A 113,710-nucleotide genomic window follows, 5' to 3' on the forward strand; every position below is an offset into this window, starting at 1 on the left:
GAGCAAAAGAGGACAAGCGAGTCTAAGATAGCTACTTCTGCTCCTTCAGTGTGGGTACCATAATTCCCAGGCCTATCTAATGATCTGAATACATTTCAGAGAAGGTAGTCTCCAGATATTTACTTGTTTCTGTCCTGGATTCCTTGGGAAAACATCAATACTGGTGTCTGCCGTAGTGTAATATTTGAGTTTTGAGAATACTGATTAATACCAGGATAGATACCAATATACTTACTGCAAGTGCCAAATCCTACAAGGTCAGTAACAAAGACTTTGATATGATAATTTTAGCTCATTGAAGATTCAAACTGCAATAAGAGGGCAGGGAAGACTACAGAAAAACCCCACAGCAAAAGTCAGCAGCTCAGAGTTGCCAAGTTTCATCCAACTGCAGACAAAAATCAGGCAGTCAAACAACACATCTTCAGCAGAGGCAGCACCATATGATCTCTGTAGCATCCCTCCATCTCATCTGTCTTCAAAGTGCATTCTCAGTGCAAAAAGTAGGATTGAATTTAGAGGGGCTCACTGTCCCCAGTGGATTTCATACTAAGACCAGAATTCTTGCTTGAGTTCATATGCTGCAGCTTTGTGTGTGTTAAGTTCACTTCTGCATAGCGGAATGGTGCTGTCCTGGCTCTGCCCCTCAGCATCTATGTCCAATAGTGTCCGCTCCTCTACAGGAAGACCCACCTGGAAAGGAAGCAGTGCAGGCAGTCCAGGTCTCTCTTCTACCGTGCTGCTGCTACTAGCAAAACAAGAGTCCAGATTGCTTGGAGTATCAGTACTTGAACTGTTGGCAGAAGATTCACCCTTGGCATTGCTGGGTGACACAAACCACCAGGGATCAAGTCGCTGCCGACTGGCTGCAGGACGTGGCCGGGGCAGGAACTCCAATGTCTTAGGTCTTTCCAGTGTGGGGTCCTGCTGTGCATTCCACCGTCTCGGGGTTGGAGGAAAAACAAGGTTGGGGTCTGGCAGGCGAGGGACCTCATTGGGATCTCTACTTGGACTAGGTGTTTTTAATACACCTATCCAAAACAGAGAACGTAAGAGAAGAGGGAAACATGTTAGATGTCACTGCTAAATGGTTCCAACAGATCTCAATTTACTGTATGTACACTGTGAAAACATTTTCAAAGCAGAAAGCCTCCATTCAGAATCTACAAACTCCGTATCCTCAAGATTACACCAATCTGAAGTGAGTAACAGGCTTCTTTATCCCTACACTGTTCTCAACACATTGCAACACCTGTTTCACTGACTTAGCACAAGTAGCAAGTTTTGTTCATTCGCTCATTTGCTTTCTTCAATTTTCAGACTGGAGAACATGGATTTGACCTCCTACCAGAGATGAGGACTCCCCAAATCCTTTGGAGGGCACATTACCCATTAACGGCTTGAATGGATCAGGGAGACACTTGCACAGCAGGATGTGTGACACCTGTTTGCAGCGAGCAGGACCAACTTCCTAGAAGTGCCATTTAACACTACCTACTGTGGACGCTTCCTGGTTTGTTTTCGTTTAGGGGTGGAGGATGGGGTTTGGGGTTTTTTTTGTTTTGTTTTGTTTTTTTTTTTTGTTGTTTTTTTTTTTTAATTTTACTTTATAAACACAACATAACTTTTCAATTTTCATGAATACCATTTTAATGAGTATTCTTAGCTGCATTAACCCACATTTTACTGCAGACTGCCATTCAACAGACAAGCTCACATTTTGTTTTACCATTGGGAAAAGTCTAATTAAATCAGATTGTAATTGTTTATTCTAGTCCTTTTTTTTCCTCTGAATTACTAGGGCAAGAAAACAGGGAAGCATTTTTAAGTTATCAAGTCACAGCCACTCCTAAAGACTGCAACCATGAGTACACTACCTACCCAGGAAGATCCCTCTTGCTTGCAAAGGAGTAAGAGCAACATTGGCACAGCCCCAAACTGCTTTAGAAATCCAGTTTTCACTGTCTTAAAGATCAGAATTTACTTCAAAATTGTAACAGCAACACAAATAAATGTATAAAGACAATGGAGATGGAATCCCAAGGAACTGCTAAAAATGCACAGTATTTGTACTTTGGTACCATCTTTGTCTAAGAAACAATACTATGCTCTGCCTCACAGCACAGAGAGCAGGGAGAGTTCCTTAGCGCAGAGATGCTGGAACAGAGACCATTACTGCATTATTCTGTGCATTATTTGTGTAAAGACAGCATCCATAAGCTCTTCTTTTGGGCTGGCCATCACAATGGATGCTGCATAAGCAACATGTTTACTTCCTAACAAGTAATTATACTGTTTGGGTCTTTATTCTGAAGAGGAAAAGGAAGATGGCTGAAAACCTACCTGCTCCCAGTGCTCCAGTTAAACAGCTACTGGAAGGGCATCCACTGGTTGGGCACCCATTGACAACTAGTCCACTCCCTTTGATGGCCCCATCAGAAGGTGTGCGCCTGTGCCCGCTTTGCTGGGTGTGGGAAGAGACCGTCACGTGTGTGGGAGTCAGGGACTGGTTGGGGTCTTGTTTGAACCTCTCGATCTGGACATTGACTAGTGGGTTGGTAATGGCTGGCAAGGGAGCCTTGACTGTCACTGGGCTGACAGGCATTTCATACACCACAATCTCATCGCTGTCTGAGCGCAGCAAAGACCGGGTGGAATTACATTCGGAAATGGAAGACAGGGAAAGAAGGGTGAGGGATGTGGATGGCTCGCCTAGCAACAACATGGGATCCTCTTTCTTGAAGATCTTTCGGGAAGGTGGACTAGTGCTCCTGCGTGGGCGTCCAGCTCGCTGGAAAATGCTGTCACGCTTCTTCTTCTCTTCCTTGGGTACCTCTGGCTCCTCCTCAATCAGCAGCTGACACTTCCCTGCTTCTAACAGATCAAAACCCAGGCCTGCAGCAGCCAGCACTGCTCCACAGCCAAGCAATGCAACCTCACATCGCTTGTGGTGGGAGCCACTACGTTTGAGGCTGTTGGTGGGTGTCAGCTGTGGGGTACTAGTAGCAGAGTTCACAGGGGTGGACTCTTCATTGGCATCACTAGAAGGGCCATCCCAGTCTTCATTCTTCTGAAATGGGATGCAGAGGTATGACTGATTGTGCCCAGGTGAAGGGTGCACTTTGCCCTCCCCATTAAGACATTCGCTGTCTTCATCATCTGGAAAGCAAATGAAAATAGACTTTGCATGGATGTAACATTTTCACTGGCAATTTTCACTATCTTACAAATATACATGAAAATAAGCTTCTTCTGAGAAGACGCAACTGTCCTCGTCGCAAGCATCATTCACCAACTGCCAAATACTCACAGGCTATTGTCTCCAAAGCAGACAGGCTGAGACAACTAACTGGAAACACTATCAAAGTGGAAGAAATTAGTGACACATTAATCTATTTGGGATCAATTGCAGAACAGCATTTCAGAAGCAATCTACACCTCAGTTACTTCTAGAGTAAATTTTTATGTTTGGGAGTGGGGAGCAAAAGGTAGGAAAATTATAAGGATCTCCTTGCAAGTGAAGGTGTAACCATGCTGCACATCTAAATATCATTCACAGGAAAGGAGCTGAGAAGTAGCATGGAGTTAGAAGGGAATTAAGGGAAGCTTGTTAGCTTGACAGATAAGAAGCACAAGCAGAGAGGTGAACAAAAAGAAAATCCAGAAGGAGAAAGTCATTACTTCACAAAGAATAAAAGAAAAACGGATACGACCAAAATGAAAACATTGCTGTAAGGTACCAGGTGAAGGTCAGGAAAGGAGAGGTTCCTTCAAACGTGAATGGAAGTGGGTATGAGAATATAAAGTCCAGGGAATTCCTTTACCCATCTCTGCTAAGCTGGTGAATCCTGGGAAAGCAGGCGCAGTTCTCTGGATCTTCCCAAGGTTCGGTGCACTGGATGACCACTGTTTGTATCCTTCTACCAGAGCTTTCAGACTGAAATAGTAGAAAGATGGGAGAAAATGTACCATGCTCACAACCAATTTTCATTCCCCCCTTTCTATATTCTCTATTGCTCTACTTAAGGTATACATGTATCCGTCTTAATTACATAGATTTGAAGTCCTCCCATAGCAAGACACTTCACAACGTCTTTACAGCACCTTCAAATGCAAAAAAAGTCAAAAAGTCCCTCCCTCATTTGTTACACCATGGCAGTCAAAAGACCTCTGCTGATAACCAACAGCTATGAATGCAGAATAATAGAAAGCACCACTACAAAAATCAGATGAAACATTTTCTTTTTAAACCAAGAACCAAGGCAAACCTATCATGGCAGGTAAAAAATAAAGTGCTCAGCAGGAGGACGAGAAAAATATCTCCAAAAACATTTCCGTGTGAAATACAAATGAACAATGAAAGTCAAAGATCACTCACTGGGACAATAATATGCTAAAGTCATTGTAACAACAAAGTCATGCCTCTATATTATAAACTCCAATATTTCTCCTCTAAAGAAAACACTGCATTGAAGTACAGAGAGTTAAAAGCATAAGTTCTAGATTATAGAAAAATAGGTAACTAAAATAATAAATCATGTCATTGTTTCTTTTACTTACAGACAAAAAAAACCCCCAAACCCACAAAAACAAACAAGTGAAAAACCCAAATCCCTACTTTGACATCACCTGTGTTTAAAGGTATGTCACCAGGCACCTGAGCTTATTTTAGTAGTCCCCATTCATAGGTATCCATTACCATCATCCTGTTTGTTCCCTGCAGTACTTTCATGACATCAGAAACAACTTGAGCAAGGAGCACAACTTTTTGACATACCAACACTCAGCAAAGTTTTATTGTTCAGTTATCAATGTAGTCTGAACTGGGAGATTTCTGGTGCCTTTCTCCAAACTCCAACATGAAATACATCGTAGTGTTGGTGAAAAGCTAACATACATTTAGGATAGGCAGAAATTGAATGAAAGGAGCAAAAAGATCTGTGGATAGTCTGAATGATCTCAACTGGACACACAAAAGCATCGACTTGTTATTGAAAGAACAGAAAACTTAAGAGATGAGACCTCTTCCAGCTCCATTACTAACTTCCATTGTTCTTTGATAAGACACATAATTCATTACAATCCTCTCCTTACAGAGAAAGAAGGATATGAGCATATAGAAGTTATCTCTCATGATTCTTATTTTCCACCAGAATCACTCTGCATTTCTAAGATGGCTTCCATTGCAGGATTTCAAAGTTTTACTATATCAGGTATTTTTGCCTTGGTATGTATTTTTCCTCTACTCTCTACCCAACTGGGATGCCCTACTTGACACCAAACTATATTGCTATAGCAAGGTCACAATGTCTAAACTTGATGCAGCCCATGTTCAGCTGGTTGATGACCGTGCTATAGACATTACACTAAAAGTATCCTGTGTAGTTCTCAACTGTCTTGGAAGTCCATCATTTTCCCCCTGTTAACCATTCTGGCACATGCAGTACCCTGCTATGAACTTCAATCCAGACAGCACAGTGCTGAATCCTACTTGTCAAGACAGACAACCACATGGTTTTAGAACAGAGATGCAATTCAGTGTGTGGGTCTGTTCTGATTTACTCCCTCCATACTATACTCAGGTATGTATCACAACCCACCAAATAATGTATGTTGTATCTAAATTATCCATGTGTACAACATGCATAGTTAGGAAAAATACTATAAACAGAGCAGCATATTAGGGGAAAACTAGTGAGTGAAAACGAACCACATTAGCAGTGTGGTCACCTCCAAAAGTAAATGTCAAAGTTCTTACAATATGGGTAGACAACTATTGAGGAAGGTGAGATTTCCATGGAGCTGGGAAAACACATACTCTGTTCTCTGTATGCAGAGATAGCAAAGTTGTAAGTGGTAGGCAGCAGTAATCTTCAGTTTAGCCTTCACTTTACAGTCATAGTTATCTAAAGGGTCTTGGGAATTGCCCTTTATTGTACAGCAGGACACATCAACTTAGTTTGCTTCCTTATGACTTCTCAGAGCAATCTTCTCTTGCAAAAAACAAACTTAAGATTTGCTGTTACTGACAAAGCGCAGCTCAGTCTGAACAGAAAGATAAATAGCTACCAGAATAATTTCAAGGCCTGCTAATGTTTGCCTCAAGGTTATAAAATCTTCATCCTTCCCTTTTATTTTTCGCTCCGTCTCTCTCTCCCCCAAATTACAAGCAGACCCCGAAGACCTGTGCAAAGGATAGCTGCACATCCTTTTAATTAGACAGTAGCGTGCATTTGAAAACAATTCAAAACATGCTGACTTAGAGTACATTCCTACTACAGCAGTATTATCTGTTACTAGTCCAAGGAAAGAGCAACTGGAATGATTTGAAAGCACAAGCAGCAAAACTATCTATTTCAGTCACCAACATGACAATTCAGGAGCCTAAAGACTTCTTACCTGTAATCTATTTAGATTAAATAACAGGAAAGTTATTACTCTGTTTATTGTATTATGGTTGAGTTACTTCTCTGTTGCCCTTTTTCTATCTGGCAGTCAAAAGCACCTCTCTTTAGGAGTGATAAGGTGACAAGGCTTATTTGCTCAGCAAATCGCAAAAAACTTCCCTACGACTGTAAGACAGCATCTCTGGTGTCTTAATACCATTCTGTAACACCATGTTGAGGCATTAATACAATCCTCTCATGAATAAAAAGTGTCTGTTTCCAGGCTCACCCCTATTTAGCTTGCAAGATTTTAAGAGATAACTGCTAAAAGACTATGACTAACCCACATCCAGTGTCACCTTCCATAAAATCAGTAACACCACCAGCGTGAAAACTTAAACAGGGTAAAGATCACCCATGCCACAGTAACGGTCTGAGACTAATCAATGCCAAGTTTAAAGACAATTAAGGCTTCACCATATATCCTTGAGAATATACTGTAAGATCACAAATGAACTGTCACAACACTAGTCCAACATAAAGCTTCATCCATTCTCTGCAATTCAGCACAGCAACCTTCTGCTACTGTGCATATTCCTTATGCTCAAAGATAAATGCAGAAGGGTAAATAATGACTGTATCATCTTTTCATGACTGCCTTTACTTGATGTTAATTATAGGTCAGTTTACTCATGCTAGAGAATTTCATTGCAATTCCCACAATGTAATTCTTGCATATATTTGGAATTATCTCCTGTGGACAGCACATGGAAGGTGATAAAAAAGATGAAGATTCAAGTTCCCTTGATCACAGAGTCATGTAAGCAGCTAGAATAGCAGCACTTCTGCTACCAAAACAGTGTCATGGAGAAGACGTGAACTGGACTTTTCTGTCCTAGGTTTAGCTCTTCACTTTACCCCAATTTTTATCCCCCTACCCTCTAAAATTAGAATTTAAAAATTCTAAAAATAGCAAGCACTCTACCTTTTGAGTCACCAACATTTACTGCAACTCTTCTCCCTTTAAATTAAAGTCTGCAGTCTGGCATGATCTCAGCAAGAAGCGGTAGTTCATTGTATGTTAACCATACTGCCCTCTCAGCAATACTATCATGTTTCAGATACTCTGCAAAATGCCATAGGTGTATTGAGTCTCCCCGGAAAAAGTGATGAATACTATAGAACATCTCAGTTGTAGAGAGAACAGGATAGTTTTAAGAGCAACCATGGTTAGCAAGCAACTCCTTTCCAGCTGTCTCTGCCCAAAAGCAATTCAGTGCTTCAGACTGTACAGTAATGAACAGAAAACTGAAGAGCTTTATTCCCAGAATTCTAAGAACATGATTTCAAGGTAGAAGTGTTTTTCTACCAGCTTCAGTGATCTCCTGCCCTTTTATATAATTAATGATTTTAAAGTGTGACATCTGTTTTAATTCTGTAGAATGCTATACTTTATCTATAGAATAGGTAAAGCATAGGCAGCAGTCAAAGCAGCTTCCTCCACATTGCCCTGTTAACATGTCAAGAGTACCTTTGAGGGAGAACATATTTTAATGTCATTAGAACACTTAGATCCAGGCCTCTTGCAGAGGACTACAATAGTGATGCATTATGTAAACATCTATTTTCCAGGAATTTCACACCTGAGCACATAATATTAAAGATAAATTATAACCAGTTCTTTTATTTTCCCTGCTAAAAAATATGGCAAGAGTCAAACTATCAGTTTAGCCAGGGAAAAAGCTTCAAACTCCAGTAAAAATCACAAGGCATTCAAACCTCTTAGAAGATCAAAATACTCCTATGTTTAAAGCAGCATTTCAGCAATGATCCATTGGAGTCCTGGTATAAATATTTCACACAAAATATTTCACACAAAAAAAAAGAAGCCACAGAACAAGAATATATAGAAACAGAGGTACAACCTTGTATCTCTGCAAAAATCACTTTCAGGATGTATTCACTCAAGGTACGTGTCCTTTTCAAAAGCCTGAAGAGAAGATATTTGTCTGGCTCTACCAGATACTTTTTAAATAATAGCATTTAAGACAAGAAAAAGCATAGCTGAGAATTGTAAGAGAGAAGTAGTTTCAGATATGATATGAAACTACAGAAAGTTGTGCCTGTAAATAAAGAAAAGCTACTAGAGAAACAGGTTTGCACAGCTAAGAAGTTCTACTGCTTAAAAATACACATAACAAGGTAATAGCAGACACTGAAAGCACCAGTCAGTGCTGGACCTCTAGGAAGGAATACAATGCAGTTCTGTAATCTGTTCTGAATCTCTCATGTCTCTGGTACAGCAAATAAGTTTGGAAGCAGAAAAGTGTTTGCAAGAGGATAGGCAAATCTCCTGTGAGCCAGCTCATAACCAGTTTTAGATCCTGGAAACCAGTCTGGTTCCAGGCCCTCTCTTACCCATCTTCTCCTGCACCTAGCTCCTTGTGACAAAGTGAGCTCGGTCCCCAAGTGCGTCCCTTTTTCTTCTGGCCTCTCTTCTCTTCTTCCTCTCCTTCTTCCTTTGGAAGGACTGAGCTTCGTCCCCACGTTTTACTGCTTTCAGCAGGAGTCACTTCACAAGTGGGAAGAACAGTAGAAAATGGGAAAGAAAAAGTGACACACAAATTAAAGAATTGGTTCCACAGCAACATAAAGAATAAAACATAGGCCAGAACAGGAATAGTAATGAAAACATCCATTCAGGCTTCTTTCCCATAATTCTGACCATTTATCAACACAGATCTAACAATCAGATCCCTTCAAAATTCGTATAGATAGGCTTTACAGCTTTATTCCATCACTTGTTTCCCTTTTAGAGCCATCAGTTTGATACCAGACACACAAGTGTCATGATATCCAATACAAACACTACACATTAATTAACATCCCTTTCATACTTCTAATACACGCTTGTCTGCCTAATTCTGTTTTATTATGGGAACACCATTTTCATGACAAGCGCCCTTGTTTTTCTTTCTATCCAACAGTAACTTAATCCACTTCAATAATGTTTCACAGATCTATTCTGCAAATCATTATTTTTAAAAATTAACCTGTACACCTAAGGAATGTATTTTCTATACAATCAAACAGCAATATTTCAGGAACTTGGGTAATTAAGGTTTGGACTCCAAAGAAGGTGATACTCCCCCCCCATCACCAACACACTCCATTTTTCTCTCTAAATGCATACATGCAGGGCACAAGGCAAACATTTTAGGAACATTTTTTTTTTTACAGTCCTGTCCTAGATATGGAATCTTGGCATCTTACCACGCTGACAGACTGCACATTTCCCAAATTCAATACTACATTGAGCTCCTTACACTGTATGGCCCTGAGTCTGGGAATAATGGTAGGACTTGCAGGAGGGCTGGAGCAGCTACTGATCAAGCTTTTCCTTTTATCCATCGTTGGAGAAGCCTGCACAGTGAATTTATGCTGGAAATCTGTTTACCAAAAGAAAAAAAAACAAAACAAAAGTAGAAAGTTAAAATTATTTTTTTACTGTAAGAAAAAAGAAATAATAATTTATGATAATTTTCAAAGAGCACAATTTACAGGATCTATGTAGAAATGAAGCTTTAGAGCTAATTGCTATCCCCCCGTCGTACATGCAGTTACTTCAGAATAAAAATGTGTGCTCACACACACGAAGATGTATCTTCGTGAATGTGTGAGATACATACACACATAAATCCCCATGTGTTGACATTTATGCCAAAGTATATCCCCATATAAATTCCTTTCACCTTATCTCTCAGTTTCTTAAGCTAAGCAAAACCATCAGCAATAGGTGCTTACAGACCTAAAGAAAGGCATAGTTATCATGCACATTTTATCATCATTGCTCTTCTGAACCAGCAATCTCTCTCAGAAAACAAAGAATATAGTGTAAGCCATCATCCTTGAGGTAATGATGAGCCTTTGGTGATTTACAAAACCCACACTTTTATTCTTTTACAAATTTGAATCTCCATAAGAATCCACAGCAGAAATGCTAAGGATTCAATATTTCTGCAAATCACCATCTTCAGAGTGACTTCCCTGACACCTCACCAATATTTAACATTTCTTCCAGAAGGGTGGTATTGGAGGTCACTTGTGTGTTAATAAGAGTTCACATATGAACTAGCAATGTAGGGCTGTAGTCTCACAACTATCAAGGTATTTTTGATAATTTTTAGATTCCTGCACCAAGAAATCCGGTAGATTATGGTTTCTGCTGCAGCATTATGTAAAATATTCCCAGAGCAAAAACCTCCACCATTTTTTATGTACATCCTTTATTAAACTGATCATTTTGAGTATTAACATGTTAAACTACAACACCAACATTTTTACCGTGAACCATATACAGCCATTGACTAACAAACATGTAACATCTCAAATTTACTTCTGGCCTTCATACCTGGAATTTTGGGGAATGCTAGCCACAAGAGCATCAAATTTCATTTCTTGATCCCAAAGAGGCATGTTTTTCCTAAAGTACATCCAATACTTTCTAACATGTAAGTATTAGTAGAAAGGAGCTACCAAAGCTACAGGTTCACCTGTTCCTCCCATTTCGCCTGACACAGCCTAACCATTTCACCAACCTGAAGGCAGGCTGATATGATTGCCATCTTTTAACTTGAGCCGGTTCCTCTTGAACTTCCCCATGCGTTTCTTCACCCGAGGCTTCTCCTGACACAGCTGGTGGATGATGATGTTGAGCTCCCTTTCCAGGATGTCAATCTCGCGTTCTGCCAGCTCCTGTTCCCGCCTTCGTAGCAACTCCTCGTGGTTCTTCTGTTCAACAGCAGCACGAGTCAGCTCTTCTTCCCATGTGCGCAGCTCCTGCAGGGAGATAAGAAAGGAGAAACGAAAAGCTACCTTGTGACCTGGGGGTTAAGACTAACATTACCTATTCTGAAGGTACAGCAGCAATGACTTGTACTCACAGCACTGCTAGCGCCACTGTTTAAAGGCTCAGCTGAAAGCCAAAAATCTAAAACAATCCTGAAGAACTTCTATGCTTGCTATTCAAGGCCCTTCGTATCAGTATTAAAATTTGTACATCAGCACTTGTGAGGCCACACCTGGAATCCTGTGTCCAGTTCTGGGCTCTCCAGTACAAGAAAGACATGGACATGCTGGAGAGAGTCCAACAAAGGGTCGTGAAGATGATCGAGACTGGAGCATCTGTCCTATGAGGAAGGGCTGAGAGAGATGGGACTGTTTATCCTAGCAAAGAGACTGCTTGGGTGAGGGGAAGAGGGGGTCTTATCTGTGTATATAAAAACCTGCAGGAAGGGTGCAAAGAAGATAGAGCCAGGCTCTTCTCAGCAGTGCCCAGTGACAGGACAAGAGGCAACGGCCACACACTGAAACATAGGAGACTCCCTCTGAACACTTTTTTACTGAGTGTCACTGAGCACTGGCACAGGTTGCCCAGAGAGGTTGTGGAATCTCCCTCCCTGGAGATATTCAAAAGCCATCTGGACGTGGTCCTGAGCAACTGGCTCTAGGTGGCCCTGCTTGAGTAGGGGAGTTGGACCACATGACCTCCAGAGGTCCCTCCAACTTCAACCATTCTGTGATTCTGTGAAAAGACACTGAATCCTAAGTTCAGTGTGATGAGAAAATATGCTGGATATCTGACATGAACATGTTTACAAGAGCCACTGGAGAGTACTATGCATATGGGAACTCATTTTGGAAGATCTATTCACAACATTGAAAATAATTAATCCTTGCTTTCCTGTTCAGTAAGTACCTATGTTAACTTCAGCATTGACTTTAACTGTTTAAAAATAACTTTGCCACCTCATGCATCATAAAATAGCAAACAGCACAGATCTAACATAAAAAAAGAATGAAGAAAACATCATCAGGAGGTCATTCCCATCATTTTCCACCAAGCATGGCTGCTCCTTAGCGATAAAGATGCATAAGGCAAACTTTTCAATCTTTCCCTTGTTGACAAAATGAATCAACTGAAATTGTCCTTGAGATCTCAAAATGTCTTCTCACTGCACTCCTCTCCTCTCACCACAAGGACAAAAGAATTCAGCACTCAGAATAATTATCTCCAGCTGGCTAATTCCACTGCAGAAAATAAGAACTGAAGAATTCAAGGTAAACTTCAGATAGATTATCAGATAGATTTTAGTTTAGATTTTTTTCTTTTTTTTTTGACAACAACATTGTTACCTGTCCCATCACCATGGAGGTTTGGTACAATTTACTCATGAGGTGAATAGGATACAAAATTCTCTTTCCCCATTGCTACAGAGGAATACAGTACTCAAAATCTGAGGGCAGTCTAGCTACTCCTGTTTGGTCTTTGTTTGTCTGTTGAAGTTTCTGGTTTTCAAAAACTGTTCCAACACAGTTATGCCACGGGACAACAGCAGCAGGGAAATGCCTATTAGCTATTTTATTTTTCCCAAAAGCTACTATAATATGTGAATAGGAATGTTTTAAGTATTGTTGTAGGACTTCTCTCCCCTGTCCCAAGGTCTCCTTTTCTTTCTCTCTGCTTCCTAAACCCAACTTCTGAGCCTAAATCAAGTTGGCTGCTTATTACAAATTTATTTTTAGGCAGGAGATGGTGAACTTAGAAAAATGTTATTACTTTAGTGATTCCACTGCAGTATTTCATACCAACAACTGTAAAGACAGTCTCTTTAAGGACCTTAACATAGATGCAGCAAGCTGTGCTTTCTGCAACTATGCTTGAAGAAAATTTCATCTTTTTCACTTCTACTCTTTGAGGCTGGTCACAATTCCTTTTATTCCTGCTAGCATTTTTGTTTCCTGCTATTTACCCAGATGGACCTCAATTATAACAGTTATTGGACCATTCCCCTGGTAGCACTCACGTTTATTATAGTCTACCCACTTTGGCTATGCTCAAAACCTGGAAAACACAAACCTGACAGAACCAAAGCTGCAATATTTGCTAGAGTATATATGCTGAAACTACCCCTCCTACGTTTACTGTTAACAGTTATCACTAGGCTTCTCAATTAAGATGCTAACAGTGAAATAGTTATCAGATGCATTAAACAATGAAGACAACTCATCATAGCAGTTTGCACAGGGTATAATATTAGAAAGAGTAGCAGCTCAGGATGCAGATATTTCTTTTACTCATGATTCTGCCCTTGTGTGTATTATAACCTGCCATTGATTCGGGGACTTATTACAAGCTCCAGTAAAGCACATACAAAATTAACTCTGGGATGCACTAAACGATGATCCCTGTTTGAATTATGAAATGGGAAAATTATAATCCAGAGAGCACAAGCTCTCACAATGGAGTGATTTTTCTCTACTTACTTTTTCTTTGGCTCTGAGCTGATCAAACATCTCTTGGATCTCTTGTTTCCAGTCTTCCTGCAGGGAGTGGAAGGAATCTTTGGGCATTTCAAAGAAACCAGACTCTTCTATGGCGGTGAGATGGTCTAGGATACTGGCAAAGGAAGGTCGCGAGTGTGGGTCAGGGTTCCAACAATCTAGAATAGGACAAAGATAAGCAACTCTAAAGCATCTCAGTATGGAGGTTTGAGAGGATGAGTAGTACTTTACTGATCCCCAGTGGTTAAGACTGGCATGCACACTATCTGTGTTACCCCATCTTTCCGCACTGACTATTGTCCGATCGTAAGTCAAGCATGGAATTCATGCTTTTGTGCTTATACAATATCCAACATCACTTAAGATCTTGAACTACCTGATCTCTAGGTTCTATTGCAATAATATGCCCAGTAAAATAGAGGTTTACTAATTTTACAGAAAGTTACATTTTCAAGCATATATTAAAAATCATAAACAATTTCCTTAAATATTCTCCTTTAAGTTGTATGTGCTCACAGAGCGGAGATACTATGCAAGACTCGTGCAAACAGTTCTTTTATCACACTTACACTGCAGTTAACAGCCATACTGCGGAAGGATATCTATCAGAGTTCTTTCTAATGCCAAACTCTAATACTACGCTGAGTCATTATGAATCTCTTCCACAGAACCGAAAATCTCTCCCGCAAAGCAGACTGGGCATAGCTCAAATGAAAACAGGAGATTCAAGTAAATAATGATATGAAATAGTTCGTTTGGAGTTTTCTTATTTTTAAGGGTTCTTTTTTATTATTTGAAAGAAAATTGTTTGATCAGGGTTTTTTCTTTTGCTTTTAAGAGAATCTACAGCTAAACAAGCTTTTTCATTTACAATCTAATGCAATGACTTACCCAATTACAGAGCTCTAACCCCACAGGATTTAAGGTACTCATCTTTCACATGAGGCAACTTAACTAGTAATAGTACAAAAAGGTACTCCTTTTACAGTGATGGAAATTGAACATTGAAAACAGAAAAAGAAATAGAAAATGGTATGAAGTAACACCTCAAGATACAAAATCATTAAGAACATGTTTTTTAAAAGCCATTAAATCAAAATGTTTGACTTAACAATACTTTTGAATAGGAAATTCTTACTCATTCTTACTTCAGCCTTATTTCTGCTCCTGCAGAAAACATCACTTTCTTGTACTATATTGTCCTGTACTGGCACTTACACAGGTTCTTGTTCCACAAGTATCCTTATTCTCTTTAATACTGCTAGACTCCTGCATACCAAAATTTGAGAAGAACCAAACAGCAAAACTTAGCATTTAAGTATATTTCTAAGGAATACAGCTTTTGTGCATGAATGGAAGAAACTAACACATGGGTCTCTCTCAATATGCTCATACTATCATTGCTCTAAATGGTCACCAGATTTAAAGACACACATTACTGCAGCACAAGGCAAGAGTTATAAAAATGTTCTAAAGTTTTCTAGACCTTACAGTTGGAAAAAAGGAAACATTCTTAAAAAGACTTTGGTGATGTCCTAAAAGACATTCATTCGTCAGTTTTGTGGATTGAAATATACCAAGGAGCAGCTGTAATTAAAAATAAATAACACTTCACAAAAATCTGTGCAACTGCTAAGGCTTGGTTTTGCAGGTCTTGTCTTTGATTTTAGCATTACTGAGATTTTGCATTTGGGAGTTTGGTTTCAAAACTGCTGGTATCAAGATGCTGGTGTTTAAGCATCTGATCAGGTTCCAGGAGGCATAAGCTGGAACACATTTGTGTTTACGGATTTCAAATTGCTTCTCTTATCAAAATAGAGAACCAAGGATGTTAAAGAGTGCTCTGAAAGTCCCCTGCTGCTGACCAATTAGTAGCAACGGGTGATACAGCTGGACTGTCAGTGCCATAATCCCTGCCTCTTTACCCCAGGTTTTAAGCGTGGCAAAGCAAACATGACCCAAAGTAAAACAAAATGCTGCAGCCAGCCAAATGCATGAATGAGTGAACAGGATAACTATGCAGGTGGCCTGTGGCTTTTATTTTCCCAGGCCTAGATCTGCCATTATTTGCACTAATGAGGACAGTTGTAACATACAAGTCTTTTCTGTGAAGAGGGAAAGTTCAGCTTTGTTGTCTCAGTGAAGACCACCAGGGCAGTAATTCAGAAGTAAAAGCAGCATTAGGGGAACAAGAGTTCACCCGAGACGGGAAACAGTCTGTTTGAAAAACAGTTTTGGTGAAGGGGCAGAAAGTAATTGTTTTCCTGTTCTCTTCTCCACCCTGCACATGGAGAAGCCAAGCGTTCCAAAGCCATGTGGGTGCTCAACCTTGTGCTGCTGGGTTCAAGCGCAGGCCATATGCCTCTACCTGACTTTCCCAATAGAGGGCATTATTTTAAATCCCAGCCGCGGATACCTCACATTTAAGAAACCAGGGTCCTTGTTTTAGGGACCCATGTCAAAATAAACTGCCCTGGCACAACACTGAGCTGGTAGTTCCATTAACTCTTTCAGATGCAGTTTCTTGTTTTACATTGCTTCCAAGCTACCATACCTGCAACTCTGCTGCTGTTTACTATCCAGTAGGATATTTCTTTTTTAGCACAACAGTACATGAAATTTTCTACTTTATCTTAACTGAAGCCTGTAACCTACAGAAAAGACCAGAGAAATGCAAAAGTATTCTAAAAGCAGAAAAATCCACCAGAAACATTGCCTTGCATGAATCAAATTCCTTTCTTGGGGCTAAAAAACACCACCAGAGGCCACAGAATATCAGTTCTATGTTCAGACTCATTTTTTGCTCACTAAGACTATAAAACATGTTTGATTTCTCTTTACCTCGGTTCTTCTGCCAGACAGGTATAAAAATGTTTATTACATATAAACACATGGAAATCCTTGGGAATAAGGGCACTGAAAAAAACACTAAAGGTGTTACTGTGAGAGAGGGAGGGAAGGAAGGAGGGAGGAACAACTGAAGCTCAGGAGATATACAAGTAGTTGCAATAGCCAGCAGAAGAGGTTACATAAGTACACCCCAAAAGCTACCTCATGGAATCTTTTTCAATAACTACAGCAGCTCTGATGACAAACTCCTATATTTCTTTCATACATGTGTAGCCCACCTTGGGCATGAACTATCTCTGCACACAAAGCAGAAAATCACATCATCCTGGCTGAAAATTTGGGTTGTTTTCAAATGTCAAAGCCACATTTAAACCCTCTCCCTGAAATGTCAGTAGGATAAAGTTTCATTCCAAATCAACCTGACACTGCCTAGCAAGATGTTCAAGCTATGAATTTCAAAACAAGTTGAAGACTTCAAACTAGATTAAAATATGTGAAGTTTTGGTGTTGGTGAGTCTTCACTACTAGAAAACAACAAACTAGATGATAGCTATAGCCCCCATTTTCCTATAAAGGCAGTTGATAACAAGAGGCAGGGAAATTTCTTTCACATACTACTCTTGTAATAGAATAACTGTCACAGCATATTAACAGCCAAACCTAGCTCCCATAATAATTTGCACCACTGAAAAAAGCCATTTGAGAAATCTGTGCTCGTAGGTATCAAAACCAACACAAGGAGGCAATGCTCAACAGCACTCTAGAAACAGCACAAACCATACTCACACCACAGCTAGCTTACCCTCCATGAGTTTGGCAAAAGGCTCTGGACACGTGGAAGGGATTGGAAGGGCAAGTTTATTCATGGCAACACCGTATGCTACTGCAAGACCATCAATTCCTCGGAATGGTACTTCTCCTGTTAGCAGTTCCCAAAGCAGCACGCCGTAACTACCAGGAAGAAAACAGAAAAGAGAACAGGTGTTTGACTTTAACACATTATTTGTTAAGCAACAAGAAAGCACCTGAACCTACAAGGCTAAGTCTGGTACACTGAAGAAATTGCAGTTTTCTCGACAAACTCATCATGGCTGCCAAGCTGGGTGAAGTGCCTTAATTTTACCTGCTTTTTTAAATAAGACTGAAATAAGACGCCATTTTCGCCTTTTAGGCAAAAACCATTTTCTCTCTGGAAACTGGGAACAGTCTGAAAAACATTAACATAAATCTTCTAACTAATTTAGCAAATTTCAAACCAGAATCCAGTGAAACTCTCAAAAATGTGAAGGAGGGTTGTTGGTGGGTTGTGATTTTTAAAAATAAGTGAAAAACACTTCTTCAGAATTAAGTTGTTCTTAAGGTGTTCTATGAAATATTAACTATGAAGTTATGGAGGTAGTTCCAGGACTGTTCTCCCCCCAGGTATATGACAAACAACATATCCTCAGAATATTCTCTCTGCTTCTAGGAAACCTAAGCCAGAGATGGCTTTTTCATACTTAGTAACCTGACAGTTTTTTCTTCCATTGATCTGTCTTATTCTCTTCTGAACTCATTTACCATCCACTATGTTCTGTGGTAGTGAGTTCCACAAATTTAATGATGCATTGCCAAAAAATACTTCCTTGTGTTTGTTTTGAGCTCGTCACTTGGTGATTTCATTTGCTTCCCTGTAGTTCTTTCAATACAAGGAAGAGTGAACATATGTTCCCTATTAGCTCCTTCCATGCCATCCATCATTTCACAGGCTCCTACCACATCCTGCCTAAATCATCTTCTTTCCAGCCCCCAAAATCCTAATCTAGCTAAATCCTAATCTAGTTACTCTCCTGAACAGAAGCCATTTTGTACCTTTCATTGACCTTGACATTTTCTGTACCATCTCATTCCATTTAAACCTTTTATTTGGAATGACTAAAATGACAAAGTTTTAAAGATATGGGGAGAAGCACAGTATTTCCCATTTTCTTCTTTATTTCTTTCCTATTAAATTTTAATTTGCCACTTGCCTTTCTGACTCCTTACAAAATGAGCTAGGTTACCCACAGTAACTCCAATATCTTTTTACTGAATCATAAGAGTAAAATTTAGAGCCCATCTTTGTACATGTGAAATTGTCCCATGGGTACTACTTTGTATTTATTACCATTTCATCTATTTTATCATTCAGTATAGTAAAACTTTTCCTCAGCTCTCTGCAGGAGACTAATTTTTCTTATCCTGAATAACTTGGTATCGTCAACAAATGTTACCTAACTATTTATTGCTTTTTCAAATCACTTATGATTATGTTGAACACAGAATTCCCCACCAAGAAAACTGATTTATTCCTTTAGTAAGAATTGACTAAGAGATGGGAAAGAGACTTGCGCTCTTTTCCCACATCAATTTACTTTCTTGAAAAGCTTTTGACGAAAGATATTGTTGAAAGTTTTTATAAATCCAAATACGGTATAAGCAATCTTACCACTTGTCCACATACTCAGTAACTCCTTCAAGAATTTTCATTTTTCACAAGATATTATTTTCTTCTACAAAAGCTGACTCTTCCCCAGATATGCTCATATGTCCACCAGCTCCCCACTCTTTAATGCTGTTTCTACCATTTAGTAGAACTGAAAATCAGACTTGCTGATCCTCAGGAAGCTCTTTTAAGACCTGTCATCATGTTTGCTGTCTTCCACTTCTGTGGTATTAAGGCAGCTTTAAGCAACAGATTACACAGCACAGCTAACTCAGTTGGCGCTCTCATGTTCCTGTAGAAATCTTGGGTGTTACTGTAAATCCCAGCAATTTGTTACTGTTCATTTTATCAGTCAGTTTTAACACATCTGTGGGCAGTACTTCAGTATGCGATGTCCTCCAGCTTGGCTCTCTTAAAGAGAAATTTTCAGCTTAAAAAGCCTCTCTTTGCTCCATTCTAGCAGACACAAGTCTCTAAGTTTTTTCTGCTGTAGCCTTATCTGCTTTGCACTCTTACATCTTGGTCACCTCTGGGCCATATGTTCTCCTGCAGGGTTCTCACCTGTGCTGCATTTGAAAGCAATTTACTTGTTTTTATGCTTTTTGCAGGACTCTCCTCAAAACCTTTTAATCTTCCTGAGTGTTTTACGTTCAACTTGCCAGCACTTAAGTCCATGCCTAATTTTCCTCATTTGGATACAGGTTCAACTTTTTGAAGGGTATCTTCCAGTAGTCTCTTCTACATTGTCTTCTTCATTCATTTAAAGTCTTTCCTATGCATTTGCTCTGAGCTTTAACATAGTGTCCTTAAAAGATATCCATGTTGTGCATCCCCCTTTTGTTGTTTTTACACAAAATTCCTCAATGTTGTCATTAATCTCCTTGAGATTAAACACTACTGTAATGGACTAATTTTTTTTAATTGCTCTTGCAGAGATATTGAAACTAAGTATACATATATTTTGACCATGGTCATATTGTACAATTTTGAAGGCCTCCTAAGCACACCTGAAGACCAAATGAAAAACTGCTTCTCCTCCTAAAAGCTCCTTGAATAGCTGCTCCATGAAAGAGTCATTTCTGAAGCTAAAAGATTAATCTCCTTGTTTCAAAGCAAGAATTGCCCTTTCCATTTGGGAGTAATGAGAATTTTCATTATCACAACCTGTACTCTTGCAATCTTCCCCCCACCCTGCCAGGTCTTTAACATTTATTGTAACTGCTGCCACCTTAGTTGGACAGTCTTAATACTACTTTTCCTATTTAGATGTGGAATTTCACCTTTGCTGCTAACACAGTTAGTTTACTTTATTAAGCAAAATATCATATTTTTTCACCTATACAATCTTTTGCATTTTTCCTATGTAATTCATACTCTTGATATTATAATGATAATTATAATTGATTATTGCTTTCCATCAAGGTTCTCAATTTCTTACTGTCTCAAGAGCCTCATTTAAAAAAAATAAACAGGATTTTAAAGATTTCCCATTTTCTTTTTGGCCTCCTAGGATTTATAAGAGACTCAAAGAAAATGAATACTGAACTGAAGATATATTTGGCCTGTCTAAATCTGATTGATCATTCCTATTACTCTTCAGTTTGGATGCGAGTGTTGATATCAAAAGGTAGGAAAAACTACCAAAGAGTTGTGTTATTACTTTACCACTAGTGCTGGATAAAGCATGTATTAGATATTTCTCTTAATGGAATGGTTAGGAAAGCACTATTGATGTGCTCAAAGCATTTCTTCTGCAAGGTAATTTTTAAAAGACAAAGGAATGGACAGATTGGTGTTTCTTCTAACATGGCACTAGAAGTACCAGGAAAGGTCACTTTGTTTCTGACAAAACTGAATGTCACCTCTTCCTCACATACTTACAGTTCATTGCTGAGAATACTGCTTCCACAGAACTAGGGAAACACTGCTTTGTGGCATTTGAAAAACAATCATCCCAAGTGATTAAATAGCAAGAGAGGTGCTGAACAGAGTGTTTTCCATTAACTCTCAAGCAGGGGATTGGGAATTACAAAGGAAAAGGCCAGAGACAGAAGAGATTTATACAAAAAAGGCATAGGAAGAAAGAATCAAGGGCCTCTCCTCATTCTCAACAGGGAGGAAGAAGAAAAACTGATCAAGCTCATTTATTTTTCCAGCACCCAGTAGTAATTTTTGGACTTTAATTACAAAATGAACCATGTGATACAGACCATGTGTCCAAGTCAACTGACACTTGTATGAATAATTAATCATCTCCCAGTGATCCAGTAATCCTTTAAGCCATTTAACATCAGGTTCAATCCTACACACTGGATTTTCAGGGAGAGGGAGGCTGGAGGTCTGCAGGATTTCACATGTGATTTTGCCACCTCCCTTGTAAGTCTGTGAACTTGGGAAAAAACAATAATTTCTTCTTACTGTTATTGTTCAGTGGCATTTGTACCATAGGTTCCACTTATCCATCTCCCTAGGTTCAGCACTTTCCATGAGAAAGGGAACTATCAGCCCAACAAGGAGATCCCAACAACAACAGAAACTAGAATATTACTTTTGTAAGAAAAAAACTTCATTACATTTTAATGGCTATTAACAGTTAGTATTTTGCATGTTATCGGACTGGCGGTTCCAGAGATGATGTTTCCTGCTTATTTCACAACCGTCAGTTGCGTACACTTCTCCCACGTGAGCTTCTACCAATATTGCTAGTCAACACTTATCTGCCAGGTACTGAAGTCTTGCCAGTGCTTCATTACACACAGAAGGCTACAGAAGCCTGCAAGCAATCAGTTGTGGATGTGCCAACACTTGACTCAAATGACATATTCTAATGACTGGAGTTCCTACACCCACCACTGAATGCCTGAAACATCCTGATCTGCTAATCAGATGGTTTTAGGTAGTTCTGGTATTCCATTCCTGAATGAAAATTAAATTCCTAATTATTTCACTGGTCTCAGAGTAGATACATCTTAAAAGCATCTAAATTGAGGAACACAGGGAACTCAGATGAAAGTTGTATGGTGGCTTTATATTCTGCATACCAATCATATTGACAACATGATTGTCTTTTAAGCAGCACAAGTCAAAAATGAAGTGTGCAGCAAACAAGAAATACATTTAAGCAGTTAAAATGACAGGGAAATTTGAATTATATGCCTACTAACATTAGCTTGCTGTACAGTACTGGATAAGCTGCAATATCTAAGCTTCAACTTCACCCCTGTAAATCCAAAGCAAATACATGGCTCTCCTCTCAAACACATAAATAGATTAACAGGAACTGACATATTTAAATAAAACCGTAGCTTCTTTGTCCTCTGTGCAGTATAAGCACAAGGCTTCTGCTGTATATCTAAAGCTTGCAGGTGTAGCACAGCAAAATTCATAGCAACAAATTTTTACAACAGCAAGATGTACTAAGTACTGTTGTTATCAACAAGCTTTACAGTGGCCCAGACCCTGGGTGATAGACACCAGTGTGTGGGAGCATTCCTCAGCCTTGTAAGTTCTTTGCCAACCTCCTTTAGAGCCGGACAAAAAAAAAGAGTGAGTTTTTTAAATGGAGCTTGATACATGTTTTGAAAGGAATTGCATGAAGCAGTTATTTATGATGAGATAAGACTGACTCAGGAAATTTCAGTCCTGGCAAGCATCTTCTTCAGCATCTTCTTCACCTGTTTGTGCAGCGAGAACACAAGCAGAACAAGATTCTCATTAAAAGGCTGGGCAACAATTCAGCCAGCAGTATTATTCTAATAAGCTTTAAAGAAAAGGTGTTGAAATAAAAGGGTTTGTGAATGTTAGAGACAGCCAATTTTGCTGATGCCGCACAGACTAACTGGAAGGTTGTCAGGCAAAAAACTCCCTTGACTCCAGTGATTACCCAAGGGGTTGAAGTGGACAAGAGGGGGGGCAAGTCTAATAGGATAAAAAAGTTCATCCTGTCAAGAATTTCAAGTTGCATCCTTGGGTGGGGACAGGATTTATTACACGTCCATGCTTTTGTAAAATCCAGTGTTTACAACCATTGACACACTTAGTAGTGACCGCACTGGGAAGTATTTGTCCTCTGCATACATGCCTCAAACACCATGTTCTTTTCAGCTTATTTAACTATGAGTCTAGGTTTTGGCCACCAGAGAGAGAAGGCTTATTCAGAGACACTGTTAACAGCTCTCTTAATGGTGATGACCCTCCGTTTAAGGAAGAGCACTGAGAGGAATTCAACCAGTTTTCAAGGGAAGACTGGTAACTATAAAAAGAGAAAGTGAGGAAGGAATCTTAAAAATAGAAATATAGTATTCTGAAAAACAAACAAATAATTTATTTACAATCCTTAAGTCCTGAAGTGATTCACAGTCCTTAAGTCAATGACCAAACTGATATTTTTGCACAGGTATAGAGGCACTTGGGCTACCCTCACGAAAATCACCAACTGACCTACTAAGTCTTACCGTTTTTTAAAATGAGATCATACTCAGAACACCTACTGATCTGTTCACAGTGTGCCTGGATTAGTAAAGTTACAATCACAGGGAAATTGTTTCCCCCTTCCCTTCTCCCTCTCCCCCAGGTTACCCTTAAAGGCCATTCCTGGCACTGTTTCAGAGAAGAGCAAATTGAGGTTTGCGCTTGACAAGCTGTGTACAGACCAGTACTGTCATCATGTGCACAGAAAAGGTGCACAGCTTTGAGGTTTTCATTTCTGCCAGACTTCACTCAGAATAAAAGCCTAGCTCTTGCTCAGTTGGTCTCAGATTAACTACAGAGGCAACCACATTTAATTACAGAGTCAGAATTTTATCCATACCATTAGTGTGCAGAAGACAAGTTCACAGACTTATCACAAGGCAATACATTATCTATTCAGCAAAACTGGATAAGGAAAATTAAAATACCCACACCAAATCTCTGCCATAACAGCCAGACAATTCTGCTAGCTGGGATATTTCTTTATCCTGACAGATTTCACAGCGTGCACACACTTGTGTAGGAGCATTACTGGACAGTGGCAGAATCTTACTGCTCTAAAGACAAAGTCACACTGACATTTCAATACCTCCCTCCCCACAGAAAAAACAAAATTCTGTCTACTTCATCGGTTTCAGATGTTCAGTACTAATTCTGTCACACAGCATCCAGAAAAGTCACTGTCCTAGAGCTATTTACTGAATTCCGGATTTACCAATTCACTTAATGGTCATATTCAAACTCAATTTCTGGAAGTTTATGGGCCGACCCTTACACTCCTCCCGGCCAAAGTAGCTCCTATTCTCAAAAATCCCAGTACATGAATGGAAAATACAATATATACATGCAAATTACTACTAATGGATTACATACTCAAGATGGACCTATAGAAGAGGTTTATTATTTTATGTGAAAGACTAGAAGGGTGGAAATAATTCATAAGATTATTATGAAAATGAAAAACATTGTATTCAGGCTGAAACTGCTTGGGGAATTCAATTAGGTACAGTGTGTTTGTGTACATATACATCAGTGACAGATTACTACCAAAACATAAAATGATCTTACTGTTGGTAAAACGGTAAAAAAACCCAGTAATTTTAAATACTTCACAGATTGTTTTATGGCCTTTGATTATGCCAGCCAATAGCCAAATAAGCACAAAAAGTTTGTTTTAGATAAAGCAGAGGGAATTGGGATTATGAATCCTAGGATACTCTGAATGCAAATTTATAGAACAACAAAAATTTAGAGGCATGCAGGAGCTGGTCCACCACTTTCTACAGTAAAAAAAAAGTTTAAAATTAACACAAAGTAGTCTGAGAGTCTGATAGATGGAAAGCTGGCAGATAAAGTTTTCTTAAGACCTGAATTTTAATTTTTGGTTCACCATTACTCATTCTTAAAGAGGTTTCCTGGCAGGTCTAGTTACTCTTTAGTATCCAATCATTTAATGCCAAATCAATACCTCCAAACATCGCTGCCTTTGGAGAACATGGAGGAGCGGATGACCTCAGGAGCCATCCAGGCATATGTCCCAGCTGCGCTCATTTTGGTAGTTTTATGCCATTCCCTGGCCAAGCCGAAATCCGTGATCTTCAGTATCTTGTTGCTCAGATCTCCATTTTCCACCTTTTCGAGTATCAGTACTGGAGAAAAGTGGGAGGGGAAATAAAAGGTTTGCAGAGTAAAGCTAGTATTGATGCAAAAAAGATCCTCCTGGACATCTCCCCAATTTCAAGATTCTCTCTGACGTTTAGTTATTCAAACATACCACACTCCGTTACAAGTTATTTCAAGCTGATCCCTTCATCTGACAAGTGAACAGCTGTCGAGCAAATAACTTCAAATTTAACCAAAATACCAAGCCCCAGAGAACAAATAGATAATATAATTATTTAATATAGTGCCTAGTGTCATTCTGTATAATAATTCCCTGCTAAGAGGAAGTGAACCACTGTAACTTCTAGAAATCCAGATAAGGAAAGACATTTCCTAATTAATCCTCTCTCAGCAAGCCACTAATAGCATCTTTTTCTTGAACTGCTTAGAGGACTTTTTTTTTTTAAATCCAGATACACACACAGGCTAGATATACTCTTCCTGTAAATGTGTTAGGAGTGGAAGCTCTATGTACACAGATTTTTTTTTTTTAAAGTCACAATTAAAAAAACAAGATTGATGATCCATAATAACATGCCTAATTCAAGACTTCATATGCACCACCATGTTATAGATTCCCTCCCCTATCATTATAAAACTATTTTTTTAGTTAAGCTGCCAAAGTTTCTACCATGTTTCAGTGGCAAAGGAGTCTATACCCAAGAACTTTAAAAAAAACCCTTGAGGCAGAACTCCAGAATGCTTTAGTATAAGGCACATATTCCTCTCTACCCAGAAAGCTGTACTGTCACACCACTGTGAAACGAGTGTAAACCAGAGGCCAGAAGTATCCACTCTGCTTTAGCAGCACCTCATTATCCTCTTTCTTTACCTTAATGCAAAGTGACCACACAAGTTGCACCAGCAATGTAACATCAAGCAACAGAATAGGCCACTAAACTTCCATAATTAACATAGCCATAAGCCTGTGAAATGATTTTCAGCCCTTCGTAAAGAGCCACAAAGAAAAAATATTTGTATTACCATTAGTCCAATGACTTCACAGCAAAAGGCATCAAGCCACTAACACGCCATCATTATGCAGCTACTCTGTTTTTAATGTCATTACAGACACAGGTTCTTAGAAAACAAGAGGGTTTTTTTCCCTTTCTATGTATGTATGTGTGAATTGCAAAAAAAAAACCAAAAAACAACAAAACACCACACAAACACCAAGCAAACAAAAAACCCAAACAACCAAACCAAACCACACAACCAAACAATCATGGATCATAACTAAACCCTATTAAAAAAAAACATTGCAAAAATTACAGTACATATAAAAATCATCTTCAGGACCATTTTTAGCAGTCCATGAAAAGACTCAATTATCAGTCTCAAGCTCACACAGCCTTTTTTTTTGGGGGGGGGGGGGAATCTTACATTCATTCTCATACTTCCCTCCAATAATCAAAATGGGACCTCCCATTAAATAAAAGCCAAAAGTGTTATTTGAACCCTTCTGCATAATAAGTAATACACATCTAAATGTTAAAATACTGCATTTGCTTTTATTAAAGTTAAACAAACTAACTGTTCTCTGAAAATTTAAAAAAAAAATCAGCTACCCTTTCTACAAGGCTTCAGAATTCACCAAATACTACTTCATTAAAGATTTTTGTGGGCCAACTCAAGTTGTGAATGAACTAGACTTATTGTTAAGCTCTTGCTTCTCGCTGCTTTTGCAAAATTCCTTTCTAACATTACTGAATGCTCCATTTTCCTAATTACAGAGGAAGGAGGAGTTTGAAACCTAGAGTTACTATTCTTTTCATTTGGGCAAAAGCGTACGTATTTTTAGAGCCACACTTCAGTGTAGAACAGAACCATCACAAGAAACAAAGGTACAGAAGAAGGCTTCCTTTGCGCCTCTTCTTCTAGTAAGCCTAACTTTCTTCCTTCTTTCTAGCAGAGTAAGAACTGCTAAGAGAAATTGCTAACAAGTCGCTCATTGATTGCAAGAGTGAAAAACTTCCTAGAACATACATACTAAGTTTCTTCTTCTATTATGTACTCACTCTGCCTAAAGAGCTGGTAGAACAGTAAAACCTAATTTTAAATTTAAATGCAGTAATATAGAGATATACAGTGAAGTTGTAAAGATACAGTAAAACTTTGAAACAAGGAAACATGGCTTTGGGGGTTTTTTGTTTCCCTCCATAAGCACAACAAGCAGCAAGTAAATTTGTTGTTCACAAGGTAGATGATAGTCCGTCTGAATGAGCTCAACAGCAGGACAGAGAGCCAGGTATCACAGTTCGGTTGTACATACCTTCCTAGCAAGAGGTTATTTAAATCTAATTACCTGGATTTGTATTAAGTTCTAACAAAATAATTAGTACTTACACAGATCTTTTGTATCCCTGAACTTGTTCTTTTGTCAGATGTAGGATAAGTAAGATAAATTACCATGACAAAAGACCAGAGAGAAGGACAATGAAAGAGCTGGATTTATTGCAATTCCTTGATTCCTTAGTTACCTCCTTGGCTCCCCTCCTATTTTCTTGTAATAACTGCTTGAGATAACAATCCTGCAACCCAAAATTGTAAAAATTAATTTTAAGAATCATATCTCTCTCCAGCACCTGTTTCAGTTCTCCTTATCTTAGTCATTAGCAGCAGGCTCACTTGTAACTGCTAGGAGCCTCCCTAGCCCATCTATCAGATTTTCAAACCAAAAACCTTGACTCTCCCTCTTGCGTTTGCTCAGATTTCAATGAAGAATCTTGTAAATAGGTGAAGTATGAATTCCTTTCAGTTTCCTTCTTAAAAATCTCTTTTATGAAGAACACAAGCCAGGTTGCTAGGACACTGCAAATGCATTTTACTCATGCTAATCAACATGGTCCCGTTGCTTGTGAGCTTTATCTACAACCAGTTATTGCCTCTTGTTTAATACTTTGTTTGCAAGTTCTCTTCTGCAAGTGCTATTTCTTCTGCACTCGTATTAGTCTACCACAATACGAAACACAAATAAGCAACATACGTTCTACACTTACAGAGTTAACATACCTCTCCATCTTTGATTAGATTTGATCACGAAGGACAGAGCTAACAGTGGCCAGATGATCAGCCCAACAAAAAATACTCAGACACAAATATAGAGCACCTACATCAAAACCGCAGCTAATCTACCAAGGCAATAAATCGTCTCATTCTGGTCTGTTGATTTAAAAGATCTGCATGAGATAAAGAGGTTTAAAAAAAGGTAGAAAATTGAATTGAAAATCTTTCACAATTCCAGCCTTAAAAAAAGAAATTGTTTGGCAGCAAAGATACTGGGCCTAGTTTTCAGGCACCTAGGAAAGAACGAGAGCCGAATCAGCAGGAACCTGCAGAATGTGTGTCAGCTTGGTAGTGGTGGATCACCGTTTCCCCATTCCAGCAGGGCCCAGGCAAGAAATCTCTTCCCGTGTGCATGCACAGAGCCAGCCAAGTTATAGATAAGTCCTAAGTTCTACTGCTCCTCCTAATAACTCAAACACATCTTTTTCCTCTGTAGCACAGGTTAAAATCTGATCTTGAGTAGCAGGGTAGGAGCTAACTGGCAGTGTGCAAAAGGGGCCAGTGAAGCAACCCGGGTATTACAAGCACATGCAGACAGCTTTGAGGATCCAACTGCTACAGCAAAACAACTTAGTATAGCAAATCACCAATACCATGTTCTTTGCATACTGCAAGTGCGAAGCAAAGCATGGCGGCTTAAACTAGCATTAAAAATTGTTAGCAACTTTAGGTGAAGGGTATCATGAATATGTGTGCTTACAGGAGTAATAACCTAGAAGTGCTCACATACATTTTCATATATTCCTGAAAGACTTGGAACTTGTCCTCTGGAAAATAAGCATTTGACAATGAGAAATTAATTACAGCTCAGATGAATTCTGTCCAGCAAGACAGCTCTTCCATATCTCAGGGTGTCCCAGCTGAGACAACAAGAAAAGAATATGATCCAAACAGGCCTTGGTATCTCCTAGCAAGACCTTCTCTGGATCAGGCAGTCATTCAGCTACAGGTACATATGATTTAAATGTGTAATTTCAACCACTAATAAATTTATTAAGAACTTTATTACCAGAAGGACTCTCAAGAATCATTACTGGTAATGATTCGACCCCACCATTTAACTTCTTGAGAGCCAGGCAGACTGCAAGTGAAGAAAGACAACAGTCAATCGAGACAAGTTAGGTCTGAGCTTAGAGAGATACAAAGGTAGAAATTAAACACTGGGCCTCCTCTTATCTAGGTTATGATGAAGACCAGTCTTTTTTCTTTGAAATGAAAATGTCTATTGAGGTTCCTCCATATTGTTTGAGAACATCTTTGGTGCCTTACAAGAAGTGCCAAGGATATTTTCATATCAGAGTCTTGTGAGAAAGCTTCCTGAAGTACAGAGAAAGAAGTAGGCACCATATAAACAAAGAGGAGGGTTAGGTAACCAAAAGCAATAAGCCAACACTTACTGGTTTGTTGATGAGACAGACTAACTAGCAAAATAGTGTAAGGCAGAATTCAAAGATCATGTGACAAGACTCAGACTGATGCAGTCCTTAGTCATACTGTCTGACATTACAGCAAGTAAACGAACAACTGTGTATTGCTAGGGATAAGAAAACTTGTCATCGTTATATTTTCAGTACTTTTTAACACAGGTTTCCATCTATGTGATGCTTTGGCTTCTGCTCAGGACAAAACAAGTTGCAGTAACAAAGAGGAAAGGCATCATTGTGTGGCTTGCTTTCATCACTAACTTTACAGCACTTTCAGTTGTCTCTGAGTAGTTCAGAATTATAGGTGGCAGTTGGTAGCCTGCTCTCTGAAGATTTAAGATACCCTATGCTTGGGACTTTGATATTTCATGGACAATTACCATCATGCTCACAGTACTAATTGCAGCACCCAGGCCTGTAAGACCATCCCAGCTACTAAACAGCCTTTCTTAATGTGTCCTTTAATTTGTCTTTGTTGCCATGAGTGAACTCAGCAATCAAGATCCATATTATCAGTGAATCATCCTTAGTCAACAAGTCGTGGCATTTACCCCTTCAGAATCATAGTAATGTGGAAGAGTATAATTTCCATAGGAACAAGTCCAGTTGCTTAAGATACTGTTTGATTTAGTTGTTTTGACTATTGAAGCAATAGTTAAGAGGCCAGAGCCAAAGCAGACTGATAAAGTTTACAAAGAGCATCTTCAGAACATTCTGCAGATCATTGAATGCTAGCCATTAACCAGACCTTTCACCAGGTCTAATACTCTTCAGTTAGTAGGCAACACCAGATGCTGAAACAGAACTGTCATTAGAGACTTTCCTGATACAACTGGAGTTTCTCCTTCCAGTCTCAACCCGCACAGAGAGTGATGGGGAGTTAACTCAGCCAATGCTGGTACCATTTAAAGATGGTTTCTTAGTAAGGGGGGGAAAAGAACTGATGATGTACCCAAGATCCTCTTATCCTTGTTTGTGATTTGAGTTAGCAGCTTTTTTTGCTGAGTTGGAAGTGATGGAAATTGACTTCTTGAGGTCAGGTGAAGCCAGTTTACCTTCTCCAGTTTAAGTACCATTCTGTATGTGTACGAAGAGCTAGCAGGCTTTTGACAGAATCCAGTGTCAGTCTTACTGAATGTAAACAAGTCTTTTGAAGTACACAGATCCCAGTGATAACATATCCCAAAGCGGATGATTCTCAGTTTCATGAGTCATAGTTGTTTATCAGTGACATCAAGAAGAATGAGGGTTTTTCCTAGAGCCAGGGTCAACTCAGGTGCTTTTATTGTTTAAACGAAGATTTGTACTGAAAATAGACCTCACAGAAACAGACCCACTGAAGTATGACTGACACAATCGTATCTGACACTGAGTCACTCCTCCTCCTACTCCACCCCATTCCACATTATTATGCTTTACTAGAAAGACAAAAACATCTGCCTTAGCATTCAAAGCAATACAAAAAGCAACTTGATTAAGATTTCTAAGATACCATTATATCCTTCAGCCTTCACATAGTTGCTACTACGGGATCTTCAGTTCTGTCTTGTCATTACAAGTCATTATGGAGATGCCTGCTGTGTGGGGCACCAGACAGTGCAGGATTACCTAACAGAAGGGCAGAGTTAAGGCTGCTATCGGTCTAATGAGACCTTTAGGGACAGTTCCAAAGGTAGAGCTTCATGTTAGAACATTGAACTTTCACTAGCAACTCATGAACTTGCACTAGTGTGCTTAGGATTGGGACTATGTGTATCTAGGACTATTCTGTGTCCTTTCAGGAGAAATCACTGCAGTGAAAACACTGAAACTTGCAGCTTTAAAATTTTGTTACTGCAGACATCCTGTACTAGTACCCAAAACCACTGGTTAGTTCTAAGTAGGCAAAAAAGAGGGTCAAATGAATTCTGAATGAATTCTGACTGGAGTTAAAAAAAATTTAACAGATTAAATGCTAGCCAAGTTTCAATTCTGCCACAAACTATAAGATAAAACCACAGAAGGGCTGCCCTGGAGGCAAGTGATAAACATTTCTATAGAGATGAAATTCTATCTTGCATGCATGAAATATAGATGCACACCACAGCCTCACATGTTCAAAAGGTGAATTTCTTCCCCTTTCCTCTCCTCCATCCTTATGGATCATTACAGTGAAAGCTGGCTTGGATGAAGCAAACTCACTGCATGTCAGAAGGCAGTCTTCCTAGGCTCCGTAGTCAGAAAAGACAAAGCCTCTCCAGAAGGGGATTCCAAGCATAAGTCTAATATACATGCTCTGAATTACTCTCTATACAGGAGCCTCTCTTGACTAGAGGCACATCTGTACTAAGTGCCCAAACTCAAACCACATGAATCTCTGTGGTCTGGTATAAGTAAGCAGTTTCAATTAGAGAAGTTCCCCAACACACCAGATGCTAAAGAGCCATCTGGTGAAAAGCAATTTACTCATAGTTGCAAGATTATTTCAGTGTTCTGAACTTTTTTAAAATTAATTTTTCGGTAATATATTGTTCTGTTAGTAGGACAGCTAACATAAGACAAACCGGTACTACTGTTAAATCAGTCTTAAATAAAACTGGCCCTTGGCCCACAAAGACAGCTGGAGGACCTTAATGATTACTGAATCAATTGAAAAGTCAATGCTGAACATCTTTGTCAAACACACAAAGCCTTACTGCAAGGAGTGCCTTGTTTCCAGATATTAAACAGCTGTACTTTCATTACTCATGCATCTACCAGAAAGACGTGAGATCAGATATACAAATACACCATGACCAGTTAAAGATAGGGGTATAAAGCTGTATATCCTTTGATTTACTCGTACCTACATTTTAGTAAACCCTGAGAGGGCTGAGTAAACCACATCTAATATACCAGTACCATTCCTGCTTCTTAGCCATTGCAGTAAGAAGTTTAAAACTGCTGAGTAAACTTTGTTTTGGGAATATTCTCAACTTTATTATAGTGTTCCAATGCAAATAATTGCATTGTTGATAGATTTTTCGTTCTGCTTAACCCAACTTATTTCTATTACAACATGTTTTTTCCTCTTTCCAATTATGCTAGAAGCACTAATTGGTCTGGATCTCTTTCCTTCTGCCAGAATATACATATTTCTATCCCTTTCCTTTAATCATCTTCTTCTCAAACCCATCTACTCTTCTTCCATACACACTCCTCTACTCTATATAAACAGATAAACCATCTGCACTGAATCTTTCAATCCGATCACTAAAACAAACATGATATAAAGCTTTACTTAGGTTCTAAGTTGGTCACCTCAGTAATACACCTCCTGGTTTTCATCCAGACTGCACTACCTCCAGTATGTAGAAAAAGATAGTTTAAAGAGAGAGATTACTTTTACAGAAGGAAAGTTTTCACAAGGGAAATTAAGAAATATTTTTTGGCAACAAAATTATCAGCTGCTGTTTTAATCCTCTGTTCTGCTCATATTATACCAGCAGAGCCAGAAAACATGTTATAACCTTCTCTCACAAACACAAACTTTCCCAGAAGGCAGTAACACTGTCAGATTTTTTTTGCTTGTTTCTTTTGGGAGGGTTATATTAGTTTTCAGTTAGACTTTTGGACAGTTAGGACAGAATTCTTAGTCTCCAGGGGACCAAAGTAGCGCGAAAGAGCAAGCAGGGAAAAATAAACACTTTAACCTATGCTGATCCAGTTGTTAGTATCATCAAAGAACTGGTAGGAAGTGGCTCCTCGTTTCATCTCACTGTCAAAATTAAGTGACAAGACAGCAAAATACGGTCATATAATTGCCTTTTTCTGGTTTCTCAGCCTAGAGAAAGGTTTAGGTTTATCTGCATAGTGTAGTGCCGAAGAGAATACTCCTTTGCTTTGCTTGTGCTAAAAGCTGACTCATCACTTCAGAAGCAGAACAACATTCAGGGAGGAACTACTACAGCGTGATCACTCACAGCAAAAATAGCCCATTTTTATATACGAAGGTAGAGGAAAGGGGCTGCTGTCTACTGCACGAAATAGTATGAACAGCCAGGCATATCAAAATTTTCTGGCTGTACTGGCTTCAGCTTCTTCAACTTCTCTGCTGTTGTATTCCCAATTTATTTAGCACACAGCACACCAAGAAAATAAAGAACTTCCTGACTTAAGAGGCAAAAATTGATAACGACAGAATACCAAGGAAAGCAAGATTACCTTGCAATACCACCACAATAGTTAACCACCAGACTGCCCATTGTCCCCATATTTCCTGACAAGAGCTGTATGAGCAACTTCATGCTCCTTTTCCCAGTTCAGAGTGTGTGTGTATTAAGAAACACAACAGAAATTGCAAAAAAAATCCAGGAAAAGTCTTTTTATGGTCCAGCTTACAGTTCACACCAAGTCACTTACCTGTGCATGATGCTACTCAGTAAGCCTGGTACACAAGAACAGAAATCTATTAGCTAATGAACATCAAGCCTGATGGAAATAGTTACAATCATTAAGTGAAGGGAGAAATAAAAAAGAAGTAAGAGAGGGACTGAGTGCAATGAGAACTGAAAGCATACAGGAAGAAATACGGAAGGGAGCAGGCTAGAAGACAAGGATCCCTACTGTAGGGGAAAAAAGCTGGATTTGTTGTCCATGGTACACCGGGATATATCTCTGACTTGACGGATGATTGCTGGCTTCACATTTAACTTCCATATAACTTTTCCCCAACTGAGACAATACAGTCAGTATTTTAGTGCCAGAATATCTGCCATTCTTTTATTTAAATACTGCAATTCTAGGCACATCATGAAACAACAGGGCTACTACTTAGTAATAAAGCAACATTAACTCGGGTGTTCTATTGTTATATTTTGAAGCTTTATCAATTCTTCATAGAGACACCTACCATTAACAGTGTTTCTAGGGTGCTAGGGTGGATAGTGGTGCTTTGAAATAAGTTGGGAGAACAATCTGAAGAAAGTATCAGAAGCTCATTTGCCAGAAACATAAGAAAATCTGATTATGAAGGTACTTCAAGTTAGCCCGAGCTTAAAGGGAGCTCCCGGACCTAGAAACAGAGGGGGTGGTGGAAATCCCAGGTGAGGTCCTGACTGCGAACTACCAAACAGACACAGCAACTTGATGACGTAGAGTTGAAAAGGCCTGAAAAACCCAAAGGTGGTGGAAATATCTGAATACTTGTAAACGTCAGTGCACTTCACTAGTTCTGTTTTAGTCTTCACCAAGGTCAGCACTGCTGGGTCAAATGCTTTGCCATCCAAGATTCCAGGAATGAGAAAAGCAGTCGTATCAAGACATGAGGAAAAACTCCAGCAAAAGGATGTAGCCTGCAAGCACATCCCACTCACACACATTCCCAAAAGCCCCTACTCATTATTTTGTGCTGTACTCTGTCTCCTCAGAGCCACATCAGCTGGTTACACAGTCCAAGAGCTAGATGGCAGCAACAGCGATGGGTACCATCATTAAGAGTAACAAGAGGAAGGCCTATAAATAGAATATGTCATCTTTGTTATTTTAATTGGTGTAGAAACATTTAATTCTAATATTTAAATCATTAAGTAGCCATCCAACTACCTCCACAGACTTAGTGAAGTTTCTTCCCCAGTCTCCCATATTCTTATCTGGACTCTCAACTAGATTTCTCCTTTAGTCCCAATGCTTCACCATATCTATTCTTATTTTGTTAGATTGAAGAGAAGTGAGAAGACCACTACTTAAGACCTCAAAGGCTGAAAAAATGGCAAAGGAACTCAAACTCACACAGAATGACACTACTCTACCTAACTTAGCTTTTCTTTCCCAGAATAATACCATGCATTTTTGCTGCAGTTAGGTGTTTTTGCAGATCACTCCAGAGAAACTCAACCACCTAGAGATACAACAGCCTAGTAACAGATTTGTTTCCCTATAGACCTTTGCTTATCTGTTACTGTACAATCACTGTTTTCAGCAGCAGTAAGGTCAACAGGCAGCTACAAAGAGGGGAACTAATGCTTACCCTGTCATAGCTGGAGTGTGAAAGACCATTGCTGCAGTTGAGTACTCATTGTGGGTGGGAATATTGGACACATTTTATTTCTTCCTCCATCCTGCAAACAGAACAGCTTACCGTGGCTTCACTCACCAAAATGCAAAATGGCAAAAGTTTTGTCAGATAGTGGATAAGCATCAGCCCATCCACTTCCTCCATTTAGATAATTAAAGTACTGTAAGGAGATGTATCAGATACAGAGTCCATCAAACCTCAGGTGCAAGAGCTTTACAGAAAGAAAAGAACAGAGTAAAACCTTTATGGAAACCAATGCTTTTTTACTCCGAGACCCTGAAATGCAAAACATGGGCAGGGTTCAGTTTTAAAAGCTGCAATTCTTTTCCATGGTAGGATTTAAGAGCAATCCAGACCTGTATGGTCTGGTCATTAAACTTCTCCCGGCCAGCAATACAGCAGAAGTCTTAAGTGCAAGAGTTGAAGGAAACAGAATATTTCCATTTCCAAACAATTCCAAATTTATCAAAAAAATTGCTTTACACAAGTTTTAGAAGTCAGCTAAAGGCTTACTGAAGCTGAAGATATGCCAGAGAGGAAAAAAGTCTGATTAATATCACAGGATCCAGACTCTCCCACCCACCCATGGCAGAACGTGTCCAAAGCCGAGACAATCTGTTACAGGAAACCTTGTCTTGAACAAAGAATCTCCTCACTCAACCCCGTATGTTTTCTAAGGGTTTGTTTTTCAGACCACAGAATAAAGTTATCCGAGCTAGGACAGCTCTGAAGGCACTTTCTGAGAACTTCTACTCCTAGCCAGAGTGAAAACTAAAGTAGTAATACCACACTTAAATTTGAATTTCTTCCCTGACACACACCCTCTGGAATTTCACAACTGGGACGGCCAATTTCAGTTTACAGTATTTTTTGTACTCATCTCCCCACAATCTAGGTATAATCTTCACTTTGTCCAAATCCCTTTGACTGCCTTCTAGATCTATTTCTAGTCCAAACACTTTCAACTACCGGGAGGCTGTGAAATTCATGCAAATGTGGATTTATTTTTTTAAATGGAGACTAATTCAGAAAAATGAGATAAGCATCTTTCGCCTCGTGCCAATTACTATTTTTTATACTTGCTTTTATCTGAAAAATGAATAAGAACTTCCACTGTACTCTGAAGAAATGCAATGCATTCTGAAATCTTCAGGGTTCTTATTTAGAAGGTACTACAGTAATAGCAAATATTAACCGTAGTCCTATAGTTTTTGAACAGTCCTTATTTGAAGGAGAAAAGTATCCTGTCGTGGTTTAACCCCAGCCAGCAAAAATAAACGCCACGCAGCCGCTCGATCACCCCCCCCCGGTGGGATGGGGGAGAGAATTGGGAGGGCACAAGTAGGAAAGCTCCCGGGTTGAGATAAAAACAGTTTAATAATTGAAATAAAACTAAGTAGAACAGTAATAATAAAAGTGAGAACAACAACAATAACAGAATACACAAAGCAGGCAATGCACAACACAACCGCTCACCGACCGCCGACCGCGTGTCACGAACGGGGGGCGAGCCCCCCCACACACCTGGTTTTTATACTGAGCATGATGTCACATGGTATAGAATACCCCATTGGCCAGCTGGGTCCACCACCCCGGCTGTGCTTCCCCCTCCCGGTGCAAGCATCACCCAGCAACAGCCAAAGCATCAATGGGCCATCAACGCTCCTTTCACACCGAACCCAAAACACAGCACACCCCCCAGGCTACTGGGAAGAAAGTTAACCCTGTCCCAGCTGGAACCAGGACAATATCCACCCCTTATTCTATACCATCTACATCATGCCCAGGTCTCACATTTTCCCATACATTCCAATTAGTCACCGCTCCTTTTCCCTGCCTTTTGATATATACGCACACAGAGATATCATTCCCTTAGTCCATGGGCCATCCCTCTAAAACGTCCGTTGAGTTCATGTAGTCCATGACTTCGGGTTCCACCTGTCGTAACAGTCTTGCAGGGCAGGAGAGATGGTGTGTGGTGTCGGGCTCTTGCATGCGGAAGCCAGTTCTGGGCACTCGTCCGGTTCTATCATTGTTGCACCTTGCTCAGTTTCATCGGCGTTCATCCTAAATTAATCTGGGTGATTCTTACTGTAATACTGTTAATATGGCATATGGTAACCATAAAAGTGATGACATACAGTACTATGTAATAACTAACATCGTACAATTCAGTTCATTGGCTATTTTCACCCAAAATTAAATCCCCCTGAGGTACACACCGGACTTCCCCATCCTTTCTCATCACCCACCAAGTGCACCCAGGTCCCTGAGCAAAAGCAATCCCACGGATGGGTTTTCCCTTGCCAGAGGCAGGAGCAACCCAGACTGTCTTCCCCAGCATATTTCTTATGTGCACGACAGGGACTTTATCCCCCTCTACAGCACGTAAGGGTTTGGATTGGGCAGGGCCAGCTCGAGTGACAGATCCCCTAGTGTTCACTAACCAGGTGGCCTTTGCTAAATGTGTGTCCCAATGCTTGAATGTCCCACCACCCATTGCCCTCAGTGTTGTCTTTAACAGCCCGTTGTATCGTTCAATTTTCCCGGAGGCTGGTGCATGGTAGGGGATGTGATAGACCCACTCAATGCCGTGCTCTTTGGCCCAGGTGTCTATGAGGGCGTTTCGGAAGTGAGTCCCGTTGTCTGACTCAATTCTTTCTGGGGTGCCATGTCGCCACAGGACTTGCTTTTCAAGGCCCAGGATGGTGTTCCGGGCGGTGGCATGGGGCACAGGATATGTTTCCAGCCATCCTGTGGTTACTTCCACCATGGTGAGCACATAGCGCTTGCCCTGTCGGGTTTGTGGGAGCGTGATATAATCAATCTGCCAGGCCTCCCCATATTTGTACTTCAACCATCGTCCTCCATACCAAAGAGGCTTTACTCGTTTGGCTTGCTTGATTGCAGCGCATGTTTCACATTCGTGGATAACCTGTGCAATAGTGTCCATGGTTAAGTCCACCCCTCGATCACGAGCCCATCTATATGTTGCATCTCTCCCTTGGTGGCCTGAAGTGTCATGGGCCCACCGAGCTATAAATAATTCACCTTTATGTTGCCAGTCCAGATCTACCTGAGCTACTTCGATCTTGGCAGCCTGATCCACCTGCTGGTTGTTTTGGTGCTCTTCACTGGCCCTACTCTTGGGTACGTGAGCATCTACGTGACGTACTTTTACAGTCAGGTTCTCTACCTGGGCAGCAATATCTTGCCACAATGCGGCAGCCCAGATGGGTTTACCTCTGCGCTGCCAGTTGTTCTGCTTCCACTGCTGCAACCACCCCCACAGGGCATTCGCCACCATCCATGAGTCAGTATAGAGATAAAGTACTGGCCATTTTTCTCGTTCGGCAATGCCCAAGGCCAGCTGGATGGCTTTCACCTCTGCAAACTGACTCGATTCACCTTCTCCTTCAGCAGTTTCTGCAACTTGGCGTATAGGACTCCATACAGCAGCCTTCCATCTCCGATGTTTTCCCACAAGGCGACAGGACCCATCCGTGAACAGGGCATATTGCTTCTCGTTTTCTGGTAGTTTGTTATATGGTGGGGCCTCTTCAGCACGCGTCACCTCCTCCTCTGGGGATATTCCAAAATCTTTGCCTTCTGGCCAGTTCGTGATCACCTCCAAGATTCCTGGGCGACTGGGGTTTCCTATTCGGGCCCGTTGTGTGATCAGCGCGACCCACTTACTCCACGTAGCATCGGTTGCATGATGTGTAGAGGGGACGCTCCCTTTGAACATCCAGCCCAGCACCGGCAGTCGGGGTGCCAGGAGGAGCTGTGCTTCAGTGCCAACCACTTCCGAAGCAGCTTGAACCCCTTCATATGCTGCCAATATCTCCTTCTCAGTTGGAGTGTAGCGGGCCTCGGATCCTCTGTATCCCCGACTCCAGAACCCTAAGGGTCGACCTCGAGTCTCCCCTGGTGCTTTCTGCCAGAGGCTCCAGGTAGGGCCATTCTCCCCGGCTGCGGTGTAGAGCACATTCTTCACATCTTGTCCTGCCCGGACTGGCCCAAGGGCTACTGCCTGAACTATCTCCTGTTTAATTTGCTCAAATGCTTGTCGTTGCTCAGGGCCCCATCTGAAGTCGTTCTTCTTCCTGGTCACGTGATAGAGAGGGCTTACGATCTGACTGTAATTTGGAATATGCATTCTCCAAAAGCCCACAACGCCTAAGAAAGCTTGCGTTTCCTTTTTGTTAGTTGGTGGAGACATGGCTGTTATTTTATTGATCACATCTGTTGGGATCTGACGACGTCCATCTTGCCATTTTATTCCTAAAAACTGGATCTCCTGTGCAGGTCCCTTGACCTTACTTCGTTTTATTGCAAAGCCGGCCTTCAGAAGGATTTGGACTATTCTCTCCCCTTTCTTGAAAACTTCCTCTGCTGTGTTGCCCCACACAATGATGTCGTCAATGTATTGCAGGTGTTCTGGAGCCTCACCCTGTTCCAGTGCGGTGTGGATCAGTCCATGGCAAATGGTAGGGCTGTGTTTCCACCCCTGGGGCAGTCGGTTCCAGGTGTACTGGACACCCCTCCAAGTGAAAGCAAACTGTGGCCTGCACTCTGCCGCCAAAGGGATGGAGAAGAACGCATTAGCGATATCAATGGTGGCGTACCACTTGGCTGCCTTTGACTCCAGTTCGTATTGAAGTTCCAGCATGTCCGGCACGGCAGCACTCAGTGGTGGCGTCACTTCGTTCAGGCCACGGTAGTCTACTGTTAGCCTCCACTCTCCATTGGACTTTCGCACTGGCCATATGGGACTGTTAAAGGGTGAGCGAGTCTTGCTGATCACTCCTTGGCTCTCCAGTCGACGAATCAGCACATGGATGGGGATCAAGGAGTCTCGGTTGGTGCGGTATTGCCGCCGGTGCACTGTTGTGGTAGCGATCGGCACCTGTTGTTCTTGGACCTTTAACAACCCCACAACAGAAGGATCCTCTGAAAGACCGGGCAAGGTGGACAACTGTTTAATTTCCTCCGTCTCCAGGGCAGCTATACCAAAAGCCCACCGGTACCCTTTTGGGTCCTTGAAATACCCTCTCCTGAGGTAGTCTATGCCAAGGATGCACGGAGCTTCTGGGCCAGTCACAATGGGGTGCTTCTGCCACTCCTTCCCGGTTAGGCTCACTTCCGCCTCCAACACAGTTAACTCTTGGGATCCCCCTGTCACTCCAGAAATACAAATGGGTTCTGCCCCTTTATAGCCTGATGGTATCAGGGTACACTGCGCACCGGTGTCTACGAGAGCCTTATATTCTTGTGGATCTGATGTGCCAGGCCATCGAATCCACACAGTCCAGTAAACCCGGTTGTCCCTTTCCTCCACCTGGCTGGAGGCAGGGCCCCTCTAGTCCTGGTCATCATATTCGCTATCTACTTCTTGTAAGTATGAGTCAGAAGTCCCTTTGTTAAGGTCGGAAGTGGAATCAGCCCTTCTACTCTGTCTGGGGAACTCACTGGAGATCGGAGCAGCGGTTTTCCTGGAAGAACCCCCTTTTGTGGTTGTTTTCCCTTGCAACTCATGTACCCGTGCCTGTAGGACTGAGGTAGGTTTTCCATCCCACTTCCTCATGTCCTCTCCGTGGTCACGCAGGTAAAACCACAGGGTGCCCCGGGGTGTGTACCCACGATGTCTCCTCTCTTGAGCAGAGGGACGTTTGCTCCTAATGGCTGAGACGCTGGCCCGTGCAGGGGGGAAGCAGGACATATCCTCTTTGATTTGCTGGACCTCCTGAGACAGTTTCTCCACAGCAGAGACACAGGCCCGTAGGGAGGAAGAGAGACTTTCTTCATATTGCCGGAGTTGGCCAGCCAGTTCATCCACTGTTTGTTCCTCTCCATCTCTCCAGGTCATTACTGCCAATGAGTTTGCATGTGACGCTGGTGCGCTCCGTACAAACTTCCGCCACATGGGTCGGGTGCATTTGACCTCATCTGGGTCTTTGGATAACTGCTCGTTGTTCAGGTCATCATAAATCACTTCCAGCACGGCTAATTCTCTCAGGTACTGGATACCTCTCTCCATGGTGGTCCACTTGCCTGGGTGGCATATAACATCTTCCTTGAAGGGATACCTTTCCTTCACACCTGACAGGAGTCGCCTCCAGAGGCTGAGGACTTGTGCCCCTTGTCCAATTGCTTTGTCAATGCCCCCTTCCCTAGAAAGGGATCCCAGCTGCTTGGCTTCCCTACCCTCTAATTCCAGGCTACTGGTCCCGTTATCCCAGCATCGGAGCAGCCAGGTGACAATGTGCTCCCCTGGACGACGGCTGAAGTCTTTTCGCATATCTCGCAGCTCACCCAGAGATAGGGATCGGGTGGTCACCATCTCATTTACGGGTTCTGCCTCCTCCTCCTCCTGTTCTCGTGATGGCCCTGGTTCATCTTCATCCCTTACTAGACGAGCTGATTTTCTTGTGCATTTTCTCTTTTGTATAGGGGCGACTGATACCGGCAGGGGTTGGTTCTCTGTCGCAGGGGGCGGAGTAGCTGCCGTGCCTGCCCTGGGGGGTGAGGGAGCCGCTGTGCTTGCCGTGGGGGGTGGGGTAGCCGCAGGGCCTGTTGCTTTGTCATCAGCTGCAGAGACGTTTCCTTCCCCTTGGGGGTTCTGAGTGGTGTTAAACAGGGCTCGGTAGGCGTGGGCCAGGCCCCAGCACATTGTAGTGATTTGCGTCTCCCTGGAATGGCCAGGGTGACAGCATACTTCTTCCAAATATTCTACTAATTTTTCAGGGTTCTTCACTTGTTCAGGGGTAAAGTTCCAGAACACTGGGGGTGCCCATCGCCCTAGGCATTTGCCCATGCTATCCCACTCGCCCTGCCACTCATAACTATCCAACCTTGGGGCAGATCTCTGGATGACATTCTTAAATTGCTTACTAACCTTGGAGAAAACCGCAACAATATTCCCAAGGAGTACCAAGAGATATATCTTAACTACCCAGGGATGTTCAAGGTACTGGCAAGTTATTTTAACAAAGGAGATGAAGGTAGTGAGGGTGCCATTCTCTATTTCCTCCATAAAAAATCTCTCGGAGGAAAAGGTATAATTGCTAATGGTCTCCATGAGGTGGTACCCGAAATGCAGAAACGGCTTCATTACGAATCCCAAATACCAAATAACCCCCAATGCCAGCGTTTTAGTAACAAATCTCCCAGGCAAAACATCATTAATCACGGCAGAGCACAACAGACTACAAAACCCAACTCCAATTTTTAACAGGTACAGTAAAAACAAGAGCATGGTGCAGAACAAACGAATATGTTACCAGATATAAATTCCTTAATATGTTCTAAATAATCTGTCGTTATCTCAACCCTTCGTGCCCCACGTTGGGCGCCAAAAAGGACTGTCGTGGTTTAACCCCAGCCAGCAAAAATAAACGCCACGCAGCCGCTCGATCACCCCCCCCCGGTGGGATGGGGGAGAGAATTGGGAGGGCACAAGTAGGAAAGCTCCCGGGTTGAGATAAAAACAGTTTAATAATTGAAATAAAACTAAGTAGAACAGTAATAATAAAAGTGAGAACAACAACAATAACAGAATACACAAAGCAGGCAATGCACAACACAACCGCTCACCGACCGCCGACCGCGTGTCACGAACGGGGGGCGAGCCCCCCCACACACCTGGTTTTTATACTGAGCATGATGTCACATGGTATAGAATACCCCATTGGCCAGCTGGGTCCACCACCCCGGCTGTGCTTCCCCCTCCCGGTGCAAGCATCACCCAGCAACAGCCAAAGCATCAATGGGCCATCAACGCTCCTTTCACACCGAACCCAAAACACAGCACACCCCCCAGGCTACTGGGAAGAAAGTTAACCCTGTCCCAGCTGGAACCAGGACATATCCATAGATCAAACAAAAAAGCTCTTGCATAGAAGATGGCTTCACTGAACTTACTATGATTGTTCCAATCTCATTTTCCCCTCCCATGAATAAGAAAAACTTCCCAAGATGCATTTCAGCTTAGATGGTGGTGGTGGGAAATACTGGATGTTAGATAAAAAGATAGCCTTAATATATGGCTTCATGCTGCTGCATTGTCTGAGAGTCATGGTCTCAGAGAGCCAGAAGCTAGCTAGTAAGTCTGCAGTTTGCCTAACAAGTCAAAAAAACAGCGTTACTGCAACGGGGACAACGGACTGAGCTTGCCAGGTGTTCTTTTTTCTAATTATTAATTCCTATTGGCAGTACACTGGCATACTGCCTTGAGGACAGAACTAAGCTTTTGGGAAAGAATTTCAAAAACTTGCTCCAAAATGAGACCTCATATTGTAGCAGTTTGCCAAAATCTAATTTACAATTTTAGCTCTACCTTCCATAGCCTGCCTGCACAGCTTTGCTTCACAAGTATGTAGATAATGAGCAATCTGCTCTTGATCCTGCATTCAAAGTACTTAAAGTGATTAACAGATCTGCACATGGACTGAGTCCGGGCTTTCCACATGCAGCCTTTACCTACCTTCTGTTGGGTACTCTGCCGTTCACTTCAGTAGGACTGCATCTGTATTCTAATATTTGTTTGTGGTGCAAAAGACTAAGTGTTGCACAAGATCCTGTAGAGCACACAATTTTTAAGACTCACTCAAAACTTCACATCTTAGAAAGAAAAACAAAGAACACAAATATTGTCTCCAGTAATAAGCAAATATTTTCTCTCTTTTATTACCAACCATCCAGCAACAACACATGTGAAAAAATATATACCTTGGAAGTAAAAGCTTTTTAATTACTGGGTACGCATGAGGGTTCAGCAAATCCATAAAGCTGGCCGACTGTCCTCTTCTATCAACCTAGAGGAGGTGATGGATGTGACAGCACAGCAGTTCTTGGATTTTAAGCTGTGCAGTACAGTAACTCTAAAGAGCTAATGCATAATGGGGGAGGGGATAGGAAAGGTCTCCAGAGCCACAATATATTTAGAATCGATCCTTTCACCTAGCCAAACTGAAAAAAGTCTTATCGCTTTAGTGATCTGGTAAAAAACACTTTGAATGCTCCTGGAGAACACTCAGGTGAGTTTCCTGGAAAAATGGAGCTGTTCAGCCCTGGTTTCAGACTAAATCCTACCATACTGCTTACATTGGAACAACCTTCTAGCTCAGCCATGGATTATTGTACTCTTCATAATCAGTTAAATGCTCCAAGGAAAAAAATATAATCACATCTGTATGCAACACAGTGCTTCGCCAAATCATACCAGTTTGAAAGCTTGCAACTGTATTAGGCAACAACAAAAAAAGGAAAGGAAAGAGTAGAATCACATGAATGACATTCATTGTCGCTCCAGAGACTGTCTAAAAAGAGATTTAATAATAATGTTGGTTCAGTGAGAGCCATTTCAGCCACATCAGAAGCTGTTTTTTTTGGTCGTTGGTTTGTGGGGCTTTTTTTTTTTTTAAATCAGATTTAATTAAAAAACCTTAAGAAAAGGAAGAGAGGTGTATTTCCATTCACTAGAACAAGTGTTAAAAGGTTTTGAGATGCACAAGCAATACCAAGCTACAGCTGACAACAGTGAAATTCAGACTTTCTTGAATACTGCAGAGTTTTACCTTAAGCTGAGCAGAACAAGTTGCCAGCTGCTGAGAAAGAGGGTAGTCCTGCACTGTTGCACGTGAAAGGCCATGCAAGATAACAGCTCATGCAGTAAAGCTATCAGAAAGCTGTTCACTTTTTGATGTGTTAGATTTCTGTTAGTTTTCTGACCCAGCTTACGCTGTGATCAAAGAGTGTAAGTGACTACACAGTACCCTGGTGAAGCATTAGGAATATCCCCCAGTTACCAAATGACCATAATCATAGAATCGTAGAATAGTTTGGGTTGGAAAGGACCTTTAAAGGTCATCTAGTCCAACCCCCCTGCAGCAAGCAGGGACATCTTCAATTAGATCAGGTTGCTCAGAGCCCCGTCCAACTTGACCTTGCATGTTCCCAGGGATGGGGCATCTACCACCTCTCTGGGCAACCTGTGCCAGTGTTTCACCACCCTCACTGTAAAAAATTTCTTCCTTATACCTAGTCTAAATCTACCCTCTTTTAGTTTAAAACCATTCCCCCTTGTCCTGTCGCAACAGGCCCTGCTAAAAAGTTTGTCCCCATCTTTCTTATAAGCCCCCTTTAAGTACTGAAAGGCTGCAAGAAGGTCTCCCCAAAGCCTTCTCTTCTCCAGGCTGAACAACCCCAACTCTCAGCCTTTCCTCACAGGAGAGGCATTCCAGCCCCCTGATCATTTTCGTGGCCTCCTCTGGACCCACTCCAACAGGTCCATGTCTTTCTTGTGCTGAGGGCTCCAGAGCTGGATGCAGTACTGCAGGTGGGGTCTCACTAGAGCAGAGTAGAGGGTCAGAATCACCTCCCTCGACCTGCTGGCCATGCTGCTTTTGATGCAGCCCAGGATGCAGTTGGCCTTCTGGGCTCCGAGCGCACATTGCCGGCTCATGTCCAGCTTTTCATCCACCAGTACCCCCAAGCCCTTCTCAGCAGGGCGGCTCTCAATTCCTTCATCCCCCAGCCTGTATTGATACTGGGGGTTGCCCCGACCCAGGTACAGGACCCTGCACTTGGCCTTGTTGAACCTCATGAGGTTCACATGGGCCCACTTCTCGAGCCTGTCCAGGACCCTCTGGATGGCAATCCCGCCCCTCAGGCGTGTCAACCGCACCACTCAGCTTGGTGTCATCTGCAAACTTGCTGAGGATGCATTCAGAATCCCACTATGTCATTGATGAAGATATTAAACAGTACCGGTCCCAGTATGGACCCTTGCAGGACACCACTCGTCACCAACCTCCATCTGGACATTGAGCCCTTGACCATACCCTCTGGATGCGTCCATCCAACCAATTCCTCATCCACCGGACAGCCCACCCATAATCATATCAAAGCCACACATTATGTGACTGATTTCATCAAACAAGAAAAAGCAAATCAATAAATCCAAGGGCAAGATTGACAACACTTCAACAAGCAGAATTAGGCATATCGAGTTCTATTAATCAAAGTTATGGGATTTTTCTTATTTTCAGGATCCTTGAACAATGCAAAGTCAAAAGCAACTAAAGACTATTCTCGTTAACATCTTTTCCTTGGCCCATACTCAAAGAGGAGACACAACAGGAAATCCTGTAATACTTTTGTGGCAGGTGGATCACATGGCCTGGTTCACATACATCCCACTGCCCTTATACATACCATCTTTACAGCAATTATCCATACGAGCACTTCTTCATAGTACCCCAAGAACCTCCCGGGAACCCCCAGTTTACGCACAGCAATTGTTGCGATAAGCAAAATCTTAGTGGCAGAAATATTTACCTGTTACTAGTAAATGGAGCTATTGGCACATTGACTATCATTTGCCACACATCTAAACAGTAAGTCTATAAATCAGCAAGGTTGAAGCCATGCTCACATTTAAAATGAAGGTTTCCAGTTGTAATACAAACAGCAAATCTTAACATTTTTCAACAGCCAAAGCAAATTCCAGAAGCCTGTTTGATGAAGCATCAGAGGAAGATGTTGTACAGCTAACTAGGAGCTTGGCTTGTAGCTCTAAAAATCATCCAGGACTTTAGTACAGCATTCAAAGCACATACAGGATTTCAGAGATAATTTGGAATCTATATGTGCATTAGATTTGGTGTTTTGGGAGGGTATTTTTGTTTTTAATAAAAAATGGTGTTATAAGAAATGCTTGAGTAATATAACAATGCTTTTAGAAAGCAGAGTGGAAGGGCTGTGTGTGGTAGTAACACAAACAGCTCATAGGAGGGCTGTCTATCCTCTGGCTACCTCCTTCTGAAGAGAACTCTAAACGATGTTGCACCATGCTGCCATTACCACCGTAACAACTCTTCTACAGGCTGGGACCCAAAGATTTACTATTATACGAGTGAGTCCTCTTCTCCCTGATCTTAAGAAACACTGATGAAACCAAACAGCGTAAGTATAAATCCTTATACATTGCAACAGTTTCTCTTCTTAGTGCGTGAGGTTCCATTACTATTTCTTTTTCATATGTGGAAAAAGTTCAGGTCTGAGGAAGGCTGAATCCACCTTTCCATTAGCAGTCAGGCAATTAAGAAGCAATTATCAGATAAGTCAGTCAACTTAGGCAACCTTTTGGTAATCAAAGTCACGCCAATCTAACTGAAACCATCTTACAATCAGAAAGTAAACATGCACCAAAAAGCAGCTTCTTAAAATCACGTGCTATGTCCTGTATTCTTTCCAACAGCTTAAGGCTTTCCTTGTCTTTTCATAAGGGAATATGCACCATCTTCAAAATGGGATGTTACTTAAAATTAAGGAATCATCTTGGGTGATGAATCATCACTTCAAAGAGCAACACTGTGCTTAACTTCTCATGCTTCAAGAGTGAGTTTGTTTGCTTTGGATATGTGGAAATTCTGAAAGGAATTGTTTGATGAGAAAACTAGAAGTGAGGCTGCTGACAGAAATCTCTCAAAATTCAAATTAAGTTTATTGATGCGGGAGCAACACCAAAAAAAAAAAGTGGAGCTGAAGAAGTTATTTTAGCTTCCCGGAAATGCCACAACAAGGCTGTTCTCACTCTTGACTTGCTACTTAGAAATTTCAGAAAAAACACAGATTTATGCCAGCTCTGTCACAGATGGTCACACAGTGAATTCATGGGAGCGGCACACAGATGCCTAGGTACACCTCCTGCACGATGGTGCTCAGGTCTGTTCGTATCTATGTTCTATGTTCCATATGCATAATTTGGAGAAAGTACTTAGTGTCATAACTCTTGGTTATTTTTTTCTTAGGAGCAGAAAGAACCCTGCAGAAAAATATATGCAGTGGCACAGTGGCACATCCTTTCCATGAAAAGGATACTACCTAGGTTTTTAAAAGTAATAGACACAATTTCACTTCTTAATAATGAGAGGAACTCTTTCCATTCTTGTCTACAATGATAAGGGATTCCATTTGTGAGATTGCCTTTTTGGTACTTGGTGTGGGCAGGAGAATACCAAAGTATTCTTGTGGACATCAAACTTATTCCATAAATCTTTCTATTTTTGACTTGCAATTAACAGTGAAGACATCAATTCATATTCAACTAAAACAAACAATTTACAGGAGATGTATTTTCATTTTGGAACTCTCAGAAATCTACTAAAACATACTGAAAATAAGACTGCAACATGAAAGCATCTGTCAAACCTCTGAGAGAGGAAAGTAGTTGCACTAACTTAGACAAGCTAAGGGTTAAAAAAAAAAACCACAAAACCCCAAAGTAAACTGTCACTCTACTTCTGCGAATTCCCAGTGCCTCAACAGCTTAAAAACTAGCATCACTTTCAGGTATAATTTACATCTTCCAAACTAATAACACATGAAATTAAAATTTTTTTTCATTCTGTTCAATAAAAAGTGGTAGTATTACTGGCATGAATTTCATCATCATATTACCACATGCAAAAAGTTATAGTTATTTGGAATTTTTTTTTAACGACAATACAAGCACAAAGGCTGATACTCTGGGGAGACAGATAAGCAGAGTAATCAGAACTAGGAGTTATGCACCATTAGCAATATCGTATAGCATGTCCATAGAATCAGATAATTGCTTAAGGGCAGAGCCTGAAAAGTCATCTTTAATCACCCTTCGGAGTATATTCAGGCTGTTTGAAAGGCTTGATATCTACCGTACACGCTTTTTAAATATTAAACAAAACAAAAAAAGGAGGTTTACTGATTTTTCCTCCCTGAACTGAACCTGAGAACATCTGCATAAAATTAATCTCCCAGCTGTTGTCGACCTCCCAAAAAAAAATCTCACATTTTTACCATTTTCCTCTTACAGGGCAAGGGACCACCTAAATAAGGCCAATCAACTATCCACCCAGTGTAAAGCATTCAGATGCCATTGAAATAGTTTCATTATACTTTATGTGAAGCATTACTCACACTTATTTAATTGCACTGACAAAGGAAATCATTCTGATAGAAGGTACAACATTGGAGAGTTAGTCAGCAAATTACACTGAAGTACCAGAAGCAGCAATAACAGTGCAGACTCCCAAACTGCTCTGCCAACATACTTTAAGCAGAAGAGCTCTCCTCTATGACACTGCCAGACAGAGGACGAGGTTTACATTACTTTTCCTTCTCTGAACAGACCAACAGAAGTGTGTCAATTATGAATGGATTGGGATGTGAATACTGCAACAAGGAATGAGACAACTAATCACACACTTATCAAGACTGATATGTAACATTCAAGTCCTGTTGTCCTTGGGTTGGATTTGAACTAGTCACAAGGAATCCCGTACTTTAAAAAAAAAAATAAAGAACAAGGAATGTTGTCTAAATCCTAGGAACAACTGTCCAGAGACCATGTGAAAGTCAGCTCTATTAGCATCTTTATGAACACAAAAAGGCTTAACAACTGCATAAAATAAGCAAAGCTATAACAGAGTTTGGAATTCTTTAGAAAGCTAGAGCTTTGAATCTCAGGATACCACAAGCTTACCTTGGTGGTCCAAAAAGTAGGAGAGGTGAACACCTTCAAAGAACTAGAAGGGAAGAACTACTGACTTGACTGAATCAGAACTGTTGGGGTTTATTTTGAGCTCGACACCTTATCTCTTTCTTTGACCTTGGCCATGTCACTTTGCTGCTAATCTTCTGTGCCATTTTGTGGAACACAAACATGGTGACTTTTATAAAGCACTTTGCTAACTGGCATGAACACCCTCAGCAAAATCTTTCAATGTAGTGCAAATAACAAACGTATTTTGCTGAGCCATTCAAAAAAAAGAGCAAATATGCTTTTGCTAGTTCTCTGCAGCATTAGTTAACTGGCATTATTCCTATAGCAATGCTGGCATATCTAACATTGACAGACAAATAGACGCAAATGGGACCAGCTTCATTATTTACAACACTTCACTAAAACCGACAGGACTACCCTTTTTGATCCTAAGCATTACATGCCAACCACCTTCCTCTGGCCAGAAATGAGACTCAAATCACAGATAAGAAAAAGGGAAACTCTACAAGCTGTGCTAAACACAGCAATGTTGACTTCAGTGGGCACTCCTAGTTACTTTTTTCCTATACCTCAGCATTTAGATTATTTAGGAGCCTTCACATTGGGAGAGGCCTACTACCAATTCTGTAATATATGCTCAGTGGAGCACCAACATGCAGCTGAAGAGGGAAAGGTTAGCAATATCACCAGACGAAGAGAAGAAAAAGAAGCCAGAGAGGATTCTGTCAGATTAATAAGATTAATTTTTACATGGAATAAATTAAATCTCTTGAATCAAATGCCAAAAAGGAAAGAAATACTTATCTCCTCACATGGCAGAACAAAATAACTTTCCTGGGTTATCTTCTTTCTCTTGTGTAGTTATACGACTGACATGCGAGTTGGTAATGCCACTGGAACACTCACCTACCAGACTCACTGCCAACTGAACTGACACTCAGCAAAAGAATTTCAGGGTCTCTAAAAATACATCACAGGTGTGCAATTTGTTCTGTAAAGATCTTTATGTACTCATTTCCTGATAGCACCCCCAAAGCAATGAAACAGGCAGCCCTCAGAACCTCCAAGATTTACAATAAAAATCTGCCTCAAATGAACACCGTACTTAAAACGTATACTTTAAATGTATTGGCATTAATGTAAAGTTATGATCATGAAAAGGAGAAAAAAATGAAGAAAAATGGTGGAAGAGAAAAAATGTCCACTTTTTTTGGTTAAAAGAAGGAAAACAGACAATTGGTTTGGAGAGTGATTTTTGACGAGGAGAGTCTCAAGAAACAGACACCTCCTGAAGTTCAGCCCCTATACAAGATGAAGTTACATTCCAAAGCAATCAAAACCTTATGTTCTTTACTATGCCATCAGAAATGTTGAGAACTATTCTGAGCATTGTTTTGCTACCTACTACTTGAGTCCACAAAGCTGCAATAGTTTAGATTAAAAAGAATTTTTTTCAAATCCTTATACATATATAATGGGGTAATTTCTCAGACTTTTAAGATGCCCACTTAACTTATTTTACTGTTCAAAATGTAACGTGACCTTCCAAAAAAGTTCATCATGCAGTACTGTCCTTATGCATTCTCTATCTGCCTAAACAAAGGCAGATGTCTGAAAGCAAGGCATTCTCTGATTTTCTTCTATTCCAGTAGAAAATTTGATTTTAAATAAGGCAACTCTGTTCTTTCCCACTCCCCCATCTTGTTCCCTAGCTCCCAAACTAACTCATCCGGCAGCTTCAGATGGATAGTGCAGGTCCCAGCTGGTGCTTGAAGGCAAGATGAGATATATGAGAATCACCATCTATTACTACACGTAGGCAGTACCAATCAGTAGATCAATACAGCTGATGCTCCCATGACAGCTCTACAGTACTTGTAGATGTTTAGTACATGAAAGAAATGTGTCTGCAAAAATCTTTTCCAAGTTTTTGCAAGCAGAAACTGTTCCTTTTCCAGAGACACATTACTGCCTATCAGTTGGTGGAAGGCAACTTGTGCAAAAATGCTACAAGCTTGTAGCAAAAGCTAACAACATAACCTGTTCTCGATTATCCACAGTAATTGAGAAAAATAAGTACATCAGAAAAACACAGAAAACGCAAACCATATATAAATCAGGACGCAATAACATACTTAATCCACTAGTCTTTACAAAACTTGTAAAAAGCTTTCCATAGAAAACAGAGCAGAGAAATTTCCAAGATGCTTATTACGTACAATGGAAAAGGGATTTCACCAGTGACAGAATATTCAGGAAAGACATGACTTGGGCAGTCCAAAGTTGTTTATCCTACAGATAACCATGAGTTAAGTCTACCTGCATGTATAGGTAATATACACTTCTGGGGAAAAAAACAAACAAACAAACAAAAAACAAACAGAAAAGACCAACAGTCCCTCCCCCCAAAAAAAACTCCACCGTTGTCATAATCTAATATTTATGACACTTGCTTTATAGATAGACCCAGAAAACAACATGTATTTTCAAATGTTTAAAATAATATACATTTTTAAAAATTTCCCTTCCACCACACAGCACAGAATGAATAACTCTATATTGCCAAACTAAAGTGAACAGCTGTTATAACATGTCAAGCCCATACCTGAGGTTACTAATTCATCTTATTTCAGAACAGAGTTACAAAACAATGAATTTTCCTTAAAATATCTGAAGTCCTTCCCTCCAGTACCAGCTCCTACATTTATTTAGTTTCCCAAATGTAATACTGCTTTCTGCAGACTTAGCTGGGCTAGAGTTTTCCTATACCCATCATTTCTGTACTAGATCTGATGGTATCTTTGGTCAAGACCACCATGTAAATTCTCTACCTCTCCCCTCCAAACACAGGAGGTCTTTGAATCCTTCGACAGGCATTGTCACTCATTCTTCCTCTTCCTTTACTATTGCTTCCTCCCAAATGAGGAAAATTCTAGTAACATACGTAGCAAAACCCTCAACTTCTCACTGACAATTTACAGTGCAGCACAATTACGTACTGCTGATTCACTGTGACAAGAAACATTTACTCTTGCTGCTGACAGTACAGATGTTTTCTGGCATCCACATCTGTGTTTGGTTGGTGACATTGTGCACTGGTGTCCCTCTAGTTGGGCTGGTTCTCTGGTTGATACGTTTCCCTTTTACAACTAGCAGTCTCTAGCCTGAATAAAACAGTGAAATACCAGGAGCTAACAGCTTTTTACCTTAGAAAAAACTTCCATTCTAAACCTCAAAAATGTTCAGATAACATTAAGCAATAAAGTCTTAATGGCCTGTTAGCAAAATAAGCAAGTAAATATTTTCTTAGGTAAGGAGAAAAGGCCCAACACTTAAAGGCAACTATTGCTTATTCACAGATGCAGCCAGTCATCCATTAACCAAGCCAATCAATCCTTCATTTTACAGCATTTATCAATATGCCCATATATACTGCCATCTGTAAGGGAAGGGTTTAGATATTAGGACATCTTTACAGACATTAAGATTGCTTTACTCTAGCAAAAAGGGAAACTTTAATAGTATAATATTATAGAAACTAATTTGAAAGCTCTCATAGTTCCTATTTTCAAATTCACTAACAAGAGTTAATAATACTTCTTTTTTTTTTTAACATATGAACTATGTAAATTCACTGCCACAAGATATGAGGCCAAAAAAAACACAGGAAGATTTTGCAAGGCTTGGAAATTTGCAGCATTGTAATGGTTAAATAGATTCACTAGAGCTAGCATTCAGATACTAAAATTCCCATCTGTCAGACCTCTTTTGCTAGATGTTACTGCCCTCAAAGCAAAAGAGAACATGTGCCTACACCCCAGCCACCCAGTTCATAGCGCTGCTTATTAACTCAACCCATAAATGAAAATGAGTTCATACCAACACACCTATCTAAACCACTGCAGCCAACTTGCATGTACGTGTTTGCTCTTGCCATCTAGACATAGACAAGCAGAGAGAGAGGCTAAACAGCTGCATGCAGGCATCAGGAAAGGAGACGATGATCTTTAAACCACTGCAGCAGTTTGCTCCCACACTCATAATATTCTATGCATGCGTTTGACTTCAAGGCAATTTTAAGTTTGGGAAAACAGACACGCTACAAAAACAATACCCAAGTGGCAGACAATAACGCTGTTAGTATTACAGAGTAGCTATTCACCATGATTTCCAGAATCGTAACTACCAAAGTTCAGTCCCCATGCTCTAATGGGTCAGCTGCATTCCATGTAAAGCACCACAAACATCAGCGGAAGTCGTGGATGTACAAGGGCACCCACTGGGACATTTCATTTACCTGAGTTAATGTTTCTGTCAACACCAGCTCTATGAGGGATAGAGAGAAGATCCAATTCAGCAGGGATGGGTTAAATCTCCCATAAGGAAAACAGGCTTGCATCTCATCTATATAGCAAAATCTAGCAAGTAAAATGAAAGCTTGGGAGCATTTATCTTTCCAAAGGAGCATTTATCCTTCCAAGAAGTGGAAGAAGAAAACACATTTTAAGTTCAACAAGACTTTCCAACATAAAGGAGTCTGCTGAAATGCCAATAAAACTGAGACACTGTATATATATGATAAAACTAGAGAAGCATGCTCCATTTACAGTTGCTTTTGCATCCAATCATTTAAGTAGCTTCTACAAAGTGAAAGCATTTACATGTTTCCTGTGGTCTGTAGCACCATATTCTAGAAAAATAAACCCCTCTGGGATTGAGTTAGAGGATACAGTGGTTCACAAGAAAGGATTGCTAAGTTAACATTACTCCCCGCTTTTCTTTGCATTATTTTTTCATTCCAAAACCATATCCCAGCACCCTAGCTGTTCACTGTGTAGCACTTACTGTTGCTGGACTTCAGGTCACGGTGAATTATGGGAACAATTGCTTCCTCGTGCAGGTAGTTCATTCCCCTCGCAATCTGTACTGCCCAGTTCACTAGTATGTCAGGAGGTATCCTTTTACCAGACAACACTCTATTTAGCGATCCTCCACGGGCAAACTCCATGATCAAGCAAAGATTAGGTTCCTTCAAACACACGCCCCTGAGGGCAATGATGTTGGGATGCTTTAACATTGCAAAGAGCTTGGCCTCTTGGCGGACATTCTCAATGGTCTGGCTGATGTCCTCATCGGGGTCGTAGCGAGCTGCCTTGACAGCAACCTCATCTCCTATCCATACAGCTCGATACACTTTTCCAAAGCCCCCTATGCCAATGATTTCCTCCAGAACAAGCTCTGAGAAGTCGATCTCCAAGACTAGGGAAAGAAGGAAAAAAAAAAAAAGATGTAAACATTTAGCAACTACGCAGCCTGTACATCAGCTGAAGGTCCGTGTTGCCCAATCTCACCCTTACCCTTGGAAGAAGGACCAATTTTCACTCCAAACCAATGCAAATGAAAGCAGTAGTCCCTTCTGACAATCTTTCATTGCCAAATAGTGTGGTAAAACAGATCTTGCAGTATCATAAAACCTGTATAAAGTACTCACTGTGAATGGTGATGAATTTGACCTAATGGTGGTGAATGACACACTTAATAAAATAGCCTCCTCTTAACACACTTAAACCCTTATAACACTGATACCACCTTAAGGATAAACCCTCATTTCCTGCCCTCAATGACAGTACAAGATTCCAAAAAAGAAAAACACACCCACAGGTTAATCTTCACTGACTTCAGTATACAGTGCTTAATGTGACATGGCTAAAATTCAACACAAAATGCACCTGCTCCCGCATTTGTCCCTTATTTCAAGGTCTCTTATTCAACTGCCACTAACAATCTTTCAGTCCTTCCCAAATCTTGCTTATTCTTCTACAGCTCAACAAGCTTTGCAGATTCGTTCCCCACAAGAGATCTGTTAACCAATTCTGACACTACTGATGATAGTGTGACAAACAGATGGATCAGATCACACACTGAGTATGCAGAGCTAGCAATAAGAAAAACATTTTTCGATTAATGCATACTGCATTTTTACTACAGAAACTAAATGAAATAACAGAATCATCATTTTTCATTCCCATGCACTCACAGCTATACTTTACAGGCTGCCACAGTAACTGGTGGCTACTTGGCACTGTATAGTAAAACTCTACAGATGCAGATGTCTTAATTCAGCATATAAATTGCATCTAGAGCAAAAGCAGTGAGAAAATGTATCCTGTACAGCTGTACACTAAGCATAGTTTATGCTCACAGATGGCCAAAAGAACCCATCCTAATCTGACTAACGTACAATGGAAAACCCACATACTGACCAATGAAAACTTGCTGACACGGCTGAATTTACAGCAGTGGTAGGCCACTGGTGAGATACCATGATGCTATTCTGTCTGATATTTTGGTGGTTACCAATTACAGACAAAGAAATTTTTATAAGTTTTAAAGGAAAAATACCATAATGCAAGGATTTCAGCAGAAAGTCACCAAGACTTGTAATACTTTCCTGCATTTGAAATGCCAAATCTGATATGGTTTCCCCTGCTTTGTCTAGTAGAAAGGAAGTTAAGTCTGTAATGGACTTACTTGATGTGGGTATTAATTCAGAGTACTGTATTATATTACTGGGTTTTGTAGTTATCAACTGTACACATAAAACTCTCCACTGTTTTTAAAAGAAATTACCTAGTCATACAAGGCAAGGGAGCTGCTTAGATTCCACTTAAATAAAATATTTTATTTATTCCAATCAAATGTCTTTCCTAAGTATAAGCCTATATATAGTACAAGATGTTGTCACAAAACTGTATGGAGTTAATACGAACTCTGCTGTCCACAGCTGCAGACTTTTTTTTTTTGACTGAGCTCTATCTTCACTGAGTGTGATTTTTAAAAGCCTGGCTTACTTTTGTAAGTCGGTCAAACCTATGAGCTAGGAGTTGACCACACACGGGGATTATATCATCAACCTTCCTGTGCAGTACAGCCAATACATCCAAATCCTTAGCTAGTATAATAAGGATGCCTGTGCTCTTTTTCTTAGTGTTCCATGAACAAAAGATTAGTGGGAAACAAAACAGAAAACTGACCAGGAAAGTCTTCCAAAAGGAGGAAAGACCCTTTCCAGTCCAGAATACAAAAGGAATTTATTTGTCTGTTACTGTGAGTACATCTTCTGGGTAACGCTCTGAACTTCAAGGATTTACACAACAAAGAAGGTTTCACTCCTACAGTAGCAGCCGTGGTGTTCAAATGCTCATGAGCCACAGATTACTAGAAAAGATGAAGGAGTAGATTCTGACCAGAAACGCTGAAATTTTAGAACAAGAATGTAATGACAATAACTCCAGATATGAGACTGCCCTGTCACTGAGAATACACAAAAGGAGCTGCTCTGGTATTTCTCACTGATAACCGAGCTAAAGAAAGCAGACGCAGGATCCTATCACCTTCAGTCAGTAGAATTTCAGCACTGGTAGAGCGCTCACTTAAGTGGCTCCTAGGGACAAGGTCAATTAAGAGACTGAAAACCAACAAACGCGTAAGCCACAGAGCAAGACTGACAGATGGTCCCCTGAACTCCCGACAGACACGTTCTGGTGGTATTCACGACCAGCGTTTTCCTCGGGCACTTCTCGGATTCGGAAGGCGTTAGAGACACGTTGAGCGAGCGCTCCCCGCTGGCCCGCGGCTCGGCGGGGGAGCGGAGCGGCGCGGCGGCGGCGGGCAGCCCCGGCGGTGCTGAAGGGACAGCTCCGGCGGCGGCGGCGGCCCGGCGGGCAGCGCCCTGCCCACCCCCGCCGCCCGCCCGGCAAAGCTGCGGCCGGCTGCTGGTGCGGAAAGGAAGCGCTGCAGGAAGGCGGCAGGCAGGAGGAGGAGATGGGCGAAGGAAAACCGAAGGCATGGAAAGCAAGGCTCTTTCTGTATGCCGTCACCCACCGTACTTCAGAAAAAACATACCCCCGCCGGACGCACAAACGAACCAGAACAACTCTGGGACGTAAAACTGTGAGATTTATGCTTCCAGGTGAACTTGAATGTGTTACACGGCGAGTTATTTTGCAAAGAAAGTTTTGCATTATTTGCAAGTACGACCTTAGCTTTACTTTGAAAAATGTATGTTTCTTTAAGGCAGACTGGCCAGCTCACCCTCACAGGTAGCTTAATCGGAAAAAACCAACTCATCTGTAGAAAAGTTTTGTTTGGTTTTTTTTTTAAAGGTATTTTGTGTTGAGTTAGTTTCTTTGTTTTCACACTTAGTTATACAGCTACATTACTGCAAAAAAATACTTGTTTCTCTTCACCTTTCTAAACACACTAACCCCTCTAAACTCCAGTTTAATTTGGCAGACATGCTGTACTGGACTGTAAGGGCAATGGGAATGTTTAACATGCATTTTTGCCTGAGAATTTAAGAACTGAAGTGCTATCATTCCTCTGGGGACCAATAAGGAATTACAGAGCCTGTACACCATGAACCAGTGGCCATGTTGACAATGGCAAAGTAGTTGCTGTTTAATCAGCATTTATTACACTATATGATTAAGCTATTTAATTCAGTCTGTAGTGTATAAGAGCCCATAGCTCAGACGAGGGTCCTTCAAGCTGGCCCACTGCTGACAGCCTCAATAGGCTACTTCTGTCATTCATGGTACCCCCACTGAGGCAAGACTCAAACACACTACGTGGATGGCGGAAAGACAGCATGCAATTACTAGCTATGCTACTACAGCTCTCAGTGGAAGCAGAATCTCCAGGACTTTAACACCTTCATCAAATATGAAGATAAACTTTAGGAAAGCAACTAAAAATAGCTTCTGCACTGAGGTGCACATCTCTGGAATGACACCTTGCATTACTCCTGCAAAACTTTAATATTTCGTAGTCCAATAAGCAAGTTAACAGTAGACGGTTATTCCGAACAGCTATCAAACTAACATCACCAGCTCTAAAAGTGGGTATCATTCCTTGCAAAGGGATTTCTAACATCAAACTTGAAAATCTAATTCAACAGCAACCAACTTTACCCCTTGACCAAATGGCACTGCTTCTTTAAAAAACAGAAGCATGCTCCTTTAGCATATTAAAAACTTATTGGAGGGCAATAAATTCTACCTCGTCATGAACATGAGGTTGATGACTTGAGAGAACAGAAGTACTGTAGTCCTGTTGTGGCACCAGAAGGGTAAGATAAGAATAAAGGAGGAAGGTGCAACTCCACAACTGTTCCTGAACCATCAAACCAGATAAAGTGCAGTAAGGCAGGAGAACCCATAGTTACAAAGCCTGCACTTGATCAGTCAAAACAGGAGGGGAGCTGAGGCTTTACGAAGTTCTATAGAAATAGTTCTCCTAACTATCTCAAAGGCAAAACCTAATAAGCATTCATAGTGTTTTCTGCATGTGAGGAAAAAAATAATTTATCTATACTGTTACAGCATGAAAGAAAGCACCACCACTGCCCGACCTAGTCCCTTCACAATCCCAAGGGCAATACTATGAATTACTGAGTTTTCACCTAAATGCTTTCAAGCAGAACATAGAATAAGAAAAAAGCTATTACTTGTATTCCTTGGAGATATGTCCTAGATAGGACAAAGCATCTTTTTACTCCTTTTACTTTCTAGAACAGCCTACTAGTCCGAAGATTTTTCTCTGTCCCTCCAAAAAAAGCTTTATTCTTGCCTGAATTGTCAATAGTGATAGATAAACAGGATCTAGAAACAGTCATTCCACAGTTTCCCTTTCCACAATTGTACATAGTGGCTAAAAAAAAATGTAGAGATGAAATGGCCCTATTCTCTGGCTCCAACAAAGGCTTCAAAACTGCACTGAAGTTCACAGAAAAACCAATCCCTTCGTGCCTTCAGCATCACAACTTCGTCAAGCAACCCTCGAGTAGGCCCAGATAGCCAAACTTGGATAAAACTCATTCACAGCTATTTTAGAACAGAATTTGTAAAAAGGCAAAGGGCTAAGGAGGAACCTGGCAACGCAAGTCAACTTAGGAATTTTCAAGTCAAAAGTAATAAGCTTTTGGTTAGGAGAAAAGAAGATACTGAAGAAGTATTAGCAGTGAATCAACACTGCAGAAAGCAACTGCTTCCTATGCAGCAACCTCTCCTCAGGGATATTCTTAAACAGGAGAGTCACCAGAGCCCCCGGTGACTCCACCACTGCCTACCCACCCAGCTCCAGCTGTTTGGTGAAGATTTATCAGCCCGTGGAAACACAAGACTTAACAATGGGAAACAGCTCCTGGCGTCAATGAAACGCTACACACTGAGCTAGGTTCGGCCTCCCCGGAGAGGAGCGCTAGCCTGGAAGACAGAAGGGCACTGGAGCAGCAGGAATGCGGCTGCGGGTGGGAAAGCAGACTGGACCGGAGAACAGGCTGAGGCGGCTCCGGCCCAGCCGAGCGGGGCCGCCGGCCTGGGGCAGCCCCCAGGGCGTGCGGGGTCGGGCCGGCGCAGCCCCCTCCACTCCCGCGCCAAGGGCCACCGCGCGGCCCTCTCGCCCCTGCCCCCTCCGCCGCCGGCCGCGCCCCGCGGCCTCCCACAGCCGCTCCCCACCGGGCTGGGCCTCCCCCGGCCGCGGCGGTCCCGGCTCCCGTCAGGGCCAACGGAAGGGCCGGGCCTCCCTCCGCGCCGGCGGCGGTCCCGCCTCCCCTCAGGGCCCTCGGGAGGGCCGGCCCGGGGCTCACCCCACACCATCCCGGCAGCTCCGGCTCCCGCCGGTCCGGTTCCCTCCCGCCCGCCGGCGGCCCCAGCCCCCCCCAGGCCCAGAGGAGGGCCGGACCCGGGCCTCTCCCTCCCTCCCCGACTCCCTCCCGCCGGGTGGCGGCGAGGGGCCGCGCCGAGCCCCCCGCCCCGGGCCCGGGCCGCCTTACGCTGTATGGAGGGGGGCGGCGGGTAGCGGGCCCGCAGCTCCGGGCCGCCCCCCTGCACGCCGCTGCTCACGTAGTTGCTGGGGAAGATGCCGACGCGCTGGTCGATCTTGCCCGTCCACCAGCCCTCGTCGCCGGACACGTGCGAGTCCCGGGACAGCACCTGCACCACGTCCCCCGGCCGCAGGCTCAGCTCGTCCTCGCCGCACGCCTCGTACTCGAAGACGGCGGTCCAGAGCGGCCCGCCGCCCGGCGGCTCCCCGCCGCCCGCGCCCTCCTGGCTGAGCTCTGTGAGGGGCTCCATGGCGAGGCTGCTCCATAGGGGGAGGCGCCCGCGGCAGCCGGGCGCTGCGGGGGGCGGCGGGGCCGGTACCGCCGCCTATTGTTCATGCGGCCCGGCGCCTGCCGGCAGCAGGTGCCGCCGCCGGGAGGGGGGCCCGGCGCGGGGCCGCCTCAGCCCAGCGCGGGAAGAGGCGAGGGCAGGCAGCGCGTGCCGCCGAGCCGCCGCCGCATCCCCCCCCTCCTCCTCCTCCTCGCCCGCCTCCGCCTGCCGCCGCGGCCGCGCATCCCGGAGCCACCTGACTCTCTGGCAGCTTCGGCGGCGGGAGGGGGGGAGGCTCCGCCTCCTCGCCGCTATTGGACGCCGCTACCGCCCGTCAACGCCGCCCTCACCTGATTGAGGTCCTTCGCCCTCTTGGCCACGCCCCCTCCGCCCAGCCTCTCGTCCCGGAATCTCGCACTCACCGGTGTCCCCCCAATTGGCCCCCGTCTCATCAGCTTTCGCTTCCCATTGGGCCTCGCGGAGCTTGCCAGTTAAGTGCTCCAAGCTCCGCCTTCCCCGCCGCTTCTCATTGGCTGGGGAAAGGGGCATGACACGGGAGAGGGTCGAGGGTGGGGAGACTGGGTGGGCGGGGCGACCTTCGCCTGCCGGGGGGCTGGGCCGTGCGGGGCGCTGCCGGCCGGCCGGCGGCGGGGCGGGCGCCGCCTGCAGTGGCGAGGCGGCTGCACCTGAGGGCGGGCCGGGCCGGGCCGGGCCTGCCGCCGCCACCGGCAGCGCGGAGCGGCCTAGCGGTCCCAGGGGAAACACCGCTGCTCTCTCCTTAACAGTCCGCCGCCTGTCGATGCCCTCCTCCGGCTCCCGGGCGCCGGGGTCCCGCCCGGGCCTCCCGAGGGATGCTGGGCCAGGCCGGGTCTCCTGTGGGCGCAGGGGATTTAGGGTGGTGGCCGTGGTCGCCAGAGCTGCCCGTCCTGGCATGTTTTCGGCTCTTCCCGGGCCACCGGCGCGGCCTGCGGCCAGCTGCCCACCGCCCCGCTGTCCCTCCGGCTCCCTGAGGGACCGGCATAGCTCTGGTGTAGTCGCCTGGAAGGGGGCTTAGGCCAGGAACCAAATCAAGACGGGCCAGGAAAGTCTGTGTTTTGAGTTATTCCACCCGGTCAGCCTGTACTTCAGCACAGGTGTAACCTGGTTTTCGTACAAGGTTAACATGGATGCGTCCCTGCTGAATGCCTGTGTTAAAAATTAAACAACAGAATTTATTTCCCACTCTTGTAATCAGTGTATACCTTCTTGGTTCTGAAAACACAAATTCCTTCTCCCTGCAACCAAGATTTTTACAGCTTGGGAAGGTACCAGACCTCGTGAACAGAATCTGTTTGAACTTACTGATATAAAAGGGAGATTTTCTTTCTGTTTCTTTAAGATCTTCATTTGATTTTCAGTGGTAAAACTGGAAACGAAAAGTCTCTGTTCGTGCTTCATCATAACAAAGCTGGCTGATGGTGAGAGATGAGAATCCCAGGTTCCCTGACCACACATCATCTCTTCCCGCTTACATAAGATCTTGGGCTTAGTTTTTCCTTAGTGTTTTGTAAGTGGAGTTACACAATTCTTCTCTGCAAGATGAAATTTTTTAAAATTCTCCGTTCCCTGGTGAGGCATTGGTTTTGTTTTATATACAGACCAACTGCTAATAGTTCTTAAATTTCGTGCAGTGGGGCTTTGTCTTGTCTCTTTATCTATCCCTCTGTTAGCACTATGCTGCTGCACTTCGGAAGCACCAGGGTTTTGGATTTAAAAGGAATGATGAAGATCTTAAGAACAGTGTGCTCTGAGTTAAAGACATCACTCAAAATCCTTATTGTTATTTGTAAAATACTTGCATTTGCTTGTCTGCTTTCTGGGAAAACACCTCCACCCAACTGAAACTTAGTGACAAGTATTGCAGAGAACCCTGCACGGAACTGAAATTTTTCTAGTTCCTTTCTTTTTTTTTACAAACTTCACAGCCTTTATTTTTGACGGAAACCCAAAACAGCTTGCCTAGAAAGAGTTGTCATATTAATATTCTTATTTTACAAATAAATTAAAGAGCAAAATATATATAGTTGAGGTTGGAACTAACATTTCAATGTGACATACGCAAGATTTGGGCATGCTGCAGCACTAGTTTTCAAATTGAACTTGCCTGAGAAACGAGCTTTAGATTTTCTCCTGGATCTCCATCTCCCCCTGCCAGTGCGGGTGGAGCTGAGGATGCATCCTCTCCACTATTCTTTTGTTACTTAAGGGTGTGTTTTCACAATTAGCATAATCTTATCCGGTATTACTCTGTTGCTGAAAGGGACTTTCCTGCCCCTTGTCACAGGCTTGACCCGCTTTCCTGGTTGCAGCAGTAGTGGCTGCACAGCTGTAGAGTCATTTCAGCTCATTTATCTGATTGAAAGCTAAGCCGCCAAGTAAAAGCAGCTAGTTTTCAATCAGCTTTTTAGGTTCATCTGACTTGCGTTAGGACTGTACACACAGTCATTAAAGCCAGCACAACGTAAGGAAGCAGGACAGGACAGGTGAAGGGGACAGCAGACCTGGCCCTTTCAGCAACAGCCCAGAGTTAGGTTACCTGGTCTTGATCATGAAGCCGAGGGGTAACAAATAGCTGCATTCGTAATTTTTGGAGTTGAAATAATAGATGATTGAGATGGAATCTGAAGGACTGATGGTAATGTCCCTAGTTAAAACAGCCTCAGTTGCATGCAATACTTTTCTGTCCAATTTTATTTAGGGAAAAAATTATTTCTTTAATTCACACAGTGGGGAATTATTATGCTTTATGTGAATTTTATGCTTTAAAAGTTGTAACATAAAAATTTTAGTGAGACATAAGAAAAAAGAGGACTCCTGTCTTTCAGCTGTTTGACATTCATTTTGATCACTGCTATAGAACACTAAAAGATTTAAAGTAGAGAGTTATATTACCGATAATGAAAACTATGATGGGAGGAAAATGACTTGTGTGGAGGCTCAGGTTGCCTGCTGTAGTGACCTGCCAAGACAGAACCCTGCCATCTTGTGGAACGCCTTGATATTGAAGTACACAGTCAGCTTTGCTTCTCAAAGACATGCTGGGTTTTCTTTCCTCCCTTTTTTTTTCACCGATGATGTGTTTGTTTCTACAGAGATGGTGTGACTGGCTCAGGAAGCCCAGAGCAGCCAGTGCCTGGAGCCGGGAGAGTGTCCAGGGAAATGCTTTGAAGAGCCGTGACAGGATTTTCCCATTCTCACAGACTTCTCTTGGCATCTTTTACCAGCCACGTCAGAGACTAGTTTCTGAATGAAAAGATTTGGCCAGATTGGGAAGGCTGTTCTTAGGATCAAGGTAAATAGAAGAGTCAGTAAATGTTAAGTTCATATTTCAGTAACTGGCAAAAGGCAGAAGAAAAGGACATTAAAGACTGTCTGCATGCAGTCTGTGAAAGATGATATTTTAGCATTTGCAAGATACAGAAATATTTTTGAAATGGTGCCATGCCTTTCTGGTGAATATATAGCCTAAATGCTACACTGGAGGTTTTTTCCTTATGCATTTTCTAATAAGACTGTATATGTTCCCATTATTATTCAGCAGATCTGAACAATGGGAATTAGTTTCTAAATATAACAGATCCAGTTCTCAAAGTCTGTATCTGAATACACACTCAGTGCTTCCCAAAGTTTTGATATAGATTTTGTTATAATATATTTAAAAAGGAGAGTCTAATCTGCAAAATGCAGATGATACTCTGAATGTAGTTCAAACTTCCTCCAAACTGGGAACTTTGGACCAAGGATTTTAATTCAGGCTCATTTTTGCATCTACTTTTAAAAAACCCAACAAATTATTAGAGGATAAACAAAAAGGCCAGTCTATCCCCAGCCCTTCTTTTAAGAAGCTATGGAAAGTACTCTGCTTATTCAATTCTATTATTCATATAAATTTAGGATGATCATCTCAGCTTTTGCCCTGTCTTTTCTAGATGTTTTTTATACTTTTTAGATGTGTTACTACTAAACTAGTACTCTCTCTTTCAATGAACGCCTTTCCGCTCTCTTCACTGGACTTAGCAGCTCTATAACATGATGTTACTGCTGTGCCAGTCCATAGTTACAAATCTACACTGGATATCAAAGTGTTGGCACTTCAGGCTCCCAGTCTTTGTGCTCTGTGAGGGGAAAAAAACAGAATGCTACAAAAAAACAAGGAAGAGGAATGTCCAGAAAGAAGAAAAAGTACCAGCACAGTCCAACTACACCACACCACTGTACTTCCAACTATAGGTACAATGAAAGCACATCTCTACCAGCACAGTAAGTAAGTAGAAAAGATTAAGGAGATGCTCCTTGGCACATCTGCTTAGTGCAGCTCACTCCTTTTACATCGCGTGGTAATTTATATTGCATCTTAAATTGACCCAGCACTAATGCTCTCATTTGGCTTTTATACATTTCAGAGGATATATCTCAGCTGTGTTCCATGGTTATCTCCACAGATATAACCATATACACCACCCTGGAGATGTATCTCATGCCAGTAGACAGATTCGTTTGATCAATTGCTGATAATCTCTCCTCAAACAATGTAAGCTTTACTGACAAATGGATCCTTCTGTCACTATAAATTGCCTCTCTGCATGGCTGTAAAGCCGGACTGTGCTTTTTTCCCCACTTTAGAACAGTACCGCCTTGCCAACATCACTTTAGTGCAGGTTTGTTCTTCACGCAGGGGAGAGGGGTAAGCCACTGGCAACAGAAGCGTTATGAACTGTGCTGTGCTAGCTAGGAGGCAGGCTGCGAATCTGGGTCTTAGCATCTGAGTCAGTAAAAGAGAGAGCTCTACTCTGCTTCATAAAATATATATGCTAATCTCCCAGATGGCTATATCTTCTTTCTCCATAGAACAGATGACCTGGAAAATAAAAGAAGACTAAAAACACTGGAGAGTGGAAATTCTGGGCCAAAATCTGGGAGCTTCCAGTAGATTTTACAGACAGATTTGGCTTTTAAATTTAGTTTGAATTTGTTTTGATAATAAAATATAGCAATGATTACATGACTATTATTACAGGTCACAGTATAATTTCACATGTAACATGAAGCATTCATACATTTATCAGCATCTCTGTAAGAAAAATAAAACAAAGGAAGACTTTCAAATGACATTTCCGCCTACACTAAAAGATATACAGCTAACAATGTTTAACTTTGGCTTAGTAATGACTACCATTTGCATACTGTGTATTATCTCAATCCAAGCCACATTTGTAGCTCTTGTTTAATTTGTCATTGGATGAGTTGCTGCTCCTGTAGAGGAACACCAGAACCGCACTGCCAGACTGGCAACATTGGGCCACAGTTTTGCAAGCGTGTGGAACAAAAAATTAACTTATCTGAATAGAGGGACTGAGATTAGTGCAATGCAAATGCTCCCACCAGAGTTCAACAAAGACACGACAGCAAACCTTTCGGGTTTCTGAAATCTTTATAGGTGCTGGTGGCCTCGATCTTCCTTTTTATGTTTTGTGTGCAAAACGAAGCAGCAGCACAGTACCCTTCAGTGCCACAGCCCGCGTACGGTGCAGCACTCGCTCAGTGTGTCCTGCACTGCCTGCGGCACCTCGGCTCCCATTCTGCCCAAGGAATGACCAGGTCTCCCTTGTTTGTGAGGGCAATGAGGTTTTGTTTAGAAATAACAAAACCAAGATGGAAACCTAGATATTAGCTAGTCCGTGGTTTTGTTTAGGCTTTAAGATTGTCAAACAAAGCGTTTGGGCCAGTTTTCAGATTGCTGAAGCCACCCTTGAATACCTTCAGAAACACAACACAAAAATGAAGAATTCTGCATCTGAACTCAAACCACAGGAGATGGATGCAAACTTTATTCCTAATTCTAATGGTGCATTAGAATTACAACATACAGAGACATACAACATCCATTAGATACCAATATTCATATCCAAATCATAGCTTTATACCCAAATCATAACTCTACTAAATCTCCTGTCATTACAAAGTTACGGACATAAAAGTGAAAGCCTTTTCATTTGGAGTAAAATAATCCTTTTGTTGATTGAGGCTGATGTCTTTTTTCTCTAATTTGTATTCAGTAAGTTAACTTACTATTCCGAATAGTAAATCTCAATCTAAAATAAGACCAACTAGGTCAGTGCAGTAGTAATTGTTTTTTTCCATGTTGTCTTGAGGGAATAGGCAACATTTGCCTGCTGTCTCCTTTTATTTGCAATCACAATTTAAATCCTTAGCAGAATGAGTTAGAGGAGCCTTTTTCAAAAAATGTATGACTCTTTTTTTCTGTCTTGATTTTCCTATGTGGGGTCTACTTTTTGCCTGGTGACTAAGCTCAAATATGATACTGTATTCATTCGATATTTCATAAGGCAACTGGAAGGGGATTTCCTTGTATTTACATGGAAGTGGACCTAATTCTGTTTTTATCTTTTAATTAAGTGTGGGCAGACAGACACATCATGTTTTTATTGTAACGCCATCTCTCAGTACTGGCAGCCCCAGATCTATAGACAGCCAGAGACATCAACCCATTGAGCAGGGATTTCATGTTGCACTGTCACAACCATCTCAAGGAGTCTGCCTCTACACTCCAGAATTAATTTGCATTATCTATTTACTTTTTTTTTTCTTTCCCTAATTGGCGGTCTTAACTGGCGGGCTTCTGGTCCTGCATACCATCAAGGCGCTGTACAGTTCATTGTACAGCTGAAGATTTTGTAGAATGAGAGAAGCATGATTCATGGAGTTAGCCTACACAGATCAGTCCCAGACTGCAGACTGTTGAGTGTCTTTGACTCTAATTGGTACCTGAGTAGTTTTCAAAAGATAACATTAAACATAATTAACTTCTGAAGGATATATGCCTCCTTCTTTCTCACGGTGTGGTACTTTCCCTCCAAGTTACACTGCTGAAGGGGCCGATAAGAGTAAGATTTGTTAGTGTATGAATGACAGGCTTTCTGCACATATATATTGCTTAAGCATAAGTCTTCCTGCTCCACTGCTGGTAGAATCTGAGATTTTCTATCACTGGGAAGTGGAGAGTCTCCGCTTCGATCCCAGAAGGTCTCAGGTAAGACTCTACCTACAATGTTTATGGACAAGTGTTTATGGACACCTACAATGTTTATGGACAAGTTTATGGACACCTACAATGTTTATGGAGAAGTTTATGGACAAGTAATAATCAGACCTTTCTTGAAGTCAGCTTTGACCCTTGTATTCAAACAAGTAAGACACTTGGCTTTACAGGAAGAGGGGATTTGAAAAAGAGTCACAATAAAAGGTTTTGCAATTCTCAGATTTTTTTTGTATCCATTTTTCTGTAACTTATGTCCAGCTAACAGGGAACGGGGTAACGATGAACCAGCACTCAATAGAATGAGCTACATAATTCACTCACAGCTTTAATGCTCGTTAAGCGTTCACCTCAAATTCATGCCAGCAAAGCCTTTCCATTACTCCACAACAGTATCTACTCTTGCTAGACTCCATGGAGCTCCTACGGGAGTCTAACAGGACTGAAGCCTATAACACAAGCACGCACCTCCCTGGGACTGCAGACAAGTACCTGGCGGGATTGAAACGCTGAACGGAACCCACCATTTTCTAATAAGCTTCAGGAAAACCTAGCATGCTATCTGCCTATATTATTTTGAATTATTTTGAATGCATATGTAAAATATGTTATAGTGAGACTATTTTGATGGCTACAAAAAGTTCATTTCCCCATTTTCATGCAGTTATCTCATCCTTTCTAGTATAGCATAGCTGCTTCACTACCAGCAAAGAAATACACTTCCTCGCTATGCAATTTTAGTCTACGAATTGTTTTGCCTGCTTAACCCTAGTGGAAGGTATCCATCCTTAAATTGTCAACACTGTGCCAGAATTTCTTTACGTGGGTAATAAAAAGGAAAGGTTAACAAACTCCAGAGCTGTCTGGGGAGGAGGACCTCTGACCAGGCAGGTCTCATTGTGGGTGTGCCAGGGGAATGTCACCCATGCTGAGGAGCCGCAGTGTGAGCCCCCGGGCAGTCCCTCTTCTCCTCAGGCCCGCTCCGGAGACACAAGACATGACATGACATTTACAGGCACCTTCCAGCACTTTCTTTTGGTCATTCTTACCGGTGAAGGAGAATCGAGATCTCACCAGCAGGAGCCGTAACTAATTGGCACCGATACTCTCATCGGTCTCAATTAACACAGCAGAAGGATGAAACCTTGGGCTTGAGGAGGGTAAAACTCCCGCCTCCCTAGGGCGGGCGCCAGCGAAGCCCGGGCGGCCGCCGTGGCGGGGGCGGGGGGAGGCTGCGGCCGGGGCGGGGGGAGGCGGCCGGGTCCCCGCCGCGTCCCGCGGGGCCGAGCCCGCTGGCAGCCCGCGGCCCGGCCCGCCCGGCGGCACCGGCCGGCCTCCCCATGCCGCCCGCCCGCGGGGCTGCGGGCGCTGAACCGCCCCCGGCCGCCGGCGCCGCCTGGCAGAGGCAGCGGGTTGTTCCATTCCGCGGCGAACAATGAAGGAATTCTCGCCCGGGCTATTTTCGGTCCTGCTGGAGCCGCACGCTGTTTCCTCAGGGCTCAAAGCGCATTGTTTCTATTCACTTAGATGAAACAATTGTAGTCTACGTAGGACATGCTTGTTTTCCAGTTCCTCAAACCATTATTACCTTTTCCTGTTCCCCTTGAGAAAACGGACCTTTGATACCCTGCCAGGTTGCATTATTGAATTCCCTGCCCGTTTCAGGGTGAAATCATGACAAAGGCAGGCGCTTCTACTGAAGGGGGGAAAAAAAAATCACAGAAAGAATGTGGAAGAAAACCTTACTCTGGAAAAAAAGCAAGTTGCGTAACAGTGTAGGAATGAGGTAGCGTGAGTCATCTCGCTCATGAGCACTTCATCTGGTCGAGTTCTCACCCATCCAGGAGGGAGTTTGCCAGGCCCCGTTTACATCCCACAGCCAGTAAGCCCAGCCAGGGGTATAGCACCGAAAATAGAACTGTATATAGTCATCTCCTAGCGTACACGAGAAACAATCTCACAGTTGCCCTCAGTAGAAGCATAAATTCTCTTCGCTTGCATTTTATTATGAACGGCACCACTGAACCCAGCCTCATCTAGGTGTTGTCCGAAAAGCGGATTCGTGCCCGGCGTGCAAGTAACCAATTCCACACGCTCAGGAGAGATATTGTTTTATTCAGGCCTGGGTGCTCGGTGGACTTGCCACAAATCAAGCACACATGGTCTAATCACCTTTCTGTTTATATCCATGCTTCTCATACATATTTTAAGTTTCCTTGTTACATATTCATTACATTTCCGAGAACTAATTATAATATTGCATCATCTTAAACACATGCGCACTAAAGCCTTTAGGGTCTTCTTGGGGGTTCTCGGGTGGTCTCTGGTGGTTGGCAGGGCAGTGAACTCTTCATGAACTTATTTCCTCTTTACCTTATAGGGTTGCAATTTGTCCCTGAGCCATGCTTGGACCACGTTTGTTTATAGTTTCCATAGCTAAAATTAATTATCACTACTTCTAAAACACACACCTGTTAGTTACCTAACTTCTAAGCAACGAGTTTAAAATTACAGAAGCGAGCAACATAGAATCCACAACAAACCAAACCATCCATCACCATAGTACTCTTAAATTAAAACACATACATCTTGATCTCCTCCAATCAAAACCCCACTCACTAGCTTCATCATTCTGGTTTCTTATTAACTGGTCTTTTAACCCAGTTCTGGGTGAGGGCTATACACAGGATGATAACACTTTGAAGATTAATGTTGATTAAGATTAACATTAACATAGGTCCGCAAGGAGGTTTGGAAGACTTGGGTCCACAGGCTCCCCTAAACACCTCGTTCCTCCTTGGAAGACCCCTTCTCGTGGTCCATGCTTCATACTACTCTTACGATACTTTTCCTCCAGCTTCCCCCTCAGAACAACTGCTTTTATCCTCTGAAACTGGGGCTGATTTCAATTCTTTCCTGTTTGCCCTCCAGTTTACCCTTTTTAATCTTCTATGGGACTTAATGTGGACCATTACAAGTCCTGACGACGCTGTAAGAGTGAGAAAAAAGAAACACATGCTTTTTGTATGTAGTCTTGTTCCTTTTTCTTAAAAACTGTGCAGTGGTGTGAGGCAGATTAATTAATTTTCACTTAGAGTTTGAATTTGTCTTAATTCAAATGTAACTGTACATGCACATCTAGGACTCTGAGCTTTTTCCTCCGCTCTGCTACCGACCGATTCAGAGAACATGACAGTTTCCAGGTTTGTACCCACAGAGATTGACTAACTCCCAGCACACTTCTACCCTTATTTTGGATAGAGAATGTTAGAAAGACAGATGGATCACAAAGACAATGGCTGTTGCTATCTTATCGGCGGGAAGAAGATGAGGTGTTATTATAAAGGATAAGCTTTCAGTAATGAAATCTCTCTTTTTCCTGCAGACTACACAAGGCCACACACGCTGCCTGTGCAGCCACCTCCTCCTGAATTTGCTTGAAGGTCACTCTAGCTAACTGAATTTGATGGATTTTCTGGAGACATCAGTCCCACTCCTACTAACACTTTAAGCCTGGAGCTGATGTTCTTCCATCACTCCATTAAACTCAGCCCCTCGTAATTTCTCTGTTGTATTTATAAGTAAATCTGACAATTTAAGCACTTTTCTTAAAGTTTATGAGATGATGACGTTCATAGAACCAGGAGATGCAATTAGCTAGTGAGAATAGCATCTGACAGAAGCTCCTACCAGGCCTGCCAATCACATAGATGTCTTTTTGAGAAAGTATGTGTTGTTTAGATCTGTTGTAAGGAGTAAGGCAGAAGGGAGGCTAGTGAAAAGTTGGATTATTATAAGCTCTCAGCTGTTTACCTGTAAGACCCAGATCCTACAGACTTTCTGCATTAAAAAAAAATCAAGTTGTGTGCAGTTTTCCTGATACCAGTAGAAGTAAAATAGCTGTGAATAAAGATGCTTTTCAATATATAGCTTGCAAAATTATGCCTGAAGCTTTGACTTACATCTCTTTTTTTTAAACTTAAAATGTTTTGCTTGTTTTCCATCATATGCCATTTGAAGATTTACAAGAAAGCATTTATTTGCATTGCTACCAACGTAACTGCGAAGCAGCAGTGTGTACCAGAAATTCAAAATTCAGTCCAAGAGTCAAAATACTTTGGCCACCTGTGCTTAATTCTGCTGTTACCACAGCGAGACTGTTTTTCATATGATTTATGTAACACTCAGTATTGAATTAAATCTTGGAAGTACATTTTCTACTGCAAAATAGTTTTTTGTGGTTAAAACACTGTTTGCAACAAAACCTCCTCTTTTCATGTCATGTCACATGCTGAAACAATGGCAAAAAGATAAATCACTCCAAATCTAATTTTAACTGCTGCAAATTTTGTAATAGGTTCGCTAATTTCTATAATGTTTAGAACACTGTATATAACAGCTATAGGCATATAGCTTACAGATTTCTGATGCAACCTTCACTGGCATTTCTGGGTTCTATAAGCAGCACGAAGCAGAGTATAAATCTCTCCAAAAGGGTTGCTTACTCCACCCTTCCTTTGTTTCGAAGTAATTTCTGATTTTTTGCCTTTAGGGTTATTTTTAATGTTAGATCATTTCCATTGTTTATCTCCAGAAAAGTGTTTCCAGGCCATTTTGTAGTCATCACTGTTCTGGGAAGGCCTATGAAAAGGTGAAGGTTATATGTTTCTCTGGCAGATGTGGTCAGAAATATATGACTGTCATCAGCATCATGCACCTATATCTAATTCCTTTGCTCTCTAACAGTTTTATTCCTGTTCATTTTCATTGCTTAATCCAGCAAAGATTTCCCAAGGGGCTGAATATATCTTTCCATGCTGCGGACTGATAAAGAATGCACCAATGAAATAAATAGACTAATGCTATTAATACGGACAGTGCTCTGGAGCCAAACCTGGAGCCAAGAACCTAGCAGCTGCACAAGGCATCCATGCCAGTGGCCTTCGGAAACACAGATGCCTCTGGATGCCTGAAGATCCCTAAGAATCTGCCATGAGGGATTTACAGGCTGCGCCATGATGGGCAAAATCCCTCATTCCTGAGCAAAAGATCAGGAAGAAACTCTGCAAAGGGTTGCTCACAGACCCATCCTCTCAGAGCGTCTCCTGTGGGTTTTTCCACAGGAGGGATGGACAAACAAGCTGTGTTTGTAGAAAAACCTTCAGGCTGACTGAGAGCTGGAATGAATCTGCCTGCAGTTCTCTGATCTGTGAACTCGACCGCTACTGTGCTATTCAGTATCTGCTCTTGATATGGAGTGGGGAACAATCTCATGTGACAAACAAACAGAGAGGAATGAATAGCCTTGGTTTCATCCCACTGCCTTGTCTCTGAACCAAGAAAAAGCTCACTTGTCTAGTACTGACTCTGCAGAAGCTGTGACAGTTTGTACAGATGCTCTTTATGTTAAACATCAGTCTGTTTAATGGATCAGGACCTGGGAGATCCTGGTGCTGGCTTTGTCAATGGTTTACGTCCGAAATCACTCCATTTGCAACAGTTTTAACACCTGAACAAAGGAATTAAGGATACCTCCTTTGCAAGTTGCTTTCATCCACAGATAAAAACCCACATATATCCAACACACACACATTAGTATCCGTGCCACTTAACAGATAACATGGAGTTGCAAAAAGTGAATCTATTTTTGAGTCCACTTTCCTTGGCTACGCATAGTTCCCTACTCAATACGGTGCCACCGTGCTGCTGCTGTTGATGAGGATCATCAGACCTTACCTGTACAGATGAGGGCAAAGAATTCTGATGACAGACCTCAAGGATACTAGGATAAATGTCAAAAGTGAAACACAATATCTGGTGTAAAAACAGGCTGAAGACTATCAGCTAATGCAGCTGAAAGAATATTTGCATGAAAAATTATGCATGAAAAATTTCAGAACCTGTGGTCTATCTATATATGTACACGAACACATGGGTCTATATACACGCATATGCGTGCTCTGTGTTCACAGGGACTGCCTTACTGGGTTATAGCAAAGAGCTAGCTGCAAGGAGGGGCTGCAAGAAGAGCCTGAGTTAAATGTGTGTGTGTGTGTTTCCGTATAGGTATGGATTTCTTTTTCAGTAAGAGCTTCCTCCTAGATCAGTTTAACATGAAATGCTCTTTATGGAGGGTAGGTTAAAACCAGTTGCCCATTGAATGGCTGCAGCAAATCTATTCAGCCAGCAGGGGAGGAAGAAGATCTTTGTAGCTGCTGTTGTTTTCCTGATGAATAATTATGCCACCTCCAGCTGGCTGCCAAAGACCCTTTCTTTAAAAGCCATATGTCCTCTCTAATAAAGCTCTCATCACACCTCCTTCAGGCTTCCCTCATTCTGCTGTACTTATGCCTGATTTCATTTGGTTGGTGCAGTGGTACGGCTGTAGGATGATGGCTTCCTTAAGCTAGTGCTTAGAGAAAACATGGCCTAGAGAAAAAGGAAAGATTGTCTGGGACAGCCTAGGTCTGTGCCTCTGTGATTCCTGGAATGTTACTCACCGGGTAGCTCATAGAGTTTTCTTTTTAAATAACTCTTTAAAGGGTTGCTGGAATCCAAGTTACTTTAGATCTGCTATAAAGTGGCGGTGTTTCAGGACACGCCCCCCAGGATTAATCATTTTCACATTCTGAAATCTGTCAACTGTACCTTCAGGCACTGCCAATTCAAGCAAATACAAAAATAGTAGTCACAACACCTCAGGGCATGATTTCATCAGATCTAGACTGCTAAGCAGGTCTGACCTGCTCAATATTTATCTGGGAGACCTACAGAGAACAGAAAGAAGAATACAGGAAGGGATAGATCTTGTAAGGCAGCTGAGATTTCTTGCCACTATAAATCACACATAATCTCTGGGAATTTAAACCTTGGTTGTTTAAAAAATAGCACTGCTTCTGCTGCGACCGACCTATATTGGTGTTAAAGCAGCGTGTGACTAGAGATGCTACCTTCCAAAAGGGATTTAAAACTGAGATTCTGCAGTTCTTTTCTCAAATTCAGGTTGTTAACTATGGCCACATTCCATCTCAAGGCAATGAATTACATACTGTTTCCAATAGTCTTGAATGTCAAAATTATTCTTCACACCTCCTACTAAAGCACAGAGTCACTGCCATATTCCACTTCAGACAAGGCTGTATTCAGCGAGGAGTCTTACATACACAGTTAGCAAAGGAGTTGAAATCAGACAGAAACACAAAGTTAGTCTTCTGTTTATTCAGAATGAAGCTGAAATCCAAGAAAGATCTAGGGAAACTGCCAAGACCTGCAGGGCCTCTTAACTAATCTGCCCGAGCGGACCCTTGTACTCGTATGAAATCCAGTCGCATGAAATTGTGCCTTATACCCCCTACAACATTGTTGCCTTGCAATGCCACTAGTTACTCCACAGATTTCCACAGTCCCCCCGAATACACATTACTCTCAGCTTCTTCCCAGGCCGCCACCACAATGTCACAGCTTCCTCCACAGCTCCCCACGATAATCTCCCCAACCCACGTTCCCTGTCTACACATTTTTGGCCTGCTAACAGTGCAAGACATGGTCCCTACTGTGGATAATATGAAATGACATGCCTGTTGATAAGCCAGCTGGTTTAAGACTATTCTCCAGATTCTGCTCACATTTCCCCTTTGGGGGTCCTAATGTTGGCCTCTTTTCATTATCCTGAAATTGGGAGACATTTATTAATTTTTAAATTCTGCCTCTGACAATGTACTTGAAACTGAAACCCTCTCCTAGACAGGGACTGACCAATTCAAAAGGCGTAACTTTCTTAGAAAAATGGCTAACAAGAGCCATAAGAGAGAAGAAATCCTTTAAAATGGAGAAGATGGTCTTGGGGACTCATTCACATGCTATGGGAGCTTTGTACTTCAGACAGAGAGTTTCAACTGTGAACAAAGATCTTAAATAGGACTTTATCCCAGTGGCATCATGAATCACTGTTTGGTAGAAATTTCTTACAGTGAGGCACCACTGTGCTGTTCTTTAAAGAATGTGGTATAAATGCTGCTAAAATACTGTCAGCTCGATGTTTGGATATTCTAATTTTAGCCTTGTTTATTATGTTTCATCTCCATGGTGTTTTTAGGCAATTCTTGTAGCAGCAACGCTAGCAAATTCCTCTTTTTCAGAGAGACCTTGTGGTCACTGGGACACTGATGATGCTTCTCTGTGTGATTTCTGTATGGACACGTTCACACAATTAGGTCCTGTAATGTGGAAGTGGATGATGCTGTCGCAATTTTCTTGCAAGAAACACTACCAGAATCATCTTTAGGAGGAAAGTTCATCTTAAAACTGCACTCTGTCTCTAGCAATGGGAGCATTAAGCCATTCCAATTCATTTTTCAGCCATGCTGAAGCAGCTGCAAGAGGTTAGAATAGTGAGACTGGGGCCCACGTAACTACTAAAAATGTACAGCAAAAAGCTGTATGGAGACAATTTCTATACAACAAAGAAAAGGAGTGGAGTTGAAGATGCTGTTGTTCTAGTGGCAACTTACAGAAGGTTGCTATCAACAAGTGGGTAAGAATTCTTTTTTCTTAGCTGTCATGGGACTTCTTTGTCTGCGTGGATCTATTTTAAACGCTTTTCCCCTTTCAGCACTCCCTGATAATAAGAAACTTATGTAAGTGCTCTTCTTCGGGGAGAATCTCGCTTTGGTCTGCTTATTTTGTCTTGAGAAAACCACAGGGCTCAGAGAGCATATAAAAAGAGCTTACATACTCAAAAGGTGCAGCAGGCAGCTGAGACAAACTGCAAGGGCAGGATTAATGGGACTGTAAGCTTCACGGTTCAGCTATTTGCAGATCAGTAATTAGCATCCTCTACCCAATGAATTTATCTCTGCCTAAGTAGCACTGTAAGTACTATGGAGGGCTATATTAGTCATAGGGATAGTTGAAAAAAAGGGAAAAAAACCCAAAACCCCAACCTTTCTTCCCCTTTCTTGGTTTGTGAGGGCAAGAACTATGTTCTCCCACGCTGAGAGAGAGGGAATGGTTTGGCCTGCCCCACAAGCTGCTGGGCAGGGTGTATCCCGAAAGGATCTGGGAGCGCGTTCGGTGCCGTGGCAGTGATAAAGGTGGGTGCGGGCTGTACCCTGGCACACAGCTGGGGCTGCACCATGCGCTGTGAGCAGTGACCTGCCCGCACAGCAGGGAGAGGAGGTCTCCTGCCAGGTAACCTTCCTGCTGGGAAATCCGTGCCTGGTCTGTACTGAAACACTAGAGAACAGGCTTATTTTCCTCACTGTCTCTAAAGGCTGTATTCCAGCTGGGAGTAGGGGTAATATACAGGACTAAATTTCACAGAGTAATTTCACAGCAATCTCTTACTGTGCAAGGCTGAATATGGTGTGACTTCTCTGCTGGAAAGGGAGTGTCGTCTGTGAAACGATCTGGCTCTTGTTTAGAAGTTTGTTTAAAAACTGTGCAAATCGCAGATAAGCTGCCATCAGATGCTAATGTGATGGCAACATGTTCAGCAGAGTCCTGCAACTGTCGAAAACCACTCTACTGTAATTAAAAGCAAATCTAGAACAACCTCCTGACAGGTTTTATAAGAAAATTAGCCATCTTACAGTGAAACCAGGCTAACAAGTATTATTGTAGAATGACTTTCTGGTTTCTATCTTGTAAATAAGCCTACTTCTTAATTCTCATATAAGATAATGAGAGAATAAAACACATCTATCACCATTTATGACAATGTTCTGAATTCAGATAAACCCTTTTTTAACCAGGCTGCAATTACAGGGAAATGGCGGAAAAAAAGTCAAGACTTAAAATTATGCAAAGACTCTTAATGCCCAAGTAGCAAGAATATATTTTAACTATTGCTTCTTCAGGAAATCAAAAGGTAGGTGCACTTCTCTCCTATGCTGATCAGTTATAGAGAAAATTGACTTTAGTCTTTTTCTTTCTTTCTTTTTGGAGCCAAAGTTGCTGCTTTGGATACTGTATCGAGTCCACAGTAAGTAGTATGTGTCAGCAGGATCCAAAAATCGGGTTGAAATGCTGCTGTCTAACTATAGATCCTGAGATAAGGAAGAAGTAAATAAAAGTTGGTAGTGAGCCACCAAGGCCTAGTTTGTCAATCTTCGTCTCAAAACAAAGGCTGTATCCAGCATGGAGAGAGAAGTGCTAACCCTTATAATTGTAAAGTGAGTAAATCAGTGTTTTTCGTATTTTCTACTGATTGTTTTATTAGCTACTTACAGCTTGGTATCATACTGTGATGATTACTGTAATGAAAAATCACAAGGAAGTGCCAATCATAGGCTTGTTTCTGGACATAATAAATTTCACCCAATTTAGGCAAATATTCTTTTCAACTTTCTGCTTCACCTCTAGTCCTAGTTATCTAAGTTATGTTCTCCTAAAACTTCGGAATTCTCTTGATAACTAATTTAAAAATTATAATTTTGGGTATCCTACAAAAGATGTCTGGAGGGAAAGTGTAGAACTTCATTCCCTTGAATGAGAAGATAAGAGAGACTAAAGTAGTACTAATGGTGCAAAGCATGCTGCAACATCATTCTTAGAAATGGCAACACATTGAAGCATTTTTGTGGCAGGTTTCAGTGTTTTGTTACTGTTTTGATTAACTTTCTGTTCTTGTAATATCACGCATTAGAAAAAGTGTGCTTATAAGGCTGGTCAAGAAATTGTAATTAGTTTATCCATCTGAATATTTGGCAGAAACTACATTCTACTGTGTACTACGTATAGCGTGGCCCTGATTTTGCAAGTGCTCTTTCAACCCACTGGAGTGCGGCGTGAAGTAAAGAAAAATGTTGCTGTATATGATTACAAGATCATTATTCCTTGGCCAAGTCCAAGTCAAAACAGCTGTATCTTTAATATGATGGTACACCTAAGAGAACCCATAATATTAATTTGCTACAGAAGTTTCCCCAATAGCCTGCAGTTGTGAGGAGGGCACATATATAAGCAATGTGAGGAAAAATGGAATTGAAGTATTGTCTGGCCAAAATAACAGTTATAGTTTCGAGTTGGTCTCCTCCTGTGTCATACTGGCTTATGTGGCAAATTACTTCCTTGCCTTAGCCTTGTCATACTAAATTACAAGAGAAATGGGAGATCAACCTATTTTTCTCCAGCATTAGGTAAATTCCAGTAACAGTTACAGCTTCGAGCTGGTCTAAGCTAGTTATTTGTTGGATTGCAGAGATTCGATGCATAGATTGAGTCTACTGCTGTTACTTTCTATCCAGATGCGGATTGTTTGTTTGTTTCCCTTAAAAGCTAATAATGATTTTTTTTTTCCTTACTTTGTTAATGATGCCTATGGCTGGCTTGTTATCAATTTTACCTTCGGGCATGGATGGATTCCAATAATATTATTTCCCCATCTTGTGTCCTAATGTTTTCAGCCTGTCCGCATTTAAATAGCTAAACAATGACATTTATTGTCCTCTCAAGCACATGATATTCTCTCGCTTATTTTACTGGACACAGGCTAGATCATCCCACGATGAAGTGCTCTTGAACAGGGCTATCTGTGCTAAACTAGGTTATGCTGTTCTGGATCGGGGTCGAGCCTGTAATATTGACGCTTTGTTTCCTCTGTTTTTTTGCTTTAACCCCCCCCCAAGCCTCTATCACTCCATGGCTGGTCCAATGACTTCTAGGAGCAGGGCTGGGGAAGCAGCCATAAGCTTCCACAGCGTTCAGCCTTTCACGCAGGGACACGGTTTAACATGAATCATTATTATAAGGCTGAGGCTAATCTGTCCAGATTTAACTAATGGCTCCTAAACAGAAGCATAAAGGTTTTTAAAGCAGCATTTACTGTGGCCTTCAGACATGTTATTAATGGATGTTATCCCTCTTTCCTCCTGTTTGTGGAGAAGGTGAACAGCTTTTATGTAACATTCATAAAACAGCTGCTGGAAGAACTAATGCTTCATAATCCTGATTGTTACAGTATCACAGTGTACTTATGGATAACACATCTTAAAAACTTCATCTTTTAACAGCTGTATTTGTAATTTTAGTTTTTAATGGTATTTTGGCAAATGATGTAGTTGAAACAGGCTTCATAGTTTTGTTTTTTCTGAGCCTACTGTAACTGGTGAGGCTTGTCATGCTTGGCTTTATCCCAAAAGGATAAAGGGAATTCCCCCTCCCCATCCATGATAATCCTCTGTAGGTTTTTTCTGTTGGTTTTTTTTCCTCTTCTCCTCCCCCCCTGCATATCTCAATCCTGTTTGACAGAGTGAAAAAATGCTCCTTTGCAAAATACTGCTAGCAGTTTTATATTTGAAAATGCACTATCTGAAGCAAAGTTAAAAATTGTTTATTTGGTTATACTGAGGAGAGAGAGCCATCGTGGCTGGGGTTTTGTGTCCATCCCTTCTCCCTACTTTCCCACTGGGGGAAACAAAAAATAGATCATCTACATCTGCTTTGAGTCAGCCACTTCTGTCTTCTGGTTTTCCAAGAATAGCCAAATGCTGCCATTGGTTTGCTGTCAGGGAGAAAAACACTGTGGAGACTGTGGCATTAACGCAGCCTCTTGAAAACACCAGCCCAAATGCATGCTCATCATGAGTCATGGCTGAGTGCTCGGGTTATTTCATTCCTCCACGGCAATTCCTCCACGGCAATTCCTCCACGGCAGAGACCCAGAAGGTGCTGTTCCCCCGTCTCCTATCTGCTGGAGTGGGACAGTAACTTGGTTTCAGGACAGAACCTATGTGGGATCCTTCTGCCACCGCAGCGACAGCATCATAGCGTGCCCTCAAAGGTTCTTGTTCCCAAGTATGACTGGAGAGTCAGGGAATTTAGTGAGGGATCCTCAGCATTACCCATCCATAGGGTTTGAAGGAAGAGACCTCCCCTCTCCCCTGCTTGACAGCACTCTCAAAATTCCCTTCCTGATCTGCCCCTTTCTACCTGACGGGTGACTTTTGGGATGCGCCTGTCTAAGGGGAAAGCTTGAAAAGCCGGGACTTGATGAGAACTAGTGACCTTCTGTAAACATAGGTGAACGTGGAAGTTGAGACTTAAGTCTGTGAGAGACTCCTGCTGTACCCACGGCCTGCTCTGTTGTGTTCTCCCTTCCGATAAATCCAAGTGATTCTGGCTTTGTATGTGTTGAAAGCAACAACGAAACAAACCCCGTGGTGGGGACAGGCACGCAGGAGTTTTGGTAAGATCACGTGTTGACTGTAAATGGAAAGACTCCAAAAACGGCAAGGTTGTTCTCTTGCTTTAATTTTAAAGAACTAAAGCGTACGATGGGACAATGTCCTCCTGCCCTGCCAGAAGAAGACGACAACGCGCCTTGCCAGGAGTAAGGCCCTGGCAGAGGGGAAGGAAAAGCCCTTTGCGACGGTTGTGCCTCCCTCCATTTTCTACCAGTATCCCAACACGGCACGAGCCCCGAGAGCCACCCGGGCCAGGCCGCAGGCGTCAGCCCGCCTCGGTGACCGGGGGACACGTTGCCCCGCGGTGCTGCGGGCGGACCCCGGCCTGCCACCGCCTCGTAGGTGGGGTTTGGGCCCCGGATGGGGCTCAGGGCCAGCGGCAGCACCTCGCCCGCCCAGCGCCGAGACGGCCCGCGCCGCCCCGCCCTCCTCCGCGCCGCAAGGGGGCGCTGGCGGCGGCGCTGCCCGCCTCGGCGGAGGCGGGGGCAACGAGGAGGCCGCGCGCAGGCGCAGTAGCGGGCGCCCCCGCAGCGTTGTCCCTCCCCGGCGACAGAGCGCGGGGCGGGCGTCCCCTGCCGCAAGGGCTGCCGGTCTATCGGCGGCGCGGGGGCGGGCGGCCGGCCCGGGGCCCGGACATAAGATGGCGGCGGCGTTGCTGGGGAGGCGGCGGCGGCGGTTGCGGCCGTGCGGGCTGTCGCGGAGCGCGGGTGGCGCGCGGCTCTGCCCGGGCTCGCAGGGCGGATAGAGCGGGGCCGGCTCGGCGGAGCGGGGCCGCCATGGGCTCCCAGGTGCTGCAGATCCTGCGCCAGGGCGTGTGGGCGGCGCTGAGCGGCGGCTGGTACCAGGACCCGCACCAGGGCGCTGGGGTCAACGCGCTGCACCTCTACCTGTGGCTCTTCTTGCTCGGCTTCCCCTTCACCCTCTACATGGTGAGCGCAGGCCGCCGCCGCGCCCGGGGGAACGGTACCGGCCTGGGCCTCGGGGCGGGCGGGCCTTGCGGGGGGCCGCCCGCCTCAGCGGCGGCGGGGAGGCCCGGGGCGGGGGGGGGGGGGACGGGAAGGGCCGCGGGGACGGGGCCGTCGCACGCGCGCCCCCTGCCCGCCGCGCTGCCTGCGCGCCGCCGGGCTGCCCCGGGAAGGGGCGCCCCGGGGCCCGCCTGCCAGCGGCTTTCCCCCGTTGGCGCCCGCCGCTGTGAGCGGTGGCCCGCGGCGGGCCCCGCAGCCGCGATCGAGGCGGCCCGGAGTGCGCCTGAGGCTGCGGCGTTTCGGAAGCACGGGGCTGTTACCGGGAATACGTGGGTGGGTGCTAGCGGGACGCATCGGGCGCGGCAGGGCTTCAGTCGCTGGCACTTGGCCTTCGTTTTTCTGTTTACTTTCCTTCAAAATCGGGCATAACTCTACTACCTTCCACCGCAGACCTACTGGTAGTCCAGGAGAAAGCACAGTTTCTGCAGGAGCTGTCAGATCTAGCAAGTATTTCTGGCTGGCAGCTCTATCACTTTCTCTTCTGACTTTTGAGACTGGGGGAAGATGTGCTTCAGGGTCTGTAACCTAGAAGTTTATTTGGCCATAGTGTAGTGTACTGTGTGCTGGCTGGCAGTGTATCTGGACTGTGTGTTATTCACAAGAAGTTCCTTCGGCTTTTTTGCTTGTGTTCAGACTTTAGTATACTTGGTTTGGGAGAATTCCTGTTGAATATATCTTTGTATCTGACACTTCAATCAAAGCTGTTAAAATACTAACCTTTAAGCCTAGAAACCTTCTTGGCATTTGGACTTGGAAACAAATATAGGAGAGGAATGATCAGTTATGAGAGAAGGGGACAATTTCCTGCTGGCCAGTGCTTTTCTTTCTGTGTAAGTTGTGTGTAATTATATTTAGCTTCAGATTTCTCAGTAGAAAAGTGTGATCATACTAGGTGTGTTGTGACCAGTTTTGAGCGTATGAGGTGGAACATGATTTGCAAGTCTGCCAGCTCCAGATGCTGTGACAACTTAAAGTAGAAACTGCCTTGTGAAAAAATGTGAGTTAGTGAATGAAACCCTGGAGGAAAAACTTTATGTGAGTGCAGTTGCAGAGATTGAGAACTCTGGGATCAGACATTTGCTTTGTTAAAAAGCAATTTCTAAGATTGCAGTATGAGACGCTTCATGCTAGGAAATAGCTAATGTGGAAGAGGAGGTTACAGCCCTGTACAGTTAGTTTTTAATTCATATTACTGTGTCTTGGAAAAGGTAGCTCCGAGGCTTTTTGTTTTTTTTAAGACTGCTGGCAAGGAAACCGCAGCCTGAGACAAACTGCTTTTAAAACCAAAGTTAATGTGACAACAGCTTTCAACTAAGCAGATCCTCTCTATAAAAACTGTGAATCTGTATCTATTCGGAGTTCCACTGAATATGGGAAAAGAGACCAAATGTAGCTTTTTTTTTTTGTTGTTTAGAAGTACTGCTCTTCTGCTTTGACAGAATAGTCTATTTAATTAGTACTGCCTTACTGAGAAAGCTGTTCATAAAGGTGTGGTGAGCTATATCCTGCATGCACAGGAGACTTTTGAAGGGGGGCTGATCTACATTGTACATAGGTCTTTTGACAACTGATAAATCTCGACCAGCATTTGAGTCTCCTGCTCCTCTTAAAGCAGTAGTTAAGCTTCAGTTGTCCATGTTATGGGGTAAACTTCAGTGTTGCTTAAACTTTTTTTTCTTTTCCTGTGCAAAGGGAGAAGACGGGCAAAAGCAAGCTGCTTTGGGTTTTGTTGAGGTCAGAGAAATTCTCTTGCTTCATAGCTCTGGACAAGTTAAAGATGCAACAACAAGTGCCAACTTCCCTGAGAATAAGTAGGGAGATTAGTCACAAGTTAAAGCAGATTGAATCATATTTGGCTGTTTTCCCTCTTTCCACCCTCTGCAGTTTAAGTGTTGTCTAGACATAAACAGGCAGAACCGTGATGGTCATCTTAGCTCTTTAGCATCTCTTAAGCTCTTTTTCAGAATAAAAAGCAGTAAATGTTGCATCGCTGTAGGACGTAGATAAATAAGCAGAACTTGCTTAAAAAGTCTTAGGTAATTGTAATCTGAATTCTGAGCGTGGCTCACTGGTGTGTGGGAGGGAGTTTCTAAGCTAGCTTCAAATGACTTGTTGCTGGCAGACAACCCTCTGTGTTTAAAAAAAACAAGGTATATAGAAAGACTTAGAATGCTGGCAGGTTTTATATTGGTTATAAGACTTCCTCACATAAGGAATACTAAGATCATAGTGTTGCTTTGATGCATTGGGACAGCAATAACTGTAGTTACTCCTAAGTTGTTTTGTAGCAACAAAGGCAAAAGGATCCCTTAAGAACTTCGCTTGTAGCTGGCTCTCAAGGCTGAATGCATTTTACAGTAAGCTAATAACTTTTTTCAAATGTTGTTTAACCCCCAACAGGAGTGGAACACTTAATCTCTTTTGGATATGGTAATTTAGATGCACTTATTTCTTAAAGACTTGGTTTATTGCACCCAACATTGCTGATCTTTCATCTGTGCATTCCTTCTATTGATCCTGTATTTTCAGAGTGGAATCTGGTAATGGTTGTGGTCAGCAAGTAATCCTATAAATCTGTGTGTTTCTTGGCACGTGTATGCCAGTCCTGTTAGGGTTGATGGGTTTAACGCATGGTGCAAACCAACTGTAGAATTCAGCTAGCCTTTCTTCCTTGGTCCCTCATCTGCCTTCTGAGGTTAAGAACTTGAAAGTGAGGTCTGTACCCTGTGTGAAGGAGAAGAGACAGATGTATACATAAATGTATGTATATTACAGATCCAGATACTTTTTCTCATGTGTATTTGTACACTTAACCTGTCCTTGTTGGAAGTGTGGTGTGGTGGTTTAACCCTAGCCAGCAACTAAACGCCACGCAGCCACTTGCTCAACCCCCCAAAAAGAAAAGGTAATGAAGGAATTGGGGTATAGAGGAAGAGAATTGTCTGCCTGAGTGAAGCTGCTTGAGTCTGTACTCTTCGATCTGTGGCTTGGCAGATCCACATGAGTACATGAGTACAAAAATACTGCTTTCTAGACTAGTTAAATCTATCCTGTTTGAATATTGTATTCAGTAACAGACTCAACTGTGCTTTTTGATCTGCATATCTGTCGTAAGAGTTGATCCCTGTTTTTACTCTAATCCAAAACTCAAGTTGGGAGAAGAAAATATGCTACAATATGGGGAGACTGTACAATGAGGTTGTAAAATACAGTGGTAGAGTTGGAAAAAATACCCTAAATGCAGAGGCCAATGTTATGCATCAGTGTTGCAAGGGGGAGGGGAAGAGAGGAGGCTGCCAAAGCACTTCCCCTAGTCGGAATGCTGTTTCAGCCCCACCACGTGCGCAGGAGGGGGTGAAGTCTTGGCTCCGGCACTCGGGGAACTTTGCCAGTGACTGAAGAGGAGCCAGGACTGTACCTTGCTTGGGGTGATGGGCTTGTATTTACCTACAGAACTTGTCTGTCAAAGTCAAGCTCATTTAGACAACAGTTCACTTAATAGACAGTTGATTTCCTGACTTGTGTACATTGTTATAGAAGTAGGTCATATAAATGTAGCTTCATGTGAAAGTTTTTTTCCAGTGAAGTTTCTGCAATGGGTGCTATTTCTTAAACTGAGAGTTTAAGTACTTGAAATTGGATGTATGATGAGAATCTGTTGTATCCGGCATTGCTCTTAAGCCACATTTAGTTTCTTGGCTACTGAAGTTTCATTTGTACACCTTGAGGTTTCAGTCAAAAACTAGATCACTTGTAACTGAACGTGCTCCCTGATAACAGCAGTTCTTAAGGGCTCTGGCTGTTCATAAACAAAAAATGGTGACAAAACTACATCTACAGATTCTTGATCTCTCCTCTTCTTCAGTATGGATGTTTCTATAAAATACTGGCCTCAAAATGCTTGAACTTGAAAGCATTTTACAAGACAACTGTTACTGCGTAATGAATGTGATTGATATCACTTTTACGTAAGGACTTGCAATCTGATTTGGGTTGGGAGACTTTCCTATGAATGTTCTCAACAGGTAACACCTACACATCTCTTTTTGAAAAGAATCTGAAACTTCATTGCATCTGTAGTGTCTAGCTAAAGCTAGATGTGATTAGGTAAGATCCATATAGTCTTTGTTTCTTCATAAGTACGCAGCATAGCCTGTGATCAATGAAATTCCCTCTGGTTCCTGGCATTATGTATTTGAAATCTTCAATCAAGATACAGTGACCTTTGTAGTTCAAATGGAATATTTTAGTCCTGTAACCAGCGGTCTGAGGCTTCTTTTCTGTTCTAGGTTGACCACTGGAATCTAGGAGTGCCTAAAGCTTTTGCTACCCACTCTTTCACAAAAGGTGTGCTGTGATATGAGTGAGCTGACCTAACAGCCAGCAGCTTCCAGAAGGGACAGTCCCACTCCTCAACTGTGATTCCTGCATCTTACCTTTGTCCACATGTATAGTGTGGATTTCATGTCTTGAAAGGTTTAAATTTGGAAAGTAACTCTTGAGGGAAAGGTGGCAGAAAATCAGTGTCCTTCCCCTCCCCCTCCATCTTTGAGAGTACTACTTAACTTCCTTTTAAGATTTAGGGAAATATTTTCAGGTAGGAGTTTATCTAATGATTGGGTTTGTTCAGCCATTAGATGACTGAAGTTTTCAACAGAATGTAATTAAAGCAGGGAATTTTTGTGTGGTCATGTCTAGCTCTTCTCTCCTACAAGAGCTTCAGTTGTGATTACTGCTGTTCAGTGTACGTTTTCTTTTGGTGCTAATGGAAGCGACTAGAGATGTGCAGTAAAATGGGATGTTCTCCAAATGCTGTTGCAGCTACAGACTTGTAGCCAGCTGGTGTCTGCTAACAAGCTCTAACCTGAGGTTTTTAGTCTGTTGCGCCCAATAAAAATGCTTTAGTACTTGTGAAAAGAACTGAAATGAGACCTAGCTGCAAATTTGTAGATTAGTATTAGATTTATATTCCAATCTTGAAGATAGTATTGTGTAGCATGCTCAGTTATACTGGTGAGAGACCTGTCTCTCCTCAAATATAGTAAAATGTCAAGCACAGTTTAAAATACTAATCTCACTTTCACTTGCCTTGGCTTGTGGAGAGAAGACCCCCAAATGAATTCTTCTAAGCTTGGCAAAGAAAAATAGAGAAGGCACCAGTGGTTTAGGTTAGGTTGCAGTAATTCTTCCTCTTGAGGCTGGAATGCAGGCGAGTTGTGGTACTACGGGTAGCACTGCTGTACTGCAGCATGAGAATTAATATGAAGTATGATCAGACAACAGAGTATGCCAGACATGCTAAAATTTCTTCTATTCCCAGAGAATATGCCCTATCCTGAGAGGAGTAACTACTAATGAGTACGAAGAATGAAAAGTAGTGAGTTAACTTAACTTATTTTTAGCTTTCTGCAATCCTGTGGAAACAGGATGTGAGGAAAAAGCACCCTCTAATTCTTTATTGGGTTTGCTGCAAGATACGTGAGGTGTTTTGCCTTTCCCCCCACTTGTTCTTAAAGCTTTGCTTTGCAGAACAGGATGCGTAGATTTTGCATTCCACAAGATAAACTGGATACACTGTGTGACCTCACTGCTGATGGAGTGGAGGGGAGAAGTTGAAGAGCTCTCCAGATAGAACAGTATAGGCATGTCTTTTTTAGACTAATTCTAGCTTTTGTCATCTAGTGTTAAAGTGACTCTTCTGGTAATGGCTTCTGAACACTAGGTACTTGTAAAGGAGAGGATAGTTGAAGTTGTGTTTGTGACTGGGTAGCAGACTGCTTAGCAGGAACAGGAAGCTCATACGTTTTGCCAAAGTTAATGGGCTTGCCCTTGCTTGCAGGGAGCTAGCTGCCGCTGAAGTTCTTGGAAGCGGAAGCACCACATTTCTTGAGGGAATCCTTGTAGCATTGCTTCAGGGGTTTTATGGATACCATTAGCATCATTGTGGCTCCTGGTTGCTTACTGACGCTGTTTTTAAATAGCTTTGTTTCCTCTTTCCTCTCCTGAGGGGGGTGCTTGGTAAGTGACTCTCCTATCCGTTAGGGTCTTGTCCAGCTCAGCATGCAAAATTTAAGTTAGCATACCTCAGCTTAGTTTGCCTGTCCTATTTCATATGTTGTATTAGGTGTTGACTTAACTTGTTCTGGAGGAAAAGGTAGGTTAAACTTGATCTCTTTAAGAAAAGAATCCTAATAAGTAACCTGCCTCCTGATGGATTCCAGACTCAATTATTTATACTTGTTTGGCTTTAGAAATGTTAAATTGATTATTTGTTTTTGCTTACTACCAGAAAGTGAGCAGCCAGATTAAGGATTGGTTTTGTTCTGAAGTCAACAGTCAATACAATATTTAGAAATGTTTATTCTTTTATCCCCTTTATTAGTACAATATTTTGTATTTGGAGATCTCTTCAAACAGTGTATTTGCTAAACTCGTGGCTTAAATTGTGTGACGAGCACTGCCAGTTCTTCTAGGACTAATAAGCTCTTGAATATGTAGAAATATTAAGTGACTAAAACTAGCTTTATGTGCAGAATAGAGAGGGCTCTCTGTCTTATTCTCCAGTTGTGTTCCCTTTCTGATTCTGCAAGATGTGCATAAAGACTCTTCTCTTGCAATGGTCTGTATAGGGAGGGAGACTAGGTGTATGAAACAAGCTGGAATTCTCCTTAAGCTAGGAAGCCTAAAAAGACAGTTCATTTGTTCTTATCTACTAAATTAATGTTTGTGCTGGGTAACAAATGCTTAAATGTTTAATTCAGATTGTCATATGTCTGTGTGGGTGTGTGCACATATTTATGGCTGTTAGAATTTTATATCAAATTACACCATCGGTGGGGTAAAGGATAGTGATGCAGCAAAATATTTGAGAACAGACTCTTGTTGCTTTTGTAAGGAAAGTGGTCTATTTGTGTATGAAGACTAAGAGTTAATATCTCATTTTTGTTTAGTGATTGCCTAGGGAAATGGCAAAATTATAAATATGAATAAAAGTTGAATTAGAAGGATGAAAGCCTTTAAGTGAAATCTAAGTTTAACTAGTACTCTGAACACTTCTTTTAAATACCTATTAGGCTGCACTTAATCAATATCTGTTGCTGAAGTGATTGATCTGTAAAAGCCTTATGGGCCTCAGCAACAGTTGCATGAGAAGTCTTAACTCTGAGTTGAACTTCAAAAGTTGAATTCAGGACTGAGGTTTTTCATGTGGCTTCTGGCCACCTTTGACACAGCTGAAAAATTCTCTTCAGAACATCTGTGTTGGCTGCCTTTCCATGGGCATGTAATGGTCTAGCACAAATAATCTTTGCAGCATGTGATCTTGCATGTTACTGTGGACTATTGCTCAAATGTGTGAGCCACAAATGTGAACATCCTTTTTTTTTGTATGCAGGTAAGGAAAAGTTTGGCTTTTGTGACTGATCAGTATCTTGTCATGCAAGAGTAGCTGTTGGAAGCTGACAAGCTAAGTCAAAACATCTGTGTTGGGTAGTTGAGCAGGTTTTCTCCCATCCACCATGCTGTCAAACTCACATCAGTTTTTCCAAAATGGACTTGGTGCTGTGTACTAGCTGTGAAATAAGGTCGTACCCTGTGCTTGGTTTGGTTTTCAAATTGCTTAAAATCTTCTTATCTTTTTTTATTCATAACAACTAATGAAATGTTGGGTGTGACACAAAAAAATCATGCTAGCTCTAGGTTTCCTAGTCTAGGTCTTACATTCCAATAGCCTGGAAAAAGAGAACACGAGTTGAATTTGGTTCTCAAGCTCTGGTGATAGGTCTGCTTAGCATGCTGCTGTGGTGCTTTGGTATCCTGTAGTCCAACTGTTCCTTTTTTCTATGTTGCTAGACTTCTAACAATCTCCACAGAAAGTTTGATTGCAGGGGGTGTGTGTTTAAACATCCATTTTCAGTATGATCAATATTTTCTGCATGAAAGAAACTGTTAAACTCTAGATAGCCTTATGTATTTTTATGGACATTTGACCTTGTGTTCATTAACTCTTTCTTACTCTCTTTTGAAAGGCCCTTCCTTCTTCCATGATGATAGTAGCTGTCTACTGCCCAGTGATAGCAGCTCTCTTTATCGTTTTGAAGATGGTGAATTACCGTTTGCACAGGGCACTGGATGAGGGAGAAATTGTGGAGCGGAATGCCAGTGAGCATATGGACAGAGGTGCAAAAACAGAACAAAGCAATGTTTCAGCCAAGAGGAAAGACAGCAATGGGCCCAGGTAAGGTGTCCGCTGATGTTTGTATACCGCTTCAAATGATAAACAGTCCTGTCTTCATCAGATGTGTAACTGGAATGGTGGTTGAAATAAACACTGAGGAATATAGATGCAGACCTCTAGTTCTGAAAGACTGTTTAAGTCTGGTCTTTAAAAGCAGACTTCTTGATGTATTAGGTTTGAAATGATGGATTCATGTTAATTTCCTGGTTCCTCCCCCAGAGGAGTTCCAGAACAATGTTGAAAATGCTGGAAGCACTGAAACAATAGCATGGAAAATGTGTGCTGATTAGGTCACTAAATACTTAATGAACACAACCAGTACAAGTAATCTTATTTCAGCAGTAGACTTAATTTTAAAAATCTAGCTGTCAGAGACCACATATACATGCTGTCTTTTATCTATATCTAACTATAAGGAATGTCTGATCAGGTTTCAATTTGCTTAGTTTTGCAAAAGCAGGAGTCAGATACAATGCTTGACTCCAGTCATAGTCTTACTTCAGAAGAACACTGTCCTGTGAATTTGGAAGTTCTGGAATTGCTCAGCTCAGTGATGAAGATGATGATTCTGAAGTATTGTCAATAGGAGATAATTCCTTTCCACAGATCTTCTTTGCTGTCACCAGCATAAAAAAAACCCAGAAGTTTTCCTCCTCTGACCAGACTATTTGGAGAAAGAAGAGCAAAAGATGACTCATCAACAAGGCCAGCCTAACCAGTCTGATCAGACTGTGGCTGTGTTACTTTATGAGCTCTATTATCAAAGCCTCTGCCTGGCTCCAGATAATTGAGGCTATCTTAAGAGTTAGACTGTGTGAAATAAATCAACCTTGAGTTGTTAGCTTTTAAAAAAGACCTTTCTCTTGTCTGTGAGTTTCTGATACTAGTAGCCATGAATAGTTTTCAAAGTAAGGCAATTAGTATGCTCTCCTGACACTTAAAAGGTTGTATGTTTTATTAAAAGAAAAACCAAACCTGAAACTTTTACATGGAGACACGTGCTATAAGGAAATGTATTTGAAAGAAGCCTCTTAAGTCTGTTTATCAGAATGCTTAAAGAAAGGAAGTGTTAAAGTGATGCTCTTTAAAATGCTTACCCTAGAAGTAAAAGGACTTCACTGTATGTATGGGGTAGCTTCTCATGAGATGGGTCTTAAGTTCTTCTGTATCTGCTCTCAGCTCAGGTATTGTTAGCAAAAACAGTGTCTTAGATTCCTTTAAAGTTGATATACGGTAACTTCTTGTATCAATCTTTTATAACCTGACCCTTTTTCCATGTTGTGTTTGGTAACTGAACCTGCTGATTTTAACTGTGATTCCATTTAGATCACCATATACCTTACTAAAACTGTATAGAGCTATTTTAGCAGAATACTTGCCTAACTGTATATTAACGCTTATTCTGCTTAATAAAATTCATGAAAGTAAACTAGCGGTCTGTTCTGTTTCAATGCAGCCTTGCTAACGTGTGTTTTAGCTGTGATCCTTAGATGTGTGTTGTTGGTTTGTTTGGTGTGTGTTGTTTTGGGGGTTTTTTGGTTTTTTTTAAGCCATGTAGCTTTTGCTTCCAAAACAGTAGCCAAGACTTGGCAAGGGACTTCTTTCTACTAGTATTGTGATTTACTTATAGATGTTTCAGAAGTTCTGTTTTGTCTAAGGAGACATGGGACAAGTTACTACATTATAAGCATTTGTGAGCTCAGAAGTAGAGGTTAGTTTGATACTGTGTGTCCTGCTTGCCAACTGAAGTTTCATTAACTTTTATATGATCCTTGTTCCCACTTTCAGGTCTCTTAACTAGAACTGGGAACAAGGTCAATGCAGAAATTACGGAGTTACTTTTTGGTAAGTGGGATGTACAGTATATACTAATCTTTGCCTGGAAGCTTACAAGAACTCTGGGATAACATTCAAACTAGTAGAGGGGATGTAGAGTGAGTGTTTAATATTGAGCTGTCACCATCTTAGTAAGTTCAATCAGAACACTAATAAAAAAAAAAACTGTCTTGGAAGAAAGTGTGTATGTAGGGTTTTCTTTTTTAAACTCTGCTCCCCTGGCATAAGGTGGATATAGGGGAGATCTAAGCAGACATACTACCTTAAATGTTTTGCATAATCAGAATATTAGTTTTGATAGCTTAGGCTACAGCATGTGATACCAAATAAATATATGTGTGTGTATATATAGTATAATGTGCAAAGCTGTCCTAGAGTTTTCGCTGTGCCACACACACCCTCCCTGAGATCACTTTAGACATGAATATTGGTATTTTTGAAGGATTAAGCAATAGTCTGGTTTCTGTTCAAAAGTTAGTTATGTTCGGGATTCTGTTTATCTTCTAAGAACTGCTGTTCTTTCTTTCTGAAGATGTTTATTGGCAAAGTGGTGCTTTCAGGTATCTGCCAAAAATTATGTGCTGTCATTTGTAGGTTTACATGAACTGCTCATTTATCTTCGGTTCATGTTAGTTTGTGAATAGGATCACACTCTTGAGGGTTTTTAATCTTTTCATAAAACTTTAGCATGCTTAAGCAAAGAACAACTTACTGTTCCCTCAGAAATGCCTTGTTTATCTTTTCCTCATCCTCTTTAAAAGCTGAAATTCTCTAGTTAATATTTTTGAAAGAAGCTAGTCTTAATTTAGAGATAGGAATGTCAGCTGTCTTTTTCTGTAGCTTCTAGTGCAGTTGCCACTCTCATACTTAAAGAGGGTCATGCTAGTAATGCTTCTGTGAGGTTTCATGGAAACAAGTGATAGGGATACAGGCTCCTAATCTCACATGAAAGGTAGAAGGAACAGTGCAAGCGTAATCTTTCTTTGGGTATCAGTGGACCCACATAGATGCCTTAAAACACTTAAGATAGTCTTGCTTTTGCGGGTATGAATATGGCTTCTTTCTTGTGTCAGTGACTACTATGATTCAAAGTATCATAAAGCATTAACCTGGTGACAGCTGTCCCTGATCTCCATCAGCATGGGGGAGCCGTAATCATGATGCTACATGAATTTCATATGTACTTCTACAAAATAAAACTGACAGCTGGAGAACGTTGTATCTTTGAGTTATGTACAGTCTACTTAAACAAGTATGAGCAAGTGAAATAAAAAAAATGTAATCTCTACAACTCTTGCCCTACCTTTGCTATTTCTTCTTGCAGTTTTCTGTGGCTGGCAGACCTGTTCTTGAGCTTGGAGTTGTTTTGCCTTTTTGACTCTATAATTAGTGATTCAAGCTTTAAAGAAAAATTCTCTGAATACTTGAAACTGTCGTGGTCTAGCATTTGCAGTACATGCTGTGGTCTTTCTGTGTTTTGAGAGCAGCCTCCTGACTATCCTGCTATTTTAGTTGGGAATTAAGGACAGAAGAAGGTGTTCAAAAGAAAAGAATAAAACTCTTCCTCCGCTTTGTCCTGAAATCAAAATTGCTCATTCCAAATTCTCTCTGGAAGTTCTAGTCTGAATATCAGATTTCTTTAGTCAGTCAGCCTAAGTCAGGTTTTAAACTTCTGAATTCATGTAGACTTACAGCCTCTTCAGACTTTTGGTTAGTCTCTGACACACTAATGTAATATAGCTGCAGATAGTGATTTTAGATAGGACAGTTACTAATAATTAGAAATACTAGTTTTGATTTGTTTTGCGTAGTCTCTGAATGCCTCTTCCACAGTAATCTCCATAGTAGGTAGCTGGACATAATTTATTCAGTCTTCTAAATTTGTGTGGTAACTTCAGGTTTTTTTGCTTGCAAATTGAAAAGCGTAGCGCTTACTCTAAGGTATGAAGTCAGTAAACTGTAAGAAACTAATTGTAGAACTTAATAGCAGAAAGGAATGGCCACAACACTAGCAGAAAATAGCTCCTAAAGGATTCTACATGCTGTTGTAGTCCAGATCCTTATGCATTCAATGATTAATCCTAGAAATCTGTACTTCCTGCTTGTTCCTGCAGACTTTATTTATTGTTGTTTGTTACTAGCTTTTGTTAATCCATTAGTTTGTGTGTGCTGTCACAGAATATAGCAGCTGTGAGTAGAGTGGTGGTGTTGGGTTGTATTGTTGCTTATGCTGATATCTGTTGGTTCACTTCTAGACAAAATCACCTCCTTCTTCCACCCTGGCTGAGTACCCAGCTCTATGCATGAGAGCTTATTCGCATTGACTTATTTTTCTACTTCATAGGACGTACTTTAATCATATGCAGTGTTTCTGAATGAATTATTCAAACAGGAAAGGAATTTCATCTTTCTGTGAAAGGCGTTCTTTGTTGTATCTTCAGTTGTCATCATAATGTTTGCTTAAACATAAGTGAGAATTTTTTGGTTTAGTCTTTTAACTTCATGTTATGTCCTTAGTGTTCTTAAGATGCTTATATAAGGAATGCTTTGTTTGGCTAAAGCTGGTGGAAATTATTGAAGCTGAATTCTGTACCTTTTTTTTTTTTCCTTACCTGGTTCTGCCTTAGCATAATTGATAATATCAGGTCAGAGAGGGCTCTGTAAACAGCCATCAATGAGAGCATGCTTATGTCTTATGGCTAAGCCATACCGAAATGGTGGCTTTTCACTTCTTTCTTATTTGCTGGAGTCAGACCATAATTGTTCTGCTAGCTCATGGCTGGTGAAGTTAACTTATTTTTACAGAAGTAATATATTCCTAACTTCAAACTGTCTTTTTTGTCATCTTTGATGTAGGAAGGTTCAGGGGCCTCTTGTGTGATCTGGAATGGTTCCCAAGGTTGTACCTTTACAACTCTCTGAAATGACAACAGCTTGAAATGTCATGCTGCAGAATGAATGATGTTTCAGGTCCTTTCGTCTATAGACAGTTTGTTTATAATATCCTAGATTGATGTCCGTATATTATAAAAATTATTAGGTGTTGGTCTTACTGCATGAAACTTTTCTGTGAGACCAGCTGTCTATTAAGTAAGTCCTGCAGTGCTTCTGTCCGTTTCTGTCCCCTTCTCCAGAGGGGCTTCATCTTTTAGTTTCTTCAGTCCAGCTGGAGAAGGGTTGTGTGTATGTTCTTTCTTCAGCGAAATGTGGGAGTGGACTTGCCACAGCTCTGAATCATTGATTGTTGGGAGGCAGTTGTTTCTCTTTGGGAAGGAGCAGAGACCATCAGTGTCAAATTACACTGCAGTTACTTCTGTTCAGAAGTCTCCTGGATCAAGATGGTTGAAGAGAACTGTATTGGGAGAGGAAAAAGGATGCCACAACTTCTCCCTCTTTGCAATAAACAAACGGTGCTAGGTTGGATCCCTGAGTTGTAGTCCCCAACTCATTTCACACCCAGTTGTCCTAATGGTCAAGTTCAACTTGCTTTTGTTTCATAAATAACTGCCTTTTGACAAGCTGAATTATTGAATTGAATTAAAAATTTAATTACAATTTGGTGATGTTGATCTAGAAGAGACTTTGAAACCAATACTTATTAATCCTGAAAGGGTGAAATCACTAGGATGTAATAATATATATTGTACCTCCAAATATTTCTTGGTAGGGCCTGTGAATTATCTGAAGGGAAGTTATTTTCTGGTAGAAAGAAGTGGTTTGCATCCCTAGGAGAGATACCATGTCCCTGTATGTCTCTGCCTTTGCAATAACTTTTACTGACAGTGTGTAGCTTTCTTGGCTAACCCATCCTTACTTTTGCTCCTAGATCCAGGCTAAGGAAAAGATCTGGAGTCCTTTCCCTGCTCTTTGAAAGAGTTCTATTTGGTACTTTTTCTATTGATTGATTTCTGGGTATTATAGTTGGACAGATAATCTGAAAGTTACATGTGTGTATGTGTAGATAGAGAATTTCATATGTCAGCATTTCAGAATGCCTCGTAGCTCCGAAGTCTTCATGGTTTGTGTTGGCTGGTGACAGTGGACTTTACAAGGCAGCAGCTTCTGTGACAGTATATAGGATGCTCCAGCTCTGAGCTTCCTGTGTCAAATGGGCAGCATTTATCTGAGATACTGGGATATATTTGAGCCCCTGATATTTGAAAAGGGAAAAATTGTTTTGCATCTGCACTCAACGTAGACAGACAAACTTCTGTTTAACTGGTAGGTTAATGTTGGTGTTTGGTTTTTTCTTTTTTTTTTTTTTTTTTTTTCTTTTATGTTTCTCTCAGTGACCCTGGTGGAGGGATTGAGATGTCAGAGTTCATACGAGAAGCAACTCCCCCTGTTGGCTGTAGTTCACGCAATTCTTATGCTGGGGTAGATCCAAACAACCAGGTAAGAATTAAAGCTACTGCAGTTGTTGCTTTAGTACTGCTGGCTTTGCAATCTGTAGAGTAATCTTTGCTGATTTTTTTTTCTTACTATTTTACATTTTTTTAAAATTGTATTAGCATAAACAACTTACCTTTTTGTATTTAACTGCTTTATTAGGATGGCACTCTTCCAGCTGCATAACTCCTGCTCATCCCATCTTGTGTTCATTTTAGGAATGGCTGGATTTTATAAGGCAACCTACTGTCTCATCAGAAAGTACTCCCTTTTGCTCAGTTAGATTTCTTCTGATTAAGTAAATCAAAATGACTCAGAGCATGGTTAGATAAGTATCAAGACCCACTGTGGTGGACTTCGCTCTTCCTTTTGGTATCAGTGGGCCATTAGATAGCTCAAGCTGTAACTTCATCCTTATGTTGTAACTTTTTCCTCCCTTACTTTTGTTTGATCTGTCATTTAGATGCTTAATTGGCAAACTTCAGTTGTGCTGAATTTGAGGAGGCTTTCTGTTAAGTCGTCTTAGAATGTATCCACTGCCAATTATCTCTTGCAATGCTAAATGGCTTTCTTAAAGTTACTATTCCTGACAGTTCAGACTCTGCAGTCAAAAATGTTAATTTGCTAAAGTACAAAGCAAGATAAACTGGTAGAAATGGAAAGACTACAACTGTTTATTTTTGGATTACCTCTGCAAAATCTTCACTATTTTGAGACTTCAACAGGGGTGGGAAGAAAGCAATAAATAGGGACTGCTGCACCCCAGATAGAAGTGCTGAAGAACTTGGCTTTATTAGATTTCAGTGCAACTTCATTATGCTCTAGTTGCCTTGTAATTTCACTGGGGAAGTTGTTCTGTTTCCTTATTATGTCTGCTAGGCTTATGCATTCAACTTCCATAGCACTGCATGTGCTGTTCCTTCTATTTGGCTTGTGACGTTTAGCCAGTCGTGGCATCTTTCTCTTACCAACTCTTCATGAGGACAAGTAGATTGACTGCCCAGACTGTAAGGTTATGTTGACAATGAGCATTATATTAAAGATACAGAAGCTATTTTTGAATGACGTGGAAATTCTTGGTGTGGTATTACAATATCAAGTCCTTCTAATTAGCTCTCTGAGCAAGCAGTATATAATGTAGTGCAATGTTATGCTAATGTTGGTGTTTTATCTGAATAATGCTCCATTATGCAGCATAGATAAGAGATTTTTTCCTTTGACGAGAGCAGATATTTGGTAGAGTTCAAAGGAATAGGAAGCAGTGGTCCATCTAGGGAGACAGAACTAGGCTGGAGATAATGTTTCTTTAACTGGACATTGGAAAAAAAATTATTCCAAACATACTCATAACAGTTTTAATGTTAAAGCATGTGAAGAAGCTCTGTGTTCTTTCCTGTGTGCTTTAATGCTGACACTATAACACAATTAAATCTACTGTGGAAGGAAGTGTAGTGTTTAAAATGTGTTTATGCTGATAAAATTAGTGCTCACTAGTCCCCTGGGATTGAATTTGTAGCATCAAAAGGGTATGTGAACAGTAAGCTGTTCTTAATGTGAGTTCTGTTCAGTTTTTTGTGTGAAATAGCTTTCCCATGCTGATGCATTTGCATTCAGCAAGACATGTTACTAAAGGGAAAAAAGTTGAAACATGGCAAAATGACTAACTAAAAGCGTGCAGTAGTAGTAGTAAAGTGTAGTAAAGAAAATACATTAAACAAGGTCCGGCTGCTTTTTTTGCATTACATGTAGCAAAGCCATTGTTCTTCTGTAGTATGGCTGAATAAAATCTGCACGTATCTTCAGATTACCTTAGATTTGCTGTGCTTACAGAGAATAATTAGTAGAATTATGCTGTCTTTTCCCCAGAGTAATTTGAAATAGGGATTTTGGAAAAACAGCATCCCAATAAATATACAGTCAAGTCAAATTGCCATCATTTTTATGTATCTTGGGTTCAGATTTTGCCTTTGAGTGCTCTTTTCCTATCTTATTTCTGAGTGGTTTAATTATTTGACACATGCATTTTGTGTGCTATTCAGAGTGCTTTGGGAGAGGTGGCATTGGAAATGTTATTGAAGGAAAGACTAAGTTCTCTTTAGCACCTCTACAAAATAATCCACTACAGATTACAGGACGTATGTAGAAAGGCAGACTGCAAACCTAAACAGCTAGCTAATTTTCCTATGAGGAGGTACATGCCTGCTCGTTGGTCATTGAACATGGCTGAAAAGCAGATACTATAAATTTGAAATGAGATTGTAACTAATATCTAAGAATCAAGGAATACTGCACAGTCTTCCACTAACCAGTTTACTTGCTTTGAGGTAGCTGTAATCTGTGTACTCAGAAACTGCCTTCAAAAGAAAAATTGCATTTGCAGGAATGAGAGGGAGAAATAAGATACAATAAAATGATTAGGTTAAATTGATTTAAGTTTATTCAGCTGCCAGCAGGGACCATCCTGCCATATCCTCTGTTCATGCTGCTGTCACTTTCCATGTACCAACACTTAGGTTCTTGTGGTTACCTGGTCATTGGATCAATTCTGGCAGATCTGAAAACTAACCTTGGTAAAAATATGTATCTTTTCCAATGGGACCACTTTCTGGATTTAACTGGGTGTTTACTGTGTTGAACAGATAAGTTTTATATTAACATGGTGCTTTCTTTAAGCATTTTAAGCAACTGTGATCACTGCATTAAACATTCAGCTTTACAACAGCAGTTATTAGTGTACCACCACACTAGTAGTTTGTTTCCACATTAAATATTTTCAAGGAAAATTCCTAGATTAGAAACTGTTTTTAAAATCAGCGTGGTAAAATCTCCAAGTACGTTGGCTATAAAGCAGAATAATGCACTGATGTAGTTGGATGCATAATTAGATGCTTTGTCATCTGTTTGCAGTGGAAACATTCTGTGTCAGAAAGGATTTTATGCACTGTGCTGTTGGATGCTTTTGTGCCTTTGAAAATCTCTCCTAGGCGTGTAGGCAAATGCATGCATTGCAGTAATAGGAAACAACAGTTGGCTAATTCCTGAAAGTTTACATCTGTTTACATCATTCCCTGTTTCTAGGTTGGATCTGGGTTATCTCGTCTGGGAACAGCAGCAACCATCAAAGGTGAGATTTTTGGTGCCTACTTAAAATTACCTTGCAGTAGCACTTCAAATCACTATTGTTTACTATGTTGTTTCCAAATACTGTCTACCTTGTTCATCTTCAAAACTTTTTTGTGAGCTAAGTACAGCATTTATTAATTGGAAGAAATCTTCCTTGGAGTTGCAAGTTATGTGCCTAAGACACTAGGAGAGAATATCTTGGAATCCGTGCTCTGTTTTCCATGTAACAACAGGTTTTTCTTTTGCTTGTAAATGCAGAGCCAAGGGGTTGGTTTGAGTGGACTTTTCCCTACCATTTTGAGTTCTGTGCAACCAATCGCCCCTCTGGTATTGTATTTCAATGACTTGATTAATCATTTCTGGTTGCATGGCCTCTAGCAAAAGTATTGTCCAGGACAGCCCTTATGAACTCCTCTGAGACGAAAAGATAAATTATTTGTAATATGCAGAGTTGCTATCTTGTAAATTTATTAAGCCAATATGAAGACAAAAGAAAATGAGATGTGAATTTCTGTCACCTTCCTGATTTTTCCTTACCTCTCTTGTTTTTACAAGTATTATGGTACAATCTACCTCTCATTTTTATTGGCAACCATGCAAAAAGGAATATTCAAATAGATATATCTTTAAGAAAAAAATAATCTTTATTTCCATTGGGTTCTGTGTAAGATACTTTTCCAGTTCTTCATGGAAGATCTGCATAGTTGAATGAGAACTTTCTTATATAAAAAATAAAGGAAATAGAGTAGACAATATTTATTTCTAAAAGATAAGAGAAATCTTGTCTTACTTGTAATTATTATTTACCTTTAAATGAAGAAATAAAAGCAACAGTCTTTCATGAGAGGTGAGAAATTTGCAGTGTATGTAGACGTATGTGTTAATACTTTGAGCACTGGTACTCTTCTTTCTTAAAATTCACAGGTGATACTGACACTGCCAAGACCTCTGATGATATCAGTTTAAGTCTTGGCCAGAGTTCTAGCCTATGTAAAGAAGGGAGTGAAGAACAAGGTAAAATTTCTTCTTCTGCATATTAAACATGGTATTTTGTTACCAAAGACCCTTTGCTTAACAAGCTAAATAAATCCATGCAATTTGTTGATAGACCCTGAGAAAGGGTATTTTGAAGCTTTCTGTTTCCTTTCTTAATTACTCTAAGTTCTGGGATGCATAGCTTGAATACTTTTAACTTTATTCTTTGGCTACGTGTTTCTTGTTCTGGCATCTTCCAGCAGGTAATAAATATTTACTGTCTCCTTACTGCTGCAAGATAGCGAGCTTGCATGTCTGTAGACGATCTCTCTAATACTGAAAGTGGCCTGGGATTTATGGACTTCATTGTAGACTAATTTGCTTTGCTTTCCAGTACAGCCAAATTAATCTTTTTAAATCAGGCATGCTTTTCTGTAAAGTAAACAAACTTGTGCAGAGTTCTGTGTTTCTGGAGCTATAGACTGCTTCTAATATGCAAGCTATTGGAGTTTTGTAATTGTTTTTTCCTAGTATGTAGGGAAACTGCTAGCTTGTATTCTTCAGTTGTCCAATTTCGTTTCAGATCTCATTTTTCATTTAGCTTCATTGCCAGGAAAAAATCTGCTCAGATTAAAACAGAGCATAAAACTGTAGGGAAATCTTTTGTTTGCTGATTTTAAAGTACCTGGTGATTAGCAGGAAGTTAACTCTGGGAATACTATAATTCATTTTGGCCAATCTAATGAGACTGATGGGTTCCTTTCAGTTGTTACTGGGTGATTCAGTGCAGAAAGTATGTTTAAAATGGAGGATTACAGGTGGCCGTGCTGTTGTAATAAGCAGCAGGGTTCTACTACTTTGAGCCGAGTAATGGAACTGTTTGTGAAGTTTCTTAAGTTACACATGTGCAAATGCACTCTACAAAAATTTAGCAACTGTAGTAACTTGGTCTCCAGATCTTCTATTTTTAGTGACAGTACCAAAAAGGAGCGTAGCCTGACTTTCAACATTACCTGCAGCTGGACACTTTTACAGGAGACTGCTTGTGATGGATAACAGAAACAATTTTTCTGACCAAGAGTTAACAGCAAATGCTCATAATTTGCTGTAACAGCACCAGTTTTAGAGGTAGTAAAACTCATAACTTAGTAGGAGTTTCATTATAGTACCCATAGACCTATGCCAGTGCCTGCATCCTTGCTAACTGTGAGCTTACTTGGTATCTGATAGGAAAGGTGATTTTTGTTGGGTTTTTTGTGACTTCAAAAGTTTACTATGTTTTCTTTAATAATTTTAAAGTTTATGTGAAACAAACAGTTTACTGCATGTAGGAAATAAAACAAAAGGCAGAGTATCCTTTTATAGTTAAGAAACTTTGGGATACATAAAAACATTAAGTCTGAGACACATGAGCAATAGAGGAGATTAGGGACTTGTCAGAATCATGTTGTCTTTTCTTAGCTGCTAAGATTAAGCTGGTGTTGATGGTTTCTTTTTTATTAAGAAAAAAAAGTCTCTGTCAGGTTTGCCCAGATGCTAGGAAATCTTTTAAATGGTAATGTGATGCATAGTACTTGCAAATGGATTTGTCAGTTTATTTACTTTATGTGATATAAACAAGCAATTGTAAAACAGATTGTGTAACTTGCATGAACATTCTATATGAGTATTTTTAAATATGTACTTGAACAGATTTGGCAACTGATCGGAAGCTTTTTCGTCTGGTGTCGAATGACTCGTTTGTCTCCATCCAACCTTCATTATCCTCTGGACAGGATTTGCCAAGAGACAACAGTGACAAAGTGTGCCTCTCGAACAACCAGCTTGTGGACCAGCCTAAAACCAGTGCATGTGACACAGAAGTAGCTTCGCTTGTAACTCTGCATTCTCACTCCTACAGGAAGGATCATAGACCACGAGGTGTACCAAGGACTTCTAGCTCTGCTGTTGCTTTTCCAGATGCTTCACTAAATGACTTTCCTCTCTATCAGCAAAGACGAGGACTAGATCCTGTCAGTGAGTTAGAAGCTTCCAAGCCCCCTTCTGGATCCAGAGAGTCCTTGGCTGAGAACTCTTGCATTTCAGGAGTTTTTCAATTAGATGACATTCTGAAAAGTAGCAGCCCTCAACCATTGGCTAAGAGTGGGAAGAGCAAATCCTTGAAAGCAGACAAAAGTGTGGACAGTCTGAGAAGCCTGAGTACTAGAAGCAGTGGTTCAACAGAAAGCTACTGCAGTGGGACTGATCGTGACACTAACAGTACCATCAGTAGCTATAAAAGTGAACATACTAGCTCAACGCATATAGAAAGTGTGTTGTCAGAGCATGAGGAGGAGTCTCCTAGAGAAGAGAAAAAGGATGGTAAGAAAAAGGACTGTGGTGTTGACTCAGAGGATGACAGTAGTTCTACTACTGACAAAAGGACTAGTAGCGAAAGGACTGCTGTGGAAGTGAGCACTAACAGTGGTGTTCCAGAGGTAAAGGGTTCTAATGCATCTGATGAGATGCACGGTCAGAAAGGTTTTGGTGCCTCTGCTTCAGAAGAGGCCAATAAGAACCCACATGCCAATGAATTGACTACGCAAGCTGACAGGCCACCTGGGAAGGCTGCTGAACAAAGAGATGAGCAGGGTGAAAAACTAGCTGTGTTAGTAGATTCAAGAGCTTCTAAAGAAACGAGTGGAAAACAAAAAGAAGGAGATGTTCGACCAAAATCTTCTAGTTTAATACATCGAACAGCCTCTACCCACAAGTCCAGCCGGAGAAGGACAGGAAAAAAGCGGGCTAGTAGTTTTGATTCAAGTCGGCACAGGGAATATGTTTCCTTCCGAGGTGTATCTGGTACTAAACCTCACAGTGCTGTGTTTTGTCACGATGAGGACTCCAGTGATCAAAGTGACTTGAGCAGGACATCAAGTATGCAGTCAGCTCACCAGTTCAGCAGTGATAGCTCTTCCAGCACCACCTCCCATTCATGCCAGTCTCCTGAGGGAAAGTACAGTGCTCTAAAGACCAAATATGTTTCTAAAGAACGTGGGGGCACAGACCCTGAAAATGCTCACAAAACCCATGTAAGTTCTGAAGGAAGTAGCAAAAAACGATCTACACGTCGGACTTCTAGCACAAACAGTGCCAAGAATCGTGCCAGAGTGTTAAGCCTGGACAGTGGTACTGTAGCTTGTTTAAATGACCCAAATAGTTTAATGGCACCAGGTAACATAAAACAGTTAACCACTTCAAAGTCTGATTTGGAAGCCAAAGAAGGAGAGGTGCTAGATGAGCTATCTCTGTTGGGAAGGGCTTCACACTTAGAGTCAGTCACTCGTTCTAGGAATAGCTTACCAAGCCAGGCTACGTTTCCTGAAGGGGAAGAGCAAGAATCAGCAAGTGGAGGTAAGTAAATGACCTACCAGAAGTACCTTGCCGTATTTTGTTAATGAGTCTGGCATCTATGACTTAAGTTACAACTATACTTAAGTGTCTTCCTGTTTCTTCATTCTTGCCTAGTAAAACTGTTGAAGCATTTCCTTCATAATCTTTTGGAAGATCTACAGAAATGGGAGTTGAATTTAAACAAATGTTATGAAATATATAGGTAGAGGTGTTACAGGTTTGTAACTGGCAGTCTTTGTTAACCAGAGCTGTATCTTAAAATTATTATTTGTGATCAAATCAGACCTGCTCTATTGTATTACTCAAAGTTCAAATTATGTGTACTATTTTAAAAGTTACCAATAAAAGAGAGACTATTTTTATTTGAAAGATTGTGCAGTTCAGAAAACTGGGAAAGTGGAAGTGATTGTTTGAAGTTACTGCTGCCTCTTAGATGAACTCTCTGGCATGGCTTGAGGTGGAATAAAAAAAAAAGAAAACCTCAAACCCTTACTATGCTGCCTTGAATTGTGCATTCTTACGATGGTCTAGTTACTAAGCTGAATTCTCCTAGGGATTTGATTTTGCTTAGCCTTGCCATTGTTGGCTAGACAGTGTTGTTTACTTTGGGTTTTGGGGGTTTTTTGTCCTCATTATGAGAACACAATAACCTTCCTGTGCTGGAAAGAGGAATGTAGTTTCCTCTTACTTTCTATAACTATTGCTTTGCTTGGTATAATGTGGGTAGTAAGCTTACATGTAGTAGCTGGTGTTAATATAGATTAACAGGGGCATTTTAAAAAAAAATTTGGAGCTGTTAGTAGTTTTTTGTTTATCACTTGTTATGACGTTTCAGTCTCTTTGCTTGGTTAGCCATATTGACTACCTTAACTGGAAGGCATTTTGTGTCATGGAAGACAAGTGGATTTAAAATAATGTTTTCAGAGCAGTATGGGACTGCTAATTACCTCAGTCTGATTTTGGGGATTGTTTGAGGGGAATACCTACCGGATAATCTGGATATTCTTAGCTAAGCACACAAATGCTTTGTAAAATTATATTTTATATCAAGACATAGATATTTTTAAGAAATGGTAGCAAATTTACTGTCCTTGTTATTTAGACTGCCAAAGCAAAGTATAGTGACTCTTCCATCTTAAAAGGAGAGACTTCCAACTCAGTGAGATAAGATATGACCAATAGTTCTTCCCTCCTCCCCCCCGACACTGACATAAGAGCAAACTCTAGAAATCAGTACAATTAATTTCGGGGGGAAGGAAAAAAGTGTGCTACACTGAAGTTCAGCTGTGTATTGATTACTAATCAAATTTGACTGGTTTACAATTAGTTCAGACCTATTTAGATGCCTTAACTTTAAAAAAACCCAAAACACAAAAACAAACAATAGAACAAACTGCATATATTGGTACTTTCTGTCTTTCTGTTATTCCTAGTAACAGAGTTCTGCAGTAACTTTAATGAAAGAGTGCAGGTTGCTCTTTTAGTCCTAACTCTGCAAGCTAAACACTTAACACACATTCTTATTACACCTTGTTGAAGTGACAGCTCTTCTTTATGTCTACTGAAAATAATTTGACTAATAAAAGGTCTGCTTTATGTATTTACTGTTTTGACTCTATGCTCTCCTTAGCACAAGATTTAATTTCATTTTGGTTTGTGTTATTACAGATTAAAACTGTTAAGGTTCTCTCCGTATATGCAAAGGAGGATTAATATACCTTACAGAACATGTCAGACTTTATATGCACTCACCAGTCGTCAGTAGTCTGAAAGAATCAGTGCATGACTGATGCAGTATATTGCCAAATATTTTGATTGCTCTTTTAACAAGAGAAATGGTGGGGAAGACCAACTCTAACACATTTAAATGCAATCTTAAGCTGCTACAGATTTGTATCTTTAAGCAGGGAAGTCTTGCTGTCATTCTCGCTGGACTATTCTCTTCCGTTTCCCCTTTAAACTTTGTTTAGCTAATGGTCACTTTGAAGTTGTTAGTATTTTTAATAAATGGCGAGCACCCAAGTATTACTTGCCTGTGGGTTTCAGGCTGACTTTAAGAAGCAATGTGGATTCAGGGTCTCCAGATTTGGCGATGACATATGACTAATAACACTTGCTGTATATCTTGTGTTTCCTATTACCAATAGAATAGGAAATATTTCCTTTTATGATTGTAAGAAATGAATGTCATTCTGCTTTTTTTGAAAGCAGAACAAAAATATCACTTACTTTTCTTTAGCATTACTTAAATATTTATGCAGTCATGTCTAGTATCAAGCCAGTAATTATTTTGAATTTACCTGTTCATGATCAATCTGAATAATTCCTTCATGTGGTCCTTTGTTTCTACGGGTTTTTCTTTTGTGTGTGTTTTGTTGTTGTTGGGTTTTTTCCAAATTTATAGCTTATGTTACAAGTTCTGTGACAGCTGTATCTTTAATTGTGGCTTTCTTCTTTGGGCTTACCTGTGACTAATAGTAATCAGAGAAATGTTTTAACTCTTTAGAATCTAAGTTGCTTTCAGTATTTCCCACTGTTGAGTTGTCTTCACCTTTTGGGAGTGTTTTTAAAGATATACATGTGTGATACAAATATACATCATATGTGTGTATGTGTATAGAAATTATTTGAGAAAATTAAGAAGTTTTTTTATTTACATATAGCAGATGAATTACAGAATAAACTTGGTTCAGATTTCCATAAGGTCAGAGGATATTGGTTGGATGGGACTTCTAGAAGTTGTCTGGTCCAAACTCCTGCTGAAAGGATTATTTTATAATTTTATATAAATATTTTTTAATTTCTGTGATTGCCTGTAATAACTTTCTGAAACGAATAATTAATGGATGCATGCCAGATAACAAAAAGCCTGATATTAATACCACCACCTCTTTTTCAGTCAGCAGCTTTCTGTTCCTATTTTTCAAATACGATTTAAATCAGTAATTAGAGCTTCATTTTATCTTTAAGTCTTTAGGGAGTAAACTAAAAAGTACATTCTTATTTGTTTGTGTGACTGCTAAAACGCATTTCGTAATGGATGTGGCCTTTAGTAATCTTTTACTAAGCAGGATGCTATACAAACTTGTACATATTTTACTTCAGCAGATACAATTTAGCAGTTTCACGACTTCCTGGCATAGTAAGATAGAAATGAATGACTCACTTTTTACATGATAACTTGTGCATTTGAATAGAAATTGCAGTTCATTAAAATGTGGACAAACAGCATTTGAAAATTCTGTAATTAAATACATGTGGTGGATGTATAACAAAAAAATGGAAGATGTCTGAAAATAGTTGTTACTCTTGTTTAACTACTCAGCCTCTAAAAGTAGCTAGTGAATTGATGGGTCATGGGTTAGATGAAGTTGCTTAGATGTCTAAAAGTTTGCCTAGATGTCTAGTGATATTTTGGAAATACCACCTTGATACTCTCCTATGCCTGGGTTCTGTCAGATGTGTGCTATTTCTGGATTGCTGTTTGTAAAGATTTGAAGAACCAACATCATGTTGTATATGACACAGTCATGTTTTGTAAAACTTGAGCTGACCTGAAAAGTCAAGTGTTCTCCCCCAGTTCTGTATTAACTGTAAAAGGTGCACCCTTTAAGTTGCTACTCACTTTCACAGCTTGCTGTAATTTAAGATTTATTTAAGTTCTAGAGTCACCTACCCTTTTGTAAATAAAACTGCATGTAATGTAATGCATTTTTCCTTCTGTGCATTGCATAGCAATATTGAAGTAACAGCTCATACTGTTCTTTTGTGTTTTGTGGTCTGCAGTACATCTCTACAGGCGGGCAAAATGAGGGTTTGTAAGCTTGGATTAGAATCTTGTGTTTCATATGGCATATGGAAACCTGTTCATCTTTTCAGTCTGTGTGTATTTGTACATGTATGCTTAGCATATCTGCCTGTAATCATTAGGCAGTATCCTCTCCAAAGTTAAAAGTACAATTTAGTTCTCTGCTATGCAGCCAATGGTCATGTCAGCTGTTACCAATATATCACTTTTTCCTACTATGCTTATGTTGCATATGGTCTGCAGTCATTACTTATTTTGCCTGTGTTGTAGAGCTGTTCCTTGCTTCTGATGGCTTTAGTTTGATATGTTTTCTGCAGGTGGAATTAATACAGTTACAGAAGATGGGGCTTCTGGTCTCTTTTCTGGGAGTCTATCAGTTCACATTCAAACTGCTAAACCAAACAGTTTTGCATGAGAAATCAAAGAGTTTAGAGATGGTAGAAACTGAAAAACATATAAAGTTACTGTAATCTGGTGGTGCATATGTTAGCTATCTCTATTTGTGTGTTCAGCGGGACCCCTCCTGTAACTGGATCAGGTTAAGCAGTTTAGCCAGTAGAAAGGGCGCTCTGCCATATGAGGTTCTTTATTGGAACCAAAAGGTTGTATTATTCCATTACGTGATTTTTACATGTCATCTAGTGGTGTCATAATGTACACAACATTTGGTTCAAGCATGACATAGAAAGTTTAATGTTAGCCCTTCCCAATATCTGACTTTGAAAGTATAATATTGTTCTGTCACAGCTTTTGTGTCTAAGGGTTGAGTTTTACAGAATTACCTCTGATTTTGGATATCTTGGCATCTCAGTAGAGGTGAGATGTTGCCATTCAACACTAAAAGATGTAAACAGCGTTAGGAGTGATGTGTGAGGCTGAAATGGAATTCTGTATTTTTGAACTTAACAATGAAATAACACTTGGAATGAATCTTGCATCTACTAATTGTTAATCACTACCTACTAAAGCAAAATGCAGTTTTAGTATGTTGTGTAGGGGCTCCGTCCTGCCTGTTTTGTCCCCGTTCTGGTATTTATGGGCTTTCATTAGATGACTTATGATGAAAATTACTACCATCTTTCTGATACTTTGTGGTTCCATAAAGGTGGTGATGGGGAACAAACAAACAAAAAGCTCAGGTTTTGTCCAACTCGCAGCAGTGGCTGTTGAGAGCCAGGAATGTGTGTAATTGCTTGGCAAAAGCCCTGAGTACTCCTGGCAAGAGACTTCCTGTTACTTAGTAGAAACACGCTCCTTTAGTGTGTCATCTACAGAGTAGTAGGTATTCTACCTAACGTTCTGCAGGGCTGCATAAGGGAAATTCAGGATGCTAGGTGAGAAATGCATGCCACAGCATTACAGCATATACCAAAAGTTAAAAATGAAGCAAATTACACTTCATAGAAGTTTTTGTTTGTGTGTGGTTTTGTTTTTTTTTTTCCCTGGGAATATTATTTATAAAATTTGACCCTGGTTAAATTCTCTCAAGCCTCCCAAAGAAACCAGAAGTAGTAGTTCTTTTAAAATACTTTGCATTGCTGTGGGAGTGAGTTATTTAAATGTCTTAGATTGCGAGTAGTTGCACAAACACTACCAATAACTTTTACTTGATTTGGAAAGAATGGTTCAATTTTGTTGACAAGTAGCATGTGGTGTTCATAAATTTGCCAAGTATTCATCTCGAACAGGAGTTGAATAAGAATTTTTGATACTTGGTATAAACGAAGCTGCATCTACTAACTTAAGTTTAAAAGCCACTTTTTTCATGTTCCTTTGTATATGTACCTGGATTTATTGTTACGCATACAGCTGAGAAAGTTCTGAGAGCTCTCTGAACTGTAATGGAAGTACTCACATTGCTGCCAAATGTAGCTATGAGATGTAATTCTAGGATATATCGAGGTTGGCTACTAATTAACATTTGGTGTTACAGTTAATAGAAGCCCATTCAAAGCAAACATGACTTTCTGTGTATGATATACTAATATAGAATATCGCTTATGCTGGAAAGGCTGTGTGTTCTAAAGATTTAAAGCATCTTTTCCTTGAGGTGATTAAATCCAAGTACAAAGTCACAATTAAGTTCTATAAAGATTAATGTAGGTTATGAACACTTGTCTGCTGCATGAACATACTACTAGCTATTGATACCCAAATCCCTGGATATAGGGACTATATTGGTAGGGGATCAGATTAGGTCATAGCTTTAGCTATCAACATTATATTCAAGAGGTCTATGGGAGTAACACCTAATGTTTTAAAAGTGGAATAATTCAAGTGGGAAGTACAGTGAATAGAATAACTGAGAGTCCTAGTTTTATCTTTGGCATTAGTATAGAAATTTGTCTATCAAGCTGGTCTGTAAAAATGTTTTTTTCAGAATTCAGAACAGATGGCTTCATTGTCCTGGTTATTCCCTGCTTGACAGTGTTTTGCTTTTCAGATTGTTGTAGTGACTGGTTTGATGTAATTGTAAATACTCCTCTGGCGTAGTCTCAAACTTGGATTTTTTTTTTCATACATTCAACCACAACACTGAAGTCTTGGGCTTTACTTCCCTTGTTTCTCTTTAATTTTTTTTTTGGTGACAAGCTTTCCTTCCTAAATTGTGTGTGGTTTTCCTTTCCCTATTTTCTAGCAAAGTTTGTATCTTGGAGGTGTTCCTCTGTTCTTCATTGTTTCTCCTTTGTCGCCCACATCTCCATTCTTCAGAAATTGGTTTTAGTGATATTTTTCATTAAGTGTCCACAGTAAATTATAATACTATAAGCCAATACTTTGCTTTTTCATCAGAGAAGTATAAGAAATCTGTGCAATTGTAGGTCTTACAATGGTGTATAATCCATGGTGATCAATAACTGTATACTGAAGATACGGACTGAACAGACTCCTCCTTTCTACTTGGGTATCTTACAAGTACGCTTTTTAGAATAGTGTTTGGGCATGTGAGAATAACCTATGAATGCCTCAACCGTGAAGAGAGTGGTGGTGTTAACCCATGAATGCGTGTGAGAAGTATGGCTTTTCTTAGGTTTTGAACACAAACGAGATACAAATGCTTGATACAGAAGAGCCAAACTTCAGCTATTTGGTTTGGCAAAGTATGTTCGGTGTTAGAAGACAGATTTCATTGCTTATGTGAATGCATAAGCCATAAACTATTTGTTTCAGCTCTCACTGAGAATTTCTAAGGTTGGTCATTACAAGCGGTTGAAAATAGTTAGATCACAATTTCCCATTTGATAGGGAGAGAAATAGCATGTCCAAGCATCACTCAGATTCCATGCATGTGTTTAACCATGCTTAACCTGACTAATGTTCAAAACCATCTAGACTTCAAGTGATGTATTTTTTTTTCTTTCCCTGAGAAGAGTGAGGGACACTGTTTCCATCATGTGTGGGTTTTTTGTTCTTCTTTTGTTTTCTTTCCAGTCAGAACTGAAGTTGGCAATTTTTATCCTGAGAACTCTGTGGTTTTCCACATGGGTACTTCACCTCTGTATTACCTCCATACTATATCTTTGCAGGAATCTTCTTACTTAGGAAGAATTTATCTATATTTCAGACTTTATCTGAGGTACGGGCTTTAGCGTTTTTGCTGAGCAAAAATGAAATGGGGCTTCTTGATGCAATAAAATTTGGAAATTCTGCTTTCTCCATGTCATGCTTCTTCAGTTTCCATCTTCTAAGTTTGGATTAGAAGCAGAGGTACACACATGCAAGGTGATGTTGTAAACGTTTTGGCTTGTATGTGTAAATGTTCCTGTTTGAAATAAAATGTTTGTGTTTTTTTTTCTTAAAGCTAGTTGTATTGTACAATTGTATAGTTGTAGTGTAAAACTTGGAGTTTTCAGTTCTGTTTAAAACTTTGAGGAACTACAGAGGTTTACATCTAGAACACTTGTGTAGTATAGAAAGAGAAATTTTGGAAAGGCATAACCTGCAGGCAGGATAGTTCAGCCTATGGTCAGATATTCCCAACTGTGTGGCAAAGGGATGTGAATTATTTGTTCTAGAATTTTCTCTACAATAAATCTGAGTTCTTTTATTGGGAAAGTATCATTCCAAATGTGTGATGACGAAATTATATCCTCATGACTTTCCAAGTGTGTAACTGCTAATTTGGCTTTTTTCCAATCAGAAGTGTTATGAAAGAAAAAAGGATGAATTTTAATAAATGTGTATTCATATGCACAGTTGCATTAACAAATACAAAAATCAAATTATTTCCTCTCTGAAATTAGATTATAGTTGGGAATAGGCGTGGGAGGGTTAAGTTTGTTACAAAGTTGTCACTAGGTCTCCCTCTTATTTTATTGATCTCTGGGATGTAGGTTTGTATTTTTAACTTGTGCACTTTGAACTTCAAACCTGATTTTTCTGTTCTTGAGAACAGATAATATTGGGGGCTCAAATTCATATGACAATATGCAGAAGAAATTTATACTTAAATTTCTTGACATTAATGAAGTATGGTGTTTCAACATCTGAATTTAGAATAAAACCGAAAAATAGAACAGACTTCGACAACAAACACTCTGTAAGCTGAAAGGTTTGTCTTCCTTTACTGATTTGCTTAAAGTAAGCAGGAACTGTAAAAGTATAGCCTATATTATCTCTCCCTATTAGATCTGGATTTTGTATGTGAGTGTAGATGTTGGGTCTTACCTTTCTGAAGTCTAGAGTAAATGGTTGTAAGTAGCAGCATTGGAGAAATGAGAGTGATAATCTAAAGATTATTTTTTAAAAAAAAGTTGTCCTACAGGGATACTTTTATTTGTTTAGTTTTGTTTTTAAATATCAAAACACTATGTTACTTCATAAATATTAAAGGAAGCTTATTTATGTTAAAACAAAGCTATTTCCCTCATGGTTAAACTGCTCTCAGAGCATGATAGAGAATAGTTTAGGAGCTTTATCTTACATGCTACTGGTGAACTCATGAGCAGCTGTACTGCTCCTTCTCATTAAAGACAAGTAGAAACACAAATCATATGTGTTAACATGAGTAGCTTTCCATACTGGTATATTTTTTTTTTATCCTGTGTGTTCTTTAAAATGAGTTTGGTGTTTTTGTTTTTAAAAAAAAAAAAAAAACAAAACAAACAACCAAAACAAAACCTTGCTCAGTTTGACTTTCCACACTTTAAACAAACTGTAATCCTTCCTGCACATCTAGCTTTTTTTTTTTACTTAGTCATGGTTTCAACATGTAGCTTCTTGAGGTGTTGCATAATGTTAGCA

The 113,710-nt window shown here is 41.1% G+C and overlaps 2 protein-coding genes across 11 annotated transcripts in view; one reads left to right on the forward strand and one right to left on the reverse strand.

Annotated features, from left to right (window-relative positions):
- Positions 1-464: 464 nt before the first annotated feature.
- MAP3K9 (mitogen-activated protein kinase kinase kinase 9) lies at positions 465-61,422 on the reverse strand. The gene is made up of 11 exons (XM_075151967.1): positions 61,083-61,422; positions 55,094-55,507; positions 24,983-25,163; positions 17,383-17,531; positions 13,713-13,888; positions 10,985-11,225; positions 9,713-9,835; positions 8,805-8,958; positions 3,825-3,937; positions 2,344-3,159; positions 465-1,031 (listed from the first exon to the last, which is right to left on the reverse strand). Exons 1-11 carry the CDS (start codon positions 61,381-61,383, stop codon positions 550-552), a joined length of 3,150 nt encoding a protein of 1,049 aa, XP_075008068.1. The 5' UTR covers positions 61,384-61,422; the 3' UTR covers positions 465-549.
- Positions 61,423-82,288: 20,866 nt separating this feature from the next.
- Positions 82,289-113,710, forward strand: part of PCNX1 (pecanex 1) — a 91,971-nt gene continuing 60,549 nt past the window's right edge. For 4 of the 10 annotated variants that reach the window (XM_075151974.1, XM_075151971.1, XM_075151973.1 and 1 more), the window contains exons 1-6: positions 82,290-82,610; positions 90,734-90,942; positions 97,068-97,173; positions 100,246-100,291; positions 101,215-101,304; positions 102,958-104,658. In XM_075151974.1, the coding sequence (XP_075008075.1) occupies positions 82,458-82,610; positions 90,734-90,942; positions 97,068-97,173; positions 100,246-100,291; positions 101,215-101,304; positions 102,958-104,658 (2,305 nt within the window). In that variant the 5' untranslated portion in view covers positions 82,290-82,457. Of the gene's footprint in view, positions 82,611-90,733; positions 90,943-92,730; positions 92,788-97,067; positions 97,174-100,245; positions 100,292-101,214; positions 101,305-102,957; positions 104,659-113,710 lie in introns of all 10 variants that reach the window. The other 6 variants (XM_075151979.1, XM_075151975.1, XM_075151976.1 and 3 more) reach the window with 6 other exon arrangements.

Source organism: Calonectris borealis, chromosome 5 (assembly GCF_964195595.1).
Source record: "Calonectris borealis chromosome 5, bCalBor7.hap1.2, whole genome shotgun sequence".
In the NCBI taxonomy this organism is placed as follows: domain Eukaryota; kingdom Metazoa; phylum Chordata; class Aves; order Procellariiformes; family Procellariidae; genus Calonectris; species Calonectris borealis.

Coding starts and splice junctions, on each gene's coding strand:
- MAP3K9 (XM_075151967.1), bottom strand. CDS start 61,383: ATGGAGCCCCTCACAGAGCTCAGCCAGGAGGGCGCGGGCGGCGGGGAG. Junction 25,164..55,093: donor TGACCTGAAGTCCAGCAACA/GTAAGTGCTACA, acceptor ACTTTTCTCCAG/TACTGATACTCGAAAAGGTG. Junction 9,836..10,984: donor TCATATCAGCCTGCCTTCAG/GTTGGTGAAATG, acceptor TTTGGTAAACAG/ATTTCCAGCATAAATTCACT.